The 121,033-nt window shown below is 46.8% G+C and overlaps 38 protein-coding genes; 16 read left to right on the forward strand and 22 right to left on the reverse strand.

Annotated features, from left to right (window-relative positions):
- Window positions 1-3,578: 3,578 nt before the first annotated feature.
- On the reverse strand, window positions 3,579-3,992 carry GSBLH_T00003416001 (uncharacterized protein; the record flags this gene model as incomplete). Its single annotated transcript, XM_013042155.1, has 1 exon — window positions 3,579-3,992. The coding sequence occupies one exon, from the start codon at window positions 3,990-3,992 to the stop codon at window positions 3,579-3,581; it is 414 nt and encodes a 137-aa protein (XP_012897609.1).
- Window positions 3,993-5,090: 1,098 nt separating this feature from the next.
- On the forward strand, window positions 5,091-5,868 carry GSBLH_T00003417001 (uncharacterized protein; the record flags this gene model as incomplete). The annotated part of the gene is made up of 2 exons (XM_013042156.1): window positions 5,091-5,218; window positions 5,250-5,868. The coding sequence occupies 2 exons, from the start codon at window positions 5,091-5,093 to the stop codon at window positions 5,866-5,868; spliced, it is 747 nt and encodes a 248-aa protein (XP_012897610.1).
- A 376-nt stretch (window positions 5,869-6,244) lies between these two features.
- GSBLH_T00007132001 (uncharacterized protein) lies at window positions 6,245-7,818 on the reverse strand (the record flags this gene model as incomplete). The annotated part of the gene is made up of 5 exons (XM_013042157.1): window positions 6,245-6,729; window positions 6,762-6,891; window positions 6,923-7,126; window positions 7,161-7,606; window positions 7,638-7,818. 5 exons carry the CDS (start codon window positions 7,816-7,818, stop codon window positions 6,245-6,247), a joined length of 1,446 nt encoding a protein of 481 aa, XP_012897611.1.
- A 5,005-nt stretch (window positions 7,819-12,823) lies between these two features.
- Window positions 12,824-14,348, forward strand: GSBLH_T00003418001 (uncharacterized protein; the record flags this gene model as incomplete). XM_013042158.1 has 3 exons in its annotated part: window positions 12,824-13,117; window positions 13,151-13,805; window positions 13,836-14,348. 3 exons carry the CDS (start codon window positions 12,824-12,826, stop codon window positions 14,306-14,308), a joined length of 1,422 nt encoding a protein of 473 aa, XP_012897612.1. The 3' UTR covers window positions 14,309-14,348.
- A 280-nt stretch (window positions 14,349-14,628) lies between these two features.
- On the reverse strand, window positions 14,629-15,886 carry GSBLH_T00006642001 (uncharacterized protein; the record flags this gene model as incomplete). Its single annotated transcript, XM_013042159.1, has 3 exons — window positions 14,629-15,108; window positions 15,145-15,500; window positions 15,532-15,886. The coding sequence occupies 3 exons, from the start codon at window positions 15,884-15,886 to the stop codon at window positions 14,629-14,631; spliced, it is 1,191 nt and encodes a 396-aa protein (XP_012897613.1).
- A 993-nt stretch (window positions 15,887-16,879) lies between these two features.
- On the reverse strand, window positions 16,880-19,406 carry GSBLH_T00003419001 (uncharacterized protein; the record flags this gene model as incomplete). XM_013042160.1 has 3 exons in its annotated part: window positions 19,339-19,406; window positions 17,680-19,308; window positions 16,880-17,644 (listed from the first exon to the last, which is right to left on the reverse strand). The coding sequence occupies exons 2-3, from the start codon at window positions 18,610-18,612 to the stop codon at window positions 16,880-16,882; spliced, it is 1,698 nt and encodes a 565-aa protein (XP_012897614.1). The 5' UTR covers window positions 18,613-19,308; window positions 19,339-19,406.
- A 2,009-nt stretch (window positions 19,407-21,415) lies between these two features.
- Window positions 21,416-22,679, reverse strand: GSBLH_T00003420001 (uncharacterized protein; the record flags this gene model as incomplete). The annotated part of the gene is made up of 2 exons (XM_013042161.1): window positions 21,416-22,168; window positions 22,200-22,679. 2 exons carry the CDS (start codon window positions 22,677-22,679, stop codon window positions 21,416-21,418), a joined length of 1,233 nt encoding a protein of 410 aa, XP_012897615.1.
- Window positions 22,680-23,894: 1,215 nt separating this feature from the next.
- Window positions 23,895-24,409, reverse strand: GSBLH_T00006643001 (uncharacterized protein; the record flags this gene model as incomplete). Its single annotated transcript, XM_013042162.1, is given in 3 exon segments — window positions 23,895-23,991; window positions 24,011-24,320; window positions 24,373-24,409. The coding sequence occupies 3 exon segments, from the start codon at window positions 24,407-24,409 to the stop codon at window positions 23,895-23,897; spliced, it is 444 nt and encodes a 147-aa protein (XP_012897616.1).
- A 2,965-nt stretch (window positions 24,410-27,374) lies between these two features.
- Window positions 27,375-30,573, reverse strand: GSBLH_T00003421001 (uncharacterized protein; the record flags this gene model as incomplete). XM_013042163.1 has 11 exons in its annotated part: window positions 30,504-30,573; window positions 30,080-30,472; window positions 29,747-30,048; window positions 29,299-29,717; window positions 28,961-29,268; window positions 28,588-28,931; window positions 28,351-28,556; window positions 28,164-28,320; window positions 27,870-28,135; window positions 27,652-27,841; window positions 27,375-27,623 (listed from the first exon to the last, which is right to left on the reverse strand). Exons 1-11 carry the CDS (start codon window positions 30,523-30,525, stop codon window positions 27,375-27,377), a joined length of 2,856 nt encoding a protein of 951 aa, XP_012897617.1. The 5' UTR covers window positions 30,526-30,573.
- Window positions 30,574-30,760: 187 nt separating this feature from the next.
- GSBLH_T00003422001 (uncharacterized protein) lies at window positions 30,761-31,475 on the reverse strand (the record flags this gene model as incomplete). XM_013042164.1 has 4 exons in its annotated part: window positions 30,761-30,854; window positions 30,886-31,206; window positions 31,235-31,362; window positions 31,394-31,475. The coding sequence occupies 4 exons, from the start codon at window positions 31,473-31,475 to the stop codon at window positions 30,777-30,779; spliced, it is 609 nt and encodes a 202-aa protein (XP_012897618.1). The 3' UTR covers window positions 30,761-30,776.
- Window positions 31,476-31,703: 228 nt separating this feature from the next.
- GSBLH_T00003423001 (uncharacterized protein) lies at window positions 31,704-32,212 on the reverse strand (the record flags this gene model as incomplete). Its single annotated transcript, XM_013042165.1, has 2 exons — window positions 31,704-32,078; window positions 32,111-32,212. 2 exons carry the CDS (start codon window positions 32,210-32,212, stop codon window positions 31,704-31,706), a joined length of 477 nt encoding a protein of 158 aa, XP_012897619.1.
- Window positions 32,213-33,548: 1,336 nt separating this feature from the next.
- GSBLH_T00006644001 (uncharacterized protein) lies at window positions 33,549-34,205 on the reverse strand (the record flags this gene model as incomplete). Its single annotated transcript, XM_013042166.1, has 1 exon — window positions 33,549-34,205. The coding sequence occupies one exon, from the start codon at window positions 34,203-34,205 to the stop codon at window positions 33,549-33,551; it is 657 nt and encodes a 218-aa protein (XP_012897620.1).
- A 3,276-nt stretch (window positions 34,206-37,481) lies between these two features.
- Window positions 37,482-37,916, forward strand: GSBLH_T00006645001 (uncharacterized protein; the record flags this gene model as incomplete). The annotated part of the gene is made up of 1 exon (XM_013042167.1): window positions 37,482-37,916. One exon carries the CDS (start codon window positions 37,482-37,484, stop codon window positions 37,914-37,916), a length of 435 nt encoding a protein of 144 aa, XP_012897621.1.
- Window positions 37,917-40,926: 3,010 nt separating this feature from the next.
- On the reverse strand, window positions 40,927-43,182 carry GSBLH_T00006646001 (uncharacterized protein; the record flags this gene model as incomplete). The annotated part of the gene is given in 8 exon segments (XM_013042168.1): window positions 40,927-40,947; window positions 41,017-41,256; window positions 41,319-41,347; window positions 41,379-41,485; window positions 41,525-42,173; window positions 42,204-42,254; window positions 42,273-42,965; window positions 42,987-43,182. 8 exon segments carry the CDS (start codon window positions 43,180-43,182, stop codon window positions 40,927-40,929), a joined length of 1,986 nt encoding a protein of 661 aa, XP_012897622.1.
- A 5,765-nt stretch (window positions 43,183-48,947) lies between these two features.
- GSBLH_T00007133001 (uncharacterized protein) lies at window positions 48,948-49,447 on the forward strand (the record flags this gene model as incomplete). Its single annotated transcript, XM_013042169.1, has 4 exons — window positions 48,948-49,019; window positions 49,049-49,163; window positions 49,193-49,336; window positions 49,368-49,447. 4 exons carry the CDS (start codon window positions 48,948-48,950, stop codon window positions 49,445-49,447), a joined length of 411 nt encoding a protein of 136 aa, XP_012897623.1.
- Window positions 49,448-49,527: 80 nt separating this feature from the next.
- Window positions 49,528-51,210, forward strand: GSBLH_T00003424001 (Oct1; the record flags this gene model as incomplete). Its single annotated transcript, XM_013042170.1, has 3 exons — window positions 49,528-50,153; window positions 50,187-50,358; window positions 50,389-51,210. The coding sequence occupies 3 exons, from the start codon at window positions 49,528-49,530 to the stop codon at window positions 51,208-51,210; spliced, it is 1,620 nt and encodes a 539-aa protein (XP_012897624.1).
- Window positions 51,211-51,557: 347 nt separating this feature from the next.
- On the reverse strand, window positions 51,558-52,531 carry GSBLH_T00006647001 (uncharacterized protein; the record flags this gene model as incomplete). The annotated part of the gene is made up of 5 exons (XM_013042171.1): window positions 51,558-51,690; window positions 51,720-51,836; window positions 51,866-52,132; window positions 52,164-52,292; window positions 52,329-52,531. The coding sequence occupies 5 exons, from the start codon at window positions 52,529-52,531 to the stop codon at window positions 51,558-51,560; spliced, it is 849 nt and encodes a 282-aa protein (XP_012897625.1).
- A 1,226-nt stretch (window positions 52,532-53,757) lies between these two features.
- Window positions 53,758-55,746, forward strand: GSBLH_T00003425001 (uncharacterized protein; the record flags this gene model as incomplete). XM_013042172.1 has 10 exons in its annotated part: window positions 53,758-54,132; window positions 54,164-54,472; window positions 54,502-54,579; window positions 54,613-54,702; window positions 54,733-54,876; window positions 54,910-55,021; window positions 55,052-55,128; window positions 55,159-55,250; window positions 55,281-55,566; window positions 55,596-55,746. The coding sequence occupies 10 exons, from the start codon at window positions 53,758-53,760 to the stop codon at window positions 55,698-55,700; spliced, it is 1,668 nt and encodes a 555-aa protein (XP_012897626.1). The 3' UTR covers window positions 55,701-55,746.
- A 6,507-nt stretch (window positions 55,747-62,253) lies between these two features.
- GSBLH_T00003426001 (uncharacterized protein) lies at window positions 62,254-76,331 on the forward strand (the record flags this gene model as incomplete). Its single annotated transcript, XM_013042173.1, has 2 exons — window positions 62,254-63,909; window positions 76,227-76,331. 2 exons carry the CDS (start codon window positions 62,254-62,256, stop codon window positions 76,329-76,331), a joined length of 1,761 nt encoding a protein of 586 aa, XP_012897627.1.
- A 6,129-nt stretch (window positions 76,332-82,460) lies between these two features.
- GSBLH_T00006648001 (uncharacterized protein) lies at window positions 82,461-83,427 on the forward strand (the record flags this gene model as incomplete). Its single annotated transcript, XM_013042174.1, has 5 exons — window positions 82,461-82,686; window positions 82,731-82,972; window positions 83,002-83,268; window positions 83,298-83,371; window positions 83,406-83,427. The coding sequence occupies 5 exons, from the start codon at window positions 82,461-82,463 to the stop codon at window positions 83,425-83,427; spliced, it is 831 nt and encodes a 276-aa protein (XP_012897628.1).
- A 4,340-nt stretch (window positions 83,428-87,767) lies between these two features.
- GSBLH_T00007134001 (uncharacterized protein) lies at window positions 87,768-88,914 on the forward strand (the record flags this gene model as incomplete). The annotated part of the gene is made up of 5 exons (XM_013042175.1): window positions 87,768-88,421; window positions 88,453-88,509; window positions 88,540-88,647; window positions 88,677-88,769; window positions 88,801-88,914. The coding sequence occupies 5 exons, from the start codon at window positions 87,768-87,770 to the stop codon at window positions 88,912-88,914; spliced, it is 1,026 nt and encodes a 341-aa protein (XP_012897629.1).
- A 426-nt stretch (window positions 88,915-89,340) lies between these two features.
- Window positions 89,341-89,723, reverse strand: GSBLH_T00003427001 (Tetraacyldisaccharide-1-P 4-kinase; the record flags this gene model as incomplete). Its single annotated transcript, XM_013042176.1, has 4 exons — window positions 89,341-89,421; window positions 89,454-89,516; window positions 89,550-89,584; window positions 89,615-89,723. 4 exons carry the CDS (start codon window positions 89,721-89,723, stop codon window positions 89,341-89,343), a joined length of 288 nt encoding a protein of 95 aa, XP_012897630.1.
- Window positions 89,724-89,755: 32 nt separating this feature from the next.
- Window positions 89,756-91,806, reverse strand: GSBLH_T00003428001 (uncharacterized protein; the record flags this gene model as incomplete). XM_013042177.1 has 4 exons in its annotated part: window positions 89,756-91,336; window positions 91,372-91,546; window positions 91,577-91,705; window positions 91,740-91,806. 4 exons carry the CDS (start codon window positions 91,804-91,806, stop codon window positions 89,854-89,856), a joined length of 1,854 nt encoding a protein of 617 aa, XP_012897631.1. The 3' UTR covers window positions 89,756-89,853.
- A 130-nt stretch (window positions 91,807-91,936) lies between these two features.
- Window positions 91,937-92,580, reverse strand: GSBLH_T00003429001 (uncharacterized protein; the record flags this gene model as incomplete). XM_013042178.1 has 7 exons in its annotated part: window positions 91,937-92,026; window positions 92,058-92,095; window positions 92,129-92,197; window positions 92,229-92,336; window positions 92,368-92,443; window positions 92,503-92,540; window positions 92,572-92,580. The coding sequence occupies 7 exons, from the start codon at window positions 92,578-92,580 to the stop codon at window positions 91,984-91,986; spliced, it is 381 nt and encodes a 126-aa protein (XP_012897632.1). The 3' UTR covers window positions 91,937-91,983.
- A 166-nt stretch (window positions 92,581-92,746) lies between these two features.
- Window positions 92,747-93,603, forward strand: GSBLH_T00003430001 (uncharacterized protein; the record flags this gene model as incomplete). XM_013042179.1 has 5 exons in its annotated part: window positions 92,747-92,874; window positions 92,907-92,989; window positions 93,021-93,150; window positions 93,188-93,329; window positions 93,364-93,603. The coding sequence occupies exons 1-5, from the start codon at window positions 92,765-92,767 to the stop codon at window positions 93,601-93,603; spliced, it is 705 nt and encodes a 234-aa protein (XP_012897633.1). The 5' UTR covers window positions 92,747-92,764.
- A 229-nt stretch (window positions 93,604-93,832) lies between these two features.
- Window positions 93,833-96,890, forward strand: GSBLH_T00007135001 (uncharacterized protein; the record flags this gene model as incomplete). Its single annotated transcript, XM_013042180.1, is given in 12 exon segments — window positions 93,833-93,909; window positions 93,943-94,092; window positions 94,123-94,255; window positions 94,291-94,830; window positions 94,861-95,049; window positions 95,080-95,418; window positions 95,449-95,589; window positions 95,594-95,801; window positions 95,806-95,843; window positions 95,916-96,059; window positions 96,088-96,178; window positions 96,202-96,890. Coding segments are annotated over 12 exon segments (2,739 nt in total).
- A 953-nt stretch (window positions 96,891-97,843) lies between these two features.
- On the reverse strand, window positions 97,844-99,049 carry GSBLH_T00006649001 (uncharacterized protein; the record flags this gene model as incomplete). The annotated part of the gene is made up of 1 exon (XM_013042181.1): window positions 97,844-99,049. One exon carries the CDS (start codon window positions 99,047-99,049, stop codon window positions 97,844-97,846), a length of 1,206 nt encoding a protein of 401 aa, XP_012897635.1.
- Window positions 99,050-99,464: 415 nt separating this feature from the next.
- GSBLH_T00003431001 (uncharacterized protein) lies at window positions 99,465-99,804 on the reverse strand (the record flags this gene model as incomplete). XM_013042182.1 has 3 exons in its annotated part: window positions 99,465-99,583; window positions 99,614-99,713; window positions 99,749-99,804. The coding sequence occupies 3 exons, from the start codon at window positions 99,802-99,804 to the stop codon at window positions 99,497-99,499; spliced, it is 243 nt and encodes an 80-aa protein (XP_012897636.1). The 3' UTR covers window positions 99,465-99,496.
- Window positions 99,805-100,548: 744 nt separating this feature from the next.
- On the forward strand, window positions 100,549-101,506 carry GSBLH_T00006650001 (uncharacterized protein; the record flags this gene model as incomplete). Its single annotated transcript, XM_013042183.1, has 2 exons — window positions 100,549-100,561; window positions 100,611-101,506. The coding sequence occupies 2 exons, from the start codon at window positions 100,549-100,551 to the stop codon at window positions 101,504-101,506; spliced, it is 909 nt and encodes a 302-aa protein (XP_012897637.1).
- Window positions 101,507-101,854: 348 nt separating this feature from the next.
- Window positions 101,855-102,337, forward strand: GSBLH_T00003432001 (uncharacterized protein; the record flags this gene model as incomplete). Its single annotated transcript, XM_013042184.1, has 1 exon — window positions 101,855-102,337. One exon carries the CDS (start codon window positions 101,855-101,857, stop codon window positions 102,335-102,337), a length of 483 nt encoding a protein of 160 aa, XP_012897638.1.
- Window positions 102,338-104,832: 2,495 nt separating this feature from the next.
- On the reverse strand, window positions 104,833-106,256 carry GSBLH_T00003433001 (uncharacterized protein; the record flags this gene model as incomplete). XM_013042185.1 has 2 exons in its annotated part: window positions 105,995-106,256; window positions 104,833-105,963 (listed from the first exon to the last, which is right to left on the reverse strand). The coding sequence occupies exons 1-2, from the start codon at window positions 106,205-106,207 to the stop codon at window positions 104,833-104,835; spliced, it is 1,344 nt and encodes a 447-aa protein (XP_012897639.1). The 5' UTR covers window positions 106,208-106,256.
- A 322-nt stretch (window positions 106,257-106,578) lies between these two features.
- GSBLH_T00006651001 (uncharacterized protein) lies at window positions 106,579-107,526 on the forward strand (the record flags this gene model as incomplete). The annotated part of the gene is made up of 1 exon (XM_013042186.1): window positions 106,579-107,526. The coding sequence occupies one exon, from the start codon at window positions 106,579-106,581 to the stop codon at window positions 107,524-107,526; it is 948 nt and encodes a 315-aa protein (XP_012897640.1).
- Window positions 107,527-108,361: 835 nt separating this feature from the next.
- On the forward strand, window positions 108,362-109,692 carry GSBLH_T00003434001 (uncharacterized protein; the record flags this gene model as incomplete). Its single annotated transcript, XM_013042187.1, has 8 exons — window positions 108,362-108,420; window positions 108,452-108,585; window positions 108,613-108,688; window positions 108,717-108,999; window positions 109,028-109,128; window positions 109,159-109,402; window positions 109,429-109,539; window positions 109,570-109,692. The coding sequence occupies 8 exons, from the start codon at window positions 108,362-108,364 to the stop codon at window positions 109,690-109,692; spliced, it is 1,131 nt and encodes a 376-aa protein (XP_012897641.1).
- A 354-nt stretch (window positions 109,693-110,046) lies between these two features.
- GSBLH_T00006652001 (uncharacterized protein) lies at window positions 110,047-110,814 on the reverse strand (the record flags this gene model as incomplete). Its single annotated transcript, XM_013042188.1, has 5 exons — window positions 110,047-110,153; window positions 110,183-110,396; window positions 110,440-110,472; window positions 110,503-110,635; window positions 110,666-110,814. The coding sequence occupies 5 exons, from the start codon at window positions 110,812-110,814 to the stop codon at window positions 110,047-110,049; spliced, it is 636 nt and encodes a 211-aa protein (XP_012897642.1).
- Window positions 110,815-112,408: 1,594 nt separating this feature from the next.
- GSBLH_T00003435001 (uncharacterized protein) lies at window positions 112,409-114,191 on the reverse strand (the record flags this gene model as incomplete). XM_013042189.1 has 5 exons in its annotated part: window positions 112,409-112,705; window positions 112,737-112,897; window positions 112,928-113,851; window positions 113,881-113,982; window positions 114,012-114,191. 5 exons carry the CDS (start codon window positions 114,189-114,191, stop codon window positions 112,435-112,437), a joined length of 1,638 nt encoding a protein of 545 aa, XP_012897643.1. The 3' UTR covers window positions 112,409-112,434.
- A 251-nt stretch (window positions 114,192-114,442) lies between these two features.
- GSBLH_T00003436001 (Acetate:succinate CoA Transferase (ASCT)) lies at window positions 114,443-115,828 on the reverse strand (the record flags this gene model as incomplete). XM_013042190.1 has 6 exons in its annotated part: window positions 115,770-115,828; window positions 115,657-115,735; window positions 115,455-115,625; window positions 115,238-115,426; window positions 115,002-115,207; window positions 114,443-114,970 (listed from the first exon to the last, which is right to left on the reverse strand). Exons 2-6 carry the CDS (start codon window positions 115,700-115,702, stop codon window positions 114,443-114,445), a joined length of 1,140 nt encoding a protein of 379 aa, XP_012897644.1. The 5' UTR covers window positions 115,703-115,735; window positions 115,770-115,828.
- Window positions 115,829-116,297: 469 nt separating this feature from the next.
- GSBLH_T00003437001 (uncharacterized protein) lies at window positions 116,298-117,161 on the reverse strand (the record flags this gene model as incomplete). XM_013042191.1 has 3 exons in its annotated part: window positions 116,298-116,806; window positions 116,838-116,947; window positions 116,978-117,161. The coding sequence occupies 3 exons, from the start codon at window positions 117,159-117,161 to the stop codon at window positions 116,561-116,563; spliced, it is 540 nt and encodes a 179-aa protein (XP_012897645.1). The 3' UTR covers window positions 116,298-116,560.
- A 1,285-nt stretch (window positions 117,162-118,446) lies between these two features.
- On the forward strand, window positions 118,447-119,397 carry GSBLH_T00003438001 (uncharacterized protein; the record flags this gene model as incomplete). Its single annotated transcript, XM_013042192.1, has 3 exons — window positions 118,447-118,803; window positions 118,835-119,152; window positions 119,185-119,397. The coding sequence occupies 3 exons, from the start codon at window positions 118,447-118,449 to the stop codon at window positions 119,395-119,397; spliced, it is 888 nt and encodes a 295-aa protein (XP_012897646.1).
- Window positions 119,398-121,033: the final 1,636 nt, after the last annotated feature.

Below are 121,033 nucleotides of genomic sequence, written 5' to 3' on the forward strand. Positions count from 1 at the left end.
TTTCTGGACCTCCTCGATAACACGCAGGACGAGCCGTGGGTGGCGCAGTTCCTGGACAAGTCGCAGCTGGGCGTGCTGCTGTCGGTGCGGTTCAACAGCTTCAGCGACATGATGACGGTGATCGGGGTTTCGCGGCACCTCAGCGGGTACCCCGACTTCAAGCCGTCGATCCCCGCGGACTGCTCGGACCCGCAGTTCTTCCGCGACGTGGTCTCGCTGCTCTATCTCTACGCGCCGCAGCGTCTGGGCGAGGCCGCGTCGATCTACGCGCAGTACGGCGCGGATCCCGCGGGGTACGCGAGCTGGGTGGGTTCGGAGTTCGGTCTGAACGCGTCGGTGTGCCACAATCTGCACATCCCGAACGCCGTGGAGGAGGTGGAGGACGTGATCACGCCGCAGAACGAGATCATGGCGAGCGAGATCTACCTGCGGCCGCAGTACATCGAGTGCCGCGAGATCCCGCGGGAAGTGAGCGAGGTGGTGTATCAGTTCCAGCAGCGGATGAAGGAGGACGTGTACGGAAGGCTCGTGCAGGTCTGCCAGTTCTCCTATCCCTCGCCCCAGCCGCTCGTGCGGGCGATCGTCGATCTGTACAGCGAGGAGTGGGCGAGGGTGTTCGATCGAAACCCGTTCGCGTTCTTGAAGGCGATCCGAGAGAGTAAAATGTATCGGCCGGAGAGCTATACGAATCGGTCGTATAAGAAGCCTCGAAACCCAGTGGAAAGGGTGGATAAGATGGAAACCATTCGTGAATAATGTATGTCTGTGTTTTAATGTGGAGGTGTTTGTTAGAATTAAGATGGAGGACGATCTCAAAGAACAGGAAAAGTTCTTTATGAATGGTGGCGTTCCCTCGGTGGAAATTATTCGCGAGGGAGCCGAAAAGAACAAATCGGCGAAGGAACAATCCAAAGGGAACAAAACAGTGCTTCCTCCAGTGTCACCCGTGGGGACGATCCAGGAGCATCGTGTCGTGAGAGAAAAGAGGGATGTTGTGATTACTCCCGTGGAGCACGGTTTTCCGCAAGCTGAGGTGATAGACGTATGCTGTTGGAATGTGATTTTGAATGTAGACGAGAAAAATGAAGGGTGGAAAGAAATCGCTTTTCAAACAGTCCAGGGAGCAGAAGAATGCGAAGAGTGCGGTTGAAATTAAACGTCAGGAGGAGCCCACGCTCGTTTCTCCTGCCATTCCGCGTCGTTCGCCTCCCACGGCTCTTGCGACTACGCCTAATGCAGATAATTCTATTGAAGGAATGAGTGGAATTCACGACGAAGTGATGTCTATGATATCGAACATGAGTGCCGAAGAAATGCAAGAAACGCTGCAATCCTTCCTATCGTCCATGCAGAACCCAAACACGCTGCAGCTCCTACAAAACCGAATCGCCCGTTCTTCCGCCAACCCACTTCCTCAGCATCAAGAGCTTCCTGTCGACGAGAAGGCTTCTTCTGCCGTACGTACCGCGCAGACATCGCGTTCTACGCCTCTCAATCCGATCGACGACGACGAGAAGGAAGCACGTCGCATCGCGAACGAAATCGATTACTCCACGATTCTCTCCGAAGCCGACCTCGCTGCCGCCGTTCAAAAGCTTCCTCTCTCCGAACAGCGCAAATTAGAATGGACAACCCCCACTCAACCCTCATCATCATCATCATCATCATCATCGGAGCCTCGCTTCCATTTCGACGGCTATCTCCTCTCCGCGTCCGACTCGGCCCAAATCAGCCTCTACTCCGGTCTCTACAACCACGGCCAGAACGCCGACCTGCCCGGCTACACGCTCTCCGAGCTGCTTTTGCTCTCTCGCAGCCACGTCCACGGCCAGCGCGTCCTCGCTCTGAAGTGCCTTTTCAATCTCCTGCGTCGCCGATCGCTCGCCCGCATCGCTCACCAGGCGCTCACTCCGTCTCTTCTCCCGGTTTCTCTGCTTCGCGTCCTCGTTCTGCTGCTCGAGCGGCGACGCACGGGAGAAGAAGTCTTTCTCGCGCTGCGCTGCCTCGAGGAGCTCGCCTCCACGCAGGACGAGTTTCGACGGTTTCTCCTGTTGAATCTGACGTTCCACGGGTACGAGCAGGCGAATCTGCCAGACCCGGACGCTTTGCGATTTGAAAGCGACGACAAAAACGAAGACGAAGATGACGACGAAGATGACCAATCCGATGCACAGAAAGGGGGAAACCGAGATCCCTTCCGACGGAGAAACTGTGGAAACCTGTTCACGATGCTGGACGAATGCGACTTGGTTTCCACGCTCTTCGCGTGCATCGCCGAGTACCGCGAGATTCCCGCGGTTCTGAACCCTGCCTTGAGCGTGCTGCGCGTGCTGGTCGAGAACGACAAGCGCTTCAGCGAGCGGATTCTGCGCTCGGACGCGTTCTACGCGTCGCTAGAGCAGCTGGCATCGACGCTTCTGGACCCGTCCATTCTGCCGGTTTCCCCGCTTCGCCCGCAGCCCTGCGACGCGGCCGATTCGTCGCCGTCGCTGCGCCTTTTCTACTTCGAGAACCACGCGCAGACCGCGTTCTGCTCCTCGCTGCACTTCCTCTCGCTTCTCGAGGCGCTGGTGCGCCATTCCCGCGGGAACGCGCTGCACCTCTTCCACTCGTCGATCCTCCCGCGGCTAAAGCAGTGGCTGCTCTTCTTCGACGGCGGCGCTGCGGTACCCGCGGGGACGCGCTGCGAGCTGAACGCGGTTTTGGAGGGCGTGCTGAGCGTGTGGCGGCTGTTCGTGATGTACGGGATCGATTTGGAGAGCGTGGACGCGTTCCTCCCGCAGCTGCTGCGCATCAGCCAGTTCGCGTTGCCCGCGCCGCAGAGCTTGGCGTGGTCGTTCTTCGAGGCGTCGGTGCGGGCGAAGCGCGGCGCGTCGAGCGCGTATTTCGTGGAGTTCTGCAACACGCTCGTGCAGCTGGTCGTCGAGATGCTGCAGCGCAGCGAGACGCCGGGTCTCGTGCGCACCGCCGCCGTGCATTTCATCGCGTCCTACGTGGAGGTCGTCAACGAGGAGCGCGAGGCCTGGCAGGACGCCGACGATCTCATGGAAAGCTTGCAGCGCCAGGTGACCCAGCTCGGATTCCTCGTGTTTGGTACCGAGGATTCTGAGGATTCTGAGGATTCTGAGGACGTCGAGGACGCACAAACAGGGAAACGGGGAAACCGGGTACACGCAGAGAAGGGAGAAACCGCCCCCGCGGGGCGCGCGTCGGGCTGGTTCGACGGGGTGTTTGCCGCGCAGTGGGCCGTGGAATCGGAGTGGCGCGCGCGCTCGCGTCTTCCCAACGTACCTCTATTTCTTCTTCTTCTCCCCTCACCCCCAGTTCCTCTCCTCCCCCGCGGGACGCTCCCTGGTCGATCCCACCGCGTCGCCGCCGGCGTTCTCCCCCGCGGAACTCCGCTTCCTGGCTCGTTCAGACTCGGCTCTTGCAGCTGCGCGTCTTTCTCTGCAGGGCGTTCAGAACTGCTTCGCCTTCGCCGCGCTGCTTCGCGCGCCGCGCTGGGCCGCGCGTCTGCGCCGCCTCGCCGCCCGCCCCGCCTGGCGCCGCCTGCGCGCGCCGCACTCCCCCGCGCTCACCTACCTTCCCCGCGGGTTTGCGCTCGCCCAGGCCGTCGCCGTGCGCCTCCTCACCGCGGTTCTGCCCCTCACCGATGAGCACCGCGGGGAGGTCTGGCGCGCGGGGTGGCGCGTGGCGCGGCAGCTGCTGCCGGGAGACGAGTTCCCCGCGGTGGAGCTGGTGGTGCAGGGATTGCTGGATCCCCCCGCGGTGAAGCGGTTCTGCGAGGGACGCGGCGCGCAGGCGGCGTGTGCGGTGGACCTGGATGTCGTCACGCAGCTGCTGGTGCAGGAGGTCGGGGAGGGCGCGCTGGTGGAGCACTCGCAGGCATTGCATCGCGATGATCTCGATGCCAGACAGTCGCTCCGCCTGCTGCCCTTCCGCATCCCGCCGTCGCTTCCGCTGCTCCCGCAGTGGTTTTTGATGCCCTTCATGCGTCTGCGCTTCCGAAAAATCGGGGAAACGGGGAAACCCTTCACCGTACAGAACGAGAAACAGGCCGTCGCGCTGCTGGAATTCGTCCGCGAACTCGAAACTGCCGCCGAGTCCCCGCTCGACCCGCGGGAAAAGCCGCTGCGATGCTATGCGGCATTGCACGTCTGTCTCGCGGGGAACGCGATTGTGCTGTCTCCCGCGGTGAACGATGCGCTGAACGCGCTGCTGGCGGTTTATCTGGAGTTTGATCCGCGATGGGATGCAGAATCGGGTTTGAATGATTCGGAGGAGTCAGAAGAACACGCTGACTTCGTGGATTCCAAAAAAACGGACGAGATCGCAGGATTCAAGGAATCGGCGGGGAATGCGTGCAAATGTCGAAAACACGACGATTGCATTCGTAGAATGAGCGAAATGGTGCCGAAATCCGAGCTTCTCGACTTCTTAGATCGGTGTTGCCGATGTGTATCCGAGGAATACTATTTCTGCCCTCTCGTGCTGCGCGTTCTCTTGCTGTTTCTTTCTCCGTGCAGAGATTGGAATCAGCGCGTGTTGTTGCTGAACTTCTTCTTCGATCATTCGTTGGCGGGAATGTTGCTCGAAGCCGATTTCCAGAGTCTGCAGAACGGAGAAGTGGCTCAGAAAGTGGAGGAAGGTGATATCCTATCCGCTCTGAAGCTGGCGATGGAACGAGTGGAGGGAGAGGGATGTGTGTGGGAAGAGAAAGAAGAAATGATGGAAATGTACATACGCTATTTAGAACAAGCTACAGCGCAAGGTAGTACCAAGAAGCATGTTTTGGTGATAAATCACATGGTTGTGGAGTTACTGCACTATGTTAAATCCAAATATCCTCGATATCGCTTCTATGAACGAGAACTTTGCCGCATCGCTCCCTTTATGAATTTTGGAAGTCTACTTGAGTGATTTCGCTTATTTTCCTCATCTCTGTTTGTTATACCCATTATTTGTAGTAATTGATAAGAAATATTGTTATATAAGGTAACCGCGAATTTTTGGAAAAAGTGGCATATTAGATAAAAAGCCGATTTAACTATCATTCGTTAGGATTATTCCATAAAATTCTATTAAAAAGAATGAAATATGAACATATAAACCAGTTGGACAAGCATAATGAAGAGAGTTCTGATTATAGTACCGATCAGGTGATATGTCCCATGGACTATATTCAAGACCCTCTAACATTTACAGACCCCCTTCAATGGTACGAGATATTGAGTTTATTTCTATCTAAGGGACGCTGACCTATGTGATCGATATGTTGGTATTGAATTGGATTCCCTCAGTACCCAAGGAAACTCTATTAATAGCGATTCTATTAGAATACTGGATCAGGAGTTGGAGAGCAGTTCCCTTCTTCCAGTAAAGTCTTCACTCCACGATTCTTTTCACTCTCGCAAAAAGAGAAGTCATGCAAAGTCCTCCTATCCCACCAAGTCACAGTTGAAAAAATGTAGTAATAAGGTGTACAATCCGTTTTTTGGCTGTTTCATGTCACCCATTCCTTGCAAAGTTGTATCGCATAATAAGTCCGGCGTTGCTATTTCATCCGATTCAAACATTTCACAAACCGGAATCCAAAAGGATATCATCACTAGTATCAAAGAAATATTCGAATGTCCTATGGATTTGAAGGTTATAGTTCATATCCCGCCCATGTACACTACTCGGAAGCGATGGACCTTGCAGCAAGAACTAGAACTGCTCCGCCTATCTAAGCAGTATAATATGGACTGGAAACTAGTATCACAGAGTTGGCTCTTGTTAAGGTACGTTATCTATAGATATGTCAACCCATTTTTCACCAACAGAATGCTACACCTATTACAATACGTATTTGGTACAGAGTATTAATCTTGGCTACTGGTCCAAAAGGGAGGTTCTAAAGCTCCTGGAAATGTATCAGTTGAAGAAAACGCAGAGCGAACTTTTGAATTGTTTGAAGGACCATGACCAATTTCAGATTTCCTCTATGATAGATATCTTAAAGACAGTTGACATGCCATTATAATTTTGCTTTCTGATTTGCATTTTCTTAGTTTTTTTAAACTTGTTTGTTCGGATACTAGAATCTGAGGATCATTCTCAACTGGCAAGAGTTGGATTGTCGCAGGTGTATCGCCCGAACAGGCTGAAGTGATTTTCATTATGTCTTCCGTTAAGATATTGCAGAAGAGCACACAGGTTCGCAAAAGTAATCAAATGAATATTCCAACAAACATAACAATGATCACAGATTACTAACCACATAATACACATAAAAATGCTTTGGATCCTCCCGAACCATATCCCAAAACGTACATTCTGGAATTGCCAGTTTATAGCAGATTTCCTCCACGCAATAATGATCTTTCATCAGTGGCTTGCATTTCTCCAGCAATTCCTTATGATACACGACCTTCGTTTCTCCCAGCGGTTTGTAGATTCCAAGTCCAGGATTCGGCGATCCTTCTTTGATTAGCCGCGCCAAATGCTCTCTGGAACGGTCCCCCATGCCTTCTGCAGAGATGGTGGCCGCGCTCAACGACTCGGGAATCTCTAGGAAGCTTTCGTGACAGCGGAAAAGCAGCGGATAATACGTTGTGTTCCGCAAGGACTTCGGAATGGAGAGAAAATCGGGATTTTCCCCGCGAATCAGCTGGGAATCGGCGTACGAAGGGGCGGTGGAGACGCTGCTCAAGGTCTGGCTGCTGACGCAGTACTTGTAGTGAGTGTCTGGTGATGAGGAACGGCATGCAGGAAGGTACTGGTGTATTCATCCTCATCGTGGGTGTCTTCTTCATCGCGTGTTTTGTGGAGTTTGGAGCTGGGAGGGAACTCTCTGTACTGGCAATGCACAGCGACAGGAACGATGAATCGCTTCTGCATGAGATAGAGCTACGCTAAGAAGCGAGAACTATAAAAAAACGATCGCGTTGTAGATCTGCAATTCTTCCGCAGATGCGGAGGTGTAGGGTGTGTAAGCAAGCTTAAAGTGCGGAAACACGGCTTTCAAACTGGGCGCGTTGCTAAAGATCGCGAGAATGTGAAGAAGCGAGCCAAGCTCGCCAAATCTCGCTTTGAATTCATTGTTTCGTGCTGAAAGGTGCTCGGTGGGAAGGTTTGGAGCGACCTGGAATAGAAGACAGGCGAGAGAGAATGAATACTGTGAAACACGTGCGATGTGTAATGCAAATGATAATGGTGGCCATGTTGGCTTCTTGCAGATTGAGCGCCACTTCGAAGATTTTCTCGATGGGAACGTCGAGCTCGACACTCATCGCTTCGAACGAGAGAAACGGAGAAGCGAGCGCGACGAATTTCGCGAGGAAGGAGCTTTCGGATTCTTTGGCCGCTTGTGTGTAAAAGTGGGGAGGATAGAAGAGCAGGATGGAATTGTACAGCTCGATCGTCTCTTTCGTGATCGGCTCTGTCGATGTGTAGAACTGGATGGTCGATTTGGGCTTGTGTCGACTGGGGAGCGTGAAGCGAAAGGGGATCGTGTTGTTGATGGTCAGCGAGCAGTAGTGGAAGCGATTCATCTCGTGGTAGAACTGAGAGAGTTCGCGAGCCAGTTGCGAAACCTCCAGTTGTTTGTTCAAAACGTATTGCTCTAGGGTGAAAAAAGAGGAGACAGAACGAACCGGGAGCACATTCCTTTCGATGCTTCACTCCTTTGTTCTCGTTGAGCACGTTACACAGAATGTTTTTCTCCTTGGTCAGATAACCAGAACGGACCTCTTCCCTGAGTAGACACTGGGAGAGCTGCAAATTAGAGGGCCGAAAAGGAAAGACGTATGTAGTACAATCCTCGAAGGACTTCATTGAGAACGATTCGTTCACGACAGTATTGTTAACAAGCAAAACAAGCGCAAACGCAGAGGTCTCTCCCGTGGGTGTTTCCTTTTTGTTTTCTATACAACGAGGAATCATGGATAGGTTGTTTCCAAACGAAACGACGATATTCTGAGCGATCGATAGTGGATTAAATAGTTGCGCAAATCGCTTCCATCCGGAATAGTCTCCTTGTGTATGAAAGAGCGGGGTTACTTCCGGACCGCAAAATAAAATTGGATATCGAAACACAAGTCTATTTCGTGAATTGTAAGAGGGGAAACGCACAATTGTCCATTTACACTATCTGTTGAGACCTAGAAGATAGTGAATGTTTGAGAATTCGTACCAGAGCAACTCCATAGATTGGCTTGCTTTCCAACTTAAAAGCCATTTGAGTTTTATTGAAAAAGAGCGGAATCTTGGGAACTCCAAAAATTCGGCCTTCCTTCAGTGTCCCGTTTTTTATGTCCCCTAATATGATCTGAAAAATTATAGAGACTGGGCCCTCTTTTGAAACGTTGATAGTCTAAATAGATAAAGCTAGATAAACTAGAAATGTCTCGATTTCTTGTGTTGTTTAGTGTGCTAGTTGCATATGTCTATTGTTATCAGACAAGTAGGCTGTTTTAGAGCGTTGTCACCTGCGTAGTGAATAGTCCGCTAACAGCGTTCTCGTCTTGTCAAGACGTGCTAGTTAAGGACCCTATGGCGGCAGATGGTTATTACTATATCAATAACTATGACTCTGTGTATTTTGTAGCTTTCTCTATTAATTTTTAGCGAGCCATATCTCACTCTGTGTATCATGTCTGTTAATGGAGGTGGTTGGACGCTGTTTTACAAGAACAGTGCAGATTCTGAAGAGGGGCCGTCTTATGCTTCCATGCTTGAAGCTGCGGTTGGTTTCCTCAGCGAGGACTCTGACTTTTCCGATACTGAAGTTGTGGGAGTGTCTCCACACCTCGGCTTGAACCCGATTTCTTTGATGGCCATGGTAGTCGGCGACAGCGAGAAGAAGTTCTCCGCTGTATATTTTGAAAACGAGGATGTTGCGGAATCTGTGATCGATCTTTCGGATTTGATCGTCGGCTGCAACACCTACAACCAGCAGTTCAAGCTTGTCGAAACGTACTTCCTGTCTCGTTCCCATCTCACCTCTAGCGGCAAGGAAGACTTTACATTCTCTCAGTTTGGCTACAACAACGGTACGATTAATTTCCGCAGCTGTGAGATCGACGGCGACGTGGCTGCCAGCGATGCTTGGCTCGGCGACGTCCACTCGACCGGTCCGAACCGCGTTCTGAGCTGCGGAGGTTTGGAGGGCACGCACTGCGCGTATTTCCTTCGAGAAAGTTCGTTGCCTGGCGGGGTGTCGATCGTAGAGGTGAATCTGGACGGTCCTGGCGACGAGTGCATGTGCCGTGCGGCCGGAGGCAACAACATGGTGTGGCCTGCGACGCGCTGCGGCGAGACGCGCGTGATTTCCTGCTTCGACGATGCGGACGAGGGCATGCTGACGCGTACCTGCGGCGCCGATGGTCGATGGAGCGACTACATTCAGGGCAACTGCACCTGCGCGGAGACGCTGGAGTTCGATACCACGTGGCCTGCGACGGGCGGAGGCGAGACGGCGCACGTGAAGTGCGTGAACAGCGACGTGCGGACGCGCGACCGACTCTGCTTGATGAACGGAGAGTGGGATGACGCGATGACTGGCGGCTGCTGGTGCGTCGCTGGCGAGTTCCGGAGCATCCAGTGGGAAGAAACGGAGGGCGGCCGAGAGGCTGAGCATGTGTGCGACTATGGAGCCGTCGGCGAGTCCTATCACCGATTCTGCGGAGTGGACGGAGGCTGGTCGGCCGAGGTGACTGGCTCGTGCCGATGCCCCGAAGTCGAAGAGGAGGGCGAGACCTGGTTTGAAGCGGAGCCGCTGACCACGCAGCAGGTGACGTGCAGCCCCAACTCGGTGGGCACTTCCATGAACCGCACCTGCTCGATCTACGGCAGCTGGGAGCGCATTCAGGGCAACTGCGACTGTCCGGAGGAGGAAGTGGACGGCGTGCTGTGGCCGCAGACTGCCGCGGGCATCACGGCGTACGTGAGCTGCGCGGCCGACGCGATCGGCACGCCCTCGACGCGCGTGTGCATGCCTGGCGGCTCGTGGGGCCCGATCCACGAGGGAAGCTGCTCGTGCCCGGAGGAGGACTGGACGAATTACGCGGGCACGCACTACCAATTCATCGAGACGCCTGCGGGAAGCACGGTGATCATGGACTGCGCGAAGGGCATCGAGGGCTCGATCTCGCGCGTGTGCGGACTGTTCGGCGTGTGGGAGGAGCCACAAGGCTGCCACGAAGACGTGTACTGCCCCGAGGAGACTGTGGGCGTGCTGCACTTCAACGAGACGCTGGGCGGAACGACGGTGATGTACATGTGCCACGGAAACAGCAGCATGTCGTATGGCCGTCTGTGCGGCGTGAACGGCGTGTGGAGCGACGTGATTGGATACTGCGAGTGCCCCTACGAGGAGGACGAGCAAGGCAACGAATGGCCGGTTACGCGAGGCAACGAGACCTATTCGCAGCAATGCGATGAGGGCTACAAGGGCACGGTGAGCCGAAGCTGCAGCTTCTTCGGCGAATGGGTGGAGATCGAGAACACGTGCGAGCGCTACATGTGTCCCGCGGAGGAGCTGGACGGCGTGCAATGGCCGGAGACGCCGAGTCTGCAGAGCGCGGTGATTCCGTGCAACCAGACGGGCGAGGGTCTGCGCCGATTCTGCAACGCGATGGGCCAGTGGGAGACGGTGACGGGCGGCTGCACCTGCGCGAGCGAGGAGGTGGACGGCTATGTGTATCCCGAGACGCAGGGAGGCGAGACGGCGACGGTGAACTGCTCGATGGAAGGCTACATGGGCGTGATGCTGCGAACCTGCACGATGCTGGGCGTCTGGGAGGCGCCGGAGAACAACTGCCATCAGCTGTCCTGCAAGGGCGAAGTGTTCGAGAGCATCAGCTGGCCGGACACGCCGGTGGGCACCACGGCGCGCGTGAACTGCTCGTCGTCCTCGGAGGGCTACAACGAGCGGAGCTGCTCGATCAACGGCGAGTGGTCGTCGGTCATCAGCGGTCCCGGCTGCTGGTGCGACATGACGACGGTGGAAGTGAACGGACAGACCTACGTGTTCAATTCGAAGAAGTACGACGAGAATCCGGAGATCATCGGATGCGGCCCCTTGTACGACGGTACGATCAGCTATATGTGCCAGCGCTCGGGAGCCTGGAGCGATCTGGACGTGCAGTGCACGCGCGTCCACTGCGCGTACGAGACCTTCAACGGACTGTCGTTCCCCGAGACCGACAGCAACACCACGCGCCACCTGCCTTGCGACAGCGGCGCGGTGGGCGAGGGCTACTACCGCTTCTGCACGCAGAGCGGACAGTGGGAGGACTACTACACGGGATCGTGCAGCTGCCCTGAGGACGAGCTCCGCCACACCGACGGCCATCTCTACAACTTCGCGCAGACCGTGGGAGGCGAGGTGGTCTCGCAGGTGTGCGCGGGCGATCTCGCTGGCTCTGTCTCGCGCACCTGCTCGCTGTTCGGAACCTGGCAGGCGCTGCGCGGCGAGTGCACGCAGCTGCAGTGCCCCGAGGAAGTGTACCAGAACTACCACTGGCCGCTGACGAACTCCTCGACGCTGCGCTCGTTCCCCTGCAGCAACTATCAGACGGGTAGCGTGACGCGAATGTGCCACGCGTCGGGTGTCTGGGAGGAGCCCGTGTTCAACTGCCAAGAGAAGGTGTGCCAGAACGTGACGATCACGACGTACGACGGAGGCATCATCAAGCTGGTGTTCGATGTGTCGCTGGACACGAATCTCGATGTCACCATCGTGCCGTACTCTTCGGAGGAGATCAAGATTCTCACCCACGGAAGAGTCGTGCAGATTAGCGGTCTGAAGCCGAACGTGGCGTACTCGTTGTTCGTGAGCTACTGCTCGGACCCGAGCCTCACGGAGTGCACGGACTCGTGCATGCTCAGCAACATCTACTACCGCCAGACCTGCGATACGATGCAGCCTCCCGACGTGGTGGACATCCGAGAGAACGCGAGCGACCGAACGATCGAGTTCTCGTCGCGCTTCCCGACGTGCCCCGGCGAGGCGCAGAAGCTCGAGGTGAAGATGAAGTGCACGGAGCAGTGCGGGTCGATGGACACGGAGATTGTCCGAACCTTCGACTGCTCCAGCCTGGGCGGCTGCATCGCCGGCGAGCGCGCGGAGTTCTCGCTCACGGGCGAGTTCCCCACGAACGCGCTGTTCGAGGTGCAGCAGCGCCTGCTGTACAGCGCCGACTCGGTGGACTTGACGCCGTTCTCGTCGCTGCGCGCCTTCCGCATCCGCGACCTGATGCGTCCGAACTACCTCACGCCGACCCTGGAGTACATCAACTCGCAGATGGTGCGTCTGTACCTGGGCGACATCGCGATGGGCAGCGTGGCGTACAGCAAGCACGAGATCTACATCTACAAGAAGCTGACGGGCACGCGCCGCCGTCTGGTGGACTCGCTGTTCAGCATCGTGAAGCTCTGTCCGCTGGGCAACACCGTGTGTGACGAGACCTACACGGACGTGGTGGTGGAGCCTGGCTACACCTTCTCCTTCTCCATCTACTCCTACATGATGGTGGGCAACCGCAAGACGGTGAGCGTCGCCTCGATCGACGTGGCGCTCCTTCCTCCCTTCAGTATGACCGTCACGCCGGGCGACTACTTCATCCTCGTGAGTTTGGGCAACGCTCTCTACCCGCTCTCCGGCACGTGCAGCTTCATCTCGCAGAAGCTGGCCTCGCAGAAGCTGGTGAGCGTGGAGCTGCCCAAGCTGGAGTCGATGGATGTGGTGGCGACGGGACTGTGGCCGAACTCCGAGTACACGGTGACCTGCGCCCTGCACGACGAGCTGGGTCTTGAGAACCGACAGACCTTCACCGTGATGACCAAGGAAGTCTTCCTGCCCACGCTGAGCCTGACGCTCATCTCGAACACGAACTACGACGTGAATGTGCGCGCCCTGGTGAACAAGCCGGTCGCGTTGTACTGCAAGGTGTCCGATCTGCAGACCATTCCTTCCAAGGAGGAGCTGAAGATCTATGGAACCTACTTCAACGTGCAGACGCTGACGGGCTTCGACGTGTCGCTGCAGCTGCTGACCACCTACGACTCGGCCTACCGCGTGACCTGCGTCGCGGAGGACACCAACGGAAACAGCGCGTTGGAGACGCTGGAGGTGACCTCGAAGCCCGAGGAGTTCAAGCCGGAGCTGATCAGCCGCTATCCCGAGCTGGACGCCGTGAACGTGGCTCCGATGGTGGCCATGCGATTGACCTTCAAGTACCCCGTGGTCGTGAACAACTGCACGTCCTGCTTCTTCATGCTCCACAACATGAAGCAGCACACCACCACCAACATTTACGCTCCCTACTTCTCGGTGAACGGCTCGTCGATTCTCTTCAACACGCGCCAGCTCGATTCGCTGACCGAGTATCGCCTCGAAGCCTCCACCTACAAGCTCATCGAGGACGCCTACACCGGCGTGCTGTTCACTCCCGAAGAGGACTACCTGCTCCGCTTCACCATCCGCGAGTACGTCCCCATCGACGGCGACATCGTGTGGCCCAACGCCACCGCGCCGTTCCCTGTCAACGGCACGATCCGCGTCGAGTTCCCCACGTCGTACCTCTTCCTCAACGAAGGCTCGGTCTCGCTGAACGCGCTCTCCATCGCCGCCGACGACCAGTGTCTCCAGATCCTCCACCCCGACGCGTCCTCCACCGTGCTGCTGATCCCCGTCGAGGACTGCGTCGGCATTCTCCGCGCGGACACGTCCTACGTGCTCTCCTTCCCCGAGGGCTTCCTCCGCGCGCGCGACTACATGCGAACCAACCGGATGACCCGCGTGTTCCAGACGGAAAACAGTAGGGATTGTGGACTTAGCTCAGCCGTAGAGTCGCTCCCGCCGCGCATGGTGGACTCGTTCCCGCCGCACCTCGAAGAAGTCCCCATGGACGTGCCCATCAAGCTGTACTTCAACCAGCCGGTCCTGCCGGGCGATGGCTTCCTGTTCGTGAGCGAGTACAGCAACGACCAGTACACGAACAGCTACAATCTGCCGGCCAGCAAGGCCTCGTTCGGCGGGTCGTTCCCCTACGAAGTGGCGTGGAGCGCCTCGCTGTTCTCGCTGAAGCCCTCGCATCGCTACGTGGTGTCGTGGAGCCAGGGACTGGTGACCAGTGCTTCGGGATTGGAGATTGCCGCGTCGACGGCTGCGGAGACCGTGGAGTTCTGGACGGACGTGAGCGGATGCTCCGCTGATTTCATCGCGGAGAGGATCTCGGGAACCTTCCAGTGCTTGTACGAGGACGGCAAGTGTGTTTGCAGAGAGTGGAACGTGGAGGCCATGACGCAGAAGAAGTATTAAAAGGCTCTTTGGATTTTGTTGATGTGTTGTGTTCATTATAAGGATGGTGTGTTTGTGGAAAACAGAATACGAGGAGGGGGAGGTTGGCTGCTTGGAAGGCGCGGAAAGAGGCTTGGCTTCGCTGAGAGAGAGTCGATAGCAGCGAAAGCCTGCGAGAACGCGCTCTGGAAGTTCGTCGGAGGATTCGCCTTGGAGCACGAAGCCTAGTTCAATCACCATATCATCGCTAGAGAAGAGAAACTTGCACAGATTGCGAGCCACGCTGCTGCTGTCCATATTGTAATCACACTCAAAGTATGGCACTGGAGATGTTCCCTAGATCACCACGATCGAGCGATCCCTACACGATAATAGCGGCTTTCTCCCTTCTTTCCTATCAAACAGGGAGTCATTCCCACCATCTTTTTGATCAGATAACTTCCTTCCACGATGTGAGGCAGTAATTTGAATCGCTCATTTCGCCACTGATCGGATTCGTCTAAGAAGCGATGAAGCAGTTTGCTGGCGCCCTCTTCTTGGCTCTTGGGTACTCCGAAATAGCTCACCACGCTGATAAATCCGTTGATCTGCAGATTCACTACCATTACACACTCGATCGCTGAGAAATCGACTTCTTTCATTCGATTTAACGCACTCTCAGGATACAGAGCGATGTGATCGATTCGCTGATTGGACCGGAACAAATCCATACAAAGCATTGGACACAGACACGAAGCGGACTGCACTTTCTCGTGCGATGTCATATAGGTTGTACTGCGAACCTTCCAAACAGAGGCGTCCACTTCGCCCCAACATCGAATCTACGAGATAAAGCCATATTGGTTTGAGGAACGTACTTTATCGGAAGATTGAGACAGATGTTGAACAGTATTTGAAATGAAAGGGTAGTGGATGGAGGGAGGGGTTGTCGCTGGTTCTTGTGCCTCATTCACTTCATTTTCTTTGGGACTGCTGGATGGTTTTTCCACTCCATTGTTTTGCGTTTGCCGGATCTGATCGATCAGATTGTGAATATGATAGCGAGGAATCTGATTGACCATATCGCGCAGTCCAGGAAAGGCGGCAATCATTTGTGCCACGTAGATTTCTGTGAAATAGGAGGTTAAGGCAACGTTTCCACAGGGGGAAATCGACCAGAGAACGCTGATTCGAGTCGTGTCCATGTCGACAGCTTCAATTCGAAAGCCCAGCTCTATTTCTCACTGTGAATAGCGATTCTGTACGCATTTCTCCACGCACCATCCATGGCTGCATTCCACAAGATGGGTGCTTTATAGAGGAAAGCATGATGTAGTAAGTGTTGAGTTCGGAATCATAGTTGTAATGCAGATGAACACAATATTCGCGCATACGACTACGAAATTTGCTAGGATTTAACCCTGAGCACTGAAAAAACCATGGGAAATTCAATAAGTCGACAGGCTTATAAACTAGGTGAAGGACGCGGTTGTTCTGATCTTTCTTCTCGATTTCTTTGGCATTCATAAAGAGGGGATCCCAAAGAGGTCGAGCCACAGTGAAGTCGAGTAGGAACAGTGCAACGTATTCCATTCCGAGAGTGATCGAGAAAGTCATCATGCGATAGGAATGAAACGTTGTCTGCTTCTAACCAGTTAGAACCATGCTTTGCTTTCACTTCGTTGACTGTAAAGTAAAGACAACCATTTGAGCACTGATCGAGCGTGCTCGGCAATGTGGGAGTGTGCAGAATGTACGACATCTACACGAGAAAACGGGAAAGTGCTGTACTTCTTGCATACTGATTGGGATTGCCGATGATTGGATGCTGCTACTCAACGTGTAGTCATCTGCATCGTGTATACTACTAGCGATGGAAGTGGATGTTGAGGTGGAAGAGGAGGTGGCATAGTCTGAAAAAAGATTCAATCAACGCGAATACTTCCTGACTCGATTAACTGATCAGGATTGTCTTCTTGTAAGCAACTTATCTCATATCGCAAAGCCGAAATCCAGTACTTGGCCTGTATATTCACTCCTCTTACTATGTTGATACTTTATTGTTTTCAGCAGCCAACCAGAGAATTCGCTTCTTCTGATCGAACAAAGAGAACTGGTGACAATCGGTGTCATCATCATAGTCAACCACTTGGTGGAAAGCAGAGAGCTTTATCACCTGTTTCGGTTTCTACATTGGGAAAGTCGATAGGAGGCTACATTATCGCGAAGATTGCGGTAATACTCCAGTTGACCACACTTCAGAACGAAATAACGCTTTTTCCTACAATCTTATTTGCTTTTGCAATGTGCGACCATGGCTTCGTGATGTCTACCTTTTTCAGGAGCCATCCCTGAGTAACATTTGACATCTGCATTTCGAGCTGATATTCTGTGAGACAATCCACGTCGAAGCTGTCAATCAAGCCAAACAAGGAGTGTATTTTGGTTCTGTTTCCCGCGGGAATTGATTCCTATTTTGCTGCTGATAATCTGCATTTTTGTGTTTGGAGGTCTTCTGGAGGGTTCGGATTGATATGAAATGGCTATGGAGACACATTGGATTGTTCCCTCCAAAAATGAATAATGTTTTGTTTGTACAACAAACCTCATCTGTTACTGCCTTGAAGCCTGAATTTCTTTTTGAATCGCATCAACACTCTTCACTTCCTGTTGCTTGACAACTCCCCATTTCCTTCCTGTTTCGGTTTGTTTCTTTTCTTTGTTGTTTCCTCTCTTCCCTTTTCCTCTTCTCCTTCCTTTTGCATTTGTTTTGCCTTGTTCCCTTTCCTTTTCCTTTGTTGCTCCCTTTTCTGTTTCTGTTTCTGCTCCTGCTTCCGGTTCTGTTTCTTCTTCTTCTTTTTCTTCTTGCTCATCGTCCACCTTCTCTGTTTCTTCCTTCTTCTTTGGTTCAGGCTTCGGCAGCGCTGCATTCACTGCATCCACCAAAACATTGTAAACCTCTATCGAAATCGTCTTCTGCACTCCCATTTCGAAGAACGCCACATAAATCGGAACCAAAGTCTCCTTCTGCGCCTCTGCCGTGGCTCCATCCAACATCTCCGCCAGTCTCCGCTCAATCCCCGCGGCAAACGTCCGCAACGTCTTCAACGCCTCCCGATCGGACGCAATCGCGCGTCGCAGCTGCACCACGCGCGCCAGCTTCGCTTCTGTGGGCGTTTCTCTCTGCAATTCGGCGGCCAACGCGTCGACTTCGTCCACATTGCGATTTAACCGCGACTGCAGGAAGGAAACGCACGCCTTCTCGCTCTCGACGTACTGCCACACGCTGCGCAGCCACTCAGCGCGTCGATCGACCGTCGCCTGGGTCGCCTGCTTCGCCTGCGTCGCTGCCGCCTCGACGATCGCCGCTGCGCGCGTCTGCGTCGCGTCCAGCGCCGCCAAAACCGACCGACAGGCGGTGAAACGCCCGGCGCGGAGAGAAACGGCCTGGGCTGTGAGGGAGGAAGAGAAGGGCAACGTGGAGGTCGCTTTGGAGCGACTCGATGGCGCGCTGGGACGTTTGTTCCAGCGAGGAAACCGACGATTGCGCCGATTCGAACCGCGAAAGAACCGCGGTGAGCTCCGATTCCGTGCGCTCCAGTTCGCGGCGCAGCGAGTCGCGGCGTGCGGTGAGTTCCGCGATTTTTTCTTCGCATGCCGCACATTCCGCGCGTAGCGAAGCGATCGAATTCGACTGCTCGCGCTGCGCTTTGTCCAATTGCTCCGCCAATTCCCGCTGGCGCGCCTCGATAACCGCGGAATCCGATGGAACTCGAATCGAAGCCGCGAAGTCGATGGGGTGGAAAACGAATTCGAGGGGCTGGGATTCGGTTTGCGATTCGGAAAGACGCGAAACCAAATCGAATTCTAAAAGAACCGCTTTGTACAGCGAATCGCGTCGAATAAACTGGCTTTTGGGGTCCGTTCCCGCGGTTTTTGCCGCATCCTGCTTCGCTTCGTCTAGCTGTCAAATGGTGGAAACGTGGAAACCCAAAAGAGAAAGGGAATTGGCGATTCGGAGCGCGGAGAATTCGTTTGGAACTCCGCAAACGTTCGATAGAAGTTCTTCGAAGAGGGAAAGACGTTCGCTGCGGGAGAGCGCGAGCGAATCGTCCGCGTGGAAGAGTTTCTCCATCGAATTCGATAGAAGGGTGGCGAGTTGCTATGGTAAAATGGGGAAACTGGAGAAACCAGAGGGATGATGTAGATGGCGCGGAAGAAGGAGGCGAGCGTGGAGGAGTTGAGATTCCAAGCTTTTTGGCTGAGAATGCGGAAGTAAAGCGAGTGGAGAACGGGGGCGGAGAGAAGAGATCGCTGCATGTAATGGGGAAGATGTGAGCAAACATCGCTGGGAGATGCTTTGTTGTACCACAATGTTAATTCACTGATCAGAGAAGAGAGATTGGGGAGATCAAGAATGCGAGCCAATTCTTTTTGCGAGGGAATGCTTTCATCGATAGCAATCTTCGGAGTTTCGACCTGTTTTGCGTCCCTTTCGTTCTACGATCGAAGTGTGACTCATGATCTACCTTTAAATAGCAAATGAGTTTGTTCGTAGTAAATTCGATGTCCTCAGTAATTCTCCCCTCATTTCGAAATTTGTCATACGCCATTGACGCTTCCTTGTTCGAAAATCCTGCATCTACCGCGGCCTTGATTATATTAGAATACTCATCTATCTAAGAGAAACTGAAAAATAAGCTACTATCCGAGAGAGAAGCACCATTGGAAAGTTTACCAGTTTCCGCTGATTTTGACTTTTTATTCGATTTCTTTTTCGGGCTCATCGAAGATTTCTTTTAGCAAAACACTTATTACTATTAAACAAGACTGATTCTATCACAGATTACCGCTCGATTTCTGGAATTCCGATAAACGGAGGTCATCGTCCTTATCAAACAAACAAACAAACAACACACAAATCACTGAGTTTCCTTCTTTTCCTCTTCACTCACATACTGTCTCAACACATTTTCATCAAAACCCTTCAGTAACCCCACCGTTAGGCTCCATAGCTCGGAAGTGAATGCTCCCTCGTCCGTCTGCTGTTCAATTCTCTCCCAAAGGCATACATCAAATAAGCGGAAATGATTCGCGTGTTGCAAGATTTCCTTCACCGCATGTTCATTATCCGCCTGCAACTTTTGTCCCGGATAGCTAATTCTCTGTATAAACTGCAAGATCTCCAGCGTCTACATCACAATACCCCTTTATTTCAACCTTCGACCAGATCATCACAAAATCATCCAGCACAAGAAGCGATTCGAATCGTAGCTTCACTATTTCCTGCAGAATCGTGATAATATGCGATATAAGCGGATTTTGAGTGACTCGCACCACACGCGGCTTCTCGGATCCCCCCGTTCTGCCAATTCAATCAATCAAACAATCTCAATACGGCGCAATCCCGATCGCTCGGAGAAGCACATCCTTCAACGTTGGAAGAATGCTATTCAACACCAGCTCGCCGAACTGCGCAGACGACAGCAGCTGCAGCGACTGGTCGCTCAGAAGCGTCTATTCGTTACACATCTCGTTATGCCCAACCCAGAACGCGGTCAGCGCGATTTCCGCCGATTCTCCGCTCGCTTTGCGGCATTCTCTACACACCACATCGAGCAGCGGCTTCCAAATGGTCTGCAGCGAGTTCTGGAAGGTGGCTCCACCCGCGTCGTCCTGCGAGAGGCGCGTTAAAATCTTCCAGCAGTTCTGATTGAGAAGCAGAAGATCCTCCATGAGCTCGGAGAAGATCGAGGGCGCCACGAAGGGCGATTGGAGAATGGCGTCGATGAGCGAGAGCGTGCTGGGGGGCAGCGTTTTGGCTGTTTCGTTGGAGAACATGAGGAGAACGCAGCGATAGCAGCGATTGATCGCGTAGGGTTCTTGCAAGCAAGGCACCAACAGCGAGATGAGCGTCTCCCAACAGCCGATAATGGGGATCGCGAGTCGGTATTGCTCGATCAGGACGGCAATGCCGCTCACGAGGAGCGGAGCGAGCGGCTGGGCGATTTCGGGCGGGAGATGCACGACGGAATCGAGGAGAGAGAGGAGTTTGTGGATGGGCGGGATGACGTTGTAGTTGATGCAGGTGTAGATGAGATCGAAGACGCACTCGATGATGGTTTTGAGCTCGAGATTGAGGAGAGTGCAGGACTGAATGGTGCTGGAGAAGAAGGCGAAGATGTCGTCCTTGAGGATGTCGATGCGTTTGATGTTGGCTTTGAGCAGAGCGGAGAGGAGCTCGATCACGAACACGCGCGTGTGCATGCAGGCAGTGGCGGAAATGAGATGCTCTCCTTCGAGTTTGCATTGCTTCAGCTCTATGAATCAACGAAGTGAAGAGGAAAAGAGAACGGTAGGGCGACTGAGCGAGTTTGATGGCGGATTTGATGATGATGAGGAGCGTGTTGTTGGACCATTCGACCGAAGAAGAGAGCAGAGCGTTCAGCTGGCATTTCTCGATGCATTCCAACACCGTTTCGATGCTTTGGATCTCGTGCGGAGTCAATTCGAATTGAATCGGATCGAACGACGATTCGTCGAAGTCCGAAGAATCAGAATACTCGGAAGACTCATCGAATGCTTCCTTTCCTGTCCATTTTTTGTTTGTTTTGCTTCCTTCACTCTCATCGGTTTCACTTTCTGTTTCACTTTCTGTTTCACTTTCTGTTTCACTTTCTGTTTCACTTTCTGTTTCGTTCTTTTTCGATGCCGAATTCGAATTCGAGTTCGAGTTCGAGTTCGATTCATTTCCTCTCATCGGATGATTCGCAGCCATTCTGCGATTCATTTCCGCGATTTCGCCCTCGTTCTTCTCGTCCATGTGATCCAGCATCTCCTGGAAATCGATCCATAACAGCGGATCGATCGGCATTTTCTGGATCTGCTGCTCGTCCTGCTCGCTCTCTCGACTCCACGTGAGCAGTCGCGAGATCAGTCCCTTGCGATTCGAGAACTTCTCCTCCATCAATCCGTTCACCATCACCACGAAATTGGCCAGCTCGTTCTCAGAGAGCAGTTTGTATTGATGATTGTTGTACTGAGCGATCGGGAACAGACCCAGGAAGTACAGATGGCACAACACTTCGATCATTTTCTCCCAGCTCTGCCCCAGCGACCCGCCGAGTTTGCGCGCGATGCCGCACAGCGTCACGAGCGAGGCTTGCGAAGAAGGGTTTTCGCCGAGGCGCACGAGGAACTCGATGGGATCGTTGGCGCCCTGCGGATTGACGTACTCCGTCGTGATGCTGGAGAACTTGGTGAGGAAGTACACGAGCGAGTCGAGAGCGTTCTGCACTGAAAGAGGGGGAAAGAGGATACGGAGAGATTGAAGAACGCGGAGATGCGAGCCAGCGTCACGAACACGTCCAGCGAAAACTCCATCAAGCGATGGTCTTCGGTGACTTCGAGAAGCGCGCCGGCGGCGGCGAGCGAAGAAGACCACACGATGGAAAAGATGTCTCGGTCGTACATTCCGGCGCTGCAGTGCGCGCAGTGCTCGAAGAACTCGGACGAATGCGCGATGAACTGCTGCTTCTCGGGGATGTGCGACTGCCGAATGACGTTCACCCACTGCTCGTTTCGAAGCTGGTCGTTTGTCGCCTGTGGGTGAGGAGGGAAGCGCTCGGATACGATGGAGCTCGTGAAGATCTGCTCGCTCGCGATGGATTTGTAGATGTCGATCAGGAACTCGTCGGTCAAGTCCTGGCCATGATTCATTTCTCCGTAGTTTTTGTTCAGTTTGATGAAGTCTTTCAGCTGCATGCGACGCTCCGGCTTCATGTTCGGGTTGTGCAGATCGGTGTTCAGCATGATAATCGAGAAGCAGACGCAGTACGTCACGTCCGGGTTGATCAGAATGTCGTGGTCTACAGACTGCTCGTAGGCGTGTCGTGCGAAGGACTACAACTCAAAGAGAAGGAGAGAACGCGACCTCCATGATTCGATCGATCTGCTGCGCCTCTCCAGGCAGCAAAAAAGTATCTAGGAACATTCGAAGCGCAGTAAGCAGCGTGGTGTTTGTGAAATCGAACGTGTGCACATATTCGTAGAGCGTTTCCTTGTTCTCCTCCTGGTTCTTCCCGAGGTATTCTCCGATCTGCGACTTGCTCAGCCCCGGAGTAAACCGCAAGAAGCGAGCGATATCCGCGGGAGTCGCGGGGTCGGAGATGAGCTGCGCCTCCTGAAGATACTTGATTCCTTCTTTCGCGGACTCGTTAAACACGAGCGCGCCTTCCTGCAGCGTTCGCTTTTTGACTTTGTCCACCCAGAGCATCTGCGGACTGATGTGGTAGGGGCAGTCCATCGATTCGGCGTCGTCGAGGAAGGGAGATTTCCCGCTCTCGATCGCCGCTTGCTGCTCTTCGAGCTTGGTGTCGATGCGTCGATGAATGCAGTGAAGTCCGTTGTACATGATGTGCAACGCTTCGTTCGAAGACGGCGAATCGGGCGAAGAATCGTCGAGAATCAGCTTCGAGAGCTACGAATCATCGACAGCCAGGGCAGGCAACGAGTTTATAGAGCGTCTCCATCAGATCGCTGCGCTGCGCGTCGCAGTCGTAATTGACATAGAGATCAACCAAGAAGGACTGGTCATTGCTCAGATCCACCAGCATATCCAGAATGAACTGCAGAAGATAGGGGTTCTTCGCGTTTCCCTCGAGAACCCAGAACACGACGCGTTCGAAGAACACCTCCAGCTGGAGCTTGAGCTCGACTCGCATGGTGGCTGCGAAGAACGAGAAGATTCGAATGATCTCCGAAAGGATGTTTGCCGGCACACCGGGACGGAGAGTCAGCATCAGAAGATGCTTGAAGAACTCGTCGGATATGATCAAAAAGAAGGGCGGCGAAGAAGCGATCACGCCTCCGCAGGACTCCAGCGCCATCCGCATGAGATTGAGGCACAGAAACAGCGTGTTGTTCGATTCGTCTTCGGAAACTCCCACACCGCGCGCCTACAGTTCAGAGATTTTTGTGCGAGCGACGTTGGGGTTAATTCGCGAAGAAAGGAAGGTGATAATGCGGAGAGCAGCAGCGTCCCAGTTGGGGATCGCGTTCTCTGAGTGAGAGACAGGCGAAAGGTTCTCGCCGGTGGAGCAAATCGATTCGGAGAGAGGAGAAATCCGGATCTGTCGCAATGAAACAGAAGGAATCTCCTCCGAGTGCGGCTGCGAGCCAGAAGGAGCCGGGTTTTCGGAGACTTCCTTCGTCTGTGTCTTTTCGGAGGAGTGGCGGAGTGGAGAGAGAGAGCGAGAGCGAGAGGAGTCAGATAATTCCTTCTGCGATTGGGTCTGGTCCAATGGATCCAGAACCAATCGCACCTGCGGCTTGCCCTCAATTGTGCTGCTTGCACCGGGAAGTTGGTCTCGATGATCGGGCGCTTGCTCTGCATTTGTATTTGCATCTGCATCCACATCCACGTCCACGTCCACGTCCACATCTGCATCCGAAGCAGGGGTATCTGCAACGATAGGAAGAGGCTGGCTCAAGCTCATAGGGCTTGGCGTACAGTTCTCTGGTGCAGGTCTAGGAGTGTGGTTTGGAGAATAAATGGAGTTGGCTCGTGACATTTTGCACTGCATTCCCGCGCGTTTGTGATTTTGGAAGTGCTGCTCGCGAAGGATACTCAGAGAGGAGGAGGAGGAAAACCGACGGAATATGATGATCGTAATATCGCGAAGAACGTGCTCCGCCACCTTCCGGAGAAGACGAGAATAGCCGACCTAGAGATGAGTGACAAACTTCGCCTCCACCTCTTGACTGTTGATAAAGACAGTATCAAATATGTTCCAGATATCGCAATGGCTTAAGATGTTGCCGATAGGAAGAGAAATCATTAAACGCAGCAATTCCAGCATATGGACCAGAACAACCTCATCCTGACTACGATCGGTTGCTTCAAAACGGCATTTTGAAACTGCTTCAAGCAATATACTCAGCGCCTCTTTCACATTCAGAGACCGCTCCGTAATGATTCCAGATTGAAAGAACGTGTCCAGAGCCGTCAAAATGCTTTCAACAATTGGACCAGTAACGTTCGGACTCTTCAATACTAGAATCAATGGCTGTAAGAGAAGTAATGCATCAATCGAATCTTTGTCTACCTATCAAAGAACAAGATAAAGCAGCTACCAATCCCATTATCTGCAACCTGGTTTAACAAGTTTGCCAGTGACTCTATCAATGAATCTTCCTGGTTTCCTTCCTCATAATACTAGTGTGATCACGATTTTAAAAAAAGATACAGAGAAGCTTGTACTATAGCGACTATTCATCCGAAGTCGCGATAATACAGTACGAATCTCTCCAACAATAATATTCCTTGCAGACATATCGATATCACTGAATCTCTATGAAACACAAAGAAACCAATATAGATGATGCACATCATTTGAAAAATAATTAGTGGAACTTAGGTAGCTAGCTATGAAAGTGTAAGAAGAGAGAGAGACTGGGGAAAATCAAATCGATAATGTGACGCACCAGTTCTGTACGAATGATTCCATTATTATCCTAAGTAGCCCCATGACAGTCAAAGTAATATCCCCAAAGGAGCTAGAAGAGCTTGCACAGAAGGTGGACGCGCTTATACCCCAGGATCTGAAGTTTTTCCGCTTCGGAAATCGTACGGTCCAGATAAAGCGGTATTTGATCGAAAACGAACTTGATGTGACACAGACAGTTGCTGCTATTAAGAGAACCGCTGCGTGGCGGAAAGCATGGAACGCAGATACAATCATCGCTTCAGATGTACTCGATATTTGTAAGTACATCAACTTTATTGTTACCGACTCGAACGGGAATGGAATGCTGACTGTTTTTGCAAATTTCGATATTCCCTCTACAATCCCATTTCCTCCTCTGGAGCGTGTCATTGAGAACGTGATCTTTGCTATGGACCACGTGCTCAAGGATTTGGAAGATCTCCGACAGGAAAAAAATATGGATATTCCGATTAAGAACTATGGAAAACTGATGCTGAACGGTGCGGGATTCAATCTTCATTTTGTCAAGAATGCATTCCCCAACTATCCGAAAACGATCATGGAGACATTGTTCTGCCACTATCCTTCGTTTTTAAGCTTATCGGATATCTATGTAAGTGATGATCCAAATTACATTCCTCCCGTGAACGATGGAATGTACACATTGTATCTTCAAAATGCTCCTTTTTTTTTCAAGGGGTTGTTCACAATTCTACGAAGTTTCCTTCCGGAGCGATGGGCTCGTCAGGTGTGCATTAACACCGATATGTACATACCGCAATGTATGGACCGTAGTTTACTACCAATCCAAAACGGAGGGGCAAACGAAATCAACACTTTGCAATGGCTTCAGCATGTTGCTGAGGAGGAAGGCTATTCTCTCGACAAGCCGACATGTCATGTAGTATCATCTCGAATCAAGGAACAGTATGGGCAGGGCGTTGAGTACAAAGCGTGTGAAATGCCAAATTCCTATGCTCGCGCTCGGATGTGGAAGATGACAAACGTGAGAAGTCGTTGGCATCACTATTACTTTGTGCTAACTCACGAAAACATTTTGTACTACTTCGCTGATGCTGAGTCCACAAAGATTCTAACGGGGTTTGTTGTTTTTGCGAGTCATCATGAATAGAATATTACTGGAAGGCTGCTCGATTGAGAACGACACTTCTGAGAAGGCTGTAGAGAGGGAGGGAGTAGATGCGATCAATGCTGGAAACGCTGTGACGGAGGCTTCCAAGCTGATTGCAGGTAGCGTTCCAGAAGCTTCGGGAAGTTCGCACCGTTATCATTTTATCTTGAACACGCCATCGCGCCCCTATGTTTTTGCTTGCAACACGTTGGAGCAGAAGGTAGCATGGATGATCCTTTTAAAGAGAGCGATTATGAATGCAAATAAACAGACCTATGGTTCCTATGTTTATTATTAGTACACTTTTTTTACACCATTTGATTTCTTTTTTGTTATGCATTATAATGAATCAGACTCTGATCTCCCTAATGATACTGGATTGACCTCTTCGTTATTGATACCTTATTTTCCTATTCCTGATCAGGAATGTATTCAATCTGAATGTAGTCCCACGTTGGAAAGTGACCTAGATAATCCAGATCCAAAAGGTACGGCTATGAGGGATTGTTTGACTTCAAGAAATTGGTAAAGAAAAAGGTTTATTGAAAGTCGCTAGATTACAAGGACAGTTGTGCATCCAAATACAGCAAGGAATTGAATATTTGTTTACTATTGATGTCCAGAGTAGTTCTTCTCGAGTACAAAATATAATTAGACATCGGAAGCGAGCGTCCAAACAAGAAAGAATGTTTCTGCTCAAGACTTACTCACTATTGCAACCGAGAAAGGCTATTGAAGTAGCAGACATTATAAGTAAACTCTATAGTGGTGAGAATCGAGAGATATTAAATCTTCTTCACAAGAAAGACAAAGAGTGGCAACTTCCCTCTACTCCTTTCTATACAGACAAGAAGAATATCTATCAGTTTATTTACAACAATTGTGTTAGAGAGAGTAAGAAAAAATCGAAAAAGCACTAACCTGAAGTTATGGTGTGTCGATTCCGTATTTTAGTGTGTATTCTTTGTTTGTACTAAGTACTCGTAACAATAAGAATGATAAGAAAAATAGGAATCTTGAAGAGACTGATCCACAGAAACAGAATTGCAAAAATAAACGGACCGGCAGTTTCATTGTTTGATCTCTGTTATTTTTCATTATTTTCTTAAATGAGTACATGCAATTTAACAGGCAACAATGATAGTAAGGACGCGCCCGACCCAAATGTAACAAATGAACCTTCTCCAGAAAGAGGAAGTGTCGAGGGTATTTTTACATAAATAGTTGAAACACAGGATATACGAATGTCGAAAGTTTGAATGATGTGAAAGATACAATTGGTAATGTATTTCAAGTCGATAATTATGGCTGCGGAGACTATATTTGGGATTCCATTGACTATCCGCCGATTATATTCATAGAACCAGATCAACAGCCCGACCACTATCATTTTGATAAAGAGACCGGAATTGTAACTATCCACGCAGATTATGAAATAAAAGAAGTTCGAGTATTTATAAATGGAAACGAAAAACGGTTTCAACAAGTACTAGCCGAACAAGGAGCCGCTGTTACGAATAAACCGAAACGCTGTATAGAACATATTAAGACGAAAAATCGAAGCAAAAGACGTACTCCTAGTAAACAAGAAAAGAGTTTTTATAAGAAATATGGAGAGCGTTTCCGTAAAGGGAATACGAGTTGTCGAAACGAGATTCTGAATGAAATATTGGACTACCAAAAAAGCCATCCTGATTCGGATTGGAGAATTACTGATAGAAATGGAATCTATAATTGTCTGTATAATAACTGTGCGCGTCCGAAACAATGAGCATTCCAATCGTTTGTTGGTAGAAACAAACAAGAAAGATATTCAATCCAACATACTCGTCGCTAGTACTCTTTAGGGAAGGATGCGGAAATGATCGGCTTCGCTTTCGTGAACTTTCTTGCTTGTAATAGTCAGGTCTCTGTGAGGGTTCCACACGCCAGACTTTCGAGCAGTAGTTTAGGATTCTATGTAAGAAGAATAAAATAGATAAACGAAGCATCAGATGAAAAAACGCCCATTCTTGATGTAGACAAAATTGACTTCTTAATCCATTCCTTTCTGTCTTTCCAGGTCTTGTCAACCTTTTCCTGCACCTTCACGTACTCGTCGAAGTCAAAAGTCACACCATACCAGTCATTCCCAAAACAGATAGATTCCAGAATTTCTCGCATCAAAGTCGAAGAACCAAAGCTGTTCATCATCAACTGCCCCAATACCATGGCCAGTTCATTCGACACAGGTCGTGACCGTTGTTCGTTCTACATCAAACGTCATCTCCTTTCCTACACCCATCGATTTGAGTTGCGTTCGCATCTGCTCGATTTCCTCTTCTCGATGGCCAAAAACAAACACATTTTCCTCCCCGATTGCATTGATTATTTCGATCGTGGCTCCATCGTACGTTCCGACGAGCAAGCCTCCATTCAGCGCGCTCTTCATATTGCTGTCTCTCATCCTCTCCCATCAGCACTACCTCGTGCCGCTGGCCTCCGTGCCCGCCGTGCTGATATGCTGCGTTATGTCGGCTGCAGGGATGATTAGCTCTGCGATGCTAACTCCGTAGTTCGGGATGAAAACCACTCGCAAATAGTCGGAGACTTCGGGGTCCTTATTCACGATTTCACTCACATTATTGATTAGTTTGATGACGTTCTTGGCACGGTGGTAGGAAGGAGCGGCCTGCTTGTAATCCAAAAACAAAGGGAGAAACCTTGCCTCCAAAAAACACAACACGCGGAACCACTGCTTTTCGCTCGGATTCCGAGAGACCCTTGATCCACTGATAGCGATAGATCACATACAAAATGTCTAAGAGCTGCCGTTTGTACTCGTGGATCCGTTTCACCATCACATCAAACAGAAAATGTTCTGGAATCGAAACTCCCTGCGTCCGTTCGATAAACTCCGCTAAGCGATGCTTGCTCTTCGAATGCGCTTCCTGCCATCGACTCTGAATGGATTCGTCTTCAGCATAGTCTTCCAGCACCGAGAGAGCCGAGAGATTCGTTGTCCACGTCGTGGATCCGACCAGTTCGGTGATAATCTTGGCGATTTCTGGAATAAGGAACGGGTGTAAAAAGTACCTGGATTGCACTGAAGCAGCCATCGACGAGGCGTGATTCCGTTTGTGATGTTGATGATCTGATCGGGCTGGATTCGATCAAAATACCGAAAGATCGAATCGCGAAGAATGGAAGTGTGGAGTTCGGACACGCCGTTCACTTTGTGGGATCCCACAATACACAAATTGGCCATGCGAACTCGCTTATCGACATCGTTTGAAAAGATGGACGTGTTCGCCATGATTTCGAGCAAGTCCGCATCGTTTTGGAATCGATTTTGAATGGACTGCATGAAGTTCCAATTAATATCGCAAATGATCTGCGTAATCCTATTCCTTATCGATTCTGCGTGCCATTACGTAGGCAGCAATCGCTCCATGATTTCATAACTCCACGTCTCGAGAGCTTCGCTCATCACCGTGTGATTGGTGTACGCAAAGCATTCCGTGGTGAGTTTCCAGGCCTCGTCATACGCCAGTTCGTATTCTGTGGTTAGCAATCGCACTAATTCCGGAATCGCCAGCGCGGGATGCGTGTCGTTGAGCTGAATCGCCATTTTCTGAGGCAGTTCCTTCCACGGCAGTTCCAATCGAAGGAATCGAATCAGAATATCCTGGATGGTCGCGGAAACAAAGAAATATTCTTGGCGCAAGCGGAGCTCCTTCCCCTTCAGCTGGCTGTCGTCAGGATAAAGCACGCTCGTGATGGTTTCGGCTCGTCGCGAGCTTTCCAATGCGGTCGTGTAATCGCCCTGGTTGAATACCTCCAGATTGATTTCCTAGAGTGCACATGCGAGATGAGCTATACATCGGTGGGAATCGCTCTCCATAATCGAAGCACGTTGCAGTTGTGAGTGTTGTAGCCTGGAACCGGAGTGTCGTAGGCAACTGCCAAGATCGTTTCTCCTTCCTGCTGGATATACTTCCTGATCCCATTCGTTTCCACTCTCACGCAGCGGCCTCCAAAGTGAATCACGTATCGAATGTCGGTCCGCTCTATCTCCCACGGATTTCCATAGGATAGCCAATAATCCGGATATTCAACTTGCCACCCATCAGCTATTCTCTGCTCGAACATACCATAGTTATATCGAATACCATATCCGAAGGCTATGATGATTAAAAAGTGAAGAAGTTGTACCATAAACATTCATCGTTGCTAGACTATCCATATAGCACGCAGCTAACCGCCCCAATCCTCCATTTCCAAGAGCAGCGTCTCGATCATCGTCATACAAGTCTTCGAGCTGGTATCCCATTTCCTGTAATGCTTCCTTGTATTCCCCTTCAAGACCGATATTTATCAGCACGTGATGCAGCCATCTTCCAAGAAGGTACTCGATGGATAGATAGTTTACGCATTTCGTTTTCGTCTCAAGCATGAACGTTTGGGTGTCATTCATATCCTCTATTAATCGGTCACGAAGACTATACGAGGTAGCCAACATCGCTTTGTGCATATTCATGTTACACCGATTGCAGGAGAGGGTGTACTCCACATGATTCACGATAATTCGCTGAATGGAGTGCTTGTCTAATCATGAAGTGGAACTCGAAGCAAGTACCTGTATCGAGGTAGGTAGACATAAGCTTCCATAATTTCTGGTTCTTTTCCTCTTCTTCGGTTTGGGGTGAGTGTTAATGAAGGTACTACGTTGGGTTTTTTGTTTTAGGATATGAACTCCGTCGGGTTTTCAATGATCGATCGCGACTCCATGAAGAAAACAATGAATTTAGAACGAAGTTGTCAAAATGATAGATAGAAAGTAGCTAACAAACAATTCCAGTTAACTATTGCAAACAAACTCATTCCTTCATTCCTTCATTCCTTCATTCCTTTACTCCTCCTTCGCCCTTCCCTTCAGTCCCAGTCTCTCCATCACCTTCCTCACCATTCTCTTCACATCCTCCGCTCCCTACCCATCACCTCCTTCCTTCTCTTCCCACTCCGTGCATCGCCATCACCACTCCATACATTCCCGTCAGATACAAGCACACCGCGCCGAACGTGTACACGTCAAACAGCGGAGACTTCGCCACGAACACCGACACCTCGCCCTCGTTATCCGCGAACACCTTCACCTCCTCCTTCAGATCCGTTTCCACGTTTGTAACGCTCGTCCGCGTCGCCCACGCCTTCATCTCCTCCTCCACGCTCTCCAGAAGCGAGTCCCGCGGGGAGAACAGCGCATGTCGCGGCGTCGACGCCACTTTCTGCAGCCAATGATTCACGTACACCGAATCCGCCTCCAATCCCCGCGAAAAGATCTACGTCGCACATCCCCGCGGTTCTTACCAGTCCCGCATCGGTAACGCGGAAAGTGAAGCGAGCCAGCGCCTCCGCGACGAGCTGAATGTGCAGACAGAGCCGCGTTTCGTTCAGCGGCGCCGCAAACAGCGACCCTGCAAAATACGGCGAGTTTTCTGGAGTTCCAAAAATCGAGGGAATTTCTACCCGTGTTGGTGGCGGTCAGCGTGGCGGCAGGGAGTCGGCGGAGCGCGAATCGCTCGTGAGGCAGCGTTCTGTGCTCGTCCATGATGTTCACCGTGCGGCTTTCGACGGTCAGCGGAACGCCCAGCTGCGCGGCCACGGCCTCGAACGCGTCGTAGAGGCCCTGCAGATCGGCGCGCGCGGCGTGCTTCGCGACGCGGAGAACCAGCCGGTCGGACGCTCTGCACGAAACGTGGAAACCGTGGAACCTACAGGAGATCGTCGAGGGAAAGGACGCAGTGAACGGCGTCGAAGAGCTCGGGCGGCGAGCGAATCATCCACTGGCGGAAGCCTTCGAAGTCCAAGTGCGCGCCGCCGCTGAGCAGGAAGAGAAGGTTGTAGCTGGAGGGAAGAGAGCGCGGGCCACGTACCTGCCCGCGGTTTTCTGGTCGTCGTAGAGGCGGCGGAACATGCGGAGAATCTCGAGAAGCGCGACAGTGCTGGCGGCGCCGTCGGTCTGCGCGGAGGCGAGGGAGGGAACGAGGGAGAAGGAATCGTAGCTGGCGGTGAGGAGAATGGTGGGAAGGGAGGAGGGCGAAACGCCTTCTTTGTGGCCTTCGAGGACGCTTTCGATGGTGCGGATCTCGGGGAGGGGATGGGGAGACTTGGTGCGAGGGAACTTCACGTTGATCGTGTAGATGTTCGATGGCTGGGGTTTAAATGAAGGGAAGAAGGACATACACTCAGAACTCCCGATTTCGACTGAAGCGTGTTGTAAACATTGAGAACGTCGTCTGACTGCTCAATGAAATACACAGGGCAGGCAAAGGAACGATCCAGCATGTACTTCTCGACAGACTGGCAACGAGAGATTACTGATTCATCATTCTACCACATCAGCATAGTATAGTACCGGCAATTACCGTTGATGGAATAATAATGACTAAACCACCCACTTCCTTCTTGTCCACAAGGTTTTCCAATATTTCCTTATCCAATTCATTCATCATGACAAGGGCAGTATAATGATCAGCTTGCATACGAGCATCACTGTCAATTTGCAGAATGGACTCTAGAGAAGCCAGCCGAAGTTCTCCATTATTCTCTTGTGATCCATAAAGATTGCCCTTGCGTTGGAACTGCACCATTCTATGAATGGGGAAGGTGAGTTGAGATGAAGCAGCGAGTGCAGCAATCAGTAAAAGGACTCCGAATTTCTTAATTTCATATGCCGTTTATACAGAATACCATATTTTAAGGGGAGCAATTGTGAAATCTAAAATGGTACAAAACATAGAACTCTATATTTTTCAGATGTACATCAATCCATAGTGTGTGTGTGAACAAACAGTAAAGTGTGGTAATTGTAGAGGACTTGCCTTTTACAGGTCACTGTCTTCCGATAGTAGAATATCCTCAGAGTCGGATTGCTCGATCGGCAATGGCATTTCATTCCGAGGCACAGCTGGGAACTCGAATGGAACTCTTCCCAAATTGATTAAAGGTGATGGCAAAAAGACAGGTTCCACAACTGGCTCTTCGATGGTTCCTCCACTTATAGTACTGTCCGAATCCTCATCATTATTATACTCAACTTCACGTGTTTCAGTCTTCAATTTCACGACTTTCTCTTTGTGTTAAAGCACTCGATTATCGCACGTCTGTACGATTTTCACATTGATGAATCCATTGTGATCAATAGTGAATTGAATGATAATAGGGAAAGCAGAAGGGGTCGTAATCATATATCCTTATTCAGTAAGAAACCTAGCATCTCGCATGGTTCCTTCTTAACTCACATATAATTTTAAACGGCCATAATTACAAAAGGTTCCATCAGCCATTCTCTCTCCATGGCATTGTATACTTAACACTCTGTCCATTGGATACTTCGTATTTCGAGGAATCATCACCTGGAACTTTTCGCGATGCGTGTAATCATCATAAATTGGGAAGCCATAATACTCAGGAATGACCTGCTTCCAGAAACGACTCCAGTTCTCGCTTCTTCAATACTAGAAGCTCGCAAAGTACCATAAACGACACATTCATCAGGAAGATTCGATACCATCACATTATTGCCATACATTTGTCTTAAAGCATCTTGAACCGGACGCAAACGGCAACTTCCTCCCACACGAATCATTTTATCGATCGAGTCTTCACGGATGCTTCCAATCTAAAGTGTTCGACTTGTTAAGTTCACAATTCGATCAACATAAGGTTTCACCAGGTCACGAAACTCTTGGTAATTAATTGTGATATAATCATCATCGCTGGAAAAGTCACTAGCAGCGGTAATATTGGAATTAATAACGCCCAAATTATAAATTGTTACACGATCCTCTCTAGCAAACAGTTTCATCGCCTCCTCGGCTTTATCTTTCAATTGCTTGAGGCAAACTTGAAGAACATTACTCATACAAGGCGCAGTAATTAGTGGCTTGTAAAAGACTTCTTCATATTTTCTAAAAATATACTCACAGAATGTGTTGGTAATATCATCTCCTCCTAAGTGATTGTCTCCATGAGTTGACTTCACAGAGTAATTCTTGTTATTGATATCCATAACACATATATCCGTGGTACCACCTCCAATATCTACGACCATGATTCTGCAATTTTTCTCTCCAGCCACTACACCATAATCCAATGCAGCTGCTACAGGTTCACATACAATCTTTATATTATCTTCATTACAAATTCCTGCAGCTGTTGCTGCCTTCAAAACCTCATTCTTTTGAATATTATCGAAGAAAGCAGGAACTGTTATGATTAACTCATCAAACTGTATTTCTCTTTGTCTATATGCCAGATTCTTGACGTACTCAATCATATGCTAAGTATATAGAGTAGGGGTGAGTGAATTATCAGGGAAACACTCCATTCTAAAAGCAGGGAATTCATCATCTCCTTCAATCACTCTGCACACACAGTTTTTCATGTAATCATGCATGACCCTGGAATTCATACGATATCCATTAATTCTCTTAAAACAACGAACATCGTTCTTGGCACTCCAGTAATTTCTGTGTGCATACCTTCCAATGCACTAAACAGAGCCATTATTGTTATAACGAATGACTGATGGAATTAACGGATCTTCCAGATCTTTTACCATTTCCATGTCCCCACTGCTTGTCATACAAGCACATGTATAGGAAGAGCCGACATCAATAGCCAAATTGGCCATATCATCATATAAACTGAAGGATCTCTCTGTTCTTTTTACGAACAATCAAATATCGCATTTGATAATACAATCTTTTGGAGCTTACATAAATAATCATGTCGTACCTTTATAATTTGCATCGTCTTTTGAAAATTTCGACACAAGCAGCGACATCTGCTGGTAAAGTGTTTTTGATGCATCATTGTTGAAAATTTAATGAATTACTGTTCTTTTGTACACATCGATACGTTGAATTTACCAAACTCGGTGTATGTGAGTAAATCATCTTCCTTGACGATTTTACTTTTTTCAAATTAATATGAAGGACATGCTAATAATAAATCGTGTGTTTGACTCTTTCACTATTCACTCTCTCTTGATGGTTGGTAAGAGCAAGCTACAATTCACAAGGAAACGAAAGATCTTTGAAGAAGTTCCAGTCATCGTTATATTCCTTACAAGAAATCCACATGACTCCATTACTTAACCTTGGAGCAAATCTTTGTAACATTTTGCTACACTACTAGATATATGCCAGAAAAATGAATCAACTCACAATTCGACATTCATCGTGTCTGAGGTGATGACACCGTTCTAAGGTATTACGCGCATATCTAGCTAATTCCAGAGCTTTCTAATTTATCTCTAAACTAGTTTCGTGACTTTACCCATAAATACGGTTCTACACGAATAAAGGGGAAACTAATATTTTGGTAATTAGCCGCTTTTAGCGTTTCTCCGAATTAATTCTTACCCAATTTGAAAAATATACAATGCTCTATGTGCATATAAACTGACCGCCATGTTTGTGAATTAAACTGTGTTTTGATTATTATTGTGTACAGGAAATTACGAAATTGAAATAGCTTATTTAATCATAAGAAATCAATGACAATAACAATACATATCAAAGAGAGTTGGTTGGTGATTATCTGTACATTGTGTAAATCAATAATTCTTGTATTCTATGTTCAATAATCTATATTCAATTTAAAATAACTGAGTGTTTTGTCGTTTTTGGGGTGGGGAGTTTCAAAATTACCGCATGCCAGTACTTTTCTTAAGGCATTTATTTTTGTATTTGGTGTTTTTTGGTGTGTAGTTGTCTTCAGCATCATTGACTTCTGTAATGAGCACTCCTTTAGCAAACCATTCTGAAATGTCATATGGAAAAAGACTGTTTGATTATCCATCTGGGGTATTTTATTTATTTGCCTGTTTACTAGTAGTCACCCAAAATACTGGACCGAAGTCGAGAAGCGTTGCTATTGCGTCTAGAGCAATTGAATTTGGTATGCGGCTACGTTCTCGTGTTAGCAAATAGAGTAAAAGCGAATCTGCTACGCCTCAGGACGAAACACGGGAAGAATCCCCCAGTCCTCACTCAAATTCGGAAATACGGAGCAAAGAAATTGATATTAAAAAACCGTACGCATTCCTGAAAGGAGTGATTGATAGAGTGCGTTCTCCCGTCTATCGTGTAGGCCGCGGTATGTCTGGAAATGATTCTTCTGGACAGAACTATCCTCGAGGACTCACGGATGACAGTACGATGCTTTTTTGTGTGCTTATTTAGTGATGTTTTATGCGTCTCACAACATTTCTGATAGCGGTGAGGATAGCGAACAAGACGCTTCAGAAGAGGAGGTAATCGCTTTTCCATGTCGTTAATCCTAGTTTATTCCTCCACACAAGCAGCATGTGGATTCCTTTTCAGTCGAATCGTACCTCTGATTCCGCTTTCTTGGGTTAAATCTGTATCTTATGTATGTCGCTTCTGTTTTTTCTCAAACACTCCACAACAAAGGCTTGCCGAGGTCTTCAAATCGAATCAGTTTCTTACCTACCATGACACGATGTTCTCCATCAGACGTTGGGGTGCCGTTCGGTGTCCCGTTCAGCAAGGATCCGTTCTCTGTGTTCCTTGGCGTCTTGCTTTTAGCCAGCGGCGACGCAGCGAACAGAAAAGCGGCCGAAACGCCAGCAAGAGCACCGCACAGATGATATTGCCAACAAGAAGTAGAAACAGGAATAAAGTCCATTGCAAATAATGCGATCATGAGAACTGTAAGCACTATGGCGATTATCAAAGTCTCCACGCTAACGATTAGGCTGATTGTGCTGTGATTGTCCTACCCGTATTTTGTGCAGTGTACAGGATAGCCTAGGTCGGTAATGATCGAAAAGTAGATGTTTGCAAGCAGGCCGCACGTCCAACCTGTGATTCAAGGTTGCAGGTCAGAAATACCAGAAATTCCGTTCATACGAGAGGAGCCCAAAGCCCAGCTTAGCAGGTTGCCAACGACGATGATAAAGAGAGAAATGAGCAGAAAACGGACATTACCACGAGTAATTACACAAATCGCACAGACAACAAAGAATAAAATAAGCGTATTTAGGTGATAGTAGTCGTCGTGAAAAAACGTGCAGGTGAAAATAGTCCAAATAGTAGAAAGCTGGATTACAAGACTACAAAAACCACTACATTTCGTGGATATAAGCTCAACTTTTTCTCAACCTTATCTTCTGACAATTCGTTGATGAACTATCGCTGATGAGTAGAGGGAATAGATTACAGCTAAAAAGTACAGAACAGCTACGATGATTGCAACAATCAAAATCTTGGGGATTAGAACGCTTTTAAGCATAGAAACTACAGTAAAACACAAAGCAACCAATAGTACCAACTGAATTCTTTTGTGAGGATCCACTGGCGTTTCTTGGAGTGTTATTCCCACTCTGATTGCTATAGAGCGAAGAAAGGTCAGCTTGGGGAAGATCACCCTCCACAGTATTCTATGGACTATCCCAGCAAGACAAGCAAAATACAGAAAGTTGAGACATGAATGAGGATGATAGGCTCTATGTTCAAAATGAAAAAATGTACTAATTGGAATTCCATTCTTTGGTATTTTTGCGGGTTTCTGATTGCTGCAACGTATGGATGCGAAGTTGGGAGACGGCTACGTTGTAAAAAAGGATTGCTATATTTTTCACGGAACAGAAGACGCAATCTGCTCCTCTCTCCTGGAGGAAGTCTCGAAAATCAAACGACATCGAAAATACAACATTCAGATGATAGTTCTCACTGGTTCGCGTGAGAGAGCTTTTCATCTGTTTTCTGAGATATGTAACTACGTTCGTTCTACACAAATCCTGTGCCATGTGTCGGTGGGGTCCATAAAATACGAGCGAGACCTAAAAGCACTTCATTTAGGTGTGGATATCCTTGTCGTGACTCCAGGACGTTTGCCCCGTCTGTACAAAGGAAATGAAAACTGCTTCACTTCGATTCATAGTGTGTTCATTGATCAAGCCGAGCTGGTTTTCTATCGATCTGTTCTCCATCAGGTGTGTGTGTACTGTGTTCTGTAATGTGATAGACGCGGAGCTGTCTTTCTCTCCTTTCCCTAGACACTCTAAATGTGTACTTATCTACATCCAATCCTTTATCGTCGCGCTCGGTTGAAGAGGATGTGATTAGAACCACGATCGAAGGATGGGGATTCCACATTCAATCTGATGATCCGCTGTCTCCTTCTCCTGCTCCTCCTGCTCCTGCTCTGAATCAAGATGTGTCCTTCGCATCTTCGCTTTACTGGCTCCTTCCTGATTCAGGTTTGTTTGTTTGTTTGTAGCGGTTCCTTTGCAGATTGCCTTTCTGTAGCAAAGCGTGTTCCTTATGCGGCTCGTTGTCTTCAAACGCTTCTCTCTCAGCAGCATTTCTGCATCGCGGTGACATCCTTCTCAGCTTATAATCTTGGCTATTTGCTGGCTTTCCTAGCCGAAAACGAGGATCTCATCGCAAGCTCGTCCGTTCAACTCATTGCTCTCTCTGAAACTATCCTTCACAAAGAATTGAAAGCGCGTCTTCAGCTTTTTTCGGATGCTGTGGAGTCTCGTACGCCAGTCATTCTCTTTATCCACGACTGTCTTCTTCCTGCCGTCGCATCGCTGCAATGTTGCGATGGGGTGTTGAATCTGGATATTCCGCTTTCGGAAAAAGTGCTGAGAGGTAGACAAGCGTTACTGCGTCCTTCTGAAACCAGACACGACGTCATGAATCTTGATGGTTGTGAGAATGAAGATATTGATTTTTCTAAGTATGATTATCGATATTGTTTTGATATCTGTAGCGAAATAACCAAGAATTCGCCAAAACACGACATTGATGATTCTGGCGATCATCAGAGGGACCGTTCTATTTGCTTCTACTTGGTGAGTCGGATGCAGGAAGCTGCGCTAACAAAGCTCTTCGCGCAGCGACAAAGCAGAATACAAAAATGTTGTGTGCCTCAAGATTTGGAGGGAGAAAAGAAGCGAGCTGATTGGTTCGATAAAAAGAAGAAGGACTCGCGCGGGAATGCCGAAGAGTTAGGGGAATTTGGAGAAGAGGATTTGAATGAGATGAGCGAGAAGGAAAAGCACGCGCTGTTTTATCAAAACGAAGAAAGTGAAGTAGTGGAGTCTTCCCAGGGAAACTTTGTGGAGTTGAATTTGGAAGACATCGATGCAACCGAACTAGATCATTTAGAAGAAGGAGAAGGAGAAAGAGAAGGAGAAGGAGAAGATGGAAATCATGGACAGTCTGGAACGTTTGGAATTCCGATGACGCCACTTTATCCTGTCTTTTCCGTGTTTAATCCGTTTTATGCCAATGGAATTTACCAGTGGTATTACCCATTCTATTTTTCTTTTTGTTTTATCATGCTATCGCTTACTAGAGCAGCTTCTAGGAGTATATTAAGAACGGTCTCTGTTGCTTCTGTAAGAGATCCTCGAGATCCACGAAGTATAGACATCTAGCTCTTTCTCTCGTCTTTTCAGCGAGACAGCTTGTCAAAAGACCGAAAAGGAGATGATGAGCGCTTTTCCTGAAGTAGGTGACAAGGGAACTTGTGAACAATTCAGATGAAGCAGGCGGAAGACCTTATGAGCAAGCGCGTATTCAAAGAAGCGGATCAGCTGTATTCAAGAATCCATGACATCGTTTCTTCGTTTAGTCCCGAGAATAGTCCTATGGTTGATGTCGTGAATCGGAAGTTCGTTTGACGTTATTTGTATCAGCTTAGGAAGCTTGAGTTGTACACTCGCTCCAATCGCATTGCGGATGCAGTATCTTTGATCAAGAAAATGAACAAAAACGTGGATTCACGAAACGACCCCATAGAAGCACAGATTGAAAAACGAGAGTTTGTGAACGTCCTTTTAAATCTGGGTCAGATAACGGAGGCCGGCTTGTATTCCAAGGAAGTATCTCTCTCTCTCTATTTCCTCAAATCTCCTAGCTGAATACCCAAGAGTCGAGTCCTTCAGGGCTTTCTTCGTTGTTACTGAGTTCGCTTCAGAAGCATCTCTCCGGAGAACAACTTTGCGACATGCTCGAATCTGTAATGCAATGATCACTCCCTCCACCTCAGAAACGATCGGACGCTCAGAAACTCGGTTCTCTATGGGAGCTCCGCGTGTTGCACAATCTAATCGGATCGCGTTGGGACCATGACCTCGATCATGACAAAACCATCTCTCTCTGCAACGATCTCAAAGCACTCGTCGTTTCGATGGAATCCCGCAACGAACTCACCGACGACGTTCTCGAAGACGCGCGCCAGTCGCTTAACACCGCTGGCTCCTTTCTGCTTTCGCTCGACAAACGCGACGAAGCCGGCGACCTCCTCAAATACGCGCTGAAACTGTCGGATTCCCGCGGGATCTCGCTGTCCTCGAACGTGAGAATGATTGGGCAGCGTGATGACTAGCGAGTGAGCAGCTGCACGCTGGGCTGGATCGCGGGAATCGTGTATAAGCAGGACCAAATCGTGATGAGCGAAGGGTTGTACCTGCAGGCTTTGGAGTTTTTCGAGAAAAAGGAGAAGAAAGAGACGCTGGATGCGTTCGGAAAGAGCGAGCTGTTCGATTATAAGAGCTTGTGCGATGGGTACTCGAGGCTGCTGATGAGCTGGGAGAAGCGCGAGCCGCTGGGAGAGAAGTATCAGCAGCGTGCGGTGGATTTGTTGATGCGGTTGAATCAGGACGCAGATTGGTTGTTCCCTTTGTCGTCTCATTTTTGGATGCCGAAGTTGTTCGGATGGGAATAAAGGAATGAGGAAAATTGTTGTTTGTTTGAGCAATAAGAAGAAGAAGAAGAAGAAGAATCAAATGTTAGAGATAATAGTATGCAGTAGTAAGCTCAAGCGAAGAATGACAATAACATAACAAATACACAGTAGGAAGTGCTATTCTAACGATGCGAATTGCTTTTTGTGTATGTCAAAGAATACTCATCCAAATAGATGACACCTATATATAACTACTATACTTCCTCTCCTTTTTTTCAAACAAACATCCCATAGAATCAAAAAGTATATGCAGAATAGAGAAAGAATTACAATTCAAACATTCCATTCTAATTATAAAGCTGAGCAGCTCTATCTTTTTCCATCGATTCAATCTCGTTTTGGATTTGTCTTCGTACATCCTGAAGCCGGTTAAGCTGTTGAGCAATTGAACGCATCTCTGTTTCAATATTCGCACTGTTTTGGCTTGCTGCCAACGTGTTGTCTAACGTTTTCTCTTTCATCATCGCAGCATTAGCATCGGCCGCGCGATAAAGAATCAACGATTTCAAAGCTGGCATCAAGTGATATGTACTAAATGTGGCCGCCGCTTGCTGTGTCAGCTCGAAGTTAGCTGTATTGAATGCTTTTGAAATTCCCTACTATACAACTCAAGAGTACGAAGAGAGAATAGCTGCGTCTGCACGATCGCCTTCAAAACCTTCTCAAGCTGGCTGTTTGATATACACTCTAATTATGACGCGAGCAAAAAAGAAAAAACCAGCCAGCAATACCAAGTGCTGCACGTTCGCATATTTTTGCCTTTGCAGATCCATAATAAAAGAATCCTGCTGCAAACTGTCTTGAAGAGATACATATACCGGCTTTCTATTTTCAACTGGCGGCTTATTTCCTTCCCTGCGATACGCCTGGATCACGCTATTAGCCGTCATATTAAGCGACATTAACAGATCCTTGGGGGAAATGTGGTTCATATTATAGATGAGAACGATGGAATCCCATTCATTTATGAACTCATCCGCCAAAAGCGAGTGTTTCACAACCGAATACAACTGAGCTCCGGTCATTTTCTCATTGATTCTCACCATAAACTCGCGATATTCGAATTCAATCTTAACGAAGTTGGACACGAGAGGTCTCTGCACTTTGGGGAAGATTCCTTCAGGAAGTTTGGGGATTCGCGGCTGTCTTGTGTAAATCGACTGCGTGCGGTTATACATGCAGCTTCCTTTCTTGATAAAACTCTGAATAATATCGATAATGATGGTATTGGCGGAGTAGGAATAAAAGAAGTAATAGTAATTATTCACTATCAGAGAGCCGAGAGCTGAGCGCAGAGACGTTACAGGACCATTTCGTGTGCTGGAATATAAGGTTTGCTTCGAGTAGTTTAGCTTTTTCTCTAGTTCTGAATAGCTTTGTACTAACTTTTTAATCTCATTATCAGTGCTTGTCTGTTTTTCTTGGAGCTCTTTCATTTTCGTAGTTAACTGATTTAGCTCCTGACTCACATTTGAATTGAGTGGATTGCTAATCTGAACTATCGAGTCATCATCTATTTTTGACGAATGCAACAAATACGTACCACAAACGCGAACGAGAGATAAGGAGATGTGTAAAATAGAATATAAGTATTCTATATGGAACGAACTACTTTTGAATTGTGTGAAAATTGTCAATTCTCTGAGATAGGGAAGGGGTGTTTTGTAAAGTGTTACATAGAGAGGCGATTCATCTTCGAGAATAGGAATGTGAATGGCTAAGTAGTGAACAGAGAATAATAATTCTTTCTGCAGTAACTCTTGCATATTTAAAGATAGTGGGACATATGCCGACCGAATCTCGTTATCATTTTCGTATTTATGAATAATGCCACTCCAAGACTGTGGCTTTGATTTCTCAGTAGCGATAACATGTATATCGGAGTTGTTTTCAATCTTTAGACCATTTTCAGAATCTTCCAATTTACTCCTGTTTAGAATCAGCTCCATTTTGCTGACTTCATTATACTTGAGGCAACGAATAAAGAGCAAAGCTGCTTTGGACAAGTCGTCGACCGAGCTCATCCTTTTGATAACAATGGGATAAGTTTTACTATTCAGAATGAATTTGACATCGATATAATCATTTGTCTTTTTATAGTCCTTCCACGCGCTATAATCTTTCATAGGTATGAATTCCGGTTTACCACTGAAAATCAAAGCTTTAAACTTCAGGTTTCTAAAGATGAAGTCTTCACGGGAAAAAGAAAGGTTTGGGAGATGTGCAACAGCGTAATAAATGGGGTTTGTTAGCGTGGAACTATAGAGCAGAAGTGAAGCATTTGGGCGGTAGTTATTTAAGCAATCTAACGTATATCGCTCGCTACCCTGTTTGCTTGTTTCTTTACTATCTTGATTCATAACGTCTCCCTGTTTGCTCGCTTCTTGACTATCTTTGTTTATTTCTTCATTTTCTTTTGTTTCTTTTTTACTTTGATTGCTCATGATATCACTTTCTTTACTCATTTTGTCACTCTGTTGACTCAGTACATTAGGAAATACAGGTTCTCTTTCAACACCCATCTCATTCTTGTTCACGATATCATGCTCATTATCAGGTTGCTCCACCTTTTCTTCTTCTTCTTCTTCTTCTTCTTCTTCTTTTTCACTTGCATTGTCTAGAGGTGATGTTTGTTCCAACTGACTATTTTCCGGTTTGGAGCTGTCAACTGAATCCGATGAAAAGATCAGTAAGTCCTCACTTTTATTTTTCTCCTTCACTTGGTTCTGATCGTTCATAAAGAGCGGATTAAATGCTTTCACACTTACGTACAAAGGATCAACTCCTTCGTTTAGCAGCAGAATTTCTTTCAGACAAACCTTCTTTTCCAAAAACAAAAGGTACATATCACTTGCTTGGACATCGCCGTTAATAATGCAAAGCCATTTTAAGTAGGGAAACACTTGCTCCTTTATCATAAAAACAATGCTGTTCTTTTCCTCTTTACTAATTTCTTCAGAAAAGTGGAGCACAAGATGAGTGACAAAGAAAAGAAGATGATAGTTAATATCTTTAAAGTGATGTGAGTAACTAGACTTTGTAATATAGCAGCAATACCAAGAAAAGTTAGATTTCTGTACAACAAAATTCTCAGAAGTCTGTTCCCCAGTCACCACAAGTTTGGAGTTTACGGGGATTCTATTCATGTTCAAAGTACCTAAGGTGATTTCCTTCGATTTAAAGAAGATATGGATGTTCGTAAACAAGCAGTGGATACCACAACTCTGGAGTGTCTAAGGGTAATCGGATGAGCAAGAATAGCTACATTCGCAATGACTTGTTTACACTCAATAATATTGCCATTCATATCTATATTGCAGTAATACGTGGAGTTCTCATAATCAAAAGACATGTTTGTTTGTTCTGATGGTTCTCGGAAAACATTCTCTCCGTACTTTGTACTGCTGTTATCCAGCATGTAAAGATGCTGGAACGACCGATCCACATCCAGTTTCAACTTAATCTCATTCAAAATAACCTTTATTTCGCCTCGTATAGTAAACATGCTGTATGTTTCTAGAGTGGGACCACTGATAAACGTTGGACTCTGTTCCACCTTATCTGAGTCCTTTGAAGACTCCAGAGCCTCATTTTTCAAGTCTTTTATGGGTAAGACACTTGCAATCTTCAAATTTGGGTGAGACTCATTAAACAAGGATTCGAGTAGAGATGGAGATAAATCAATACCGTCGACTATCAGTTGAAAACGAAAAATAAGGCTTACCCCAGATTTGGAGATACAATAGTAGTGGAAGATTCTGTTCATTGATAATTTGAATCACTTGGTCAAATGTTTGGGATCCAATGACTACGAAACATACTAGTATCGAGACTTACCTTGCACAATAATTCCTTGACAATGACTAACATTCATCCAATCTACTTTCGAATTCGATAACACAAGAATGTTCCCTTTGTGATCCCAGGCAGGACCCTTAAGAGAAAAACCATTACTGACATTAACAATGGTTTTTGATAAGAATTTCCCTGGAGTCCATTTTACTGTAACTCCATAGAAGGGCACAATCTAAACAATATAAGACAATCAGTGAATATACGTTGCGAACACTTCTCTTCACTGTCTGCATCCTTATACTTCCTGGGGTAGTATTAAAAACAAACGGATATCGGGAATCCAGTTCAAGAATAAAGGCACATTGATTTGCCAAATCTCTTAAGGCAGCATAGCCGCCATGAATTTGGACAGTAGTAATGTTCATCATTTTTTGATTGGCTATTAAGTTGTTACAGAGAGACAGTGACTTGTTGTCAACAGTAGACGATGAATCGAGTTTTACAGGTACACGTTTTTTTGGTAATCTGAGTGTTATTTTTTCGAGCTCCGGAATATTTGGGGAACAGAACCAGGTTAAATAATGTTCATCAAAACCCTTAGTATGTATAAGCTGAAGTGATTTCAAATAGGGCAATGGAAGACGAGAAAGCGTTTTCAAAAAGGAGTGCAGAAGATCGGCTTCTTTAGCTAAGAATAATAACAAAAGAGTTCATATGAAATACTTTCTATGGAAATCGATTCCACATTGTAAACGCCTCCAGCCATAAGAAAATTATAATACTTATCAAAGTCTCCGCTTAGAATGCAATCAACATGGTTCTTAATGGTCTCTTTTGCCTTAGTCTGTTGAGCAACAATAACTGTTTTCGGATTAAGTATGACTTTATTATTCATACTATTTCCTATTTTCTGTCCATTGATTAAAAGTACAATATTACTTGGATGAATAAAAATCTCATATTCCGCAAGAATCTATAAAGTACTCCAACCCTAAAGCACTCACCACACATGCTTCTTGAGCAAGTCGAGCCTCCGTAATCTGTGATTCGATTGAAATAGGGATTGTGAGTTTCTTGTATTTTAACAGAAGATCCGATTTTATTGGACTATGGATGTAAGAATGCGACTCCCTCGTAATGGTATATGTGTAAAAGTGACGCTTATCTTTAAGAACGACATCAACATCCCAGAGATATTTTACTCCATGAATAAAAAATGTCACCAACCTGTTGAGAGGCTCTTTCTTATTCTTGCATATCGATTTAATAAATGTGTATGATGGAGAAACTATTTCTTTTTCTGCATTTTCATGGTTCTCGTCTTGTTGAGGAGTAATTTGGATTGGTGTACTCTCTTGCGTAGAGGCTTTGCTCTGAGAGTTGACAGTACTTGTTTGGTCAGTTGGAAGACTCTTGAATTCGCCTCTCTGCTTGAAAACAACTGTCGTCAAATGAGGCATACCGTCATAGAGAAAAAGCTTGCTGGAAATGCTCCAGTCATAGTCAAATGAAACATCAAAAAGGATCTGTATAACGTATGGAGTATTACAGCATGAGAGAAAATCAACAGCTTTTTCGAACTGCTCATCCGTATCCGCTAGTAATCAAGAAACGATTACAGTATCCTACCGACTACATGAATGACTTTATTGACGAACATCGATGTGTAATAGTTTAATATGACTTTGTCCGCATTCTCTCTCATATCGAGAGTCATTTCACTATTATTCGCTTTGTACTTCTTGCTACGAATCGTACAAGTGTATTTATCATTTGTGTTAGCAACAGTAACGAACGTATTCTTGTTAATCTCCTTCCCTTTCTGATTTTGCAATGAAATCGACGAATGGCTAGCAACGATGCCATACATCCCTAAGCCTCTAACAACCGCAGAATACAAGGTTTGTTTCTTATTCACTTTGGAAACTGGAATAAGATACCACACATTATTGACAAAAACCCGAATTATCGAAGAGTTTTGAGACTCAATAACGGAGAAAGATCGTTTCCCAGACACTCGCTTCCATTTGTAGGTCGTTTGCTTGGTCTCCGCATTCGCCTCCACTGAAATATTGTATGAAACGCCATTGATCACAGTGGAGGTGGTCATCGTTGTAATGGGATTTGCGTTCTTTTTCTTTATCGAAGTACTGTTTTCGGTTTTGGAAGCGAGCACTGACATTTTGGCCAGAGTAGTTTCACCCGAGGTTTTGATTTTGGAAGTGGAGGAAGTATTCCCGTTTTGCATTGGCTGAGCCTTTGCACTTGAGCTGGATAATGATGACTCCGAGTTTGAACTTGAATCCGATGATGAAAAGGATAACGCGTCAGAAGATTTAATAGAAGCCGCGTCAGAGGGTGTGACCGAAGTTGTATCAGAGGATTCAATAGAAGCTGTATCAGAGGATTCAATAGAAACCACGTCAGAGGTTGTGACCGAAGATGTACCAGAGGACTCAATAGAAGCTGTATCAGAGGATGCTGTATCAGAAGCTGTATCAGACGTCGTAGCGGAAATCAAATCAGAAAATGTGCCAGAAATCGACTTAGATGCTGCGTCGCCTACCGAATCCGATAATAAGATAGAAGACGAAACAGAGGTCGAGTCACTAAAATTGGTGGAATCAACGGAATGGATGATTCTTCTCATTTTACGAGAACTATTCCACCTAGCATCAAGAATTAGCGCCGGAGCACATGGAATATAGACAACAATATCCTTCAGGGCAACACAAGGATTCACAAAAAAGCAATCAATCCAGTTATCAGAAGCATCAATCGATAAATAGATCAATGACAAGACCTCCAAATGAGGTAAAAACACTTCATGAAGCAAGCTAAAAAAGTCAGTAATTAAATATCCAGCGGTATCGTTACTAAGTGATCCAAATCGAATGACTAGACGATTCAAAAAGAAGAATGCATCCTTTTGTGCATTTCTGATAAACAAATCCATATCTTTCTGAGTTTTCAGAGTTACATCATAGTACAAATACCCATCCTTTTGTTCTAGTTGCAGCAGCTTCTCTCTCTCACGAGTAACTCCAGACAGTATGACAGGAATGCAATCATGCTCCGAAAAACCCTTCGACTGAAGAGATAAATCATCATTATGTCCATAAATGGCGATCTCCTCAGGATAATACAGCAGCTTGTTCTTCTGGAGAGTGCGTGCAATGATGCCGAGAACTTTGGGGCCTTCCAGAGTCAGCGAGCACTCCAAGGGATAAATTTTGCCATTAAACGAAAATCGCAACAACGTGTTACTGCTTGTTGTTTTCGCACTCATCAGATGATAATGTTTACAGACCATTTCCACACTCTCTAAAAGCACATCGCGCGATTCCACTTTGATCTTTGCATGGGTATTATTCTTTTCCCTCGAGTAAATCTCGGTGGATGAGATAAACGAAAGACAAGCAGAAGGCAAAAATATATTCATATCCGCGTCTTTCTGAACCGGATTATCCAACGAACTCTTAATCTGATCCCATTCAACCTCTCTTTCCTGCCAACACGACGGAGAATAGACAAAGTCAGAATACTTGACATCACAATAAACCAGTACTTGCTTCACACGGCTTTCGTATTGGAAATACAGACTTTGTCGCAAAAAAGCGGAATCAATGCAAACTGGAGCTATGTATAAATCAAGAACGAAATGAATGGATACAATAAAGAATAAGAGTGCAAAGGGATTTCAAGTAGAGTCTCGAAAGCAGCCCTAAAATAACGGGCCACTCCGAAACGGTCCATTCATTGACGCTCACAATCAGGGTCTCGACATCGGAAAAATCCGTGTTGACAATATAATTCAGCATCTCGTGCGAATAATCCTGGTACAAAAACATCCAATGGAGGCACCGCCGACTCTCAAAACTGACTTCCTTAAAAGACGTGTAGTTTGGTTTCGTATGCGGCACAACAGATATCGTATTTATCCCATTGAACGACTGCAGAGACGAGGCAGATATTTTTAAAACGGATCCATTGACGAGAATTTGGAAATCGTTTACTGAAAGGGTTGGACTTTCTTTATGTAGGATCTACGTTTAAAAAATAAAAACAATGCTACATCCAGAATCTTGGAATACAAATTCTCAGTGTACATAGTATCACTGAATGTAACCGGAAAGACTTTATTATTGTACGAAAACGTTGTTGTGACCTTGTTCTCATTCCTATTACACTTAATAATACGAACCTAAAAATCAAAAGTTGCGATTTCCATACATCATCCAGTTCCTCAAAATAGTATGCACTATTTATAAGTGAATCATAAAATATTGTTGATTTGCTTAGATGTTTTTTGATTTTCTGGATGCTGGCGTATGCACCGCATTCTGAAGGGTCCATTCGTCAGTCCTGATCCGTCCAACAATTTAAAATAAAATTTGACATATCACTCCAAAACTGCGTACTATCGGAATTCGAAAAGTACCCTCTTATTTCTTCTCTTTGAAATACCTGTCTTTCTGTTCAAATCAAAACCATGTATGCCAAATTCGTAAAACCCAGATTTAACGTTACTGTCGAGGAGATCCAACGGCTTGCCCAGCAATTCGTATCTCTTACCTCATGTGTTTGAAGTAGATTGCCAATGGAAAATCCACGGACAAGGCGATCGTCTCGATACCAAGAGAGAAGAGAACATTTCAGAACGTGATTAAGCCGCTTTTAGTCTACGACCACGGAAGTCAGGGAGCGAGTATCTATTGGCTCGAACTTTGACTCTAGATGGTACGATTGGTACTCTTATCAATGTATCGCCCGTGAAGGAAGTGCGTGACGCAGCGAATGAAGCTTCTGTGGCTATGAGTCAGTACTCAATGTCTCGACTGGTCCAAAACGACCTGTATACCGCGTTGAACGAGTTCAACGGTATTTGACAGCCACCTTGGTTCATTTCTAGAGGATCGAAAGAAGCGCAATGAAAAGTACGATCCCGATATTGAGAAGTACATTCAGGACAATCTGACTAGCATGAAGTAGGGGGGAACACAATCCTTCTCATCTCCAGACGTTGTGGCGCCCATCTTTCCTCTGAGAAACGCCAGCAATACGAAGAAGTGATGAAGAAGATCATAGAGAACCAAACCGCGTTCAGCGTGAATCTTGCAGAGGAGAAGACTGAGCTTCTTTTCTCCAAGGAGCAGCTTGTGGGCGTTCCTGACAACACCCTCGCGACATTCGGCCGAAAGGAGGACGCCTACATCGTCACCATGAAGTATCCCGATGTGTTCGGAGTGCTGGAGAACTGCTCGGTCAGTGACACGCGTCGCCAGGTCATGACGGCGTTCAATAACCGTGGTGGACAGAAGAACCTCGATCTCCTGACCGAAACGATCGAGCTGCGAAAGAAGGCTGTGCACATTCTGGGCTATCCGAACTATCCGTCCTACGCCCTGGAGAACGAGATGGCGGAAACGCCCGAGAACGTAAAGCAGTTTTTGTTCGATCTCCGCGCGAAGTTGGAGGCGAGCGGGCGAAAAGAGCTGGAGGAGCTGACTCGTTTCAAGCACGAGTGTGGGGAAGAAGGCCCGCTGCAGCCGTGGGACTTCAGCTATTATATAAAGAAGCTGAAGGAGAAGCTGTATCATGTGGACGATAACTTGGTGAAGGAGTATTTCCCGACGGAGCACGTCGTGTCGGAAATGCTGAGCATTTACCAGGAGATCTTCGGACTGACGTTCAAAGAGTAGATCGAAGAGGAGGCGGTCTGATAGGGTAGAATCGAGTACGAGGATAAGTGGTTCAGCGAAGTGAAGTGCTATTCGGTGTATACGCGCAGCGGCGATTTGCAAGGCCTCTTCTTCCTCGATCTCTACCCTCGCGAAGGCAAGTATACGCACGCTTGCTGCGAGAACATTCAGAGTTCGTCTCTTCTCGACGACGATCGCGCTGTATGATCCGCTTTTTTCTCTTTATCGCAGCTCCCCGTGGCGTGCATGATCTGCAACTTCCCTCACTCCACGCCGACGCTTCCCGCCACGATCTCGCACGACGACGTCACGACGCTGTTCCACGAATTCGGCCATTTAGTGAACGTGATGTGCAACAACCAGCGAATCTGCAGCTTCGGTGCGTTCTGCGAGGAAACCGATTTCGTGGAGACGCCTTCGCAGCTGATGGAGCAGTGGACCTGGCAGAAGCCGGTGTTGCAGCGACTCTCGCGCCATTACAAGACGGGCGAGCCGTTGCCGGAGAAGCTGATCGACAATCTGATTCACAGCAAGAACTTCTGCTCTGCGTTGTTCAATTTGCGCCAGTTGGCGTTCGGCATTTTCGACTACACGGTGCACGCGGAGGACGTGAAAGAGCCGATTATTAACGTGTACAACCGAATTCTGGAGGAGGTGTCGTTGCGTCCGGTGGTGAAGAACACGATGGGACCTGCGAGTTTCGGACACATCATGTCCTCGATGTACGCGTGCGGGTACTACGGGTATTTGTGGTCGTTGGTGTATTCCTGCGATATCTTCAGCATCTTCAAAGAGAAGGGAATCTATAACCAGGAGGAAGGAACGCGCCTGCGCGAGATGGTACTGAGCAAGGGAGCTTCGGAACGATCGGCGAAGGTACTGCGCGAGTACTTGCAGCGCGAGCCGAAGATGGACGCTTTCTTGGAGGAAATGGGATTACGTCAGTGGGGTGTTTGTTTGAGAAATAAGGAGGAGGAGGAGAAGAAGAAGAAGAAGGTATGTGAATTGCTTTGTGGGGTACAAGATACAGCAGATTGTCGGTCGAGTTATTGAGGTGATGGGGAGACGTCTCTCGCTCATTCGCTCACTTACTTTTATTACATCCACTAGGGATTGGAGATAGATAGATATAGAAATCGCTTGTTGTATATAGTCGAAACACGCAAACCAAGAGATAGGACGGGATTTCAAGATCGAATCAACAACTGAAAGAGATAGAAGCAACGCTTCTGTTCGTTCCCCTTCCCCTTCTTCTTGAACCCCTCTCTATTATTATATCTCCAATTCCAATCATCCAACAAACAGCTCGAAATAGCAATATATAAAGAAGCACTATATACAGAGAAACTTTTCACGATGGCTAAACCACTCGCATAAGGTACAACAAACCGCCACTGCAGCTAAACAAAGACCGCGTCTTCCTCCGAATCCACCGACGCCTGCTCATTCAGACTCAGCATCATTCGATAGAGAGGCAGGCTATCCAAATTCTTCGCAACCGACAAGGACCGCCGAATTCCCCGACCTCTCCCCCTACTCTCGATCTCTCTCGCCACGCCTACGCCAACGACAAGGACCGCTCTCCGAGCGACATACTGATATGAGTGCTCCGCCCGAACGTTCCGGGGAAGGCTTCCGAGAGCCGCCGATCCGCATCCATCGTCAAGGAAGCCGCAAATCTACGCTGGACTCCGCTTCGGACTCGTACTTTTGGAACTCGGGGAGCGTGATCGAGGCGGGCGCCGACATGAAGGGCTGAAGCAGACAGTGGAGCTGCGACAGCGTGCAGGCGACGCGATGTTGCGTAAAATACCCAACAAGATCATGCAGATACACGCTGTCCGAGACTGCCAGTGCCTTGAAGATAGGCTGCACGTTCCCGAAAAGACTCAGGATGTGAAGACGAATCGACTCCGCCAGGGACTGCAGCGAGGCGTCGTCTGGAGGGGTCAGAACAAAACGTCGTTTGGGGCTTCTGCGGTGAGAGATAAAAGGTGAAGACATACGTGTAACCGATACCGGAATCTTCTCCGCTAGAGGCACGTTTGATGGACTGGGGAGAATCGATCTCGCTGGAGAGATCACTCCACGATTTTAAAAAATTGATATAATTCACCTTGTCGTTCTGGATAAATCTACAACATCATCAGCACAGCTGTTGTTGGGGATACCCATCGAAAACTAAGCGAAATTCGCTGCTTGTTAAATCGATAGAGTGACAGTGAAGACACTTCTTCAGCGAAGAAACAGGGAGAAGTCCGAGCTTTTCTTCGTCATAATCTGACAAGACATCGACGAGTCTCCTTTTTGGTTCGGACAAATGTTTCATCACCACCTCTGTAAGATTTAACTTGGATGTATATTGTTCGGCCATCTGCTGTCACAAACCAATCCCTGATGCATACAGAATCTTTCGGATGGTCTAGATCGAGAGGAGCCGGAGAACACAACACATCATCAGCAGAGAGATCTTCATATGTCAAGGGATGGCTTGGAGATAACGGCAGACCAACTCCCCGTCCAAAGGAAGACGAATACATACAACCTAAAAATCAAACACAACTACAGGCAAAGACCGCTGGATAGGTCCGGACTCTCTAATTGCACTTCTGAAGCATTTCCCTACAAAATAAACCCCATTATTATCAGCTGCCTACAATCAGAATTCCCTTTGGTGACATAGAATTAGCCACTTCTTGTATTTTAGCTGGCATGTAACCGACAGGGAAGCAACTTCAACTTTGATAAGGCTTAATACTGAAGGTATGGAAAAAAGGGAATAGGGAAACAATGTAGAAATAGGGAATTAGAGTAACCGCACATTATTGGATGCACTAGTTTCTTCATATTATACTCTCAAAAATGAAAATGACGGTTATTGAACATCAACAGTATTGCAAATTAACTGCAACACTGATATTTACGATAAGATCGGTTATCAACGATTGAAGAATACCAGAATCCATTCTATAAAATCGTTTATTTTGATCGACCTTATGAACTACTGGAATGGTTATTATCCATCGATTCGTCTTTCTCAAGTCACTTTGTTTATGTCAATACATTGAGCTGTGATATCAATCAAGCATAATAAGTGCAACATTGGCTTTGGATATTACGCCCTTATTTTGCAAATTATCTTTCCCTATTATCTATTATCACCATATAACCCAGCTTCATAACAACAGAAGGTGTTCATAACATTGTACATTTATTGATATGCAAAGAAATACCTATATGAATGTCTCTTGTTCTTCCAAAATAGCGTAGCTTTACTGGTTTGCTCTAATTACAAATTCATTGTTTTCTTAATAGATTGCATAACCTTTTTCGATAGGTAGCTAGCGAGATCTTCGTACCCCATTTCTATTCGTTGTACCGTTTTAAATAGTTGTGCTGATTTCTGCATATACATTGGATATAGAATCGATTCTAAAGGATATTGTGGGATCTTGGAAAGTATGAGTATTTGTAGTAGGTATGAAAGGAATATTATAACAGGAATACCACATTTTGAATCTATTAAATACTACTGTAATTCATAAATGGATTCAAAAATAGTTGATGACGGAAATGGTAGTTACTTTTTATTCAATAATTATGCAGAGTTCGATCCAGTCTATCCCTTCTGGACATCGGGAATTCATAAGTGATACTGCTTTTGACTATTATGGGAAAAGACTTGTTTCAGCGTCGGCAAATGGCCATCTAAGGGTTTGGAACGAGGTAGATGGAGAGTTTAAGCTCCAAACCGAGATTGAGGCGTACTCGTCCTTAATCAGTCGAGTGGACTGGGCACACCCTGTTTTTGGGCAGTTATTTGCTGCTTGCTTTCACAACGACACGGTCGTAATATATCAGGAGTGCATTGATTGCAATAAGCGCAAGGAATGGAAGGAACGTTGCCAGATATCTACCTCCAACACATCTCCACTGGATATCGCATTTAGTCCGAGTTTTTTCGGGCTGAATCTAGTACTTTTCTTCTCTATTATTTTTTCCTCAGGCAATTTGTTATAAAGACGGATCTGTGTCGATTTACAGTCCAACGGACCCGTTTCAGCTTCGAGAGTGGCAATGTGACTCCTGGTTTCATACGAACAAGGAGATTCACTGCCTTTCGTGGTGCAAATCACGAGACAAGCCGATGAGCTTGGTGATCGGCACGGATACTGACGCAGAGATCTGGCGTTTGGGAAGTTCCAACAAATGGGAGTTGCTGCACTACCTTCCGGACCACGGAGGAACCGTGCGTAATGTGGCGTGGAGCAACAGCTTAGGAAAGGATTACGAAACGATTGCGACAGCATGTTCGGTAGGAATGGGAGGGACATGTTAGACTAGGACGGATGCATTCGCATTTTCAAGGTAACAAAGGAGGGTTGCTCGTTAATAACCACACTGCGAGATCATGAATGTGATGTATGACAGGGGAGGGATTGCTGATGTTGTAAGGTGTGGAGGATTGAATGGAATACTACTGGAACTGTGCTGGCCTCGAGTGGGGACGATAACAAGGTGCGATTGTGGAAAGAGCGATTTGATGTATCATTGGAATGGGATGATTAGTAGTAGGGATCCTGGACCTGCGTTAAGGAAATTGGTTCTGAGAGTGTGTATTTTGTTTGTTACAAAATTGTTTCAGTTTCTATGGATCCTTCCCCCAAAAAGGTCATTGCGTTGTTTGATGTGGATGGAACGCTTTCTGAAAGTAGAAAGGTATGGAGCAGCCATTTAGCACTGAAGGACTAGGTGGCACCTCCAGAGATCCCAGCATTCTTGAAAAAGCTTCTGACGAAGGTAGACGTTGGTATTGTTGGAGGTTCCGACTTATCGAAGCAGCAAGAGCAATTAGGGAAAGATAGTGGAAATCTTAAATAATAATCTATCGTAGTTACCACCTATGTAACCTACTCCTTTTCTGAAAACGGTTTAGTCGCTTACCATAATGGAAAAGAGTTTCATCATACGGTATTCGTTATCCATGGCTGTTACAACTAGTTTTTGACGGACGTGTACTCAAATGAGAAGCTCAACAAGTTCATCAACTTTGTGTTACGTTATCTTAGTGAGTTGGATATTCCTGTGAAGCGGTATTAGGAATTTGTCGTCCTTCATTTTAGAGGTACGTTCATTGAATTCCGATCGGGCATGATTAACATTTGTCCGATCGGTCGTAATTGTACCCAATCCGAGCGTGATGCATTTGGTCTTTACGACCAAGAGCATCATATCCGCGAAAAAATGGTCGCGACCCTGGAAAAGGAGTTCCCCGATTACAACTTTGTCTATCTAATTGGCGGCCAGATTTCGTTCGACGTGGTTCCCAAAGGCTGGGACAAAACGTACTGCCTTCAGTTCCTGGGCGATTACGATGAAATTCATTTCTTTGGGGATAAAACAGGTCCAGTAGGAGTAAGAATAGGCGTTTAGTGCAGAAAGGAAACGACTACGAGATTTTCACGGATCCCAGAACGATTGGGCATACGGTGACAGGACCATTCGATACGATTAAGCAGTGTGAAGAGCTGTTCTTTCACTGATGACTTTGTGAAGACTTATGAATGGAAGGGAACTTCTTTGTGAGTCGGAATGTTTGTTCTAGAATTGTATTATTTGTGTGGATTCTGCTAATACCTTTTTGGATTTTGCAGGGAAGGAAGATCTTCAAAAAAGTTATAAGAATAAGACATGGATTATCAGAACTATGATGAACATATCCAATGGGTATAATCATTTTATGATTAAGAAGAATGGCGTGAACTACGGGAAGCATAGTACTTGTCACAGGTCACTAATATGCTTCAACTCATTATCCGAACACCTTGCACTAAGTTTCCAACTAACAATCCACTCAGTAATCAATGCCTATGGCAACACCTCATAACAGGAAGACCTTTGAATGAGTCTGTGTTCTCACTGCGATACATAACTTCCTCTATGATCCGACAGCAGCAAATAGTCCCGCACCACGTTCTGTTCCACCAGACTTCGTAACCTTTTGAGATACATCTCCCTCTGTCTCTCGTCTCTGTTTACTGCTAACGACCCTCTATCAAGTTGCATCAGCCATTGCAGGGAGAACGGTAGCAATTCGAACGTTTTCCGAAAATGAGCCAGCAGCACCTATGCCATCTGTGTGTATAGCATAGCACAGTAGAGCATAGCATAGCATAGCATAGCATAGCATAGCATAGCATAGCATAGCATAGCATAGCATAGCATAGCATAGCACAGTAGAGCATAGCATAGCATAGCATAGCATAGCATAGCATATTACTTAAGCAAAAGCATAAAATGCGAGCACTTTCCGTTCTCGATGACCATTCCCTATCCAGTAGACGCGAAAGTCTCGATCGCGTACACTTCACTTCACATGTTTCGTTCATTTCCTTCATCGCCGTTTCCCTGATTCATTCGTTCAACACCACTCATCTCGATTTACAAGAACCGAATTCTCCGCATGGATCGCTCCATGTGTTACCTTGTGGCTGCTTAGATTCCCATCCTGGTGAATGGGATGAGTTGGACCATTTGTTTTAATTCCATGCTCTGAAATCGAAGGAATAATACCGTTACATGCACTTTTTAAATAGGTAAGAATAACCTCGTAAACCTTTTTCCAGTTTTCTGATCTCTTTTTCCACAATAGAATAAGTATGCAACAATGAGCGTTTTGATGAATCGTAAAAGTGTATGCAACCCCATGTGTGTAATTAGCGTTATCTACGGCTCTATAAGCCGATACACGTCGCTATATCCATTTCTTTGACAACTATGTCCTATAGTTACCTTCCTACCCGTAAAGTGTTAAAATCACAACCTACTTGTATAAAAAGCGAATCAGCAAGGTTAAATATTTTTATCTACCTCATAATTGACGTAATTACTATTAACTGCAATCGAGTCACAAGAATCCACCCGAATGTTGGTTATTGAATCGTATTTTTACCTGCTGTTTCTTTATTAGGTAATTCCATATTGGATGGAAGGTTCACCTATTCACCTGTGTTAATAGGATGGAATGTAGAGTTTCCCCTATGGCTTGCCAGATATGGAAAAGGAGTATGTTAATTGCACATTTTTGGTAATGACTTGAAATGTGGTTTTATTCTACCAGGACCGAATGTGAAACAATGCTTTTTGTCCACAGAATATCATTGATAGTCGAATACTGGGTTTTGAATGTTGTATACAACTATGATAACTTCGGTATGAAGATATACTTATAATGCCTTTTTTCTACTATTCATGTTAACTTGATTTGTGCCTTATTTGTTTCTCGGTTTCTATGTGTTTTTGATATCCTCGTTCTTTTTTTGGACATGTGGGTTCATTCATTAGCATGCTAAAAAAGTGTGTTTCGTGTTTCTTAGCTTATGTATAACATGTATTTCTACGTTCTTTGTTTTGGATTCCTTGTTAGGAAACACATGAAATAGTCGAAATAGTATTTTGTATCAGGTTGTACCATCTGAATGATTTGTTCAATTGTTCTCTACAGTTTCATATTTTGCTTGTCTACAGTATTTTGCAATTCTTTAATAGTCCAACATGAACGAAGAATACCTATTTTAGTGGTCATTCCAACTATACCTACATTGGTATTCCATGATCTATTTTATTCATAATATGTAATATCGAGAGTATTTCAAGGATTCGCTACAATATGATTCCGCACAAACACATCTATTTTGCATCACCTCTACAATCGTTCACAATTGTAAATACAGTATTCAACTCCATATAATAATCATTTTCAAAGAATATTACTTCTTCTACACACAATACTCTACCAGCCAAACATTGGACAGCGTCGTAGCATATTCATTAAGTCATTCGTATGAATGCATGTACCAAGAAATGATTGCTTGATTAGGAGATGACTTAAGGTGGCTCAAAAACGTTGAACAAGTGCTTTTAACGCACATCGCTATTTCATTTATAATGAATTGGTGTGTTTCACGTAATAGGAGCCAAGTTTCGTATGTGACATAGTTCAAAAAGCATGCTTATGAAGACCAAACCTATTAAAGGGTGGTAAGAGATCGAATTTGATGGACAAAACTCATTTTCAACAAACACAAAAGACAACTAGCACTCACATTATTTCGATAGGATTCTATGATACAACACTTTAACTTTAGTAAAGTCATTGTCTTTATATTTGATGGAATCTACGACAATCCACTTCGCTTGAGGTACAACCGGCCTTTTTTCGACCTTTATTCTCTTTCTTATAATACGTTTCTACAGATTAAGCATGGGAGAGTAGAACACACACGAACTGCGAGCATCTGCTTCCTCTTTTCACATGCTAATTGATATAGAACAGGGTCAGTATATAGTATGGACCCTTTCTGGCCAGTGGAATACACTGGATAGAACTCCATACGGTTGTGATTCATTCCACAAAATGATTGTACTATTTCCACAAATAGACCATTTTGTAGAATCTTGTCCCAAATATAGACCATTATACACTAGAAGCCAATAGAAACTCAAGAAATTTAATTAGATTTAAAACCAATCATTTCCATTCACAACTACATTTGAACATCACATTACTGTAGGTTCTTGAATTCAATCCTATCATATATCGATTATAGATCAAAAAGTGAATAGTCTTAATTCCAAAATTATGGACTATTTTTGTCATTATCGTAAAAATGATTGGTTCATAATTTAGGCCAAGATGTCCTAATTCTATCTTGTATTAATGATCATGCAAAATTGAATCCATAATTCATTATATTTTTGTGAGTTCGCAGAATGAAATTGATTCCGATATCGTTATTGCTGAGTATATCTTCGTTCTGATATTGAACTTTAGTTGCCATTGCGCTTAGCGATCTTGCTTGTACTACTGGACAGACGTACATGAAGTTCATTAAGAAGTGCGGATCTTCCTGGGCAAGTGAAGAGTCGTTCAAGGTCTATTCTGGATCTACCTTGTTGTATACTGGAACTGGTTTTGCTAACAGCGAAACTCGTACTATTGAGCAGTGTCTGACTACTTCCACCAACAACCAATACACCGTTGAGATGATCGACTCTTATGGTGACTCTTGGTATTCTGGAGCTTATCTTGCTATTTATGGCCAATATGGTAATATTGTCTTCAAGAATTTCCTTGCTGATGCGCGTAAGGAGACCTACACCTTCTCTTTATACTATGGTGTTGAAAAGAGCGCTACTTGGAAGATGACCTCTGGATCGATTACTGATGGCTGGACTGCTTATTCGTTCTCTGACAGCACTTGGTCGGATGCTACCCTCGGCTCTGTGACTACGACTGCTTCTGGTACTCAGTACTTCCGCAAGCAGTTCGTGGGTCTTGCGAACATGGCTGCTTACAATGTTAAATTGTACTACAAGGCTGGAGTGATTGCCTATATCAATGGAGCTGAGGTCTATCGTGATAACATGCCTGCTGGAACTGTTTCTGCTGGTACTTCTGCTACTGGAGAATATCCCGATATTGCTTACCATGGATTCATTCGTCCTGGTACTGAAGTGGCTGCCCAGCAATCGATTCTGGCTGTCGAAGTCCATTTCTATACTGCACAAACCAACGTTGATTTCAATGCTTATCTTGCTATTTTGGCTTCTTCTACTACGGATGGCAACTGTTTCATTTATTCTGATGATGCCTCCGTGTCTTCCACTCAAGGTTCAACTGTCTCCAACCTTTATGACTGGTCTCGATCTACTTACTACTATATTGGTTCTACAGCCTTCCCTGCGACTGTAACCTATTCTCTCAATGGTGATAAGGCTTACATCAACTCTGTCCGTGTATGGCCTTACACATCTGCTACATCTGCGCCTAGTACCTTCACTTGGCAAGGATCGAACGATAACTCGCAGTGGACAAATGTGATCAGTGTCTCTGGAGCTACCTATGAGTCGAGCACATATCAATCGTTTGGAGGCTATTTCTATGCTGGACTTTATCCTTATTATCGTGTCGTTATCGAGAGTAGCGGTGCTACCTATGGTTACGTATACGAGATGCAGCCTCTGACCTGTACGACTGCTATTCCTACCTCGATTACTTTCACTCCCAATACTTACACATTCTGGGCCAAATACGAAGAGGTGTATGTTAAGCCTGATGTCAATGAGTTTACTTCTTGCACAGCTCAGAATCTTCCTGAAGGACTTACTATTGATGCTGCCACTTGCGTGATTACTGGAGTTGTGGCCAATGCTGTGTCGGGTGTGACAGTTACTGTATCTTCGGTTGTTCTTGGCAACACCTACACTGGAACTTTCACCCTTACCATCCAGGAATGTGCTGGAACAGTCATCAACGTTCTTCGTACCTATGGATCGAGTGCCACGAGTGAGAGTTTCGAAATCAAGGATACTACGAATCAGCAGGTGATTATGTCCGTTGCTGCCAACTCGGGTCAGGTTAATAATGAGGATTGGAGTAGCATTGCTTGTGTTACGAATGCCAAGTATGAAGTGACTGTTGGATCCACCTCTACTTACTGGAATTATGTTTCCTTCTTGTATGTCCGCGCTGTTTTGTCTGGTCCTCAGATGGAAACGATTCTTCGTATGAGATACGATACAAATGTCGGTTTCCCTACGAGTCGCACTTTCAATGCTCAGTATTCCGTTCAGCCCCATTCTAGCTGGCATTACAAGCATGGAGAAGTTCCTGCTGATTGGTATTCGTCGACTTCCACTGAAGGATGGACTGAGGGAAATGACACCAACTATCCCGATTCTTCCAACCAGATCCAGCTGTACAAGAAGACGTTCAATGTGGCGGACATCAACAACATCGCTGGATTCGTTCTTTCCATCAAGTTCAAGTATGGATGCATTGTCTATCTGAATGGACACGAAGCGTTCAGAAAGGGATTGACAGATGCTACGATCAGCACTTCGAGTTATGCTGACAACATTTACACGAACACTCTCTATCACCAGATTTCCCTTCCCCTCAAGACGGTTCAAGTTGGAGAGACTGCTGCTGTGAACTACATCCAACAGGGATCGAATACCATTGCTATTGGAATTGTTGCTGCTAATGCAAACCAGAAGGAAGCGATCTTCGATGGTGCTATTCGGTTGATGTGTGAATCAAAGGAATCTCGTGTCTTTGACTACGCTCTTACTTACAGTGGAGTTAACGGCAGTCCTTCCTATGCTTTCCACCACTACTATTCATACACATGCTACTCTTCTTCGTGTGGTAATAACTATTTGAATATTGCATTCAACAATGATCGACATGAATGGATCAACTCCCTTACGATCAAGTTGTACCATACACAGGGTACTCAGCAAGTTCGTCAGTTTGTGTTGAAGGCTCGTAGTGGAAATGATGAGTGGACCACGTTGACGAATGTGACTGGACTCATCTGGTCTCAGACGGGTCAGACTCACACGATCTATTTCCAGAACAACAAGGCCTATCATGAGTATCGTTTTGAGAACTTTGCTACAGGCGACACAACTGAATGTTATTGGAAGTTCAATACTCTGGATCTGAGCTCGGTATGCACCACCATGACCGTTCCTGAACTTTCGTATGCTACTACTACCATCTACAAGGATATTGAGATGGGAGAAGTCTATCCGAACTCTGCTTATTACTACAACTTCCAGATCACTCCTGCTCTTCCGAATGGAATTAGACTTGATCCTAACACTGGTATTATTTCTGGAACCGCCTCTGCTGAGATGCCAGCCACCACGTACTCTATCACTGCCAATAAGCTGACTGGAGGCACTTCCACTACTTCCTTCTCTCTTACTGTCCTGATTTGCACGGGAGGAAAGTCCTTGATCACTTTGGTGGTACGTACTGATAGCTGGCCTTACGAGGCTTCTTACAAGCTGTTCCAGGGAGCTGGCACGAGCGGAACCCTCATTTCCTCAAACAATGGATTCCCAGTATCATCCAATCTGAACTATGTGGATTCTTGTCTGGCGGATAATATTTACACATTGCAGATGCTGGACTCCTATGGTGATGGTTGGAGCAATCCTGCTGGATACTATCTGACTGTGGATGTGGGTACGATGATCTTCGAAATGGGACAGCTCCCTCCTTCTACTTCTTCCATTAGCACGATGTTCTCTTCTTACCTCCCGTTCCAGTTCGATTATTCTGAATGGAAGATCAGCTTTGATACTGTCGAGAATTGGAACTCTCTTGACTTTGATGATTCTGCTTGGCAGTCAAAGAAGACAAGCCAGTTTGAGACGAATGCTAAAGTCACTACCTATGTGCGTCATCAAGTCGATATTCCTGACATCAGCAGCTATTCTGTATTGAATGTTCAGGTCAAGTATGCTGGAGGTATTGTTGCCTATTTCAATGGCCGCAAGGTGGCTCGTTTCAATTTGGAGGACAACTTCAACGAGGAATCGCAGTCGCTTGCTGTCCATGATGCTGACACGCCTTCCAAGTTCCATGTGATTATGACTACGGTTGGTGGAACGAATGGAAAGAATATGATGGCGTTCGAAATCCATCGTCCTCTCGGCCAATCCTCTTCGAATAAGATCGTGTTCGATGCTACGGGTGTGTTCGGAGTGAACGAGTGTTCGATTCTTGTGGATACATATTCCGATATTTCTGGATCGTCCGTTTCTAATACTGAAATCGAAAACTTGTTCGATCTGAATCCCACAACTTATGGATATCAGGCGAACACTCAGGGAACTCATCTTGACTGGGAGGTAGAGAACCTGGAGGGAACCAGATTCAACAGCTTCGCCATGCAGACCGTGTATTCTCGTACTGGTTTTGGATTCTCTCTCTATGTCCGTATGTCCAGCGAGGATGAGTATATTTCCTCATTGGCTGTTACGGGTCAGTCCACGCAGGCTTTGAGACGAATTGCCTGGGGCGTGCCTGTTGGAATTGCTGGATTCAAACAGCTCAAGTATGAAGTGGACGTGCCTGCTTCCTCTGCGGTGTACTTCAGCTCGATTATTCTTCAGTACTGCAAGCCTAGTGGAACTGGAGTGTGTCCTGGAATCGGCGATTATCCTTCTGTGGGAGAGGGAGAAATCTCGCCTGCTAGTTGCGAAGAGGGATATCGTGGATATTCGTACCGCACTTGCTCTGGTGGTGTGTTGGGTGAGATCAACAACCAGTATTGCACTCAGAAGGTGCCTGATAAGCTGTTGTATGATAAGTCTATCTACAATCTGGTTTATGGAACTACTGTCGAGATTCCTAAGCCTACGTATGTGAATATCATTGAACAGTTCTATTTGGGTGAAGGTGTGCAACTTCCTCTTGGACTGCAGCTGAATGCCCAGACTGGAGAGATTACTGGAGTTCCTGAAGAAGAGGTTGCGTTGAGAACCTTCACGATCTATGGAAAGAACCAGGCTGGAGTGACATTTACTGAGATTTCCATTATGGTGAAGAAGGGAACTTGCAAGGCTGAAGGACACTTCGATACCACGAATGTTGGTGAGGTCTTTGTTTATGATTGCGCTCAGGGAGGAGCCTACGTGGGTACTGAGAAGAGAGCTTGTAACCTTGGTAAATATGACGGAGAATGGGGTCCGGTTTCTGGATATTGTATGCCGATCGCAATGATCATCATTCTGGTGATCATTGCGATTATCATTATTGCTATTGTTGCCTTCGTTCTGGTTCGTGTGACTGGAAGAGCGAAGGCTGTGGGTGGTGTGAAGGGAAGAAGTGCGAGAGCCACACCATCAAAGAAGAATCTGTCCAAGAAGGAGAGTACGAAGAAGGCTGTAAAGGTTTAATCATTGTTTGTTAGAAAAAAGAAAAGATTCTAGTAATTGAAAAACATGCCCGTTCAAGCTGTTTCGTGGTCTCATAACGAACCAAAATATATGTCTTGGTATTTTATCACCTGTAAGTAGTAGGTAAATGACGGCTAACGCGCGGAAACCGATGGCTGCCTTTTTCTGCCCTGCTGTCCAAAGTGAAACATTGTTTCCCTTACTTCAATCGGTAATGACCGAACGCCAGTGTGTGTACGTTGTCGTCCAAGATCCATCGCTTGTTGTCCGTGCAAGTCATAAGGGTCTTGGTCTGCTCCTTCGTGGTGATATCGTACCCTTGGATACTGATGCGTTTGAAGCTGCCTTCGATCACTGCATCTTCCTTCTTCTCTGCCTCGAGTACACGCTTGTACAAATCGATGTTCTTCACACTCATTCTCTCATCATCGATTACCACATTGCGAGGCACTCCCTTTGCTGCGTTGTGTATCACATGCTTCTCATCAACCAAGCAGTACATCTTCGGTCTAAGTCCCACGAACTCCGTAATGCGATGTCCGTTGTGCTCGTCCTTGAAGATCGGACCAGGCAACTTCTTGTTGAAATTGAGGAACGAGTCCAATGAAGGGAACTTGCTCTTGTCCACCTCATACTCGTAGTACTTCACGAGTTCTCCATAGAAGTAGCTCGTGTTATCCAATTCCGAGAAGTCGAACGACTTGTACATGTCGCACATCTTGTGAACGATGTTGCCCTTGTCGTGCAACTGCACGATGAGTGAGTCCGTGTCCTGTCCTAGCAGTTCCACGTTGTCGAATGTGTTCTTGAGCACATTGTAGTAGAAATCGTAGATGATGTGTTTGGACATATCGAGAATGGCGAACCCAATGAAGAATGGCTTCTCGACCCTGCGAACCGGTGTATTCAGCTTGATACCGATGAGATTCTCGGAATACATGGTTGTCCCAACGATCATATCATACCCATGCTTCTGAATGATTGCCTCACGTTCATTCCATGTGTTAGCGAACTTCACTTTCATCCGTTTCAACCCAGTCTCCACGAATTTGCCATAGGTGGAGTTTGCCAACAGCTTGTACAGGTTCTTCTCCACAGTGGTCTTAGACTTCGCTTGTTTCTCACTCAGCATGTTCACATATTCGAAGATGAACGGTGCCTGCTTGAATCGAATGATGTGGTGAATGTGCGTGAGACGATATCCCTGTTGAATGCCCAGTTGCAACAGTGAGTAATGCACGAGATACTTTCGACGAGGCACAAGATCGCAGATGAGCTTCGGTGTATTCGTTTCTTTCACTTTGTCCACAATGTCGTTCTTCTCAGCGTACTTCTTGATTCCATCGGAGTACATACCTGCCTTCTGTACGGGGAAAATGGCAGATCATTGAACTTGTCGTGGAGTTCCACTGGTGCCTCGATATCACATTCGATGAAGAATCCATACTTGCCGAACGTCTTGAGTGATTGCACCCACCCATTCGGATCACGATTGATCTTCTCCATCACTTCTCGTCGCTCAGGTACACCCACCAACTCATAAGGCATCATTCGATGCATGGCTCCACCGTACAGGTTGTTGGCGTCCAGGTAGTAGATGCCTTGGGACGACGTTGCTTGCTCCTTGTTGTCAATGTCAACCTTGGCATGTCGTTTCACGATCTGTGTGATACCTCCTCGCAGGTTCTTCAACAATCGCATGAAGTCAACGATATCATTTGTCTCCATCAATCGAATGCCCTTGCTCTCATAGAACTCGCCCATGCGATTCAAGAACACTTTCACCAGTTGTTTCTCGGCGAGTCCCTCATTCGCGCTAATGCGCATGATGTACTGAGCCCATTTCCTTGCGAGGGTCATGAGGCTACTCTCATTATGATCGCCCTCCATTGTGACCTTCAAGAAGAGCGAATATGCCATTTGCGGTGCTGTGATGTAATGCATTGGATCAACACCGAATGCATTCAGTGTGGTAACGCGAAAATGCTCGAATGCATCAGCTATGAGAGTCACATCGAGTACATTGTACAATTCGTAGTATTCACACCATATCTTGATATCGAAGGTCTTCCACAGCTTCATCATGTGATCATATTCGTCTTGGGGCATCATCTCACCCTTCATATCATCAATGCATTGTTCACGAGAAGGAATGACGGTATTGTTCAATGACTCGTATGATTTGATGAGACTGTAGAACATGGGTTCTTTCCGTGTCAACAAATCGATGTATTCATCACTCCATTGCTTGCCTCGAGACTCGCAGTACTTGCATAGTTGTTGTTTGGTGTGCACATAGAGACCCAAGCTCCCTCCGAGCATTTAAGCCACGATCGATCTGAGAGGACTGCTGATGAGTTTCAACGAGTCCTTGAATTGAATGCCATTGTATTCGATCTGCATTTCCTTGTCCTCAGTGGTTGGAATGACTTCGTGATCTCCAGGCATTGTGGCGATGAGTTTCATGATGAATGTGAAGTCGTAGTGCGATCCATTGTGGAAGTAAACTGGTAATCGATAGTTCTTCTTGTTGAGTGAGAGTTGTAGATTGCATTTGGTATAACAGGTGCCAATGTATTGTTCAGCCTCGTAGAAACGGGTCTCAGTGCCATTCGAATACTCACCTGCCATATGTGCATGATGTCTCACCTTGTCGTCCTCCAGTTTTACATGGCAGAAGGGACACATGGTTGTTGAACAAAAGTCCTTCTCGACCTTCGATGTGCTCTCCAATGGTTATTCATCGAAGAGGTACTTCTTCATGTTTTCTTGCAATCAAATCATATATTCCCTGAAAGGACGAAAATCGCTCTCTTCCTCCTTTGGTGAGTGGAAGATCCGCAGTTGTGTCTGGATGGCTGGAATGCGTGACACGGCTAGACAGGACAACATGATTGGCTTGTGTCTGTTCTTGTCGTCAATGGCTGACTCGAAGTCAGCGTACACGACGACCGGTGCCAGCATTTCCAATCGTTGGTTTGTGAATCGCAGACGTGTATCTTCACTCGACAACTCGTATTGATCACGATCATCCATCTATTCGCGATGTGCCTGCACTTCATGGTTTTGGACAGCTCTTTTTGATCCGAAGAAGTCGTCACAGAATCTGCACTTCACTTTTTTGCTGTATGTCTATTCTTCGCATCACTCTGACGAAAGATGCGATGTTTGAAATCGCTCAAGTCCTTGATGTACAAGAAATGCTTGGGAATATCTTTCTCCTCCTCCCCTCGTATGTCATTTACGATGCACAGAGAGAGGGTGGCTCCATTCACCTTCGGCTTGTACACCTGAGAGCTCGTGAATAGATCATACTTGTCCTTGGAGTTGTCATTGTATCTTGGTAACAGTATGATTTCGAAGATATAGAGAGAAACTTTCAACAGTTCTTCCAATTGTGCGAATTTCTCTTCACTTTGATCGAATGCCTTGTTGTCACAAATATCCATTGCTTCCTCCACCTTATGAATCGTCACTCCGAACACCTTGTACTTGTCGTGTTGTTTCCACCACTTGTTGTACACACTCGTATCGCCCATCTTGCGATTCGCAATGATCTTGTGCCCGCCTTCACTTGCCAAAATGAGATACCGTTGCAGGCATCGGTTGTCATCGATATTGGGGTTAACCACTGTGTATCCAAGGATAAGAGGTGTGTGATGTTTGTAACCCACGAATGTGCGAAGTGGGAACATCTCGACATGGAAACCGATTTAACCTCGGTAAACAAAACCACTTCCTTCCGTCCTTGTTCCTCCACAGCATTTCTGTACCATCTCAGATAATCCTCCAACCACTCGTCGATATGATCCTTGTAAATGATGTGAAGGTTTCTCAATCGATCATCGGTGGTGAGATTGAGTATCTTGAGTTCTCCGGCATGTGTCCATATGAGGTAGTATGCCATGATGGTGATGAAACAATGAGGATAATCGCGCATCCCATTCAAGATGTACTTCTTCGCTACCTCATTGAACTTACCCGACTCATCCATCATCAAGTTTATCGGTTCCACTTCCTCTTCGCTCTTTCCATCCGGTAACCGAACCCATAGTCTCTTGTCATCATCGTTCTTGAGGCGAAAGTCATTCTTGGTTCATTTCTCATTCATCCATTTTTTGTACTTGTTCCTCTCTACAGTGTGATAATACGTGAGTGAACATTCAAGTGAGGACTCGATCACATCTGACAAGCGTCCTTCCGTGACTCTGCGATCAATCAGAGCGAAAAACTAGTATTGTCGTGTTATTTTTCGTCTCTTCTTCACCGTATTCATGAATTCAGGCAACGGTTGTTTTCGTTAGTCACCGAATTCATGTCCATTCCACTCGTATACGAGATATCGCTCGTTCTATGCCTTGCTTCCCACAATCAGATACTTACGCTCTCCTTTGGGATCACCAACTCGTTTACGAGGAGTTGTTTGTTTTGGTTTCTTTGCTGCCTCCATTGACCTCATATTCTCATCTATACCTTGTTTGACACATACACTCGTGAATCAGGAATGGTCTGATCGGTGAACTTCCCATCGATCATGTAATACTTGGCTGCCAATCGTCTCCAGGTTTAAGTGCCAATCTTGATCATTCGTCCAGTATTGGGGTTCAATGTGTGAGTGTGTGTATTCATTTTTCTAATAATGCATTTCTATATATCTCTTTTAACCCCAGTTCAAGCTTTGATTAAATGAAATACAAGAAAACGGAAAACAACACATGGTCTTCCCTGATACGCACTTGTGAGGACGAAAAGATCGAACTCGCCGATATCATCATCCATACCAAGTATCCGATCAATTCCGAGCGTCTATTCGTATTCAGTGTTCACACCCCGCAATCGAATGTGAACTGTGGTTTGATCCTACACGACAACGATTGCATCGAGATGACGTTGGATGAAACTCGTCCGCCCTTGTTTACCGAGGATAAATGGAAGTATCTATTGCCTCAATTGAAATCCAATGGTCTGCTGGATGTACCTCTGAATGTGTTTTGGAGGAATGATTTACTGCCTCCTCATATTATCGGTGTAATGACCGAGAATCGTGCTGTTTATTTCTTCTCGAACTACTATGTTCGCGTGGTCTACAAGGTGGCAGATGATGAAGTGCCTCCCGAGTTGTCCGATCTGTTCATCGATGAAGGCGCGTGTCTGAAGGGTTTGTATGTTTAACCCTATGAACGAAATCAACCAAAGTAAATTGGATCAATCAATGTCGTACATATTCAGCAGCAATGGAAACAATTACACGTTCAAGAAGCTCGATAACATGCTCATCAACATGCCAGAGAACGATGGCAAACATGTCCTCGTGCGTGAGACAGTGGATGGCGTTCCTCAATATTCATGGACAACATCATCTGGATGTTTTGTGAAAGTCAATAATGACACACTGTTTGAACATACACATACATCCACTTAACCATTCAATAATCAATGCCAATTCGAATTACTTTCTGCTTTATATCTCATAATCACATCGATTCCATGTTACAATGAGAATGATGTCCTATTCAAACATTGTGATTCCATCGAATCGGTTGTGGATAAGGGATACAAGGTGAATGTTTCAATGGATGGTGTGTCATTGCTCGATGTGCCATTCATCGATACACTCAACAACCTTGTGACCCTTTCCCATACCAAACTGAAAAATGGAATAGAATGGACAAGTGAGAGTCATACGATCTCTGCATTCACGAATATCTATTCTCTTGTATGTCTGGGAGATGTTAAGAGCATCACGATCGTTTTCGAACACTTGAGCGAGGTTGTTGCTTCTGTTTCTGATTCCTCGTAATAGGTCGATGTGATCTTGCTGCCTCTCTCAATGCATTGGGTTCCTTATCATTCTTGGATCGAGTGACAGGTGGTGCTGGTTGTGGTTTGCATTTGCTAGCCAGTAGTTCCCAATGATAGCACTTCTGGGTCTTACCGTTTGACCCTTTCACTTCGTACATCAGTGGTATGAATCGATCGTCAATGTCAACCACTTCATACAAGTCCTGAGACCATTTGCTCGTCAATGATCGCTTTTCCAGAATGCGAGGTCTTCGTGTCACTCGAACATAATCACCAACATCGAATTGAGGTGTTGTGTCCTTTGCTGTCATGTTGGATGGTTCTGTTTTCTCCGTGTACAAGATATCGTTGTTGTTGTTAAGCCAAATGTCATTGGGTGTATATCCGATGTCTCTGTTCATCCTTCCATTATGTCTACGAACTGCACCATCGATCAAATTAAACCATACACCTTTCCATTGATTGAATGGAAGGAAGGAACCATGATGTGTTCCTTGATATCTCGAATTGCTCGTTCGGCTAGTACTGCCTTATTCGCTGAATCCATGTGATATATGGTGATGTCATACTTGTTCAAGATGTTTGTACGAAAGATCGCATTGGTGAACTCGGTACCTCGATCCGAACAAATATGCTTTGGTGATTCACCATATGTTTGAATGATGTCCTTCATTGCATGAGTGACTTCTGTAGCACTCTTACTTTTCAGTTTCCGAGTCATCAGGTATTTCGAATATCCATCAACACATACAAGGACATATTTGTATCCACGATTCTTATAGAATCCTGTGGACTTCTGACTGCCCAACACTTCCTGTATCCATTTGTGTTGTTTGGAAGAGAAATCGATAAAATCGATGAAGTATATGTTTCTCTTGAATCCACTGATGATCACTCGAGTGTCACCTCTTCGTTTTGCTGGTTTCCGTAGTTCCTTGATCTCATTCATGCTCCACACACCTCGATAAATGAATCACATTATTCAAGGAATGAACAAGTTGTGTCAGAGGAAGAATCACAAACTGGTTATAGACTCGAAATGCATTTTCTCCACTATACACTATTTCAAATAGAGCATCACTCGCATTCAACATTGCAATGATCGTTTCCATGTCATATGTACCTCATGAAATCGATAGAGTATGGAGACTGGATCCAAATACACTCATAACTTGTAGCCATTGTGGAAATTGAGAATGTAGTATTAATCATGGTGTTCAGAATGGCAATGATTTCAGTCAGTGTATAATAACCAGGTGAGATCGTTACTTCTTCACCATTGGTGTTTGTCTCCACATTGGTTGAGTCCACATTATTGAACATGACTTGATTGGGTTTGAATAGAATAGTTATGGAAGTGATCAATGGATTTCTGAACTTGTAAGGATTGATCCAATCGAATGAACCATTGATAGGTGAATCTTGTATGAGAATGGAATAATGCATGTTCTCTCTTTACCAAAGACACTTATGACTTGCATAGACAACAATAGATGGATTTGTGATGACAATGTACACACATTGGCTTTCGGTCATTACAAATAGGCAAACAAACATGTAAATACGAGAGAAATAACAATAATTCACCTTAGCTAGGTAGGTCTACTGCTTTCTCGCATCCAAGTATAACTGATACAACAAACACAAAATAGAAACGAGCACTAGGTTGATAATAGAAAGGAATTGGAGTAAGAAAGCACAAAACCTGGTTCCTGACCGATGATTGTCGACCAGACAGCCTAGGAACGATAGTCGAGGACTCAGAATCGGTTGGTCGATTACATCAAAGGACAAAGGATCGCAATTGTGGTCATGGAGCAAAATAGCATATAAAGAAAACTGCCACCAGGTTTCACACAAATAGTGCCATTCCCTTACTACTATTGTTCCATATTAATGAGGTTTAAGATGGATACAAGTTGATAAATCATATTATTATTGATCGAAAGAGCTTTTGCTATAGTGAAAATAGGATCATTTTGTTATGTGACATGTATCAAATATGGATGAACTCATCAATAGAAATAGGAAGGATGAATCAGTCATTTACCACAAATATTGTTGTATTTCCTTTGATCTATGACTAATCTGTATACTATAGTCTCAAGATACTTTGAATCAATACTTGGAAAATGAATATCTGCAATAGAATAACAACAATTGTGTATTGTTTCATTTTGGTGCATATTGTGTGATATGAATTGTATCAAAGCCCATAATGAATTCACATTCTAAATGTGACAACTAATAATGTTGTTAGTTCGTGTTATAAGCTGAGAGAAGGAATGAGCAGTATTAACAAACAAGATTCTTCACAATAGTTATTCTCAATAGTATTGATTGTGAATAGTTGATGTTTTGTCATAATCATCATTATTGTTCTGTATAGGAAGATAGAATAATGTGTATTTGTGATTGATTGTATATTTTGGCTTATTAGTATGCTCCATGGAATAGAATACTGTGAAAATAAGATAGGTAAGTGTGGAATAATCAGAAATGGCCAATATGAATGAAAACAACAACAATACTAGAATGTAATAGAATAGTAGAAAATAACATATGTATGAAGTAGCAATAGAAATGGAGTCATTTTCACAAATTATGACGAACAATAGCTGAAATGATGATATTTCACAGGGATCTGTTTTATCACATCCTGAAACGAATTACATAGATCATGCATAGTTTTGCTTCATAACAAACAAAATCCAGACAAACACGATTCTGTCATTTCATTGGTTTAACACAATGTTTGATTCTGTTAAATCCATTTTCATAAAATAACCAATTCTGAGTAACAGGAACAATATTGTTGATACTTAGTACTGGAATAACCAATCAATGAATGAATGATTGGAGTTTGTAGTAAATTCCGTTATTGTTAGTTGGAATGCACAATGATTGGTATATAGTGGTTGGAACTGAATGATTCCTAGATATTATCACAGATTGTATGCTATATGTGAATAGAATAGTACTGGAATGATTTGTGTAATTGGTCACAATCTATTGAATGAATATGAGTTGGATGTACAAAGATTACATAGCATGGAGATGGTTTGTACCATGAATGAATGAAAGAAAAAAGAAAAGAAGAAATAGTATTCATTGCTTAAGATCTTAATCCATTCAATGATATATATTAGTTATTTATGAATGTAATACGTGATAATGATAATGAAGAGTGAATGAGAGAGAATCGAAATGAATGGGAATGTGATTGGTTGTGATATTGGAGTTGGATTTGATACAATTTCAGCAATTCAACACTGAAATGAAAACAAATGAATGAATGAATGAGTAATCCTACAAACATCGATTTGAATTGAGTCCATACTGTGATTATGTATATTTTGTACCATAAGAATGAATGATGGATTGTTGACAAGGAAATATCGTTAAATCTGTATAAAGTGGACCAATCATGTGAATTGCAATGGGATATTTGAATGATTATACGATCAAATGAATGAATGAATGAATGAATGAATGATATCTTATCTAAGAATTGATTGACAATCTCAAGACACTACTCACAAACAATGATCTGTAAATCAGTATCAAGGATGTCATTCATTCAATCTATTCTATTCTATTCTATTCTATTCTATTCTATTCTATTCTATTCTATTCTATTCTATTCTATTCTATTCTATTCTATTCTATTCTATTCTATTCTATTCTATTCTATTCTATTCTATTCTATTCTATTCTATTCTATTCTATTCTATTCTATTCTATTCTATTCTATTCTATTCTATTCTATTCTATTCTATTCTATTCTATTCTATTCTATTCTATTCTATTCTATGTATACAGTGATCTATTCTTATTCAATAAGTCAAAATCAATATCCTAATTCAATATCAATCATTCTATTGTATTGTATTATCTACCGATTTAACAATGGATTCACAAATGTGAATAATCATCCAATATCAATCGATTCCAACCATTCCATTGTGTCACTAGCAAATCCAATCTTATTATTCATGTTTATAATTATTATGAGTATTATTCGAAGCAAGCAGTTTCCTATCAATATTGAACAAATCCTAGTTCAAACCTATTCAAACCATCATTTGTATATTATTATTATTATTATTATTTGTAGATTGGATTCATCATTTGTGAATGTTCAATATGTGATCATTGGGTCATTGGGAATAATAATAATGATGATCGAAAACAATGATTGATTAATTGATTGATTGATTGATTGATTGAAACAACAATCATAATTGAGTATCATTGTTAAAATGGTAAAGAAGAACATCAGAATAATCAGGTAGGATTGATATTTTGATAATTATAGAATCATGAATTGTGATCAAGAATCGGTTTGAAACAAACAATCAAACAAACAATCAATCAATCAATGGAAATGTTCCTAAACAATGACGAATCACTGAACAAATCAAATCAAATCAAAATTATAGATTTAATGCTTGATTTAGTGGACAAGATTAGCGAGAATGGAAGAAACATCTATGAATCAAATCAAATCAATCAAACTATACTCCAAATTGATTTCGATCGAACAAACACGAATGAATTAGGTAGCTTGACATTTTGAAGATTTGGAATATCTAAATATTATCAATATTCAATATTCAGAAATACTTGCCAATGTCACTACACAAGGATAATAGAAACTATCTCCCGCAGATGTTATTGATGTTAGATTTGGAAGATCTACAAAACAAATCATTTCAAATCAACTCATTATTACTTCGTATTATCAATGAACTTGAATAATTCCCACTTCCTTCAAGTGCACAATCACCGAGTTGAATGGATTGTAATGATGGAAGATCTACAACAATCATTTCATTCGAATTCATTCAATACTTTCAATTATTGTTGAGAAGGGATAACGGAATGCTTCATCACCTAATGTAATGGATTGTAGATTTGGAAGATCTATGCATTATTCAAATATTCAATATCATATCAATACCTCGAATCACAAATGAACTACCATAGAAATTGCATGATTTACTTCCAATATTACCAATTTGAATGGATTGTAATTGTGGTAGATTCTTCAATTCAAAGTCTCCTCCAAAATCACTGAAACTATATTCACCAATTTGAATGGATTCCAATGATCCACAATTCAATATGTGGAATGATTTCGATTCATCATTTCCATACCAATTCTTTTCCTGAGTAAATGAATAGTTTCCGATTTTGATCGTTTTCAATCGATTCAATCCATCGATTTTGAATGTTTTCACTGATCCAAAACATTCATCGCCGATTTCGATAGATCGTAGCCACTCGAATCGATTCAGATCCAATGCATTCAAATCGTTACAGCAATTCGATGAAATCTTCAAATCGGTCACTTGCAAACTCACATCGGTCCATTTTGTAGATCCAGTGACGCTGAATCGAAGAGGAGCAGGTTCTTCGCGTTTTGGAGCAGGAGCATAGGCAGGAGCAGGAGCAGGAGCAGGCACAGGCATCGGAGCGGGTTTGGGTTTGGGTTTGGGTTTGGGTTTGGGTTTGGGTTTTGGAGTTGTGGATCGAGTGTACCATCCATCATAGAGATCTCTTCCACTCACTTCCTTTGCATCTTTCCATTCCACTTCGCGAGTAGCAATCCGAGTTTCTTCATCGATCCAGTATCCTCGACCATTTCGAAGAAACGATTCTTTCGATTCATCATACACGAATTCACCCACATAGAGGGGAATTCGATTCGAAGCGATGGTATTGTTCCCGTTTCGCTTGAATTCGATCATGATGCTTCCTTCGATCTTGCGGATGATCTCCACCAGCTTGTTACCCTTCCATATCCCCTCGAGCAGCATGGCACCCGTTTCTTCGTCATATTGGATGCCCCATCCTTCTCGTTCTCGCTTCTCGTTGAACTCACCGTGATATATCAGGTGATCACTCGCATGCGAATAGATTTCCATACGCTCGCCTCGGACATGGTTTATAATACGATGAAAATTCTTGTTGTCCCAGATTTCATCATAGGATTGCACAAATGCGACACGTCCATTATCAAATCGCGTGAAGTCACCGATTTCACTCCCGTTCGCATCCACCTCGTAATACATTTTTAGTATGCCATTTTGGAATAGGCAAACCTTACCAGCTCTCGTCAACGTGTATTCAGCCTCGTGATCGCCTTGATAATATTGGAGGCTATACTTGCAGCCCCCAATAGTGATTTCCTTTGGTTTACCAAGCGTTATGTAACCGTCCAGGAGAAATTCGCTTCCCTTAAGTTCTTCCATTCTACCTATTTATAATCACATATCCTTAGCCTCTACTCTTTGAATCCGTAATTTGTAGCCAAATATAAAGAATTTATGAAGAAAACAGAGAGATCAGTTTGTTTCCTTACACCTAAGTATTCTTCATATTTAAAAATTATGATAGAGTGCTACCATATACACATTGGATCCAAGATTTCCAAGTGAAGTACTCACTTGTGTTTCGCATCATTTTGTTCACATTTTTGTGGTTGAAATAGTTCGGAGGTATAGATATTTATATTTATAATATCAGGATTGTTTGGAAACACTCAGAATGGAAAAGTCCATTTTGTTGTCTACTATGTCTGTATAGGTTGTATATTTATGATATCATAGTGAAATCGTGTTATGAAGCAAGGATTTGGTTGTTCACTCCACTTTGTCTAAATAGTCTATATTATTATTATTATTTCGATAATCCAATCTATCCATCCATGATTCTAGCCAAATCATTTTGACTTGGGACTGGTTGGGTTTGAAAGCAATTCAAACTAGTAAAACTAGTAAATCAAATCGAATGGAATGGAATGGAAATTGGTTTTGATCCAGTGATTTTCACACAAAGAACCTATCTTCGCACATCGTTAACCATTCACTCCATTTTCTATCATTTCCTTATCCTAAACCAACCAACTAACTCTAAATACACTTTCTTTCTTTCTATCTATCTGTCTTTGTTTCAACTATCAACTCACAGCACTCTATTATTATCAACTAGAGTCGTTTGGTTCCTCGTTCTGGATTATTCTGTTCATGTTTCTAAATCATTCCAACACCCTACACACTCTAAATCTACATTTTCCTTCCTTCCTTCCTAAACACATTTTCGATTCTCATTCAAATCCTACAACGCTTCAACCATTCCACATCTCTACAATTCCATCCATCCATTCATCCATCCATCTTCCAAACCAAACACCGCAACCATTTCTCTCTCAGCAACTGCCAAATCGGTCTGGATCGTGGAAACGTGGAAACATCGCGACCCACGGCGCACCAGGCGTGATCGACGAGGTGGGCGCGGATGAGCGCGCCGGTCACGTCGTAGGCGAAGAGGAAGCGGAAGCGGAGGCGGAGGCGGAGGGGCTGGGTGACGGAGACCACGGTGGCGTTCTGCGCCCAGTTGGACAGGAAGAGATCCAGAGAGCCCGGTCGACTCTGCACACCTTCGTAGGGAGCCACGGACCCCACCCCATCGCCCATCAGATTCCTGCTCACTCACACTCACACCCACACCCACACCCAGAGCGAACCGGTGAGCGAGGAGGTTGGCTCGCCGTCCACCACCAACACCCAACGAATTCCGACGTGGCCATCGTGGACACTCCGAATTGCCTGCCCATCCACTCGGCACTGCCCACTTCGCTCGGGACGCACTCCAGCGTGTAGGAAGTCGCGGGGATCCCACCCTCCAACACGTCCCACACATCGCGTCCCGCGGGGAACCAGACGGTTCGGAGGAAGGAGGAAGGAGGAAGGAGGAAGGAGGAAGTCGCGGGAGCGCGAAGCTCGCACGTGGCGGTGCAGAGATCATGGAAGGATCCGGTAATCGCCATCGCACAGTCCCACTCAATGCCCTCCGCCTGATTCCACACACACCGCATACAGAACCGCGGGGATCTTCTCGTGGCGGGAGAGATACCCGTTGAACGCGGCCACGCTCAGATAGATGGGCGCGTGCTGCACGCTCTGCACGCTCTGCACGCTCTGCACGCTCTGCACGCTCTGCACGCTCTGCAGGTCCAGGAAGCAGTTCGTGCTGGCGACCTCGCTCTCGCTCTCGCTCTCGCTCTCGCTCTCGCTCTGGATCACGGCCATCGACGCCATCCACGAGCGTCGCACCACGTAGTACCGAATGCTGGCGCCGCCCAGCTCCGCCGGCTCTGCCCACTGCACGCGCAGCGAGGTCGAGGAGAGCGCGGCCACCTCGAGGTTCTGCACCGCGCCGGGCGCGACGACATACGCGGCGAGGGTGATGGGAGAGGAGGCCTCGGAGAGGATGGAGCACGCGGCGGAGCACAGCGCCACGCGCACCCAGTAGGCCACGCACGCATCGAGAGAGAGAGAGAGAGCTCGGGTTGCTGGACGTCGCCCTCTTGGAGGAGCGCGTCGGCGGCGAAGAGCTGGGAGTGGGAGCCAACCAAGGCCTGCACGAAGAGCTCGCACCACCACCAGACCCAGCGCACCTGCGTGGCTTCGAAGGCGGCAGCAGCACGACGGGCGCGGAGGCAGGGAGGGAGACAGGCAGGCAGCAGCACGACGGGGCGGTAGACGGAGAAGGACGCGAAGGCGGACCAGGAGGCGCCCTTGCGGACACGCCAGCTGATGGCCATCACGCTGTTCCCAATGGCGCCCGCCACCAACACGGAGCGCGTCTCGAAGAACTGGCTCTGCACATTGCTGCCCATCAAGGCCATCCATCGGGGCTTCATCGGAGATGCCACTGCTCCAGGGAACCTCCATCTGCACACACACGCTGCGCTGCGCTGCGCCTACTCCACTTCCCTCATACCAATCGCGCTCTCCACAATCCGAGCAGGCCACAACCGAACGACAACCGAACGCCAACCGAACGCCGGCGCGGGTCGAGAAGGTCGCGATGAGGGTTTCCGCGGGGAAGGGGAGGCCGTTTCGGGACACCAACCTGTTGGCATTGATGTAGAGCGTGCGTGCCTTCGCAGAACCGCGGGAAGGAGCCATCGAAGGCGAAGGCGAAGGCGAAGGCAAACCCAATGGTGTAGTCGGAGATGGAGATCGCGGTGGTGGGATAGGAGAACGTGGCCTCGGCCAATTCAAACACGATGTGGATGTTCATGGGCTCGAATGGGTCGTTGATCACCTCGCCCACGCCCACATTGCTCGTGCAGTACATCGTGGATTGCTTCCCATCTCCCATCGTCCACAGCGCCACGTCCCTCGCCCCATCGCCCGCCACGCAGCGCAGTGCAGCGCAGCATCGGCAGGATGGGCTGGCAGGAGCCCGTCCCCTATCGATCGATCGATTCCCACTGCTGATAGGCGTTGCACCCATCCGTGATCATGCCCCACTAGTCCACATCGCACTTCGTATCCAACACTTGCCCCAAGTGCCCTTCCGGCTACCCCGCCGCTTCGTCCGCGGGGCACACCACCGCCACGCACCTCACCTCTCTTCCATTCCACCACTTCCCACACGCCCGCACCACGCACACCTCCACCTTCCCATGCTCCACAGACCCACAAATGCAGAACTGCACCGTCTTGGAACTCGCCTGCTCCCACTGGCCATTCCAGTTCACTCGGCTCCCATCAATCAGAGGTGAGGACCGTACCCACAGCAGTTCGCATACTCCGCCTTCTTGTCCCATTCTCCCAAGTTCCATACACGCTCCGCTTCTACAAACCTACAGCTCTTGCTCCCATAGTTTGCCCTTTCACTCATCGCAAATCCGTTCTCTCTACCACACTCTACCACCTCACAATATGAAAATGAAAATACGAGAAACAGAACAGATATCCTAGGCAAGAACGTCGTGCCTGTACCAGATACCTCCCACGTTGCAAGTTATCTCCATGTATCCGCGGTCACACATGCCATGAATGGGTTCGCCACGTTGCACAGTTTGAAGTACAGAAATTACTCACTCGGAACACACTCCACACAGCAAAAATGGAACCAGGGTCCACCGCCATTATGGTATTGAATGCGTTCACGATGCATATCACACACACACAGTTTAGGCAAAGTAACGATAGCGCACACTACACTAGCTTCTTCAAACACACCAACTTGACGACAGAACCCATCCCAGCTACAATACTTACACTCCCACAACACAACACACAAAAACACATAGAAGTCCGAAAACAAAACAAAACAAAACAAAAGACAGGACATACAAGTCCAATTCCAAATTTTGAATACATTCAAACCCAGTAAGACGAAGCTAATAGCTTTTATTGTAAAACAAATGATTTCTAAAATAGACAGGAATTATGCAATTGTGAAAATAGTATTGAAATTGGGTATGAGTGGAAGAATAGATTTCGAATAGGGAGGGAGTTGTTTTTACTGTGAAGTGGAAGGAGATGAGCGGAAATGGGATATTGTGGAATGAATAGATCGAAGAGTGTTGTTTCCAGTGGAAGCGTTTTGTTTTTCGTTCTATTCATTTGGAATTTTATATAGATGGGATAGAAAGAAATAGGGTATGTAGAAGATGATGATAGGAATGAAAATGGAAAAGCTAGCGATAAGCAGTTTTTGGGTTATCATTTATATAAATAATATGTGATATGTGTATAGTAGAATCGAATAGTAGAGTTTGTGAGAAAGGTGGGTGTGTCGTTAGGAAGAACTCGAGCAAAATAAGGTAGAATACATAATATATTTTATACGAACAAATAGAGATATATTCATATTCCACTGTTTCTAGGTTTTTGGATAGTTGGTGTCCAGTTTTTGTCGTTTTGATGCACTCTGAACCTATCAGAGATTGTTATATTGCCAGAGAATACTATCCCTTATAGTATCCCCCACCTGCCAAATAATGCAGAATATCTCCTATTTAAAGGAAGGATCGAATTGTACACCACTTCAATAGGGATACAAAGTGATTCACAATGTTGTTCTATTACGAGCATGAATAACAATAGTATACATAATACTTGCTGTTTGAGTTGGTTGATGAAAGTGAAATGCTTTGGTTCCCAACTCATTAGGATGAATAGAATTACTCACTAATAGCGATATCAGTATTGTTGATGATAAAGCTGAAATCCATAAGAATGGACTCTATGGGAATGAGTAGTTGTCCAATATCAAGCTGTGAGACATATCTGGCTGATTATTTGTTGGAGACAACAATCAAACTATTACTTTTCAGATATATAGATATATGTATATAGAAGATAGACATTGATATCTATCTATCTATCTATCTATCTTCTTGAATACCTTACTGAAGTTGTGCTTACAAGATATCATAAATGAGATGTACACATTCGAATTCAATGAGATCGGACGGTCATTTGCATCTGTCAGTACCCAATCAATGGAATCCAAGTTCGATTGTTCAATCACATCGATCGATAGGTTGTCCCAGGTGATCATGTTGTTCAGTCCCATCGATACATGAATCAGGTTATCGATCAGCGGACTCTTCAGACCGAATGTTTGAGCATTGATACTACTGTAGACTCGGATCACACTCATGCCGTTCGTGATGTCGTAGGCTCCTCTGGGTATTAACACCTCGTGTGGGGATGTTCCCGCATCGATTAATATCACTTGATCGGTTGGTACGTTGTGCAACACGAAATCGGTATACAACGTCACAGACGATATGGAACATTGATCAAATGACAGAGGATTGTCCAGCTTCACTTCCTTCTTCGTAGTATTGCCGAACACTTCCATCATACTCAACTGGTTCATCGGTAGAATTGAGGAAGGCACTTGATCAAACACAACTTCTATCGTCAGTTGGAGTTCGAATTCGCCGTTCAATCGCATGATATTACCATCCATATCGCGGAATAGGAACATCAATCGATCGAATCGGGTTATCATGGGAATGCAGATGTCTTCCACAGTTCGCACGTAATCAACCGTTGGATCGTCAATGATCATCGTGGTGAGCAGATTGTTGTTCTGGTTGGCAATCTTCAGATCGGAGGAACGCACGATCGTCGAGTAGACTTGGATCACTTGGCGATTTCGCGTGATATCAATCACGTTCGATCCATAGAACGAAGCGGGTAGAATGACCATTTGTCCTTCCAAACCGAGGATTTCTCGAATATCCGGAGCATTGGTGAAGTCAATGGTGTGTGTGAACTGGATATAAATACATCTATAACTCGAAGCCTTCGTAGATATCGAGAACGTAGTATCAGTCATGGTGTTGAGGATAACAATGATTTCAGGGATCGTGTAGTATCCATGAGGAATCGTTAGTTCCTCGTCATTGGAGTTCTTGACCCCATTAGCAGAATCCACATTGTTGAACATGACTTGATTGGGTCTGAAGAGGACAGTCATGGAAGTGATGTAAGGGTTCCGATACTTGTAAGGGTTGATCCAGGGGAATGAACTATTCCCAGGTAAGCCTTGAATGAACATGGAGTAGTGTATCTTCTTTACCATAGACAGCGGGTGTAAGCAAAAAAAGCTAAAGTTATCATTTTCGCACTTTATTTCTTATGAAGACTACAGAATTCAAAATATCCAGGGGCAGCAACGGGAAGCGATAGTAGATGGGTCTAAGGGGTGACTTTGGCCAATAATAATTTTCGCGCAATACACGTCAAAACATAACTACTTATGTCTGCTTATATTGTGGATGCCTCATTTCCTTTTACTCTTATTTTCAATTCGCATTTCTTTTTTTAGTTCATTTATTTAGAACTGTGGCAAGAGAGAAAATGGTGTAATCCGTTTTGTTTTTCATTTGAGTGGTTAGAAAAGAAGACAACTCTACAGCAATGCATACTGATCAGCAGCAAAGTGAAACTAATTCTGACACGCAAGTTTCGCAAAATACTACTGGGAATTCTCTTTTCTCGGAATCTAGCAAAGTTCGTTTCAGTAAGCTCCCTTCAGAACAAACAAAAGGAACTATTGAAGTTGGAAAGAAGGTAGAGACCAAAACACGCATTTCCAAGAAAGCTGTGAACAAGCATGAATTTGACGCATACACCATCTTTGTTGGTAATCTACCAAGTAAATCTAGAATAGGATGTGTCATTCTCTAGCTTCTGTGGTTCAAAAGCCTTCTCAAGTTCATAAGGTCTTTTCTAAGTTTGGATCGATTCGAAGTCTCCGCTTCCGCTCGATTAGCGTCGAATCAACGCCTATTTCCCATTTCGACAAAAAACTGTTAAAGAAAGCTTCTGTGATTAAGAACAAGCTAAGTGAAGATAAAAAGTGTGTCAATGCTTATATCGTCTACGAACAGAAAGAATCGGTTGAGGCCGCTCTAGTTTTGAATAACACAGTAACCACTCCCTTGTTCTTCAATTTCAGCTTCTTTTTGACCGCCATATTGTAGTCGACCGCGTCTCCAAGAAGAAGAAACCGTTTGATAAAGAGCGGAACCACCGCACGCTGTTTATCGGCAACCTTCCGTTCGACGCCGACGAAGAAGAGCTGCGTTCCTTCTTCGAGTCGGGAATGCTCAAGCAGAAGACGCACCTGGAGGAAGGGAGCCACGAAGAATTCGTGGAGAGCGTCCGCTTGATCCGATCGAAAGATTTGCAGAAAGGAAAGGGCTTCGGCTATGTGACGCTGAAGGTAGGAGCCGGGAGCGGCGTTGAGATTAGTCGGCGGTGGAGATGCCGCTGGCGTTGCTGCTGGACGGGAAGGAGTTTAAGGGCCGCGAGCTGCGCGTGAGCCGGTATTTGCAGTCGGAGGAAGCGATCGAGAGGAAGAAAATGCGCGATGCGGCGATGAAGGGAAGAAAGAAGGGAAATAAGGGAAACAAGGGAAACAAGGGAAGCAAGGGAAGCAAAAGAACGCAGGGAGAAAAAGGAGAGAAGGGAGGTGAGGGAAAGGCGGATGCGGAGAAGAAGGAAGAGAAGAAGGAGAAAGCGGGAAAGCCGAAGGAAAAGAAGACGGTAGAGACGACGAAGAAGACCGAAGAGAAGAAAGAAAAGAAAGAGAAGAAAGAAAAGAAGGAAACGAAAGATAAGAAGGAAACGAAAGAAAAGAACGCCAAGCAAATCGATCTCAGCTTCATGGGGGCGAAGGCCACCTTGGGGACTCAGGTCTTGGCGAGTAAAAAGAAGTTGATGAAGAAAGGAAAGAAGTGATCTATCGTTTTATCTCTTTTTTGTTGGTTGACAACACATTCCTCAAGAGTTGTAATCTGTGCTCGTAATAGCATTTCCAAGCAGAATATTACCTGTTCTACATTCTCCTTTCAACATAGTCTGCCATGGTAAGGTTGAACTATTTACACAATTCACTTTCATTTCTTTCTCTCAGTTTTTTGTTGGAAATGGAAGCTCCAACTATTAAGCAATTTGAAGAAGCGTGCTCTTCTCAGAATCTTAGTACTGTTGCTGAGATTCTACAGGTTCTTGATTTTTGTTGTTGTAATTGATAGAAATTACTCTCATGTTTTACTAATCAAGAATCAACAGATAATATGGTAGCATTCGTTTGATTCATTCATTCCTTTAGCTTGACGAGTTTATCCAACTCATCGGGTCAAGAGAATATCAAATTGCTGGAGAAGAGATCGAAAAGATCTTTGAGAAAGTTTTGCTAGACTTATCGGACTCTGAATACCAAACAAAATACTTATCTGCGATCCATTTGTTTATCACAATATTTTCTAAAACGGAAAAGCTTCCGCTGTGTAAGAATGTTCATTTCTCTGTCATTCAGTTCTTTTTCCCCTCTATCTTCAAGATGCATGCTCCAAGAGGTGCTGGGTTGACGAAAAAGTCTATCGTACTTTTGTGACTCGAATCATTTCTGTCTTCAGACACGCTCTTGGTACCTCCTCCTTGTCTTTCATTTACTTGAGATGCGAACTCCGCAAGCGCCTACTCTTCTGATGAATTCGCCCAGATTTGCGATTCCTCTCTGGAATTCATCCAGCCATTCATAGAGCAGCCCGTTTCCGAAGTGACAGAAGGCGTAGTGATGACATCTTGCACATTGAGCGTTATCCCCTCCTTTTTACCGATCGTGGCTCCGCATATTCGCGTACGATCAATCCAATCAATTTTATTCAGGAATGGCTCGACGCAGAGCATCTTCAGTACTACACCAAAATGCTAATCGAGCGAGTCTTCCAGAACACAGCTGTTGGAACACTATTCCAATTCGAGTATAGGAGTACCTTCGAATCCACGGCTTCGTGGAGCCCAGCCATTCCTACACGATCCAAACCATCTTCGCAACGACGCACGACATGCTCAACGTCTACTTAAACAAACTCAACTCCCTTCTGGACAAGACGCCCGAGCTGGCGATGGTTCTCTTCAGCCCGGCCTTGCAGACGCAGGTTCTCAGCATTGCGCAGAACTGCATTCAGCGGATTCCCGACGGGAACGCGACGATTTTGGAGACGCTGCGCGAGTTGACGCGGTCGATCATGAAAGAACTGGAGCAATCCGTGAGCATTTTATCGTTCGACCCGCAGCGAATGGGGTCGTATGAGGGACTGCTGAACATGGTGATCTCCTCCATGTCGTTCCTGATGAATCTGATGTCGTGCGCGCCCACGGAGTACGCGATGGGGATTATTAACTGCGTGTGTTGCGTGTGTCGAGAGAACGAGTCCATGGAGGACGTCTATTCGCTGAGCAATCTCTTCTTTCTGATTTATCTGGTGTTCTCCTCCGCGATTCACATCCGGAGAACGATCATGCAGGAGAAAGTGCGTCCGTTGCAGCGGTTTCGCGAGCGGTCGATCCAAGTGGAGGAGGTTTCCGCGGTGATCTCGTCGATTCTGTCGAAGCAGAAGAACCAGATGGTGATCGCGATGTTCGTGAACTTTCTGGGAGACATGATGTATTTGTTCTCGCGGAACTGGAAGGAGCTTTATCGAACCAACGAAATTCTGATGAATGGGAACGTGTACACCTCCACATCCATGAAGGACAAACGATTGATGTCGCCGTACGGAGACAACATGGGGAATACGATTCTGTATCTGTCGAATTTCTGCTCCTTTGCCCATTTCCGAAGGCTTTTTAAATTCCTCTTCTTCATAACAAAGTATAACAATTACCGAAACCCCGATTCATATCAGGGGGCCGTGGAGTTTGTGAGCATCGCAGTGTTCGAAAGGCTATTTGGAATCGCATATCTGCAGCACACCACTGCGAAAGAGAAGAAGGAAATCGACTGGATGCATTTGATTGAGCTCCCGGAGAGTTGCAACGTGGACGCAAACGATTCGTCGAGCGTCGTGGAGCTGATTTACAGCACTGCCGAGATGATCAAAGCCAGCGGGAAAACGGAGTATTACAAAAACATCGGAAAAACCAAACTTGTCTTCATCATGGTGGGCGTTTTTTGGAAGAAACGATGGCGTGTAGTGTTTGCTGACGTGCGTTTTCCCGCGGCAAATGGAATTGGAAACGAACTCGAGCTCGCTGGTAGCGAAAAGCGAGGAATGAATCATTTCTAGTTGCAAAAAGTTATGATTTACGTCATGCGAAAAGACGCAAAAGACCGAAATCAACTCGTTCGTTTCCACGTTTCCCCTTATTGGTAGCTCACCGAAGACTACGCCTCGATTATCACGAATGTCTGCGCGTATTGCGATCTCTGTACCTCCATTTCTCCTTTTCGAGATTCGTTTCTAGTCAGTTACATGCGATCTGTCGATTTCACGTGTCTTCTCCAATACTGCATCAATCTCAATAACTCAAGCATCACTCCCATCCTCCTCACCTACGTCGAGAACCTCGTTTCCACGTTTCCTCTTCTCTCATTCGCAGGACATTCGACAGCCCTGCCAGCTTCAGAGCGCGTTGACGTACCTCGTTCTCTCCCGAACCCGCGAGAACTGCAAGAACCCCGCGATTGTGACCTCCATCGTGAAACGAATTCGCGTATGCCGCGGTTATTTTTGAAATAACGCGAAGGAATGGATCGCTGAGCAGCCCCACGAGTTGAATACCATCATGGATCGGCTGTTTCTTCACACCGAACTGCGCCAAAACATGTGGAAAGCCGTCGTCGATACGCTCGGAACTGTTCTGCCCAACGTCGCCGCGAATTCGGTTTGCATTTGATCGGGTTTTTATCATTGTTTTGTAGTACGAAAGTGCTGTGACTGAAATCGTGTCGATTTTTGGAAAAATGGAGGAGCCAGGACGCCTGACGATATCCTTTGGATTCGGTTTGTGTTTCTTTAATTCCACGCCGTGGCGACACTCAAGCAAATCATCCGCAAATCCTCGAATTCCAGTTATTCCGCCTTTTTCTGGTCCGTTTTGGCGCATTTGCTGGAGAAACTCGTGCCACTCGAGCACATTCGACCGTGGTTATTGATAGAGATGAACCACTGTACGCTTCCCAAAGCGATCGTGGAACAATTTCTGCGTCTGTTTGACTCGGACGGCGAAATCGTCGGGGTGTTGCATGGGATGCTTTCATTGTATCAAGTCAATCAAACGGCGAAGAAGGAGCCAATCAACGCGCTGGAAAGGCTGTTAAGCGCGCTAACAGTCGACAAACCCCGATCGAAACGAGCCGAATCTTTCTGTCAGGACGTGGATTGGCTGGCGAAAAAACCGCGGGTTCGTACGGAAATGGAGGGAGTTCCGGTGATGAAAACCGAGGAAACCGAGGAATTGTGTCGCTTCGCCGTGTCGCTGACGGAATACTATTCCGCGGGGAAGTCGGAATCGCTGTTTCGCCGATTGAATCCGTTGACGTTTCTGCGGTTGTGGCGAATGAATTCGAATTCGTTTTATCAAAACCGCCAGTTGTTTGTGTATTTTCATCGATTTTTGATTCATGAACTCAGTGAAATTTCTTCCATTTTGTTGCTTCATTCTTCATCATCATCATCGTCATCATCCGATTTCATTCTTCTCCATCAATTGCTATTCGCTCTTGTAAACATTTCAGCATCCACTTCGCCGTTTCAATGCTGTTATAACTGCAATCTGGACGCCGTCATGCAGCGAATTCTCTTCCATTTCTTGCGAACTTCGCAGCGAGCGCAGCAATCCGCGCTTCTCGCCGATTTGGCGCTTTGCGTTCTGCTGAACCACGCGCAAAGAGCCAAAAACACGATCGGTTTCCACGGTTTCCACGCTTTGATGGTAGATATCCGCGAGTTTTCGGACGCAATCGACGCGTTGCCGCCCTCCGAGTTCCGGAAAGCGTTGAAAGCGTTCGTGGTGAAGGGCAAGGGGCCGGTTCCGACGCGATTTCCGCATGAAGGAAAGCGGTCGCTTCGCGATTTCGTGGATTTGGCGGCAAAAGAGAAGGAGGTCGGGATCGAGCAGGCGGTGAGCGCGGTGTTGAATCAGGAGATAGAGAGTCCATTTGTGAATGTGAGGTGGAGCGAAATCGCTGCGTTGAATGAAACGCAGAGGCAGTTCGCTTTGTTTGTGTTGCAGATGGAGGCCGCAATGCATTCCTTTGTGGAGGTGCAGATCGAACGGAGAATCGACGAGGAGCTGGATTTGGGACCGCTGGAGGAGAAGACGCTCGACGTCATGGAGGATGTCATTTCGATTCTCTATTCGCTTTCCGCTTCTCCTAGACGCAGAGAAGAGATCAGAAGACTGCAGGAACAGTGTTATTGTACTATATGGCATGTTTGTTTTAAGGAAATGAGCGCGATCCTGGAGCAATGTCAGACTGCAGAAGAGCTGCTCCAACAGCAACAAACGGCGTTTTTAACAACAGGGTGTCGATCGATTGACAAATGTCTGAAGGGAGGGATTCCGCTGCATTCCATTACGGAAGTTTGTGGATTGTTAGTCGTTCTTAGTATAGATAACGGGAGAATCTTCATCTGGAAAGTCCCAACTCGCTATTCAGCTGGCTGTCAATGTATTTTGATTTTTTAGCTTTGATAAGCAGTGTATTTTAAGCGAGAAGGATCGTGGAGTCAATGGAAAAGCATTGTACATTGATACGGAGTCATCATTTTCTACACAACGTCTTGCTGATATTTCAAACGCATTTTGCGTATTTGTGGAGAGAATCGTGTGTTGTAGAGCCGCCATCCCGAGTTTTCTATTGATCAGATTAGTGAGAACATATTTATCGAAAACAAAGTGCGTTCCTACGAAGATTTGGTGAGTTTACTCGTAAGGTAATTCATCTCTCTAAATAGTGCAGGATTCACTTGAAGACCGATTGAAAAATCCATCAAACAGTGCGATTCGCGTGGTAATCATCGATTCGATCACATCTCTGTTTCGTGGTAGTGGAACCACTGTATTGGAAGGATAGGACTCTCCATTAGAACTATATAAAGCGTGCGGAAGTGTTTCGATCTCTGTATATGCGAATGAAAGAATTGACACAAACGCGTCAGCTCACTTTTATCGTGATTAACCAGATCACATCGTTCTACACGGAAACCGGCGAATTCCTGTCTAAACGCGCAGGACAGCCCGTTATCCCAGCATTAGGAAGCACAATTACCCAGTTTACTCAAAATCGGTACATGTTGTGCCGACGGAATGAAACGTATCCAGCCATCACAATAGCGGATATTGACAAGTTCACATCCATTTTTGAGGAGTTACAGGGCAATGTTCCCACGAATCCTGTTCGTGATTTTTATGTGATTTTCTCGCCATTGCTGGGAGAAAGAAAAACGTCGTTTACCATCACCGTGGATGGTGTTGTATCTGCTTTTCTTGTTTGTTTGGATCAAACAGTTGATTGCTTTTCTTCTGCGATCACTAAAGTTGCTTCATTGGGACTCATAATGTAAATTCCATCGCGAATTGGCTAGTTTTGAGAAAATCAGCACGAATCGCTACGTATTCTACTCCGATCGTTTCTGCTAGAAAAACATTCCGCTCCGGTATATATTTGAGATCAGTCTAGAGTATAATCGCTCACTCGGGCTAACCAACCTTCGACAATGGATCCACAAAGACGGAACACATTTCTAAATATAAAATATCCGAAAAGAATCCACTCTGCGCTTCTTGGATTTGTTGCCGTTGTTTACCGGCTTTTCCGAACCCAAACAGTCCCCTAGCGAGCGTTCGTGTCGCACACGCGGCCTTTCGAAGCAGCAAGGACATGCGTAGTAGTAATGTATACCCACAAACAGTGCAAAAAGCATACCACAAAATACTTTTCTTTCTTTCTTCCTTTATCCCATTATTCTTGCCTTCCTTCCTTCCTTCCTTCCTTCCTTCTTCTTTGCTTCCCTTATTCCATCAATGTTCGGAATTGCTTGTCGATGTCTTCATACAGCTCGTCGAACTTCGCCTTCATTTCCTCCACCGCCAGTTTCGGGTGATAGAACTTCATGGAGGTGATTCTGTAGATCAGATCGGTCATCGAGGCCTTGATGTGGGCCCACGTCACCTTGGCGTCCACGGGGGAATCGCGGATGGCCTTCATGCAGCAGTCGTAGAAATGGGTGATGATTCGGAGCATTCCCACCGATTTGTGGAGAGGGGAGGTGAAGTCGTACTCGGAGTAGGCGTTCTGCTGGAGGAAGTCTTCGCGGATGATCTTCGCGACCTCCATGATCACTTTCTGGTCCTCCGAGAGAGACTCCTTTCCCACCAGCTGCACGATTTCCTGCAGATTGTCCTCTTCCTGCAGGATTTGGCGCACGCGGTTGCGCATCGCGATGAACTCGGGGTCCATTTCCGCGAAGAACGGCTCCAGCACGCGGTCGTACTTGCTGTAGCTCACCAGCCAGTTGATGGCTGGGAAGTGTTTTCGCTGGGCGAGCTTCTTCTCCAGTCCCCAGAACACCTGCACGATCGACAGCGTCGCCGTCGTCACGGGATCGGAGAAGTCGCCTCCGGGCGGGGACACTGCGCCCACCACCGTCACGGAGCCCTCGCGCGCCGGGGATCCGATCAGCCGCGCGCGGCCGGCTCGCTCGTAGAACGCGGCCAGACGGGCCGACAGGTACGCGGGGTAGCCGCTGTCCGCGGGCATCTCGCCCAGACGGCCCGAAATCTCTCGCAGCGCCTCCGCCCAGCGCGACGACGAGTCCGCCATCATCGCCACGTTCATTCCCATGTCGCGGAAGTACTCCGCGATCGTGATTCCCGTGTAGATCGACGCCTCGCGCGCCGCCACCGGCATGTTCGACGTGTTCGCCACCAGACACGTTCGGTTCATGATGCCGATCTCCTTCCCGTTCAGCTCCGTCTTCAGCTCGGGGAACTCGTACAGCACCTCCGCCATCTCGTTTCCGCGCTCGCCGCACCCCACGTACACGATGCAGTTCGTGTTCGCGTACTTCGACAGCGCCTGCGAGATCACCGTCTTCCCGCACCCGAACGCGCCGGGGATGCAGCACGTGCCGCCCAGCACCGACGGGAACAGCGTGTCGATGATGCGCTGGCCCGTGATCAGCGGGTGGTTCCCGGGAAGCTTCTCGATCACCGGACGCGAGCTGCGCACCGGCCACAGGTGGGACATCGTCAGCTTGCTCACCACGCCCGTCGTCTCGTCGCGCACCTCAAGCAGCGTGTCGTTCAGAGTCAATTCTTCTTTGCCGTCCGTCTCACCACCATACACCTTCACCACTGTTCCCTTCAGATTCGGAGGACACATGATGCTGTGCTCCGGAATCAGCTCGTTCTCGTACACCACACCGAAAATATCACCGCCCGAGATGATATCGCCTTCCTTGAAATGCAGAGGGGTGTATAACCACTTCCGGTCTCTGTGCATTAATCAATAATCCAAAAATAGAATTACCGATTCAGCGCTGGAACATCCGCTCCACGAGGAATGAAGGGAGAGTGTGATTGGTTGTAAATAACCTCCAAAGGTCGTTGAATACCATCAAAAATGTTTGACATGATACCAGGACCCAATTCCACAGAAAGCGGAGTGTTTGTACGAAGTACAGGATCACCCACCGTTAGACCCGCTATTTGTCAATATTTATCTGTTTCAATACCAGTCTCTTCGTAACATTGAATTGAAGCAGTGTCGCCTTCAAGTTTAATAATCTCACCCACCAAACGGTCATATCCCACTCTCACCAGTTCATACATACTTGTTCCAGACATATGGTCAGCTACAACCACTAAATCCTTACTTCCCTTCAACCAAACACTTACAAGGTCCGGAAACCTTCAGAACATATCCATACATGCTCTCTTTGTCCTCGTCTTGATAGGAAGGCATTTCTGACTTTCAATAGCGCTATAATACCCGAATTTGGATAATATGAATCGAGAAACGTGGAAATGTAGTTTCATTACTTTGATTGTTTGCCTTTCTTTTCTTTATATCTCCTTTGATATCAACAAAACAATTCATTCATTCTTTTCACAAGTACCCTAATCGCAGCAGAATCACCTTTTACTTGTGAGAAGCCTTCTTCGCACGACGGTTCTTGATCTCACTAACCCTTATTCATTATTCAAATTTCATACGCAAGAATGGCCTCACGCGACTTCTTGGCAATCTCCTGCTTCTGATCCTTCTTCTTCTGAATATCTTGCACGTTCATGCCGCAGATAGCCTTCTGAACCTTGAACGACTTCTTGCTTCGGCGCTTGCTCTTCTCAGCAGCCTATTCAATTTACGATTTTCAGCTTCTTTACCTCGATCTTCTTGTTGTTACGTCTCCAGGCAGTAGTCCATCGAATACGAGCAGGCTTCTTCTTCTGGGAACCCAGGGAGCAGCACTTGTGATTGAGGAAGTGCACGGGCTGGAGATGAGCAAAACAGAATGGAAATTACCTGTCCGTCCTTGCGGATGTACATGCCTCCGTGTCCAGGATAAATCTTGTACTCCGAGAAAGAGCAGGTTAAAGTCCTAGGAAAAGTGAGAAATGAAGTTATAAATGGTTAGAATGTGTGGGAATCGATACGTACTTTACCACCATATTGATTAGAGTGACTCCAAAGAATATCTAGAGATGGCAGGTTTCTCAGAGACTGCACAGTGGTCATGAAGTCATGATTATTATGCCTGGCCAAAATTGTCCATTCCCCGTGGTTGTTGAAAATTGAAATAGATCATCGTGAAAAGAATGCAATAAACACTAAACAATGGAGAGTAGATAGACATCATCGTACCACAAAAAGGAGCTTTGATCACATTAAAAAAACACATCTACGAACAGTAGACTCAACCATGAAGGTGCTCAGCATTGCTATTCTCAAGTGGAAGAAGGATACCCCTGAACCAGTCGTTCTTTGCCAGGAGTGCGAACTTTCGCAGTTTAGCTATTTCCAGAAGACTGCGTAGGATGGCTTCTCTTTGTTTTGATTTGCAGGGTGAAGCAGATGCTAACTTTCATCTCGCGAACACTGATCCAGAGAACGAATTTTGCTGAACGACAGAGTGTATCCCACGAGGGTAGCCAGTTTCTGTGTGTTTTTTCGCATAGAATACATGTGTCATTGTTACCTTCGTCAGGATGGATTAGGTGCGGTGATCGTAACGGATAAGGAATATCCGGCGCGTGTGGCGTTCAATTTGGAGACGAAATTGCTCGATGACTTCGACACCAAATACATGTACTTTTTTGTCATTTGTAGCTGTGCTAACTTGCAGGGCTCGCTGGAAGAACGCGAAGGAGGACAACCAATTCCCTGTTCCCACCCTGGCGAAGACGCTGCAGGACTATCAAGATCCAGCGAAATGCGATAAGATCACGCAGATCAACACGCAGATCGACGAGACAAAGAACGTGCTGGTAGGCTCGTGGATAAAGCGATGAGAAAATGCAGAATAAGACGATTGACAGCGTGCTGGAGCGAGGTACGAAGCTGGATGATCTGGTGGGAAAGTCGAACGATCTTTCGGATCATATCCTTTGGAAATGGAATTGTTATTGTTGGTGGCGGTTAACGGGCAGAGTCGAAAATGTTCTACAAGCAGGCGAAAAAGATGAACTCATGTTGTACGATTATGTGAGTTTTTGTTTTTATTGTTTGTTTTATCTCACATCTACATGGAAAATGCTATGAAAAGGTGGATCGAGATGAAGAAGAAGAAGGATGAGTGGACTGTTTCCCGCGGCAAGCAGTTTCAAAAACTTGTATTAGCAAATTACCGAACGTTTCTTTTGATAAAAACACATAGTTGCATTTGAATGGAGCAGGGCATTGTGGGAACACAGTCTGCTCAGGAAAATATGAATGTTGGCTATCAATTCATCGAAGAGGTTTGGGGTTGAAGAGGAATGTTCAGCACTAGATGAAGAAGCAGTTTGGGGCATCGTCCGACGTGGTCAGCAATTTCCTCAGACTCATCTGTGATTACGGCCATAATAAGTATGGTGTTTTGTTTACGGTGTAAGCAATTAGAATCAGCATTGAGATGGTTGTCAATAGTGTGACTCAGTTGCTGTCAGGAAACAGCGAGTTGCTTTCCCAATTCTATCGCTTTGTCCCTGACCAGTACTGTCCCAAAGTGGATTACTCTTATCCCTTTGGAGCGGATGCAAACTACATTTCGTATGTTTGGGAAGCGGACATGTGATCTAGACATATTCGACAATATGTCTCCCGAATTCAGGAGCGTTTTAAAGATAGCGGTGATAAAGAGTATAATGAATTTATCTCCATTCTTCGGAGCCACGCGAACAGCGACTTCAGTATTTCTAGCGTGGAAGAGCGGGTATTCTCTCCCTCCTTCTCCTCCCTTACTTCCAGATTCGCAAGCTCTTCCATGGTCATCCCGATCTTGTCAATGACTTCCACACCTTCCTCCCCCCCAATCCCCACTCCCAGCCTTCTACGGTTTCCACGGTTTCCACTGTTTCCACCAATCCACCCATCGCGTCGATCCCCGCGGGAAATCCCGTCGTTTCTGCGCCTGCCGCCTCGCTCTATTCCCCCTACCCCAAATTCCCCGCGGTGAACCCGCCCTCCTTCCCCGCCCCCGCGAAACCCCCGGACAAGCCGCTCCCCGCGGTTCTTCCTCCCGCCAAGTCGGAGATTCCCGCGGGGAGCGACCAGGACGTGGCGGACTTCGCGTTGCTGCGCAGTTCCGCGGGACTGATCCGTTTCGAGCACTTTCTGCGAATCTGCGCGCTGTTTGCGGACGTTGCGCTATCCCACATTTTTGAATCGCAGAAGGTGATCTCATTAGCGGAGTTCGTGGCGCTGTGCGAGTCGTTGTTTCGTCATACTCCGCAGATTCTGCAGCAGATCTCGTCGATGCTGCTGCGCTGCGGCGTTCCGCGCGACCTGGTAAAATCGCCGCGATTTCTGGAATGGTAGATAACGACGCGTCCGCCGGCGCTGCTGCCGGAGCAGGTGAAGAAGCTTCCGAAATGCACGCCGTCGTACCATCTGCTGCCGAGCTCGTACCTGCACCGCGGGGGCTCGCAGCGGAGTTTCTTGGAGGGCAGTCTGCTGAACGACGCGTGGATCTCCTGTCCGATCGGCTCGGAGAACTTCGCGGCGGGCGTCGGTTCGTGGAAACGGGGTACCGCGTAGTACGCTCATCGGAACCTGCATGCGGAGGCGCTGTTCCGCGTGGAGGACGATCACTTCGAGACCGACGTGCTCATCGAGTCCAATCGCCACTGCACCGGCTCTCTCGAGGCGCTGGCGCGCGCTCTGGACGCGGAGGGCCCCGGGCCGCAGCGACTGGAGGTGGGCCGGCTGTCGGCGCTGGACCGGCGCGCGATTCGGCGGCTGTACGCGGAGAGCGGAGTCGACGGCGTGGTGCTGGAGATGCTGGAGAACGCGCCGCGAACCACGCTCCCGCGCGTTCTGCGGAGACTACGCGAGCAAGAGGAGCGCTGGGTGAAGGAGAGGAACGTGCTGGAGGCCGTGGGGAAACGGAGAAGCCGTGAGGCGTAGCAGTGGCGCGCGATCCAGGAGGAAAACTATCATCGCTCGCTGGACACGCGGAGCTTCACGTTCAAGGCGCAGGACAAAAAGAACACCAATATCAAGCCCTTCATCGACGCCATCAAGGTAGAAACGGGGAAACGTGGAAACGTAGAACGAGGCAAGTCGACGGCTGGGGAGTTTCACGCTGGCGCGCGCGGAGCAGGCGAAACGCGAGGGAAGCGACCAGCAAAGCCCGCCGCATCTGCAGTTCGCGCTGAGCATTCCGCTGATTCATCGCGTGGTCCTGCGGTTTTTGCTGGCCGCGGGGAAGAAGCAACTGCCGTACTCCGACATGGTGGGGTTCCCGCGGGGAATTGACGGTAGAAACGGCTGCGGACGTTTCTGTTCTACTGCGTGAGTCGGTTTTTCGGTTTTTCGGAGAGTTTCGTGAGCGACTGCGAGCTGGTGGGGGCGTGATCGGGTTTTGATCGTAGGAGAACTCGCTGTTCGCGCAGGATAAGCAGCATTTCGACTCGGTCTTGGCGCGGATTTCGTCGCTTACCGCGGAAAAAATGCCAAATCGGCGGGATGTGATTTTCGGTAATTCCTCGCTCTACGCGTTTTACCGGTTCTACCAAGTCGAGTTTCCACGTTTCTCCGATCTAGGTGGTATACTCGCGGTTCCAAGAAGTCGTGGAGATCATTCTGGAGGCCTCGCAGCATCGCGATGAATTCCACATCCCCGCTCCCAGTGGGCGTTTCATCCTTCCTCGAGCGTAGCGAAGCGGCAGGCGCATCTGGACGGGTCGGAGAGCGCGCGCGCGGCGGAGCCGACGGCGTGGGAGCAGGTGAACGAGGTGGTGAACTCGTGTCTTTCGTTTCTGCGGAATGACCAGGATTCGGTGCACTTCGAAGAGTCCTGCCGGCGGCAAATCGGCACGGGCGGGTACGTTCTCTACACGCTCGACAAGGTCGTGTCCACCTGCATCAAACACCTGCATTCCATGTTCGTAGACCTCACCACCAACGAGCTGCTCGCCAGCTACGCGCTCCATCTCGAACGGACCGGTTCCAGCGAGGCCGGTTACCGAAACCACTGCATCGCCCTTCTCCAAACCGGTCGCCAGTCCGTCTATCGCGTGGAGACCGTCGATGGCTCTGTGCGCTTCTGGCTCGTCGGAAATGCCGCGGAGCTCAGGATTTCCGGGGAGGAGATGCCCGGGATGGAGGAGTTCGCGCGGATTTCCCGCGATTTTTTGCTGGCGCAGCAGCCGGTGGCGGCGATGGCGGAGCGCGTAGAAGAGGGGAAACGGGGAAGAAGCGAGGGGTCGTCGACGGGGAACTCGGAGTTTGAGGCGCTGTGCGAAGAGGAGAGCGAAGATGGAATGGAGGGGAAGCGAGTGAAGGTGAAGCGGACGAAGGGAACGCGGAGGAGAAAGCGAGAAGACGAGGAATGGGATAGTCATTGATATATAGAAGGTGTGTTTGTTTGAGGAATCATGGAGTGGAAAAGAAGGGAATGAGAGGGTTATGAATGTATTGTGTGTGTGTGTTTGGTTGAGGAAAGAGGGATCAAAAGTTTGTGAAATGAGTGAATCGAGTTGATGGAAGGGTGAGAAACAATGAAAGAAAACGTGACGATAATACAGGAAGTGGTATCAACTAGTCTGTATGGATTTCCTGCTAAGAATCTACCCGAATCGATCGTATGAACAGACAGAATCCGTTCCAATTTATCCAAAAACCAGAAACCGAGCAGTCAAATGACAATCGAAGTACACGTTTTGTCAAACAAACACGTCCAAACTAATAATGAAGGTTTTGGTTCTGGTTCTAGCTCTAGCTCTGGGCTTGGCTCTGGTTTTGGTTCTGGCTCTGGTTCAACCTCTTTTAGAGTGAATTGGGTCGTTGCATCAGTCATAGCAACAAGAATCGCGTCATCCTCGAGAACCGAAGCGCGTTCAGCGCGAATATTCGACGCGGGCTTTGGCCTTGCTTTCTCTGCTCGGTACACCAGAGCGAATCCCCACGACCAAAAAATGAGCTATTCCTCACAATCCAAACCCAATCCAACAAGCAAAATCGAGAGAGACATCAGTCCTTGAAGAACACCGCGATACACAATGATTTGGCGCTCCGTTTCCACGCGAGCTATGAACACATCGATCATTTTCCCGATGATAATCGGCGCCGGAACATCGCCCAGCATGTGGTAAAAAATCGTAGCGATGCCGATCGCCAGGGATCGGATCGACTGCGGAGCTGTGCTCAGAATCACTAAAGTCCACGAAGGATTCGCAGCGAAAATCGCAACGCAGCCGAAGAAGAAGAAAACGAGGAAGAGAACGCGCGAAGAAAGACTGAACATGCAGAGATAGCAGAACGTCACTGCGACCAAAGAAAAACTAGCGACTCAGTGACCCTATTTCGAATAGTACAGTGTTAAATGAGAGTAATAGTTGAAGAGATCTGTGTATGAATCGCGGAGTTTCATCACCCAATTCAGTGTGATGCCTCCAAGCGACGCGCCGACGATGCCAGCCATACATCCCACAAAGCCAATCATCACGGAGCTGATGCTTTCCGACTCAAACATGTGGAGATTGACAAGGAAAATATTGCCAAAGGAGGTGAAGCCGGTGGAAATGAAGACGGCAATGGCCTCGCCCAGGACGGCCAGAATGAATGTGGGGGTGCGAATCATGCAAATGAGATCGTTTATGAAGGTTTCGCTTTGTTCAAGGGTGAGATCGGTGGTTTCGTTCGCTTTTTCGTTTTCGATGGGGTTCATGGATTCGGGATCCACGCGCACCTCCGCTTTGCCAGGCATCGGCGATTGGTTCTCGAACAGTTTAGCGTTTTCGCTTTCATCCAAAGGCTTTTGATTCGCCTCGGCAGTGGATTCCTTCGAGGGAGAACAATCATTCTGCGGATTGGAAAGAGCGCTCGGCTCCTCCGCTCCAAAGTCATTGTTCAAGATCTTCGCATCCCTCAACACGCTGATTGGATAATAGTGTAACACCACAATGAACGGAATCATGAGAGGAGCAGAAACGAGAAACATGATTCTCCAGGAAAAATACTCGGCCACAAAGCCAGAAAGACCGTAGCCCACTGCCGTTCCCACTGGAATGGCCATATACAGGCGCGACATCGACGTTCCCACATGGTCTTTTGGTGAGAAATCGTCGATAAATGTGGGAACGACAATCTGAAAAGCAGCTTCTCCCACTCCACTAAACAGTCGTGCAAACAGAAGCATCCAGTAGTTGAAAGCAAGACCGCTAGCGAGCGATGCTACCGTCCAGACCAACAAACCAATGCAAACAATTGAAAATGGTGAATCGCTCTTTACAACATATCCAAAAATGATGCAGGCGATCGAAAAACCCAAGATGAACGCACTCTGCAACAATCCCAGAAAAGTATCCTTTGAACCATGGACAGATTGCTCAACAAACTCTTCTATCTCAACAGCGCTTCCGGAAATAATAAATCTTTCAATATAGTTAAGCATATTTACATAAAAAAACAGCCAGACAATTTTGTTGAAGGATAACGTCCTTCCCAGGTATTCCTGGAATCGTTGCATTGCTGGAGGTTTCTTTACCTCCTGAGTAGATTCCATTATAAAACTATTTCTATGCTCATGTTGGAGATTTCCGCGGTTATTCTAACACAATCATTTTCTTTTCAGCTATGGTCTCAACTGATATCCTGTTGGCATGCTATGATATGCATTTAATTGACTGAAAAGGCATAAAACAACACATTCTTTGGAGCCAGGATCAATTCTACGTTTTTCGTAGAATTAGCTGGATAATCGATTTTTCATTTGTTGTATTACACTGTAATCTATCGAATAGTAATCTAATTTTTTGTTCGGGTGTTGTGTTTTATCCCAGCGAACCAACCATTTTTGTTCATTCTACAGTAGACCAATAGTGTATCATAACAACATCTTATTTCAATATTCCTTTCTCTTTTCCCTCTAGATACACCTTCTACACAAGATCCGAAGATTGAATAGCAACAAAGAATAAAGCAATTCCACAAAATCATGTATAAAAGTGAGTTAATGCTTCATGTCGTCATCATCATCATCATCGTCTAACCAATCATCATCTGCTTCATCTGGATGTTCCCTCTCATACTCGACAGCCTACACTTGCTAGCACCAACAATGACTTACACTCCAACGATCTTTCACCTTTCTATGAAGGAGTCCTTGGCTTGCTTCGTACATGGTGTACATACCAACAATGGCACCAGCAAAGATCCAAACGTTCAACCTGCATCATTACGTGATTTCCTAGCTTTATCCTACGTAGCCTTATTAGCTCGAGCATACCACCGCGAAATTGCTTCAAACAGTTTCTTCATTGTTCCACTATTCTTTTTATGGGAAGATCAAGACTCGCCTATCGTGCTAAGCACAAGGGCACATTATCGGAGAATTCTCGGAAACAAATTAGCGCTGCTCACAAAGAAAAACAGCAGGAAAGAACATTTTTGCCGGAAGTTGATGTTGCTGAGCAGGTAGAGCCAAGTGAGAGTGACCAGGAAGAATATCTGGAAGGGATGAACATTCTTGAAGAACCCAAGTTATATATTCGTGATAATGAATTCTCCGATTTCCTCACGGAAATTGGAATTAATACAGATGAAAAGAAGTCAGTGAGTGTAGCGACTTTGGAATTTTCGTGAAAATATAGGAGAATCTGAATGTGGCACATCTCCTTACAAAATTCTCGTATTCAGAAATGGGACTTTCTGATTTGTCCTGTTACGATGCCGTAGACAAACCGTCGATAATACCTACAGCAAATTTAAATTTACCATTACCCAACAGTGTCGAAAATGATATTACGGAACCTGACACTTTTCAAACATCGAGTGAAACAACCTCGCAGGTGTTGCAGGAGTTGGACGACCTTATGGGGTTTTAATTTCGTGGAATGTTTGTTTCAACATGTTACCGTATTCCCGCGGAAATGCTCATTAACTATATAAAAATACTGGGCAAACTAGGTTCTTGACCGATCTTTTTCTTGTTGAGCGTTTTTCACACACCGGTTTGTCCCTTGACATTTATTTTTGCAAAGCTTTTGTAATTTACTCTTCTTGATGAACCATCACCGTAAGGCTATTTCTGACTGTAGTACTCATTGTGTGGAGTTATTTTACAGACAGTGGTCCTAATCAGTTCTCTAGTTTTTCGCCCTCTCGGGAAGACTTGGGAGTTGATAACTATTGCTATGCTGTATCTGAAAACATCGATTTAGAAGGTAATGTCGTTCCCGAGTGGTATGCCCATCAATCTCACCGCTCCTTGGTTTTGGAACATGATCGGGTTCACGAGGACTTTTCTTCCCGATATCATGAGAATTCTCTTAACGACCGCATCCCCCCCAAGGACATGTACTATCTCAACTACCCTGCCGCATACGAAGAGGCGCACTATCCCAAAGTGCCGGTACTGAATTGTGACTATCCCGCCCACCTTCGCGGACATCATCTGTCCAGTTCTTTTGTCTCCAGCCCCTCCGAGGGCTTCTACTCGCAGCACGAGCCCATCAACCCTCGCTACCCCGCCTACTCCGCCGACCGCCCCTCGCGCCCGCTCTCCAGCGACCCTCCTCTCGTCTCCGACTACGATTTTCTCCCCCAGTACGTCCGTCCCGCGCAATACCGCGGCGCCGCCTTCCCCCGCGGGACGCCCTTCCCCGAGCCCCGCGGGACCCGCTACCCTCCCAGCGTCCACTCCCGCGGGAACTCCCACAACTCGCTCCCGCGGCCGTTCGAGGCTTCGTTCGGCGCGTCCCCCGCGGGGGAGGCGGAGCCGTCGGTGCGGAAACTGCCGTACGCGTGCCGCGATTATCGCAGCGGGCACTGTACCCGCGGGGAACGGTGCCGGTTCCTGCACGTGGTGGAGCGGCAGGCGAGCGGGGAACTGACGGTGGCGGAGGGCAGCAGCGACGCCATCCTGCAGAACAACGTGCAGGTCTGCCGCGACTTTCTCCGCGGGAATTGCCAGCGCAAACACTGCCGCTTCGTTCACTCCTTCCCCGAAAATACGCAGTAACCGCGGGAACGCGCGCTGTTGTGTAGGTTCCAAGGCGCACTCGCCGTCGTCCAGAAGAGCTCCCGCGGGGATTCCGAGTCCCTCTCCGAGGGCGGCGACGCCGACATCGAAACCGCGGGGATCGAGACCGCAGAGCCCGGTCCCGCGGGGACCCCTAGCATGGCGAAAATCGGCCCGAATTTTGCGGGGAGTGTCGCGAAAATCGTGCCGAATTCTGTCAACCACGCACCGCCGTTTCCCGCGGTTTTGCCGAGCGCGGTGGGCAATGCCGCGCCGCCGCCGAACCCGCCGAATTCGCTGCCGAACGCCGCGTCTTTTCCCGCCCACTTTCCGAATTCGATGGGTTCGATGCCGAATTCGATGGGGAAACCGGGGAAACCGGGGAATCCGGGGCTGCACGTGGGCGGCTCGGTGGGGAGCGCTGCGAGTTACTATAACTCCGCTCCCATCGCCGTGTCTGCCGCCGCCGCCGCCGCTTCTGCTGCCGCCGCTTCTGTTTCTGTTTCTGCTGCTGTTGCTGCTGCTGCTGCTTCGAATCTCGCGAATTCGGCGACCGGCTTCGCGGCGCCCGGCATCAACCCGTCGATGAACCCCTCCAAGGTCTCCGCGCTGAACCCGCCCGCGCGATGCGCCGTCGACGCCGCGGTGGGCCACGCGGTGGGCCACGCGGTGAGCCACCCGGTGAGCTATCCGGCCGAGTATGCGATGAATCCGCCATTGATGAAGCCGATGGGCCGCCCTGTGAATCCGCCGGCAGAATTTGAAGTCGAGCCGTTTGAAGCCATGCGATCGCGCAACGCTGCGGTTTTTAGAGGCCATCATCGATCGTAAGCATCGAGTGGCGTGAATCAAACTTGCTTGAATAGTTGAAATGATTTGCACGTGTTCGCATGCTAGAGCGCAGCATCATGTTTTCATGTTTGTTTCACAAACAGAGGAGGAGCGTTTAAATAGATCTAACAGCGACGAGGAGTCGATATATCGGTTGTCCTTCACAAGAGGACGATCGATGGGAATTCGGGATGGTGGTTTATAGGATACATCACCTCGCAGAATCTACTCGATTACGCGCTCCCTCGCTCCAAAATAGAAACCTACACGCATTTCGCGTTCTCCGAGCGACAGCAGCGTTTTTAACACAGGATACAAAAACGTTCGTTCACTCGACCCCCGCGGGAAACTGATAAATCTGCCGGTCAAACATTTCCCTCAAACTGACTTCACCACGACTTCCTTCAAATAATTCATATTCACCACCGGCAGCGTCTTCTTCATCTCCATCAGCTGCGCTTTCGTCACCATCGTTACCATTCCATCCGGAATGGACATCGCTTCGTTGGCCTGCAAACTCTCCGTGACGAGCGTATTGTTGCGATTCACCATATTTGTAAGCTGCCGAATGCGGTTCATTAAAAACTCCTCCATCTTCTGGTAGGCGATGGCCATCACGTTATACTCCTTCTGTCGCGAGTAAAAGTTCGTTTCCTGCAGCACATCGCGGAGCGACTCCTCATTCATCTCGGCTCGGCACGTCTCCACGACTTTCTCCAGCTCCTTCTTGTGGTTCTCGTCCTCCAATTCACGCCCATCCCCGCGGGTACGCTCTCTCGCAGCAGCGACACCACCGTGGTCGCGACCTTCTCGTTCTCCTGGCACTGTCCCTGACCGCCTTCCTCGAACCCCACTTGTGCATGTAGCTCGGTCCACTCCTTCTGACTCTGCTCAAACCGCTTCTGCAGCACCTCCAGCTCCTCCTCTCTGCCGTAAGCCTCCCTTCCCTCACCTACAGATCGTGCACTCGGCTCTGGCTCGCCTGGTTCTTGTTCTTCAACGCCGCGATCTCTGCGCTCATTCTCTTCCTCCTCGCCTACCCATCGCCGCTTCCTTCTGATCCCCGCGGTACCGCGCCACCTCCAACTACGCCTCACTCCCCTCCGCTTCTCCCACACGCAGCCTCTCCACCTCCTCCGTTTCCACGGTTTCTCCAGTTTCTCCAGTTTCTCCATTTCGGGAAGTGCCGAGGAGAAGGAGCTGCTGGTGCTGCTGCTCGCGCACGCGTTCGCTCTCCGCGAGTTCTGCCTGGGTTTCACCGGGAATTGCCGAGTGTACGTCCATGGCGGCGAGCTTTGCCGAGAGCTGCTGGATCTGCGCAGAGCGCTGTGCGAGCTCCTCGCGGAGCGAGCAGACGTCGACAGAAGGGAGAGACGAAGATGACGAAGATGACAAGGTCGATGACAAGGTCGATGACAAGGTCGATGACAAGGTCGATGACGAAGACGAAGACGAAGACGCGCGGCCTTGGATGAGGGCGGTTTGGACGCTCTCCAGAATGGCCAGGCGGTCGCGCAGCTGCGCGTTCTCCGCGGAGAGCTCGTCGAGACGAAGCTGCTGCTGCGTGTGAGGAACGCGAAGAAAAAGGGCGGGAAACCTACTTCGCGCGAGAGAGCCTGGGCGTTTCGCTGAAGGGAGGCGGAGCGATGCTGGATGAGCTCGTCGAGCTTGGATTCGATGTGTGAAAACTACGAGGAACGTGGAAACGGGGAAGGGAATACTGTTTCTTCGGAGAGAACGGATTCGGATCTATAGAGAAGAGAGGGATGATCAAGCGCGTACCGAGCTCGGCTTACGATGGCAGCAACGGTGTCGTTGACGCGTTTTTCGTAGAGTCGCATGTTTTGGAGCACGGCTAGAGCGGAGAACGCACGAACCCGCGATGTACTGGTAAACAGCTCGGAAACATTCCGGTTGTGCTCAACGACTCGGGCCTCCTCCGTCTCCTCCATACGTCGTCGATAGCCGCGAAAGCGAGCTTTCATCTCGGATAGACCCATCTAGATGAGAGAGAGCGAGGGAATCGACTTTGCCGCCATCTTTAATTCGCATTTCTTGACAGAAGAGAGTCCGAATCGAGTCCAGCTCGGTTTTCATCTTCTCCTTCTCTTGCTCCGATTGCAGCAATTTTTTATTTAGTTCCTAGGCGTAGGAGACGGAAGGGAATCGTCGTACACGGATTTGTCGAATCAACGGATCTTTCAGGTCAGAGAGGTTTTTCACAGGTCCATAGCTTTCCTCGCTGGGGCTTTCGCTCTCGGGTGAACTCATCCTCGCTGGTAAATCCGAATGCGATACCCAAAAACAAACAATAGTCTGTTCAAACGGAATTCCACAAATCGGCACGAATTCCGTCCTCTCTTCAAACAATTGTTTCTCTTCCGAAAACAAACAAGTCTAACTCCTCTCTTTTCATTCCATTCCACTCCACTCCCCTCTACTCCACTCCATGTCTCAAACAAACAACCCATCTCTCACTTAATGAACTGGTTCACCTACAGATTCTGGCCAATTGCGTAGACCTGGAAGCCAATGCCCTGCAGTTTCTTGTGATCCAGAATGTTTCTACCATCAAAAACGAAAGCCGGCTTGGCCATGCTCTCATAAATACGCTCATAGTCCAGATCCTTGAACATGTCCCATTCGGTCATCACCAAAATCGCATGGGCGCCCTTCACGGCTTCGTACGGATCCTTCACCATGACCAGGTCCTTCTTCAGCTGCGGCACGGTATCCTCGTTCACTCCGCACGAATAGTCCATCTCCATGTACATCGAAGTCTCCGACGTTTTCGGGTCGTACACAACGATATGGGCCATTTCGTCCAGCAGATACTTGCTCACATAGGCGGCCGCGGTCTCGCGGGTATCGCCCGTGTTCTTCTTAAAGGCGAAGCCCAGCATGGCGATGTGCTTTCCCGCCACCGTATCAAACATGTCGTGGATCACACGGCGTGCAAAGCGCTGCTTCTGGTAGTCGTTCATGATCACCACCTGCTTCCAGTACGCAGCCACCTCCGTCAATCCATAGCTCTCCGACAGGTACACCAGGTCCAGCACGTCCTTCTGGAAGCACGAGCCGCCGAAGCCCACCGACGCCTGCAGGAAGCGGCTGCCCAGACGCGGGTCCGCTCCGATGGCGCGGGACACTTCGCGGACGTCCGCGCCCACCTTCTCGCACACAGCAGAGATGGCGTTGATGGAGGAGATGCGCTGGGCGAGGAACGAGTTGGCCGTGAGCTTGGCGAGCTCCGAAGACCAAGTGTTCATGGTGATGATGCGCTCGCGCGGCACCCACTGCGCGTACACGTTCACCAGAGACTGAACCGCCGATTCGCCGGACGGAGTGGTCTCGCCACCGATTAAAACTCGACTAGGAGAAAGAAGGTCGTTGATGGCGGTTCCCTCGGCCAGGAACTCGGGATTGTTCACCACTTCAAGAGTGTGCTCCTTGTTGTTCTCCGCAAAAATGCGACGGAGGGTCGCAGCAGTGCGGACAGGCACGGTAGATTTCTCGACGATGATCTTGTCACTCTTGGATGCCTTCGCAATTGTACGAGCGGCCAATTCCAGATAGCGCAGGTTCGCCGCGCTTCCAGCACCGATACCGAACGTCTTTGTGGGAGTCTGAAGGTAACCCGACAACAAACACACTCACATTTACAGAAAGGAAGATCATGTCAGACTCTTCAATTCCCTTCTCCACATCAGTGGTGAAGAAGAGGTTTTTACCACGGGTCTGCATTACAACTTCATGCAGACCAGGCTCGAAAATGGGCAGGTTATCACTGTTCCACGCCGCAATGCGATCGGCGTTTAAATCAACTACGGTCACTTTGATTTGAGGACACTTCAAAGCAATGATGGCCATTGTTGGTCCACCCACGTAACCAGCACCAACACAGCAAATACTCTTGATTCTATATTCGCACACTTTACAGAAACCTTACTCTTTAACTTGCATCTAACAAAACCAAAAAATAAAATGGAGGGTTAATAAACAGATAATTTGTTTTCTCTGTTTCTACCTTTTAGGATACGAAGTATTGACGAAATAACCGTTATTTACGTTATCTTCTCACTCTTCTGTTTTTGAATGACTGGAGGGTGGCGAGTATATGGGAGCTACTCCTAGAGAGATTGAGGGAACCCTCAGCATAATCACTTTAATTCAGGTTATCCTGTTTTATCAGCGAAGCCTACTCTCTTCAATTTTCTGTCTAATTAACAGTACTGTTTGTGATGCAGGCGGATCAAAATAACGAGTATGTCGACATGTTGATTCGGAAAGATTTTGTCCATATAACATTCATAATCAAAGAGGGACGCTACGAGTGCACATGCATACTATCCGAAAATCCGCAGATTGTGGCTCAGTTTCAATTAATGCAGGGACTCGTGGATGGGGTTGCGTACATTGTGAATCTAGATTCCTGTTCGATTGTGGGCGTGCACAATTTCCGCCTAGGAGAACAGATCCCGCTGGAGTACTCCTATGAGCATTTGGATTATGCAGTCCTCGATTTAGATGATAGGGGAACCCGTTGGGAGGGATCCCTTCTACATGGCCAACCTTTTGGATTCGGAGAGTTGTACAACACTGAGGGGCTTCGTGTGTTTTGCGGCTTTTTATTCAATGGCCAGTATTCCTGCTATGGAGCAACCTATTTCCAGGATAACGGATTATTGGAGTATCAAGGCATGTTCTATAAAGGAAAGCGATTTGGCTATGGAACGTTGCATGACCGATTTTCTACGGTCGTCTATAATGGTGAGTGGGTCGATGACATGCATCCCGTCATCTCGCTGAAGATCGAAAAGAGAGCGGCTTCAGTCGATGGACTATCTTCCACTCTACACGAACTAACGATCGAAGACAGCGTTTGCGAGGCAATGCAGAGACTTCACCTCACACTGATGAACAATCTGGAGAAACTCGTGATTGGAGACAACAGTTTCGAAATGGTCACCGATTGTTTTTTTTCGCTGCCTTCCCTCAAAACGCTCATCATCGGGAACAATTCATTTCTAGGCCGAAGTGTATGGAACAGCATGCAATCCGTGCCATGCGTGAATGGCTCTTTTGAAGTCTCCTCATGTCCTCAACTCGAGGAACTCACGATTGGAGCCTATTCATTCCTTGGCTGTTCGAAGTTTATTTTGCATGGTGCGTGTGTGGCGTTTCACTGATACACAGATACTCCCTGTCTGCAAACTTTAACGATAGGCAGTGTCAATTATGAATCGAATAATTTCTTTTTTTGTAACACTCTCGAATTGATAGGTACTCATTCATTCGCTCGGCGATGAACCTACTAGATCTTCCTTCTCTCCAATCGATCACGTTGGGAGATGGTTCTTTTAGTCTCGCCTCGCAAATTGTATTTCAAAGTAGACGATCGCCTCTTCTCCCCTTGACTCGCAGATCTCCCATCGCTGCTTTCCATTGATTTTGGGATCTCCACCTGCTCGGGAAGCCTAAGTTTTTACCGAAAACACTCGAACCAAACGAAGGTTGTTTTTCGAAGTACACTTGCTCTCTCTTTTGTGTGATTCTCGCTAAGATCTCCCCAAACTGAAACAACTCATCTCCCACGGATGGAACAACTTTTCATTTCACAAAACTGTTGAAATCGATTGTGAGTCTTTCATTGCTTGTTGCTGAGGAGGTAGACGTACCCAATGTGGAGCAAGTCAAATTCGTTGACTCTTTCAATAATGCGTGTGTTACTACTTCAGAAAGTATTGATGTCGTGTTGATTGAATCGACTCGTAGATTCGCTCTCTTTTGCTTCTATCATTACAGAAATTAGCCAAGCGAATTCACTTGTTTGTTGCAACTCATTTTCTTGCTCTTTTTTTGTTCCTTTTTATTCGACTCTTGAGAGTGTTGAGAGTGTTTGTTTAGCATGGAGAACGCACACGAAGAGCAGCAAATTCGCGAGGAGTATAATATCTGGAAAAACAATGTTCACTTATTGTACTGTGTGTTTCCTCGCTATTGTTGCATAGATATGATTTGGTTATGATCCATTCACTTGAATGGCCGTCTCTCACGGTAGAATGGCTTCCGGAATGCGAAGAGTATGTTTTGAATTCAATTTGTCATCTCTAGATTCAAAGATGAAGGGTATTCTCTCCATCATCTGTATCTCGCTACCCACACTTCAGATAATTTTCCAAACTCCATTTTGAAGGTTTCTATTCAACTGCAAAACGATATTACTCTCAAAGAAGGGGATGAGATTGGTTCTGATTGGTTCGGTGTCTAATGAGCAGAGTTCCCTTCTGACGGAATCTCTGGAAAATTAAAAATCGAACAGCGCATCTATCATGATGGTGATGTGAACAAGTGCCTTTTCGCCTATTTTCCAATCTAGAATGCGTTTTATGCCCCAGAACCCAGCCATCGTCGCCACCAAAACATCATCCGGCATCGTCAACATCTTCGACACCCAGACCTTCCCCGCGCTTCCTCCCTCCGAATCCATCCACAAAACCCTCGAACTCACCGGCCACGAGGCCGAAGGCTACGGTCTCGACTGGTCTCGCCTTCAAAACGGCTATTTGGCCAGTGGATCCGATGACTGCAAGATTTGCTGCTGGGATATCCGCGGTTCTACCGCTCCGCTTCGCTCCTACGCGCGCTCCTGCGTCGTCGAGGTGAGTTCCGCGGGAATCTGCGATCTAGGATGTCAATTGGCATCCGGTGCAGAGTCACGTGCTCGCCGCGGTCGGAGACGACGGGTTTCTCGGTTTCTACGATCTGAGACAAGCGGATCCCGCTTCCCTGTTTCCACGGTTTCCCCGATTGATGGGTAGAACGCCGGTCCATGCGAAGGATTGCAATGTGGTGCGGTTTAACCCGCATTTCCCGCGGTTATTCGTGACAGCGAGTTCGGACACGTCGGTGAAACTGTGGGATGAGCGGAACTTGAGGTTCCCGTATCATGTGCTGGAGGGACATACGGGAGCGGTGTTCGCAGGCGAGTGGTCGCCGATGCGAGGAAACGTGCTGGCGACGGCGGGGCTGGATCGGCGTGTGATCGTGTGGGATCTGGAGCGGGTAGGCGATGGGCGAGGCGATGAGAGAAGATCGGAGAGGAGCAGACGGCGGAGGAGGCGGAGGACGGACCGGCGGAGCTCTTGTTCATCCATGGAGGACACACGTCGAAGGTGAACGATTTGGCGTGGAATCCGAACGTGGGAGAGAAGGAGGAGAGTGAGGAGTAGAGGGACTGGGCGCTGGCGTCGGTGGCGGACGATAACATCTTGCAGGTGTGGGAGATGGCGGATTCGGTGCACAATGGAAAGAAGTATGATGTGGGGAATCTGGACGAGGCACTGCTGGATTAAGGAGGAAAGGAAGGGATTTGATGTGAATCGGATGGATAGCAAATGGTTTGTTGAACAAACAACGCGTGGAATCAATGAATGAGAATCTCATTGCTTTCACCTTTTCTTCAAGACTTGTTTTTATTCCAACTTCCACAACCTCTTCCTCAAATCAACTCTGCGATTTTGTCTCTCAAATAGGTACTGCTGAAGTACTCGATCCCGTGGCAATACACGCTTTCCAACTCTACTTTCACTTGCTTCTCTTCCATCCCTCGCAGCTCCGATCGAAACACTTCATTCCCCTTCACAAACGGATGTCTGAATCTCACTCCCCTGCCTTTCGCTCACTCTATCAAGCTTTTCACCTTCGCTTCATCCAGTTTGCTGAATGGCTGCTTTGACACTTCCGGGATCTGCAAGCTTTCGATGTCTGCAGCATGCAATCCAACCCATTGCATCGACACACAGTAACGATAAGACTAGTCTTCAATGTTGCTTTTTCGTCTACTTCCAATCCTGAATTCAATGATCCAAGAATGTAAGTCATCAGTAACGCAGCGCCGAACGGATTCCAATCGCAGATTCCGAAGATTGGGAGTTGGAGTTGTGTCTATATCAAACAAACGAGAGAAGAAAACAGCGAGGAAGTGCGTGAACGCGCGTGTGGCAATGTCTGGAAAGCCTCGGCCTGTGATTATCACACAGGGAAGAATATCGAAGAACTGCGTGTGAGAAAAGTTACAAAAAAACAAGCATAAAACATACTCGATCTTCGTATAATCGCTTGAAAATACCGTCCTATGGATGTGCGATTGACCTCAACTCTACCTTCTCTACGACTAGAATGAACTGCGCGTCTGATTTCACTTCCAGGGAGTTGATCATGTCGTAGGTGATGCTGTGCGGCTTCTCCATGGTCATATCGTACCACACTCCTTCCTCTTTTGGATAGTAAAACAATCTACTCTTCAAAGACGACCCTAGCTTCAACCTTCCTGTCACATATCCTTTGGAAGTGGCTGAGATCCCTAAAGCATCGCGAGGAACGCGCAGCAGAGCGATGCAGTCCTGAATCGAGTCATCGCACTCTCGCTGTGCGGAAAAGATCTGCAGAATGAGATAAACACGGAATCGAGACATCTGTATTCATGTAATAAAGTTCTCTTTGGTTGACCGTCTTTTTCTCTCTCCCCAATGCATAGCATATTTGCAGAATTTTCACTAATCCTTGAAATCGCTTGCCATCCGATAAGCGTCTTTTCACTGTTCCCAGACGCAGTCTCAACTGTTGCTCACGTTTGCAAAACACTGCGTTCTTGTTCGATCGAGCTACCACGGACAGGGACGGCTCTTCTTGCTGTGAAATCTGCTTTAACAACGACAGCACAGTTTGCTCGATCAGCTTCAGAACATCTTCAGGAGTGGCATCAAAAAACGTCTGGATCAATTCCCTATCCTCTGTGCTGTCAATAAACTCCATTTTGCCTGTAGCTGGTTTTCCCTCCATCTCTCTTCGCAACAAACAGTCCAAAAGAAATCGTCTATTACGAACAAATCGGCCTTATCCTTTTGTTCTCGAACAACATTTTGAAACAATTCCAAACCAGGTTTATCCATGTGTGCGATCTTCTCCGTTCCGCTCTCCAAACCAGTGGCTCTGCTTCGCTTTCTCCTCTGCATGTGCGGAACCGTCGAAAGCGAAGGCAAGCAAGGTACATCATTTTCCTTCTTGAGTTCGATCGAATTGATGGCATCGATTATCCGCTCTTCCAATTTCTCGTTCTCTTCTCGCACCACGCGTCGCATAGACGAGGGAAGCTTCTTCTGGTTGGTTTCATCTCTGCGAACAATCGACAATACGTTTTTTGTTTCTTTTTGAAGGGTTTGAACTGCAATTCAGGAAAAGGCTTGTGAGGATACTTTGTGTAGAGAGGGATTCGATCCCTAGTGTGAAGGATTCCGTCATGGATTGAAGCTGTGACTGAAGTGCTTTGAGGGATTGGAGGGTGTCTTCCGAATGTGCTTGCTTTGACTCCTCGGATTGCTTCACTATCTCGTAGACCTCTAGAAACTATCCAAAATTCAAATGAGGGTACTGCCGAGCATCTTCAACACAGCTTGTACTTCGAGGGGATTTGAACCCGCTATTTCAAAACCATAGCAAATCCATACCTCTGTGGTAGGCCGATACAGTTTCTTCTTGTGTTGGTTGGCTGCAGGAAAAGAGCTCATAGCTGCAATACTGGGGAATCGTTGCAGTAGATGAATTCTACGATATGTAAATGATCAGATCACGTACAGAATCCCTACAGTGAACCAGCATCAATTCTCCTACCTTTGTTGCGAGTACGGAATCCCTTTTCCGTGGACCTCAAAATTAAGGATATCGTTTAGCGATAGTTTCTGCGCGCGATTCATTCTTGACACTCTCTCATTGTTGTGAAACAAGGAGGGAAAGTTTGATTGGCGCACCAGTTTTCCCTCCTTCTTGGTTGTTTATTGCACATCCAAATCACACAGATTCCAGAAGTAATATGCAACTATTGTAGAATCTAGTTTATACAAGCTGCTAGAACTATTTGTAATGCGATACTGTTCATTTTGAGTGATTTTCACAGAATCGAATTGAATTGAACTAGACATCCACCCATTCTGCCGTCTGTACAGTACATCTCCTCCTATCCACACAGCAAAAAGACCTCTTCAATACAACAAACAAACAAACAAACAAACAACCATTATTAACCAGAAAACTTCTTCTTACGGTCTCTCACCAACTCCCTTGGCATAGTCGTACACAATCCGCTTCACCTCAAGAGACAGCTTTTCGACCTGCTCCATCGTCTCGGCCTCTGCATACACACGCACCACATTCTCCGTTCCAGAAGGGCGCACAAAGCTTCTTCCCTTCGGAATCGTTTCCACGATCTTGTCAATCGCAGGCTGAATCTCCACGGGCTCCACACATCGGGTCTCGTCCTCATTGCACTTAATCACCGTGCGGTCCTCCACCTTCAACACCTGGTTCGTGCTACCGTCAAAATATATTCCTCGTCTCCTACAAAGGCAGATTCACGTACAGCTGGCTGAACTGCTCCATCGAGATGTCCATCGTGATCATCACCGCCTCCAGGAACAGCGCGTCGCTCAGCGCGTCGCCGACCGCCTGGTTCACCAGCACCGAGGCCCAGATCAGTCGGTGCCGCGCGTCCTTCTGCTTCTGCTACGCGTCAGTTCCCCTCCTTTCTCTCACCGTCAGCTCCGCCTCGTCCAATCCGCGCAGTCTCGCAATGAACGCCGGCTTAAACAGCACCGTGCCGTGGCCATTGGCCTCGAAGTACATGCCCACGTCGAACTTCTCCGCCAGCGGGTGCAGATGCTTCACGCCCGTCTTCGCCAGCACCACTTCGATTCCGTGCTCGCGCATGTAATCGTTCGACGCGCCGTTCGCGTACGCAGTCTTCACGACGCCCATCGACACGCCCTCCAACGCGAGGTCGTCGAGCTGCTTCCGCACCCACAGCGCGGCCAGCGCCATCTCCTTATCGCCGTCCATAATCTCCAGACTCCGATCGCTCGGGTTGACGCGCCAATACAGAAGACGGTCCGCATCGCCGTCCAGCGAGCAGAACCGCTTCCCCACGGCCGTTTCCGCGGTGAAGCCGGACGGAATGGCCTTCTGCGTGTACAGATAGTTGGCTCCGGCGAGGTGATTCAGATTCTCGCGCGCCGTGTTGAAGCCCACCAGCTTTAAGTAGCCGTTCACTGCTTGCTGCAGACGGTCCACCACCAGCTGACCCGCGCCGTTGGCGCAGTCCACGTAGAGCTCATCGCGAGTCAGCGCGATGGCCTCGAAGCCGCGGATCGTTTCCGCGAAGGCCGTGCCCAACATGCGGTAATAGCCCTCGATGTCCTTGTATTCGCTCTTCTTGTCGTTGAATTGGCGAACCACGTGGTGCAGAATAGGAGTCGTCACCTCGTTCAGATTCACAATGTTCGCACACATAATCTCGGCGGACTTGATCGCCAAGTCCAACAGATACTCTCCGCTCTTACGCGTATCACGACCGCAGATCACGATAGCAGGACTGTCCAGATCGATCTGCTTCTCCGCAATAAAGGCATCGAGCAGCTCAAACGCAGCGTCGGTACCAGCATTCGTTAGATCCGTGGCGAACTAAAGAGAAGCGAAAAGACACAGCAAACCTTCTCCCAATCCATAGACATCATACCTCCATCAGGATCCACGATTTTAATACCGTTATCCGCTTCCGGGTTGTGAGAAGCCGTTACCATCAGTCCAATGGCCTAGAATAACAAGCTACTCTAACACACACCTTTTTCAAGTACTTGCTGCGCAACGTACCAATAATTCCAACACGGATGAACACGGAGGGCAGCAATTCGTAATTCATACGGAAACCAGCAGTACCATAGAGGAACTTGCAGTCAGGCTTGGGGATACTGTTAACAAAGTTGTAGATTTCAGGGTATCTGGTACAGAACGATGTATTCATGACAAAAATAACTATTATTTGCATAACTGGGGGCAACTGCCTTCCTTCGACAGATTGGGAGCAGAACCGCGGTGACTCGGAAATTGAAAGTTAATGAGATGCAGTCATTGACAGAAGGGTTGAGCCGTAATATTCCACCTTAGTATCTATGCAATGATACGCAGCATTGGTATTCTACCTCTCTCAGAGCAACCTTCCGAATTCCTTTCTCTGTCTTTCAAACAAACAACCCAAACAACAAGCCATCCGCATTACAACCGAAGTCCGAGCTGCTCCCGCGCGGTCTTCTCCAAACTCTCTCTGTGCTTGGGATGCGCAATATCGATCAGCGCTCTCGCTCTCTCTCTGAGCGACTTTCCGTACAAGTCCGCAATTCCGTACTCCGTGACCACAAACCGCACATGCGCTCGCGTTGTGACCACACCGGCTCCCTGCTTCAAGAAGCCCACGATCTTGCTCTCTCCCTTCTTCGTCGTCGACGGCATCGCGATGATCGGCTTTCCGCCCTTCGATCTCGACGCTCCATAAATGAAATCGACCTGTCCGCCGAAGCCCGAGAAGATCCGCGGGCCGATCGAATCGCTCACGATCTGTCCGGTCAGATCGATCTCGATCGCCGAGTTGATCGCCACCATCTTGGGCATCTGCGCGATCACGAAGGGATCGTTCGTGAATCCCACGTCGCGGATCTGAATCGACGGGTTGTTGTGCACGAACTTGTACGTCTTCTCCGTGCCCATCACGAAGCACGTCGTCGAGCATCCGCGATCCAGCGGCTTCTGCGCTTCACCCTTCGCCCGATCGGCCTACGAACTCGTTGGTGATCGCGCCGGACTGGATGAGGTCGATCATTCCGTCCGAGAACATCTCGCTGTGCACGCCCAGCCCTTTGTGTCCCTTCAGATTCGCCATCACCGAGTCGGGGATCACGCCGATGCCCGCCTGCAGCGTCGATCCGTCCTCCACCAAGTTGTCAGCGATCAGTTTGCCGATCCGCATCTGCACTTCGTCCTGCTCTACCCATCAGCACACCGCGCCGTTTCCACCCGGAAGCACGTATTTCGGGATCGGACGGTCCACGTACACCACCTTGTCTAAGTGGCTCATGTGGATCAGGCTGTCGCCATAGCAGCGAGGCATCTGCGAGTTGATTTCCGCCACCACCACGTCCGCGCACTCCGCCGCCGCGCGCGTGCAGTCGATGCTCGCTCCCAGCGTGCAGAAACCGTGCTCGTCTACATTGGCATTGAATGGCTGGGGTACCGGGAGGGGACAGCTGAAGAAGACACACATTGAGATGATAGCGTCCGCTGCGGAGGAACTCGGGGACTTCTCCGAAGAAGATAGGAACGTAGTCGTTCTGACCGCGGTTGACGGCCTTTCGCGTGTTTCCACCCACAAACAGGTTGCGAGTGTTGAAAATACCGTCAAACTCTATACGCTCATAAAAGGAAATTAGAAATACCCGGATTGGTGTACGGAGCTTCTCCTAAGGTCAGCATATGGGTCATCTCCACATTCTTAAGATTGCGAGCAGCCGCCGTCTGTCAATTTCACTCCAGAAAGAATCCCCCTTACCTTACAAACAGAATTTAACAAACCAAGAGGCGAACAGGGACCAATATGAACCCACACCTATCCTCACACTCAAATTTAACGGATTACGTGATCTCCACTCTTGATAGACTCCACCACTTCTTCAGAACTGCAAACCTTAGGCATCTTGTTAGGAACTGTTGCAGTCAGTTCACGGATTTTGCCATAGGATCTTGAGGAAATGCGGGTCGAGATTCGTTTAGCAGCAAGTCTGGAAAATGAGAGCATAGGGGTGAATGACTCACAACCCAAAAATTCCACGTTTCTCCGATGTGTGAAAACAAACAATCCAAGCTAAGAATAGAAGGAAGAAAATAATGAAGAAGATTAAAACAGCAAAGAGCTTCATGATAAGACTGCGATTGCTGAACCTGCGCATCAGTCCAATCCTTTTCCGCCTCCTACACGCTCTGCCCATATTTCACGATTTCCTGATATCCCATGTTTACATTCACCTCGGCAGCGTCCAGATTATCATCGAGACGATCCACCATCTCTCCCTGCTCCGTAATCATCGTCGACAATCGCTCGAAAATGTTCCCCTTCCGTTCAGACGCTTCCTCTCCCCTACCAGTTCCGTCATATGTGCCTCTATGTCCTGAACAGCCTGTGCTCGCTCGTGTAGATAGTCGTTCGCGATCACATCGCTCGTTTGGATTGAGAACGAGGGAGTTTCCTTCTTCCTGTTAGCTTCCCATCCCACTCCTACCTGTGGCGTTGAAGAAAGCAACGGCTGTTTCTCGTCGCCTTGATCCACGGGCGTTGTCTGCTGCTCATAAACAGGCTGCGAGGCATACATTGCGAGACTTGTAGACGATGGGCTTGCCCAGCATATCGGGCGCTGAACCACCGAAGCGCTGGCGTCGTTTATCCGTTTCTTGGAGATTCTCATGACGAACCTCCAGAACTTTCCGGAAATCTTTCGTCGTTCCCATGAGCTCTTCTTTTAGCACTTCCACAACTCCCTGATCGTATTCTCGGCTCTGTGAAGAGGAATACTTTTGCATTTGCACGAATTTCTACATGGAAAATATCTAGATAAATAAGTACTTCCAATTCTTCCAGTTCCAGGTTAATACTGGTAATGTCAGACTTGATAGAGCCAGTAAGCTGGTTAATTTCTGTGGATTTATCATCGAACAAACTTTTCTTTCTAACAACTACAAATTCAACAGAATTAGGAAACGAACGATCTGTGAGTCTTTGCAACTTGAGTGTCGTTTTACTCACACGGTTTGACAGAGATGCAGTGACTTTCGAAAAATTAGACACGGAAAAGTTCGGAGGAGGAAGATTGACTCTTGGCTGAACGGCACTTCCCATATGAACATTGGATGCTAATCTAAATTCTTCTGTTCTATCAATATACGCCATCGATCCCAGGAGTTTCAGAAAATGAAAATGAAAATGAACTGAATCTCTTCAGGGGCTTAATAGAATCAAGAAATGGTTTAGGATAGGAACATGAATAATGTGAATTGGTTACGCAAAAAACACTTCAAGTTTCGGGTTGATGGAAGATTCGGAAAATTCGAATGTCCTTCTTGAAGATAGTCAAGATGAAATAAAAGAAACGGAGGAAACTGTCAAGAAGAAGAATGAAGCAGAACAAGAAGAATGTGATAGTGATAGCAGCGAAGACTCGATTATGAAATTCCGAAACGAGCAAGAAATGAAGAAAAAGGAAGATGCACTCCCCATTCGAGTCCTCGAGACTCCATCAAAGACCCGAATATCCTTTGAGTTAAATGGAATGAAAGTAACATTGCGCAAACGTCCTTCCCATAAAAGAAGGGCTAAAACATGAGTTGTTTATTATCACAAAGAAGAAAAGAGTATAGTTAGGGAGTTGGAGGCATATCTAAACTCCAAAAATGGGGAGGTGTATCACTTTGCTGCTTTGTTGCTTTCGCAGACTTCACCTTCCTGTCTTTGATGGGTGTAACACACAGTAACGATCTTCGGAATGCAGAATCAGGCGAGAGAAAAGGTTGTTCACTACTAGGAATAGGTGAGGGATTGTTGGACTGCTCGCTACTCTCCCGTTTTACAGATTGATTCCTTCGCTTGGCCAACACAGGAGAGACAAGCGATTTCGAATCAGTTTGGGATTGGACTGGCGTTTTCTGAGAAGATGCGGTTGTGGGGTTGATAGAAGGCTCTTCCTCTGTAGAGAGAGTCGTTTGTTGCTGTGAAAAAGGGAGGTTGACCAAAGAAGTGTTGAAAACATCTGATTCTGATTCATCCTTTGTACCATTGTTACAATCCGACGATCTAACTGTGAAGTGCACAAAAAGGAGGGACGATAGTGATACATTAGTTTGTTGACTGCTACTGGAGATATCGATTATAGATCCATCGGATTGGTCTGCATCAGAATCACTTTCAAATAATTCTATCGATGACCAAGCTTACAATCACAAACTCACCTTGTAGTTTGCTAAACGTTTCATCAATAATTGCATATAAACTTTGCTCCAATTCAAGTCTGATTTGTTGAAGCTTTTGGCGTTTACTCATTCCATGAAAAATAGTTTATCTGTGGAATTGGTAACGAATCAAAGAGTATTATGGTGTACTAAACAAAACTGGTGAGTCTGAATGGAAGAATAATTATTGAAAATCACCCATTCTATCTTCGCCCAAATAATAACTTCAAATGCAATCCGAGGGAGAGACTATTCCATCCATTGAATCTGGAACCCAAGAAGTGCCTCCTGAAATCAACGAAGATGACATTGTTGTAACAAGTCACCTTCGGAAGTCTTACAAACTGCAAGATGGTCGAGAAGTGGTCGTCCTGCGCAATATCACGCTTGACAACAGTGTTGATTCGTTTCCTGTGAAACGTGGCGAGTTTGTGATCATTCGAGGACCTAGCGGCAGTGGAAAAACAAGTTTCCTCAACATCATTGGTACAATCGACCAGCCCACTTCCGGCGCGCTCTACTTGTTTGGAAAGCATGTTGAAAACAAAGCCAAAGACAAGGAATTAGCCGAAATTCGGCTGCGTCATGTATTCCTGGAGTGAATACACTACTCTATAGATTGGATTCGTGTTCCAAACCTTTAATCTGATCTCCACACTCACATCTTTGGAAAACGTGCTTCTCCCTATGCAGCTTGCAGGAGACTTATCTGCGCAGGAACAGAAGGAAAGAGCTATGCAATTGTTGGTCGATGTGGGGTTGCAAGATCGGATTTATCATCTCCCGTCCGAGCTGAGTGGAGGAGAACAGCAACGAGTCACGATAGCCAGAGCTTTGGCGAACAAGCCTGAGATTTTGCTGCTGGATGAACCTACAGGCGATCTAGATAGCCGGACAACAATCGAAGTGATGAATATCCTCCTAGACCTAAATCGCGTAAGTTTCGCTTTGAACCTGTAACTCCTGAGAGTGGAATTACCATGATCATGGTAACTCATAACCCGGATTTGGAGTGTTATGCAAACCGGATATTATACATCAAGAATGGCATGGTAGACAAGCAAGTAATCAACCAATATCAGTGTAAATACTATCCTGAAGAATATCAAGAAAAGGTAAACTCAAAGAAATTGTTATTCTTTTTTTGTTCTAAAAAACGGTACAAAGGGAATAAGTCATAAAAGTGAGCTACTTGGATTATGGAAGAGTTAACTAAGCTTACACACCGAGCAAAGACCTTCATCGAAAAGAACAAGGAAGATAGGCGGATATTGGGGATTGTAGTGAAAATTGATTGCTGTAATGTAGATATCCAGTTATTACAAAGGACTGTCCTTTCCTACGGTGGCTGATGCCTTTTCCTTTATTGGAAAATCCATTGTATTTAAATTTGGAGAGGAATCAAACTGTAGTTTCCATATTTATATGCATTTTTCAAAACAGGTGACACTACTGTGAAATTCAAAGCTCTTCAAATTATTCGTGACTATACACTGCTGGGTACTCTTGTATATATATATTAACAGTAGAAAATGAGTTCGTTCCATACCATCTTCTGAACGACTCTGGAATCTTAGCCCAAGTTGCTCTGTTCCTCGATCCGGAATATTCAGAAGCGTTCCAATTCAATGCATCGTGGATTTTTCTAAATGTGTTATCCGAAAAAGAGTATGTCCTTTATTCTCTTTTATCTTATGGCGAATAGACTCTACAATAGTCTTTCTATCGATACCATGGTTTCTCAAATCGTTCGGTTGGTTCGCGTTACCCCCTCGCCATTGGTGTGCAATAACTGCATTCTCGCTCTTTGTAACGCCGTTGAAATCGACCCTGGATCGATCGAAATCATCCTCAATGGCAACTTTGTAAATAGCATTCTCGATCTCGACTTTGTTTTCTCTTTTTTTTCAAATCCTCACTTTTAGAAAGAAAAGGATTCATTAATGCAGAAGATTCTCTTGCAGTTTATCTCGTCCTGTCTCACAACAATCGAGCTGACGACTCGTCCATTCCAGCGCTGCCTTGAGCTTCTTCCGCTTTTATCCTGGATTCTCTCTGTATCGAGCGACACTTCTCCCAATCTGGACTTCATTCTCAAGATCTTCTACTGGATCGTCTGCGAATTCAACGCTCCCGAAGAGATCGAAGTACGATTGCGTGCGGATTGCTGAGCAGATGTTGATGCGACAGTCGGTTTTAACGCAGCTAATCTATCGAATTCAGTTTTTGTCGTATTCTTATCGCATTCGATGCCTGCGAATTCTTCTGACGCTGACGCAGTACGGAGTTCCTCCCGAGTTCCAGCCGCTGTTTCGACATGTGGTGATTCTGATCGAGGTTCTTCTGAAGAATTCGCTGCGATTGATGAGTGAACCGGGTAATTGGTTTGGATGGGAAGTGAAAATAGATGACGACGAAGTTGAAGAAGAAACGGATTCTGATTCTTACTCGAATTCTTACTCGAATTCTGAAGAGACTGCGAATTCACAGTCGCAATTCCAAGGGAATTCGAATGGAATGGTAACCCACGAAACAGAAGTGCAGATGGTTTCTGCAAGCCATCCGTCGTCTGTGAACTCGGAAAGGAAAATCACGTCGTTCTATCAAGAGGAACTCTATATCGTATTGACTCTCTTGCGTGAAATGTGTTCGTACAATGATGTTATGATCGAAGTAACCATAATGGAACGCGATGATCGATAGGATTTTCTTGCCCACGGAGTGTTTTCGATTCTCAAGCTTTTCATTCAAGATCCTTTCTATTCACAAGATCTCATTGCACAGCAATACGCTCTTCACATTCTCACGAGTTCGGTC

The sequence above is a fragment of the Blastocystis hominis genome (genome assembly GCF_000151665.1).
Source record: "Blastocystis hominis, Singapore isolate B (sub-type 7) whole genome shotgun sequence assembly, scaffold_3".
In the NCBI taxonomy this organism is placed as follows: Eukaryota; class Bigyra; order Opalinata; family Blastocystidae; genus Blastocystis; species Blastocystis hominis.